Source organism: Carettochelys insculpta, chromosome 28 (assembly GCF_033958435.1).
Source record: "Carettochelys insculpta isolate YL-2023 chromosome 28, ASM3395843v1, whole genome shotgun sequence".
Classification (NCBI taxonomy): domain Eukaryota; kingdom Metazoa; phylum Chordata; order Testudines; family Carettochelyidae; genus Carettochelys; species Carettochelys insculpta.
The window spans coordinates 5,615,149-5,749,766 of record NC_134164.1 but is presented as its reverse complement, the minus strand read 5'-3'; the positions used below and the strand labels follow the sequence as shown (position 1 = coordinate 5,749,766).

Sequence of the window (134,618 nt, the reverse complement as noted above, 5' to 3'; positions counted from 1 at the left end):
CTGTGGGAGCTCCCACAGGTGGGGAGTTCTGGGGGGGTCTCTGTCCCTCCATCCACGTGTGCCCACAGCCGCCCCCTCGCCGTGGCCCCCAGGCTGCTTCGTGGCTGGGCCGGATGCTGGGGGAGGCCCCGAGCTGGGGGGGTGACCTTGGCTGTGCGCCCCCCCCCAGCTCTCCAGGCAGCTCCCTCATGCCCGGCGCGCAGGGCACCAGGACGCGGCTGGAAGCTGCTGACTGGAGCGTGGGTGGCCGGTGCGTCTGCGGGAAAGGGCGGCTCACGCCGGCGAAGGCTCTGCACCCCCCTCCGTGCCAAGCAGGGCCCGTGGGCGGCACTGCATGGGCAGACCCCCCCCAGCCCAGTCTCTGCCCGGGCACGATGCCTGCCTTGGGGCGACTCCTACCTCTGCGTCTCAGCCCCAGAGCCCACCCCAGCTCAGAGGGACGCTGGCCTCGGCCCCGGCCTGGCCGCCCCAGACACCACCCGGTTGTTCTGCCAATGCAGCACGAAATGCTTGGGGCCTGGGTCTCCTACGCCTGCCCTCTCCCTGCCTGCGGGGCCTGACAGAGCCCCAGGGACCTGCTGCCACTTCTGCTGGCTGGAAGCACGCCTGTTGCAGCCGTCAGACCCAGCTGGGCGTCCCACATGCCTCCCGGCTTCTGGGGCTGCCCTGGCTTGCACCCTAGGACCTGTGCCAGGTGATTTCCTTGGTTCCCAGCTCCTTAGAGCGGCCTGAGTGGGATGCAGGGAGCCCCAGTGGACCTGTCCTGGGGCCAGCAGCCTGTGCCAGCAGAGCTCCCTGGCGTGGCATGGGGCTGTGTGTGTCCCTCTGTCGTCCCCTCCCCGTGGGCTGCCCTGGGACAGCGACCCCTCGGGCCGGCTCCGTGTCTGCTTGCGCAACACAGTACAGAGCCAGTCCTGGGCACCCCGCCGCTGGCTCTGCCGTGTGCCCAGCCCCCCGCAGCTCTCTGCACATCTCCGCCCCAGCTCGGTGCGAGGGGCTCCCTGTCCTCTGCTCCCCAGGGATGGACTTCCACAAGGAGCTGCACCATCTCGAGGCCCAGGAGGGGCTGAAGGGCAGGAAGCTGCAGAAGGCCCTGGAGAGCTTCGCCTGGAACATCACAGTGCTGAAGGTAACTTTCGGGTCTGGCCGCCATTCTGGGGCCTTCACTAAGAGTCAAAACATTGCTGGAGGCTGGGGACCAACCGGCTAAGGAGCAGTACACCAGAAAAGGACCTGTGGGTTACGGTGGGTGAGAGGCTGGCTGTGAGCCAGCAGTGGGCCCTGGTAGCCAAGCCGGCCAACGGCATATCGGGCTGCGTTCACAGGAGCATGTCCAGCAGATGTAGAAAAGCTGTGATGCTCCTTTATTCGGCTCCGGTGAGGCCACATCTGGAGTATTGCATCCAGTTCTGGGTCCTCTTTATAGAAAGGATGTGGATGCATTGGAGGGGGTCCAGCAGAGGGCAACGAAAATGCTTAGGGGGCTAAAGCTCACGAGGGAGATGCTGAGAGATCTGGGCTTATCTAGTCTGCAGAAGAGAAGAGTGAGGGGGGATTTGATAGCAGCCTGCAACTTCCTGAAGGGGAGCTGTAAAGAGGATGGAGAGAGGCTGAGCTACGTAATGGCAGAAGGCAGAACAAGGAGCAACGGTCTTAAGCTGCGGCTGGGGAGGTCTAGGTTGGATATGAGGGATTTAGCTGGGGTTGGTCCTGCTTTGGGCAGGGGGCTGGACTCAATGACCTCTTGAGGTCCCTTCCAGCCCTAGGATTGTATGATTCGCTGAAGTCAGGGCAGATAGCTTAAAGACAGGGCTGCGCACAGCCCAAGAATGGGTGTCCTTCACCCGAAGGCACCAAACCAGTCACAAAGAGCACTTCCGTTGCTAGCAAGGAGTCACACAAGCCATTCTCGTGCACACTCCAGCTTCCCTGGGGCCACAGCCCATCCCCTCCTTAGGCAGGTGAGAGGTTATGAGAACCAAAATCTCACCAAATCCAAACAGATTCTTCGAATCCCAAAGGACCAGCCACGTTCCCAGGTCAATTTATGCCTCAGATCTTACCCAAAAAGCGCTCTGGGCCAGTCCTTTAGAATCGGATGGACAGAAGGAGGGAGGGAGGGTGGGAGGAAGGAAGCTAGGAAGGACGGACGGATGGACAGAAGGAAGGAAGGAGGGAGGGAGAGGGAGGAAGGAAGGGACGGATAGACGGACGGGAGGAAGGGAGGGACTGACGGAAGGAAAGGAGGAAGCAAGGGATGGACAGACGGAAGGAAGAGACGGATGGACGGAAGGAAAGAAGGAAGGAGGGAGAGAGGGAGGAAGGGAGGGACGGACGGATGGAAGAAAAGAAGGAAGGGGGGAGGAAGGGACGGATGGACGGAAGGAAGGAAGGAGGGAGGGAGGAAGGGACGGACGGACGGATGGAAGAAAAGAAGGAAGGGGGGAGGAAGGGACGGATGGACGGAAGGAAGGAAGAGATGGACGGACAGAAGAAAAGGAGGAAGGGACGGATGGACGGACGGACAGAAGGGAGGGAGGAAGGAAGGGACGGATGGACGGAAGGAAGGAAGAGACGGACGGATGGAAGAAAAGAAGGAAAGAGGGAGGAAGGGATGGATGGACAGATGGACGGATGGAAGGAAAGAGGGAGGAAGGGACGGATGGACGGACAGTTGCTTTGGCAATATGGACACAGCAGGAGAAGCTGGAGTCTCTCAGCTCTGCTCACAGCAGCTGCTGGGCCTTGTTACGTCCCCTTCTGGCCATTGGCCCTAGAAGCTCCCCGCCCCAGAGAACATGAGCTCGGAAGCGGCTTCCTCCTTGGGAGTGGGGAAGTCTGCATGTGGTGTGCCGGAGGCTGAGAGCCCCAGAGCATCGGGGCTCCATGCACAGCAGTCACCCCTGGGGTCCGAGTCCCCAGCAGGGGCTGGGCAGGCACCAGCTCAGTGCTGCATCAGGAAGCAGCTGCTGCCCCCGGCAGAGGGGAGCCACAGGAGCGATTGCGAAGGGCAGGGATTTGCCATCGCTGGGGGCCGTGGGGCAGAGCCAACTCCTGGGGCGCTGGGCCTGCTCCGGTTCCGGTGGGCAGAGCAGGAGGAGCGGGCAGCGAAGAAGCTACCCGGCTGGCTGGGCTGGGCTCTGGCTGCTTGGCGGATGAACCTGGGGGCAGGAGGAGGGTGACCGAAGCTGGTGGACCAGGCTGGCACCAGAACAAGGGGCTGGGCCGGTTGGGACAGTCAGGCTGGAAGTGAGGAGGGGGGTGCGGGTGGGCACTCCTGTAGTTTGGTCAAGGTGCCTGGAGGATGGTGCCTGACAAGCCCTGGCTGGTCCAGTGACCCCTCCCCATGCTGGACCCCAGCTAAGTCCTCCCCTGCCTGGAGGAGAGGCCAGGGCCTTGTCCCCATGTCTGCACCTCCGGGCCCTGCCAGGAACTCCATAGCTTGCAGGCCAGGCCCCTGGATTTCCAAGCCAGCCTCGTGTGCAGCAGGAGCTGGGAGCTGGGCCCAGAGCCGTGGGGGGCGTGCTGGGGTTCAGGGGAGCTGGTGGCTGCCGAGAGGGACCAGAGCCCTTGCGTGCTCCCACGTGCACGGTCTGCCCGCCTGGCTGGGAGGTCCTGGGGTGCTGCGTGTGGGGCGGGGATGCCGCCCTGGGAGAATGCTGAGCTTCCCGCTCGCCCTGCCAAGGGACTATCCCATCAGCTGTTCTTGCAGAGTGGGGCCAAACCCAGCCTCCCCCACGCCCCAGACGTGGCTGCTGTAGTTTGGCTCAGGAAGTCCTAGCCAGGCAGTGGGGGGGTGAGCCATGGGGCACATGCAGGTGAGGGCATCTGTGTCCCTCCAGGCCTGGCTGTGCCCCGGGGAGCCTGGACCAGGCCCCCATTGTGGCGGTGGGAGACCCAGGCCCTGCCTTCCGGCCGTACGGTGATCCTGTGCTGCCATCTAGGGACCATGTGGGGCGCAGGCCATTGCTGGGAGCCAGCGGGGCTGGGCCGCGGCTGAGGGCCTTATGATGCCGCCCGGGGAGAGAATAGGGGCGAGTGGCACATGGGCACGGGGCTGCTGCCCCTCTGGCAGAGAGTACTTGCCACCTCTCCCGCCGCACTGCACGTCCCCACACCCCCCGCGCACCGGTGGATGCTGCCGGGGGGGCCGTGATGGACAGCCTGCCTGTGGCGTGGCGTGCTTGTGAGCCACGCACCTGGGTGTTCCCCACTGTCCCATGCAGTGGCAGCTGTGCCACTTCCACCGAGAAAAAATGAGCCTCCTCTCCTTCCTCCTCTCCGGCTGTGTGGAGAGGCTCCTGCACTGAGCTCCAGAGGTCCCAGGCTGGAGCCCGCCTGTGAGCGATTACACCCTGGTGTTACCCAGGAGAACAACCTACTGCTGCCGCCTGCTCAGGGAGCTGCCCCTCTAGCCCATGCTCTATGCAATGACAGTCCCAGGCTGTCCAGGGAGAAGGAGGGGGCTGTTCCCAGCACTGCGCCGATGGCAGGGCACGGACCCCGACAGGGCCCCGGCACTCCCAGACGGGCTCGGTGCGGTCAGCCCCCGCTCGGTGTGTAAACGGCGCCTCCCGCTGGCTTGGACCGGGCCCCTCAGGGGCACAGTGCTCCCCTGCGCATGGGAGTCGGGTGCTGTGCCGCCCCCGCTTTTCCGGGCACCCCCTGACCTCTGGCCTTTCCCACTGCAGGGCCAGGCCGACCTCCTGAAGCAAGCCAAAGCCGAAGCACTGGACAACCTCTGGCAGATCCACAACTCGGGGCAGTCGTGTGGCATCGGCCGGAACGGCTCAGCCTCCCCTGAACTCAGCCGGGGCCGGGCCCCGCTGGACCCCGTCTCGGAGACAGAAGGAGGCAGCGACACAGGGTCCTGCTAGGACTTTGCCAGTGCCCCGGACAGAGGGGAGGTCCCACAGCTCCTCCATCGCCTGTCTCCCCCAGCGCACCTACTACGGACCCAGGGTTACACACCTCCAGCCCCCAAAGCATGCGACAGGCAGAGCCCGGCTGTGGCACAGGCTGTCAGTGGGGTGGGGGCTGCGCCTCCCTTCCGGGGCAATCTAGAGGGCTGATTCAGGTGGGGAAGGGTTAGGGCTCTGCTTGACCCCTGGCTGGGCTGGAGAGGGGAGGGGTTCAGCAGGGACGTGGCCCCTCCCTGCAGGAATCAGTGTTGGCCGCGGGCAAGGGAGCCAGGCCAGCTTCCGTCAGCATCTCACAATCAAACCGGTTCCCAGAGAACCTGGACCCCCGAGCCTCCCTCCTCGCCCCCCGGCAGGCCCTGCTCCCACGAGGCTGTCTGCAGGAGTGGCTGTGCCTGCCGCAGGTGGGGGGGGTGTCTACCCTTAGGTTAGGCGGGCTGTGAAAATATCCTCCCCCCGGGGTTGCAGCTGGGGTGCCCCTCTTCCCCGCAGGTACAGCCGGCTGGTACCTCCATGTGCCTAGGTGGGGGTCTGCCCTGCAGGTTGACGGGCGGCGGGGGCGAAAGAGCTTTGGCCCGTCTCACCCCCTGCTTCCCCAGCTGGTTCCCAGCTCAGGGCTGGGGTGTTTGCCTGCATCAGGCTCAGCTCACAAGCTCCCATCCTCTGCCCCGGGGCCAACCTCCCACCCACGTGCTCCAGAGTCATGCTGGCTCCAAGCTGGTGCTCGAGCTGCCTGCCTAGCCCCGGGCGCTCAGAGCGGGTCGCGCTGCGGCGCGTTATAAAGAGAATCCTCCCCGGCTGGTGCATCGGCTGCCATTCCTGTCCCTGGGCGGGAGAGCTGGAGGCGGGGCAGGGGACGGCGGCACTCGTGGGGAGCGGTGGGCAGGCGCCCTGGTCGGCAGGGCCTGGCAGGCTGGGGGTCGGGCCGGCAGCTCAGCTCTGTTGGGTCACGTGGGAAATCTGGCCCTTGGCGGCCGTGCTGGGTCCAGCATAGGGCAGCCCTGGGGGGCAGGCAGGCAGTGGTGCCCCCCGATTCCCATGTCCCCAGAGGGGCACCGCTGCTCTCTGGGTGACGGGGGGCCCAGGAAGGCTGGCTCCAGGCCCAGGGAAGGAGCGGTCGGGGGGCAGGAGGGGCAGGTTCGCCATTCGCTGCCGTGACCCTGACCTCCGGCTGGGCTGGGGACCCCAGTGGGAACTCCTGCCACCTGGGCTGCTTAGCTGATGGCCACCCAGCCCGTTGCCATGGTGATTTGCCCCAAGCCACTGCCCGGGGCAGATCCTCCCCACCATTGGCCCAGGCCCAGGGGAAAGGCTCCCTGGGGGCAAAGCAAGCGGGGCCGGGAATGACGCTCTGCCTGGAGTGGAGGAACGTGAGCATCTTGTCCCAGCTTTGCTGGCTGCTGCACCCCGAGTCCCAGGGAGGGGGAAGCCCAGAAATGCCGTCTCGTCCCCTCCCTGCTGCCAGGGCTCCTTACAGACGGTGGGGCCGTGCTGGGGGAAGCATCCCCTTTATCCCCCCTCCACCCGACTGCAGCCCAGGCTGCTCCCTGCACGCTGCCGTGAGGCCACAGCACACGTCTGGGACGGGGGGTGGGGTGGGGGGGTGTTAATCCAGGGCTGCTCCCACTGGGGATACTGGCACCTCCTCCCCATCTCCCACTGGCTGGTGGGGGTGCTGGGCTGGCTCCAGGTCACTGACCCCTCCCCCCTGGGGTGGCTCTGCCCCCTGCCCCATCCTCTGCAGGGCTTGGCACACCTGGGCTCCTCTCTCACATTGCCAACCCCTACTCCTAGCAGCCTGCGTGCTGCATGTACCACCCCACCCCCCAACAGCCCCATGGCCCCGGGATGCCTCTGGCCAGCACTGCCTGCAGCCAGGGACCTAGGTAACACATCCCACTCTGCCGTCCCTGCCCCTAACTGAGCCGGAGGGGGGAGCCCTGTCCCTGTCCAGAGCACTGGCTGGCCACTTTGGCCCATGCAGCCTGGGATGTTGCTGACACCAGGGCCCAGCTGACCTGAGGGGTGGGCTGGAAGTCACATGCCCACCCCCCCCAGCCCTGGAAAGCTGCCGGCAGCTGGGCCAGCTCCGAGGAGGGTGCCTGGTGGTGTGGAAACGGGGCGTTTTTCACCCCTGAGCTGGGGCTGTGCACTGGGGCTGGCTCAGCTACAGCTGGGGGAGCCATACGCTGGGCGGGGGGGGCCCTCGTTCCTCGTGGATGCAGTGAGACTACTGCAAAGGGGGGGTTACCCTGTGCGCTGGGTCTGAGGGGCCTGTCCCTTGGGGCACCTCCACACATGATCCAGCCTGTGGGTGGGGGGTTGCTCATTCAGCACAGGACAGGGGTGGCAGCAGGCCGGTTCCTGTGCTGAACCGGGGCCCACATCCAGCCCGGAAGAGCTGCAGCTCGGGGAGGCTGAGGGCAGGTGGGCAGAGGCAGGCCTGACAAGGCCCGGGGCTGAGCGGGGGCCTCCTTTAGGGCTGGAAACGGGCTGGGGGGCACTGGTGGTGCAGCCACTGCCCTGGCGTAACCCACATCCAGCAGTGCCCCCCCCATAAATCCTGTCCCAGCACCGCTTGGGGGGGGGGGTCTGCGCCCTCGGGGCCTGGCACTCCAGGAGTTCGGGGGGGGGGGGGCACTGGGGGGGGGGCCATGTCGGCGTGTCTGATGTGCCGGGGACAGAGACAGCTTGGCTGTCGGTCGCCTATTGTCGGGGCGAGGTAATTAGCCTCTTGGGGCCCGGGCTCCCCCGCCCCCTCCCTACCGCTGGCGGATTCCTTAGCAAATTACCACCTCGTTAGCGCCAGGGTGCGCGGCCTGTCTCCAGCCAGCCACTCCGCACCGGGCGCCACACAATGGGGCGTCACAAATGAGGGAGCGAAGCTCGCCGGTCTCCAAGCAACAGGGAACAATGGGCACAAGTCTCCCAGAGACGGGCCCTTCCTGCAGCCCCGGCCCCACTGCTGCCACCAGCTATTTTTGGCAGCCCCATTGTGCGGGGGCTGTGGGGGGGCGGGGGGGAGGGTAGGGACTGCGTTCCAGGGCAGCCCTATAAAAGCCAGGGCTGCCAGCGAGAGCAGCTCGGGGGAGCTGCGCCTCGCCAGGTCACGCCACAGCTGCGCTCAGGCCTTTGACGACACCTGGGGAGGATGGAGGTGCCCAATGCCAAGGTACGGCCAGGGCCGGGCAGAGAGGCCCTAGTGCAACCAGGGCACTGTTTGGGGCAGGCGTGCAACATGAGGGGGAGGAGTCCACAGGGGGTGAGCACTGTGTGTGGGGGGGGTGTTGGCATGATGGTGGCCCTGAACCCCAGGAAGGTTTGTGCTTTCCTGCTGTGGTCTGTAGGGAAACCCTGAGAGCTGCTGCCCCAACGGCCAGTGTCTGATGGTTTCCCGGTCCCTCGCACGCGTGTGCACGTCGGGAGCAGGTCTAGGGGCGGAGCCCATCCCATCCTGCCCTTGGAGGGCACAGCCTGGGCACAAGGGGCATCTGCTTTGTCCAGTCCAGGTGTCTCACCTGATCCCAGTGAGGCCTCAGCCCCTCCTGGGATGTGCCCGCCCCTGCCCCAGGAGCTGCGCTGCTGGGCCAGGTAGAGAGCCCAGGAGGCCAAGGCCTGAATGCACAAGCTGGTAGGTGAAACCCCCTCCTGAGAGCTGCATGCTGAGCTGGGCTCTGCCCCTCCTGGCAGCTGTGGCCTGACCCACTGTGGCTTTTTGCCTGTAGCTGCCCTGTGTCCTGCTCGCTGCTCAGCACCGTGGTGCGTTCCACGGGGGGTCACTGAGCTCCCGGTGTGCCAAGTGCACGCCAGAGCCCCACACCACAATTAACCCCTTCCTGACCCCACCTGAACCTCGGGCACCAAGCGCCTGACCCTGCTGGCCACGCCCCACACAGGGTGAGCGCCCTGCCGGCACCAGTCTTTGCCTTGCCGCAGCCGGCTCCATGACGCACCCTCTGCTAGCCAGGGGACCAATTAGTGCTAACCGCTGCAGTAGTGGCTTCTCCCGTGTGGAAGGGGGCGAGGTGGGAGCGCTGCGAGCTACAGGGTTGCCATGGGGTGAGGCAGACGACAGCACGGGTGCGTCTGGCGTTTTGGAGAAGGATGCTAGGACCTGTGTGACAGCCTGGAGTCCAGGCCCAGCCCTGGGAGGGCAGCGAGGGCTAGTGGTTAGGGGGCAGGGGACTTAGGGCCGTGTCATTTTTGGGCCGTGGCTGGGGGGGGTGGCCCTGGGAGACCGAGGCATGCTGGGTATTTTAGGGGCAGTGTTTGCTGCGGGGTCACAGGGGGCAGGGCAGTACGGTGGCATCTGCGTGGTTTGCTAGGAGAGGGAGGCGCTGGGCCTGTAAGGTCTGGTGGGAGGCGGCTTGGCTGGAGCCCCTACAAGCTGGGAAGGGCTGGTCTCTGGGCCAGGTGTGATGGGGATCTGAGGCTCCATCTCGAGCCCCCACAGGCTCAGACAAAGGATTCACTTCCCCAGAAGCAGAAGCACTTTTCTTGCACCAAGGACCAGTGTCCTTAGCAGGGATACCACTGCACATCCACGCTGCCTTGTCCAGCTCCTGCCTGCGGACAGGGTGCAGAGCTTGGGGGACCCCAGAACCCCATCACACCAGGACACCCAGGAAGATGGACCCTGGGCTGAGCCTGTCTGGCAGCTCCTTGGCGGGGGGGATTCCAGCAGGGTAATGGCTTTGCAGCTCTGGTCCTGAGCTCCCTGGTGGTGGTGCTGGAGGGGAGCAGGGCCATCCCAGGATTTAACCCTCTCCAGGCCAGCTTCTCACTCTCTCCCACGCCCACAGCTCCACAGGGCCTCCTGCCTCCTGCTCCTGGCCCTGCTCTGCTCCCTGGCCACGGCCCGGCAGAGCGGGCCCACCTGCTGCCGCCAGAAGAACTGCCCCTGCCGCGTCTACGACCTGCTGCACGGCGTGGGGAACCACGCCGCCGGCATCCTCACGCTCGGCAAGAGGACGAGCAGCTCGCAGGCCTTCCAGAGCCGGCTCTACCGCCTGCTGCACGGCGCGGGGAACCACGCCGCCGGCATCCTCACCATGGGCAAACGGGCACCCTTGGCACCAGAGCGCCCAGCCGCGGCCTGCCGGGGCACCTCCTTCTGTCCGCAGCCTCCAGCCCCCTGCACGGCCAGCGTCCACCCTGCCAGCTCCAGGGAGTGCCACCAAGAGCCCACCACAGGCCAGCACAGGGCGGCTGCTCAGAGCTTTTCCTGACGCAGCCAGGGGAGCAGCCGCCCGGCGGGGGGCCCCCCAGGGACTCTTGTAATGTCCTCAAATAAACCCCTGCCTGCGGCTCACAGCCTGCCTGGTGTGTTGTCTCCTGGGAACACCACAGCTAGGTGGGGAAATAGGACGCCAGAGGGTCTGGCCAGAGGCTCCAGCAGCCAGCTGCCGTCGGGTGGGCGTGAGGGGCCTAGGGACCCAGGTTTGAGCCCCGCTGCCTGGGCTGGATCAAAAAGGAATGGGGGCTGGGGCCACCCTGAGCAGGGCGAGCTCAGAACGTGGCAGCTGCTCCAGCTCGGCCCGGCCCTGTTCCCCGGGGAGGCTGGGGGTGGCCTGCCCCAGGAGGCCAGGGCTAAGGGGATGGCCTCTTCAGGAAGACGGAAAGCAGGGCATGGAAGGGTCTGCTGGGCTCTGTGCGCTCCTTGCCTGGCAGGCCGGATGCTGTGCAAGGCCAGGCTGGCCTGGGGGGTAGGTGAGCTGGCTGGGACGGCTGAGCCCGGAGCACCCTGTGTTTGCATCACAGGCACCCAAGGGGCTGCTCTCCCCCCAGCAAGGCCTGGGGCCCAGGCTGGCGGCTGCAGCTCACGGCGCTTTATCAGGGTCCCAGCCGCTCCGATCCGTGCGGGCCCGGCCTTGGGGGAGGGCATTTTCCTTGGGCCCTGCCCTGCAGTCGACCTTAGCACCAGCCAGGCTGTGCTGGGCCAGCTCTAGAGCCACGTGGCTGAGCCCAGCACCAGGCCAGGGTGGCAGCCAGAGGGCAGTGTTGGAGAATAAACGGGCATTGCCAATAGACTGGCAGCCAGAGGTCAGAGATCCTCAGGGAGCCGGGTGCTGCCCAGGGAGGCTCAACCCATGAGGCGGGGGGACACAGGCCCCTTTGCTCCCTTTCCAACCCCCCCGTGAAGATGCCCGGGCCAGGCTGGGAGCTCCCTGAGGGCCGGGCTGGACGCCAGCTCCACCCAGCCGAACCTGGGTACAGGGAGGCTGCCAGGCTGAGCCACCCTGAGGGTCCCCATGGGGCTACACCACCGGAACCGGCTTCTGGAGGTCGATTAAAGCAGCCAAGCTCTGCCCCCGCCCCCTCACTTCCCAGCCCTGGTGGTGGCTCCTGGCATTTGCAGGGAGATTTTGGTGCTACCCGCCAATGCGCTGCAGTGTCAGCCCAGGTGTGGGGGCGCAAGGGCCGGTCTCAGCCCCTCGTGTCCAGCTCGGGCCAGCCCTACACTGCTCCAAACTGGTGTGAGTGCCGGCTCCCCCGACAGGACCCGCATGAGGCGCCCCCACCCCGTGCATGGCCCCTGGGTGCATAGAGGCCCCCCCAGTCTCTGGGTGCAGGACTGCCCCTCCCCCAGTCTCTGGGAGCTGGGCCCCCTCCCATCAGCACAGCCCCTGGGTGTAGGGTTCCCCCAGTCTCTGGGTGCAGGTTCCCCCCTCCCGGGTGCTGGTTACACCCGGGTGTTTGTCCCCCCCCCCGGTGCTGGTCCCTCCAGTCCCTGGGTGCAGGTCCCCCCCCCGGGTGCTGGTTACGCCCGGGTGTTTGTCCCCCCCCCCCCGGTGCTGGTCCCTCCAGTCCCTGGGTGCAGGTCCCCCCCCCGGGTGCTGGTTACGCCCGGGTGCTTGTTCCCCCCCCCCGGGTGCTGATCCCCCCAGTCCCTGGGTGCAGGGTCCTGGGGCTCCCGACACGGCTGCTTCCCGCAGGGTCCCCGGGGCGGGGCCGCGCCGAGCCGAGCCGGATTAGCGGGGGGCGGAGCGGGGCGGCGCATGGGCTGCACCTGCCGCTGGCAGCCCGCGGGCTGGGCTGGGCCGGGCGGCGGGGCCATGCCGGTGATGAAGGGGTTGCTGGCTCCGCAGAACACCTTCCTGGACACCATCGCCACGCGCTTCGATGGCACCCGTGAGTCCGCCGCGCTGTGCCGGGGGGTCCCTGCGCCCCGGGGCCGGGCTGTGCCGGGGTCCCTGCGCCCCGGGGCCGGGCTGTGCCGGGGTGGGGGGGTCCCTGCGCCCCGGGGCCGGGCTGTGCCAGGGTGGGGCGTCCCTGCACCCCGGGGCCGGGCTGTGCAGGGGTGGGGGGTCCCTGCGCCCCAGGGTCGGGCAGTGCTGGGGGGGTTCCTGCACCCCGGGGCCGGGCTGTGCCGGGGTGGGGGGTCCCTGCACCCTGGGGCCGGGCTGTGTAGGGGTGGGGGGTCCCTGCGCCCCAGGGTCGGGCAGTGCTGGGGGGGGTCCCTGCACCCCGGGGCCAGGCTGTGCGAGGGTGGGGGGTCCCTGCGCCCCGGGGCTGGACAGTGCCGGGGTGGGGGTCTCTGCATCCTGGGGCCGTGCCGTGCAGGGGTGGGGGTCCCTGCATCCTGGGGCCGGGCCGTGCAGGGGTGGGGGTCCCTGCGCCCCGGGGCCGGGCTGTGCCAGGGTGGGGCGTCCCTGAGCCCCGGGGCCGGGCTGTGCCGGGGTGGGGGGTTCCCTGCACCCCGGGGCCGGGCTGTGCCGGGGTGGGGGGGGTCCCTGCGCCCCGGGGCCGGGCTGTGTAGGGGTGGGGGGTCCCTGCACCCAAGGGTCGGGCAGTGCTGGGGGGGGTCCCTGCACCCCGGGGCCAGGCTGTGCGAGGGTGGGGGGTCCCTGCGCCCTGGGGCTGGACAGTGCCGGGGTGGGGGTCTCTGCATCCTTGGGCCGGGCCGTGCAGGGGTGGGGGTCCCTGCGCCCTGGGGCCAGGCAGTGCCGGGATGGGGGGTCTCTGCACCCTGGAACCAGGCAGTGCTGAGAGGGTGCCTGCACTGCAGGGCCGGGCAGTACTGGGGGGGACAGTGTCCGGGGTCCCTGCACCCTGCAGCTAGGCAGTGCTGGCGGGGGGGTGTTCCCTGCACCCTGCAACCGGGCAGTGCTGGTGGGGGTGCCTGCACCGCAGGGCCAGGCAGTGCTAGGTAGTGCTGGTGGGGTAGAGGGGAGTGTTCCCTGGACCCAGGCAGTGTCCGGGTGTCCGTGTGCCCCGGGGCCTGGCAGTGCTGGGAGGGGGTGTCCCTGTGCCCCGGGGCCAGTTTCCCTTGGGAGGCAGCCGCCAGCTTCCTGCCCCCACCCAACTGCATTTGGGGCTGAGATGTTTTCCACGCCAGGGATCCATGATCTTAGCCCCAGGCCAGCTGCCCTGCTCGACCCTATTCTGTTGCGGGGAACAGGCGGACGGCAGCAAGGATCCCCGGCCACTGATCCAGTCCACCCCCTGTCCAGCCCCAGTGCCAGGGATTGCTCTTCCTTGTTGGGCCTGTGCCCTGGAAAGGGTGGGGCTGTGTGAGCCTGTGCTGGGTCCCCACAGACCCAGGTGTGTTGAGACGAGTGACTTCATCATACCCTGAGCCTCAGGGAGCATCCAGGCACATTCCCTGGCCACTTCTAGGAGACTGTTCAGGGGTCCCCAGCCAGGCCAGGCCCCTGCCCTGCCCCCTACCGCTGCGGGGGATGCGCTGTGTCCAAGGGGCCCCTGGGTGCCTGAGAAACTGGCTAGTGCTGAGGCTGTTTGATATGACCCCCTGGCGCCCCACAGCGCGGAGATGGGGGCTGGGAACACACTCCCCTGCACTGCATGGGCCCCTAAGTCTTTGATTTTGGCCAGGGTGTTTTAATTAAATGTCACAGATGGGATCTGGCCAGGATTCCTCTAATTTTTGTTGTCCATGGGTGGGATAAATTTTACTGTGTGCACTGAGGCATGTGTGGAAGTGCACCACCATTAAAACACAGGCCACCGACTGTGCGCGCTCGGATAACCAACTGGGTGGCATCTGAATCTCTCCTGGGTGGCCAGCTGCCCAAGTGCTCAGCTTACAAGGAACACTGGACGTGGCCAATAAACAGTAAATCCCGTGTTTCCTGATGCCAGAACTCCAGCTCCAGCACCGGGGGCTGAGCCCTGAGCCCCACATCTGGGGCTGAATTAATTCCTGGCACTCGTGGGAGATCAGAGAGGCCTCATAAAATCCTGGGCTCAGACAGGTGGGGAACCTGATGCCCTGGCCTCCAGGCAAGGGTGGGGTGTGGAATCTCTCTCCAAGGGCTCACCCCTACCCGCAGCGTGTGCGCTCTGTGTGCAGGCCTGAGAGGGAAAACCACTGCTTCACGTCTTCCTGGTAACTTGTCGGTTGGACAGTCAAAAACTGTCTATGGATACTCCTGACTTGAAAGTGGCCTGGTCGGAGCCCTCTGCTTGCATTAACCCCCTGCCCCGCTGGAATTCCTGAGTCAGCCCAGGGGTCAGCCTGCGCTGCCCCCTGCCCCAGGGGAAGGTGTGGTAAGCATGGCTTTTTGTAAGTAAAATGCCATATTGCAGACGCAGGGATTTTCCCCCTAAGAGGATTGCAGTTTATGTGCTTTCAGAAAGACCGATGCAAACTAATTTAGCATTTCCTGCGGCTGCCTGACAACCTCTCCTAATGAAACAGCCCTGACCCCGTTTCCGGGTGCCAGCCACCTGCCTGTCCCTGAAAGAGGTGGGGGGGGCGGAAACTGAGTCACTCGAGAGATAACAAGGGAGGCTTAAAGCATGGACCCCCCTCTGGTCCCCCACTCCAGAGCCATAGCTGCATCCAGAATTATATAAGTATGGATTAAGCTGAATATTGTGTGTGTATCAGAGAGGGAGCCGTGTTCATCTGTACCTTCAAGAACAAGAAGTCCTGTGGCACCTTATAGACTAACAGATATTTTGGAGCATCAGCTTTTGTGGGCAAAGACCCACTTCATCAGATGCATCAGACCGTGTGTGCGTAAGACCAGAGAGGTGCCAGGCCTGGATTTCAGTCCAGTCCAAGTGTATTGTCTCAGAGCTAGTACAGTGCTTTGGAGTCTTAGTTCACTAGCGGGGGGTTGTCTGCCTTGCCAGAGGGCACGGGGTTGTCCCCGACCCTGACTCAGCCCCCTTGGCTCCGAAGGCAGAGCTCTGCACAGCTGGCAGGGTTGCGGCTCTGTTGAGGAGCCATTCGGAGCCCAGCCCAGGCCTGTATTTCCTCTCAGGCTGGCCTTGAGTAACCGCCCCCAGGTGTACTCAAACCTGGGACCTCCAGAGCCCCTACAGCAGGGTCAGCAACCTTTCCGAGGCCTGGGGCCGAAATGTGACCTTGTGACCTTTAGGTCCGGCCCAGGGGCCGGTGAGACTTTTTAAAGTCGCTACTAGTCCTACCGACAACAGCTTCATTCATAAAGAAATGAAGAGGCCGAGCTTTACCGTGGAGGTGGCACTTGGTGGCATTAGCTGGTCTGTTAATCCACAGGGGCATGGCTTTGAGCCAGCTCCCGGCTGCATGGGGGGAGGAGAGATGGGGCTGGTGAAGATCGACGCCTGTGGCGGCTCCTGGCACCCGTGCCGGGGTTGCTGCTTTGCAGCTGGAGGTAAAAGCCGGCTCAGCTCAGCTAAGGAGACTCGTTGCTTCTCTCTGTAAGTGGTCTAGGTGCCACCGCCTGGGCTGGTGAATGACGCCCCCAGGCGTGTGGGTTACACCAGCTCCCCCTGGGTCCATACCGTAGGGCAGGGCTGGGGGTGTTGAGTACGGATGCCAGAGCGGTGTAGAGGGTGAGGTAGGCCTGGCTCAGCTGTGTCTTAGGCACCTGCACCCCCTTGTAGGGCCGGTACGTGGGCTGGCCACACCCACCAGTGCTTTGCTCTGCCGTGGCTAGGTGTGCCCTGCCTTGACCCATCCCATCCATGCCGTGGTGAGTGCACAGTGTCAGGGAAAGGGAAACCTGGAGCCCAGCCCGGGGAAGGGGAAACGTTGCCCCAGGCTACAGTGGGGGAGCCCCTGAAATGGAGCACCCCCCAGTTCCCAGTATTCCCCAGTGTTCAGCAGCTCCTCGGCTTCCAAGGGGGAAAGGGCTCCTAGCCACTGCCCTGGCCCCACCTGGCTCTGTCCGCCTTGCCCTGCAGGGGTTTGGGATTGTTCATCCCACAGGCATCTCCAGGCATGGTTTCCCCAGAGCCACAAGTCGCTTGTTCCTGCTATTCTTTTTCCATCCGTGGGTGGAATAAATTTTATGTGCACTGAGGCATGCGCGGAAGTGCACCACCCATAGGCACACGAGCCGATGGCTGCGGGACTTCTGCTAATCTCTCCTGGGTGGCTGCCCAAGGGCTTAGCTCACAGGGAATGCTGGTGCCTTTCTCAGCCTGGTGGCTAGGATAGGGGGCCGGGTGGTTTGGTTTGTGCTGTGGTTTGTGTGTGCAGTTCCCGTGCCAGCCACAGGGAAAGGAATGTACCGGGGCAGGAGCAGCCAGGGTGGAACGACCAGCCCATGGCAGGCTTAGGAAAGGGCGCATGCAACACACACCCCTTGCGGGTGTCTGGCTCACAGCTGCTCCCGGGGCAAGGTGGCTGCCCCTCGCCCCAGAGTGCAGCTGCTGGCAAAGGAGGGAATTTTTCCTGGCAGCACATTGAGTTGAAAACAGTTCCCCCCCGCCCGCCTTTTTGTGGAATTTTGGGAGTTTCGGTAAAGGCGCCTCTGAAGTTGTCCAGTTGCCCAAAGCTGGGCCGCCCTCACGGGTCAGGTTTTCGTTTTGTTCCCACGCCCCTCCCCTGTTGTGTGTCAAGTGGATTTTTGGGTGAGAATTCCTATTCTGGCAAGGACGCCGTTTCCGTTGAGGAGACGGCTGCCGGCAGACTTCTTTGCTGGCTCTGCCAAGCTGGCTTCCTCCGCCCATTGCAGCCACCCAGGAGAGCCTCAGGTGCTACCCAGCTGATTAGCCGAGTATCCACGGGTGGCAACGTGTGTTCTATGGGTGGTTCACATCCGCACATGCCTTGGAGCATGCAACAAAATTTATTCCATGCATGGATGGGAGAAAAACAATCCGCGGGAACCCTGTCGCTTGCTCCAGTTCCAGCGGCCGAATCCGGGATTACGTTCCTGCTGAAGGAATCCTGCTCTGATCCCTGACACCCAAGGGACAATGAGGGGCTTTGGGGAGGGAGCCAACTGGAAACACGCCGAGCTGTTGCTGCTCTGAGCCTTTTGGATACTGTGGGAATCTGGGTGCCCATGTGCAGCTGAGGGAGCCTCATGATGCTGGAGAGAACCTTCCAACTCCCCAGCTACCTTGCCAGGGGTAGGGGCCTGTCTCGTGCAGCCCCCTGGGGATCCCTGCCCCCAAGGCACCCAGGGGATGGGGGAAGAGTCTTCTGCAGCCCCGTGGGTCTCCCCAGGGATGGGGCAGATGTTTAAAACTGGCCCAAACAGAGCCCTGGGATTCCGCTGTGGCTGGCCGGAGCCTGGCCCCTTCGTGTGTGATTCTTTGGAGAAGAGGCAGCCAGACCCCCAGCCTGCTACCAGCACTGAGCAAGGCAACGGCAGACGGCTGCTCCCCCTGCTCCTGGGGTCCGGCACAAGAGCTGTGCTGAGAGCTGTGGAAGCGGGGCGGCCTGGGGCCGGCGGTGCCCCACGTCCAGACCCCTCCAGACAAAGAGCCGTGCAGTCACCGCTGGGCTGGACGCCCCATCCCCCCTACAGACACCACTCCCAGCAGCCCAGATGTTGCAGACAATGGCACAGCACCTGCCCCCTCCCAGCTGGTAATTATATTTTCAAAGCCCCTCCCCGGCTTGGCTCCTGGCGCTGCAGCTCGGGGCTTTGTTCCCGTACCATGCCAGCTGTTTGCATCATGACCTCTGCGCCCGGCAGGGTGGTGAGGAGAGAGGGACGGGGGCTCCTGGGATCTGGACTCAGGACCCCTGCGCGCTGCTCCCGACCCTGCCACTGATTCTCTGGGTGGCCTTGGGTGAGTCCCGTCCCGGCTTGATGGCTCAGTTCTCCCACGAGTGTGCTGGAGAGGGGTTGGGTCCAGCAAAGGGTTAACCCACTCTGGATGGGGAGCAGATTCGTCTTGAAGGGCTGTGGGGCCCAATGGGAAAAGCTGGCAGGGCATGATCCTGTTCCCAGGTCCTGCCAGGTCCCCCTCCACCTGCTGGCGTCCTGGCTACATGGATGGCCCCAGGCAAGGGGCAGGACACCCCAGGTCTGCGTGGGGAGGGGCTCCCCTAGATGCTGCCTTCGCACTTCCAGGGCGATTGCTCTGATGCTCAGCAAAGCTCCTCCTGGAAAGACTCCAGGCTTTGGGCTAGGGGTTTCCTGGTGTGAAATGAAGCCAGCTTGCCCCCGGGCGTGATGCCCCCCGAGTGGCACTCTTTGGGGCCTGGGTGCCGCAGGCCAGGGCATGGGGCAGTTGCCCTGGCTGTGTGGTTGGGCCTTGCCAAGACTGGAGACGGTCCTTGCTGAGCCCAGAACTGCTGCTGTCACAGGAACAAGCGTGGGGCTGTGAGCTGGCTGCTGGGCGGGGGGGTCGTGGCTGGGTTTTTGCCCTTGGGGTTGCCCCGGGTGCAGAGGGAGGGGGCAGACTGGGCAGGCCAGCTCCTTGGCATCCCATGCACTCAAAGCTGCTCTTAACCCTACCAGGCAGAGCGTCCACAGATCCTGTTGCAGAGGGGCTGGTAGCATCCAGCTCCTGTCCCCAGGGGCCCAGGAGCAAGGCTGCCCTGGCACAGGGCTCGTTAGGCCTTGCAAGGGTTCGTTCCGGGCAGAGCCGGCGGGAAAAGCTAACGAGCCGACCTTGCTGCCCCTGGGGAGCAAGCTGGACCCTATGCCCTCCTGCGCTTGGCAGGGACGGGCACTGGCCGCTGGGCCTCCTCTCCTCTGCACTGGCCCGTGCCCTGGCATTGCTCGGGAGTCCTGGCCCTCTGCTGGGTTTGTCGTCGCTGTTAAGCTGCCTCAGCCCTGCTTGGCGGGGGGCGGGGGGAGGCACCAGCTGGCGAGGGGGAGGTGCGATGCGCTTGGCACCAAGTCTCTGTGGAAATGGAAGCCGGGAGCTATATCTGGGCTCCGGCCGGGCGTAGCCAGCTCCCCCAGGCGGGAGGAGGGGCTGCAGCCTCGGGGGGGGGGGGTTGGTGGCCCCACGGAATAGCAGCAGGGTGGGGCCATACAGGGGGCACCCTGGCATTGGCGATGTGGTTCTGCTTGGCATGGGGGTGCTCGAGCCTGTAGGGGGGCAGGAGCAGGGCTGGCAGCCCCAAATTCTGGCAGCCCTAGACATGGCCCCCTCTGCAGCCTGAGTTTCTAGAGTCCAAGGCCGGGTGGGACTGCTTATCAGTGGGTCTGAGCTCCTGTACCGCCCAGGCCAGGGGCGTGACAAAGTGGGGTTTGCAAGGATTCTAAGTCGGGCGTGTTTCCTACAGGCCTGTAGTAACCCTGGGTATGTGCCTCAGTTTCCCAAGGCACTGCCTCAGTAGCTAGTTGGCGATGGGGGTTTGGGGGCAAATGGTCACCCTTCGTAACCTGAGCCTAGGGGGCGGGAAGTGCAGCCAGTGGCCCCTTTTCCCCCAGAAGCAAGACAAAGGCAGGAGCAGGGGCCTGGCTGGTTGGAATTGGAGCTGGGCTGTTGTGTGGGGCAGTCTGGTCTGTCTGGAGAGGGAGGAAGGGGGGCCAGGGCCTGGCTCAGGGACCCCCTCTTGGCCCCTCTCCTCAAGCTGGACAGTCCTGACAGCTTCTGGTTTCAGTGCTCACCAGTCTGTTCTCCCCTGTGTCCCTGTTGCCTGATAAACCTCCTGGCCTCCCTTCCCAATGAGAGTCAGGTCTGAGTGCGGATGGTGGGGTGGGAGGGCAGGGTGTGGGGACCCCCCTCTCTCTGGGACAAGTGGTAAATCCCTAGAGCAGAGCTTCTAGGAAAAACCTTCAGCCTTGACTTGAAAATGGTCAGCCCTGGAGAATCCTCTGGGACCAAGGTTCCCTTTATTTTTTTCCATCTGTGATGGGGTTCAGGGGTCCCCCTGCACTGCACCCCGTCCGCTGGCAGGAGTGACTCTCACTCAGCAGGTACAACAGAAGGTTTATTAGACAACAGAAGCCCAGTTTCTCACAGAAGCGACAGCACAGCAGCCAGAGACAGTCCTTCCAACCTGTCCTGGGGGGAAGACCCCGAGGGGTGCCCCTCTGGGGTGTAGCTTTCCCCCTCCTCTGGCTGGCTGCCTTCCAGCTCTCCCTTTTCCTAGCCTCTAACTGCCACCCCCGATTCGAAACCCAGCTCAGCTCCTCCCTGCTCTTTGTTCAGGCAGAGGTGTTACCTGCCAGTTGTAGCCCCAGGGTCATCCTTAGCCACTGGGAACTGCTGCTTGCCTCGGACATCCAGCCTGACTCACACATGCACTCCCCCCACTCCATTACACCATCCATGGGCAGAATAAATTTTGTTATGTGCACCAAGGGATGTACAGATGTGCACCACCCATAGAAGCACAGGTTGCCAGCTGGGGGTGCTCTGTTAATCATCTGGGCGGCACCTGAATCTCGCCGGAGGGGCTGCCCAAGTGCTCAGCTCACAGGGATCACTGTCTGCGACCCCGGTCAGCTGTTGCAATGGTGAAATTACTCTCACCATTAAAACCATGCCCCTTATTTGCAGACTAAATTTGCATAGTGTGATGGAGAGGGGGAGTGCATGTGTGAGACTCAGGCTGGATGTGGGAGACAAGCAGAGCAGCTCCCAGTGGCTAAGGATGACCCTGGGGCTATAACCTAGGCTGGCAGGTAACATCTCAGCCCTGAACAAAGATGAGGGAGGAGCCGAGCTGGTTTTGAATCGGGGGTGGCAGTTTGAGGCTAGGGGGAGAGGGAACTGGAAGGCAGCCAGCCTGAGGAAGGGGAAAGCTACACCCCAGAGGGGCACCCCTTGGGCTCTTCTCCCCAGGACGGGTCGGAATGACTGTCTCTGACTGCTGTACTGACGCTTCTGTGAGAAACTGGGCATCTGTTGCCTAATAAACCTCCTGTTGTACCTGCTGAGTGAGAGTCACTCCTGCCAGCGGATGGGGTGCAGTGCATGGGGACCCCTGACCCCCATCACACATAGCTTCCCCTTTCCCCCTGGATCACGTGGGACTCTCTGCTAGACTGGAGAGCCCCTTATTAAATGTTGCTTCCTGTGTCAGTACAGAGAACCGCCATCCACCCACCCCCGAACCTCCTCTGTGTTACTAAGTCACAGAGCCCTAGAACTGAAAGGGACCTCGAGAGCTCATCGAGTCCAATTCCTGCCCCCACGGCAGGATCAAGCACCATCTAGACCATCCCTGCTAGGTGTCTGTCGAACCTGCTCTTAAATATCTCCAGGGATGGAGATTCCACAACCTCCCCAGGCAATTTATTCCAGTGTTCAGCCACCCGGACAGTTACTAAGTTTTTCCTAATGTCCCACCTAAACCTCCCTTGCTCCAGTTTAAGAAACATTTTTTCTCCCTCCTCCTTGTAACACCTTTTAAGGTACTTGTAAACCACTATCAATTCCCTTGCAACTCTTCTCTTTTCTAAACTAAACAAGCCCAGTTCTTTCAGTCTTCCCTCAGAGCTCCTGTTCTCTCAACCTTGCATCGTTCTTGTTGCTCTTCTCTGGACCTTCTCCACATCTCTCTTGAAATGTGGTGCCCAGAACCAGACACAAGACTCCAACTGAGGCCGAACCAGCGCTGAGCAGAGCGGATGAATGACTTCTCGTGTCTCACTCATGTTGCTCCTGTTAACAGATGGAGATGGAGCATCTCACTCTAGGGCAAGTTTTATTGACCCTTAGTCAGTCTCGTGGCTTTTCTCTGACCCCTCTTAGATTTATCACTGTCTGTCTTGACTTGTAGGCACCAGAAATGGACTCGGGGTTCCATCTGCTGCAAAATACCGAGGTCAAATAGCCTCTCTGCTCTGTCAGAGGTGTTCCCCTTTATTCTCTCCTCTCCACTCTGGATCTTGTGAGCTCTACTGGCCACAGTGTTGCATGGGGAACTCTTAACCCTGACATTTTTGACCAAGTTGCTGCGTCGCAGGAGAGCGGCTGAACCCTGTAGGTGTAGCTCACGGTCTTTGTTCCGAGATGGATGCATTTATGTTTGGCTGGATTAAAACACACATTGTTGACTTACTTGACTTAGACCCTTGTGCCCCGAGTGGAGCACAGGTCATTTGCCCCTTTGGGGGAGGGAGAGCTCATTAGTGTGAGCATTGGCCTACTAAACCCAGAGTTGTGAGCTCAATCCTTGAGGAGGCCATGCAGAGACTGGGGCAAATAGATGTCAGGGATGGTGCTTGGCCCTGCCAAGAGGGCTGGGGACTGGACTAGATGACCTCCTGAGGTCCCTTTCAGTTCTAGGAGATGTGTATCTGCATCTAATTTAATTTAAGTCTCCTCCACTTCACTCTGTTTCAAGACAAAACTTCTAGCTGACCCCAGGAGTAACCCAGTTGTTGTCCTTCAGTCTCAGTAGATCTTCTCCACATTGTCCGAGGTCTTCCTCTTTTGCAAGTTCCCTGCGTTTTCCATTCATTGGAGAGTTTGACGGACTCTGCCAGATGATGGTTTTCACAGAGCGCGGCCCGGCCATCCCCACTGTCTTCTCTGGATTTGAAAGTCAAGTGGTTCTCGCCCTGCTCTGTTCCAAAGCTCCTCATTTGGGACCCAGTCTTGCCATTTATGTGAAGGACGGACCTCAGACACATCTGTTTGTGAGTGTCTGTAGCTTGTGATTTGAGGCCTTTTTAGTACGTCAGGTCTCGCATCCATACAAGAACACGCTCTTCATATTTGTGTTGGAGATCCACAGTTTTGTCTTCGCAGGTATTATTTGTGAGCTCCATGTGGTCCAGAGAGTCTTGAATTCACCTGTTGCTTTCCCTGTCCTGACACTGATACCCTTCTCTGTTCCTCCATCTCTGCCCATAATACTTTCCCAAGGAGGTGAACCACTCCACATCTTCCAGGTCATCCTGATGGTGGTGTCCTTGGACTAGTTAATCCTCATTTTCTTGGTCTTTCCTTTGTTAATGCTCAGTCCAGCCATAAAGGCAGTTTTGTATAGCATTGCAACTTTTTTCCCCCCACACTTTCATGGTGATGTGAACGGAGGGTGACGTCGTCAGCAAAATCAAAGTCCTCTGGCAGTTTGAAAAGTGTCCACTGAATGCCCCGTTGACGGACATCTGTTGTCCCGCTCCTAATCCAGTCCATTGTGATCAACAACAGGAAAGGTAACAAAAGGCACCCTTGTCGCACTCCTGAGAGTGTGCCGAAGGATTCTGTCAGGACACCATTGTGAGCGAGTTCGCATGCCGAGGGTTCGTGCGTTGAATGGATCGGGTTAATCATTTTGGATGGGCTACCACAGCGTCGCAACAGTTTCCACAGTGTTTCGCATTGTTGGCTAGTACTCAATTAGCCAAGCGATTGCAATCACTGGGTGTCGGCAACCTGGACTTGTCGCTTTTTTCCTCTGTCCAATTTCTGCGTCTTTGGCAAACTTGGATCCGTGTCGGTTTTATGTTCCCTTCCAAGTCACTAATAAAAAGGGTAAATAGCACACAGCCAAGAACAGATCCCTGAGGGACCCCACTGGAGATTCCCTGTTTGCAGTTAGATTTTGGGGAAGGCGCCACCTAATGCAGCATGTTCATAAATCGAAATGTCATGTGGTGCTGAGACAAACCCCTCGTGGAAGTCTGGTCTATTACATCGGCACTGTTGCCTTTATCAGCCAAACTTGTCATCTCGTGCCTGAAAAAAATCAGGGTACTTGGACGGGATCGTTTTTCCATAAAGCCGTGGTAGCTGGTATTCATTATATTCCCCTCCTTTAATTCTTTGTTAATCGAGTCTTGTATCAGCTGCACCATCATTTTGCCCAGGATGGACGTAATACCGACATGCCTATAATTCCCCTGGCCGCCCCTTTTAAATACTGAGACAGTATTAACTTCTTCCGAGTCCCTTGGGAACTTCCCCAATGCTCTGAGACTGGGGTGTCCAACCTTTTTTTATCGGGGGCCACGTGGCAATTTTTTACATGTTCCGGGGTCCAAACACAAACCCGCACGAGGGACATACACCGGGCCAGCCGGGAGGGGGACCGGCTCCAGCCTGTGCTGCCCTGGGTCTGAGCTGCGCCCGGCCTGCCCAGTCTGACCTGCTCTCCGTGTGTTTCAGAGAAGCACCGGCACAAGAAGGTGGGGAGCTCCCACCTGCATTCCCAGACTTAATCCCTCTCAGCTCCAAACTCACCCCCAGGCTTAAATAGTTTGCAGCCCCAAATTGCTGCTCCCTCACCCCGGGCTTAACCCCTCGAAGCCCCAAACCAAGGATTAACTTACCTGACACAGGAGCTCCAGGTGCTGCTACCCCTCCACTGCACCTTGGCCGAGCCACCGTCTCCTCCTCAGCACAGCTGTGCAGCTTCCCCCCACCCTCCTGCTCCCTCCCTCCCTCCCCTGCAGAGCGTGCGGCTCTCTGCGCTGCTGCCCTGAAATAATGGGACTCAATTTAATTAGTTTAACCGCCGCACCCCTCCCGCTGACTGTTGAACCAATTAAATTGAGTTCTAATCTTTCAGTGCAGCAGGGCAGGAAGCCAGAGGAGGAGTGAGCGGCAGCAGTGGCGGGAGCTGCAAATGGATCCATAAAGTGCCATGCGCGACTCAGAGCCGCCCAGCCAGCTTTCAATATGGCGCTGCTGCCAGCTCTGCAGGCTGGATGAAAAGGCTTCACAAGCTGGATTCTGGCCAGAGGGCTGCATGTTGGACACCCCTGCTCTAAGACTTGTTGAAAATAAACATCAGTGGTCCACCAAGCTCCTTGGGCAGCTCTTTTTAAACTCTTGGATCCAAGCGATCTGGAGTGGCTGACTTTAAAATATCTGTTGAACATCCTCCTGAGGCATTCATGGAATGGAAAGATGTTCTGGTACAGCTACAGAATAAAAATATTTACTGAATTCTTCTGCCTTTGCTTCTTGGTCTGAAGAAGTGGGTCTGTCCCACGAAAGCTCACCTAATAAACCATTTTGCTAGTCTTTAAGTGCTATTTGACTGCTTTTTGTTCTGCCTTTGCTGTATTATTGTTGATCATTCTGACCTTTCCATTTAGTAATGGATCGATGCCCATGTCTCCTTCTTCCTGGTGTACTTAAAAACTCCTTCTCCTTCTGGCTCGGCAAGGAGTGGGGTGGTTGGAGGAGGAAGGGCAGAGCTGGGAGCTGCAATGCCTGTCTCCTGGACCAAGTTCTGGGAAGCAAGTGTGGTTTATGGGATTATAGCAGGGAGGCTGAGGGCAGCATTCCCTCTAAGCTGACACGAGACCGGCTGCCCAGGAGAGATACAGATGCTGCCCAGCTGATTGGCAGAGCACCCACCGCTGGCAGCCTGTGTTTCTATGGGTGGTGCACATCACATGTGCTTTGGTGCATGTAACAAAATTTATTCCACACATGGATGGGGGAAAAATAGAGGGAACCCTGGCTGGGAGCCAGGACTCCTGGGCTCTTTGCCTGGTTCTGGGAAGGGAGGCTCAGAACAGGAAAACCTCCCAGGACCTCTCCATGGGGATCACGAAGGCTGCTCAGGGTGGGGTCTGTTTGTTTCTTTCCAGACAGCAACTTTATTCTGGCCAACGCTCAGGTTCACCGCGGTTTCCCCATTGTCTACTGTTCCGACGGCTTTTGCGAACTCACCGGCTTCACCCGCTCCGAGGTCATGCAGAAGAACTGCAGCTGCCACTTCCTCTACGGGGCCGAGACCAGCGAGTGCGTCCTGCAGTGCATCGAGAAGGCGCTGGACGGGAAGCAGGAGTACCAGGCCGAGGTCTGCTTCTACAAGAAGGGCGGTGAGTGGGGCGGCGGCCTGGGACTCGCTGCCAGGTCGGGATCAGGAGCAGCCACAAATGCCCCATTTGCCGCATGGATCCTCATAGAATTGTAGAACAGAGCTGGAAGAGACCTAAAAAAGCCATTGAGTCCAGCCCCCTGCCTGACTCAGGACCAAACCCAAAGTTCTCCATCCGGAGGAGCTGGCTCCAGGCCCTTAGTTTAGCAGCATGGGTAATCGGCGTGAGGGAACATGGCCAGACAGCCGCTCCCAGAGTCCGCAGCCTAACCCCATTAGTTCACTGTGCATCCTGTGGACCTCTGTAGTGGCTGGCCGAAGTGCAGATAACAGCCTACTACTGCTACTGGATGTTATGGACTGTGGGAGTCGCCAGGCCCTGCACCCTTCATCCGCAGGCAGACGTGACTCTCACTCAGCAGGGAGAGCAGGAGGGTGATCAGGCGACAGGGACACAGCGGAGAACTGACTTGTCAGCACAGGAATCAGAAGCCGTCAGCACCGTCCATCTCGGGGAGAGGAGCTCAGAGGGGGTCCCTGAGCCGGGCCCTGGCCCCCCTTCCTCCTTCTGCAGCCAGACCAGACTGCCCCACTCCACAGCCCAGCTCCAATTCCAACCAGCTCCTGCCTTTGTCCTGTTTCCTGGCAGGAAATTTGTCACCTGGTTGCCTCGGTTAGGGAGAGCCATTGCCGACATGGGAGAAGTCATCCCACCCAAACTCCCCTCCCCGCTCTGCACTGATGCTGTGTCTAGGGAAACTGAGGCGCTCGCTCGGGTTACTGCATGGTATCGGGAAACACCTGCCACCCAACCAGGGGAATAAAACCCTCACACACACCCCTTGTCACGCCAGGTCCTGGAGTTGTTCCCACAGCTCCTCTTAGAGCCTTCTGCTTTGGGGGCTGAAGGTCCATAGGGGATCCCTGCTGGCTGGGGGGTTGCATGCACAGGGTGCTCTCCTAATGGGGTGTTGCTGACTAGCCCTGCCTTGGGGGAGGTGAGGGGTGCTGGCCTGAACCCTGTGTGGGTGAGTGATGGGGTTCAGGGGTCCCCAAGCTCTGCACCCTGTGCGTCCGCAGGCGGGAGGGACTCTCACTCAGCGGGTACAGTGGGAAGTTTATTAGGCGACAGAGGCCCAGCTCAGTGCAGAGGTGTCAGTACAGCCGGCAGAGACAGTCATTCCAACCCATGCTGGGGAGAGGAGCCCGAGGGGTGCCCCATCTGGGGTGTAGCCCCCCTAGCCAGGCTGGCTGCCTTCCCCTCTCTCCCCCACCAGCTTCTAACTGCCACCTCCCATTCAAACCCCGCTCGGCTCCTCCCTGCGCTTCGGTCAGGTCAGACGTGTTACCTGCCGGCTTAGGTTACAGCCCCAGGGGGTCACCCTCAGCTGCTGGGAGCCGCTCTGCCTGTCACACACACATCCAGCCTGAGTCTCACATGCACTCCCCCCGCTCCATCACAGGGTGCCAGGCTCCTGGGTGCCTGAGCTGAGGCCTGGGGGTGGCGTGGGCCCGGCGAGGCCGTTTCCTGGCTCAGCTTATTTCCCTTCTCCCGGCAGGAGCCGCCTTCTGGTGCCTGCTGGACATTGTGCCCATCAAGAACGAGAAAGGGGAGGTGGTTCTCTTCCTCGTCTCCTTCAAGGACCTCACGGAGAGCCAGGGGAAGGGCCACGCGACTGACAGGAGAGATGGTGCGGGCAGGGGTGTGGGCAGGGAGGAAGCCTGGGGATGGGGAGGCAGCGGAACGCGGAGCAGGCTGCCGGGAGGGCACGGCCAGCGTGGCCCTGGTGGCGTTTGCTTGGAGCAAGGCTGAGCCCTGTGGCACTGGCTGCTGAAAGCCGGGCTGTTTCCCAGAGGACTCTCTGTCATGGAGTGGGGGGGGGGTCCCCAGGCCCTGCCCCCCACCTGCAGCCAGACGTGACTCTCGCTCGGCAGGGAGAGCAGGAGGGTGATCAGGCGACAGGGACACGGGGGAGAACAGACTTGTCAGCACAGGAACCAGCAGCCGTCAGCACCGTCCAGCTTGGGGAGAGGGGCCAGAGGGGGTCCCTGAGCCGGGCCCTGGGCCAGCCAGGAGGGGGACCGGCTCCAGCGTGCGCTGCCCTGGGTCTGAGCTGCGCCCGGCCTGCCCAGTCTGAGCTGCTCTCCGTGTGTTTCAGAGAAGCATCGGCACAAGAAGGCGGGGAGCTCCCACCTGCGGGCGGCGCGCAAGCAGGGCCGAACGGCGCTGCACCAGCTCAGCTGCCACTTCACTGGCAAGGAGCGGGCCAAGATGAAGATCAACAGAGTAAGGACCTGGTGCTGTGACTCCGAACAGCCCCAGCCTTTCATCCCACAGGGCCCCTCCCCGGCCCGGTCCCTGCTGGGCTCCCAGGTCACCATGTGCTGGCAGCAAGTCAGATTCTGCTTCCTACCCACCCCCTGCAGGAATCTGGGGGGAGGGGATATGGGGCAGGGACAGTCCAGGAGCTGCAGGGGGATTGCAGGGGGTCCCCAGGCCCTGCCCCCAACCCGCAGCCAGACGTGACTCTCACTCAGCAGGGAGAGCAGAAGGGTTGTCAGGCAATGAGCACAGGGGAGAACAGACTTTTCAGCACAGGAACCAGAAGCCGTCAGCACCGTCCAGCTTGGGGAGACGGGTCCAGAGGGGGTCCCCGAGCCAGGCCCTGGCCCCCGCTTCCTCCCTCTGCAGCCGGACCAGACTGCCCCACTCCACAGCCCAGTTCCAATTCCAGCCAGCCAGGCTCCTCCTCCCACATCTGTCCTTCTTCCTGGAGGAGAAAAGTGTCGCCTGGTTGTGTAGGTTACAAAGCGCAGGGAGGCCCATTGCGTGCGTGTGAGAAGCCGTCGCATGGAAGCTCTCCTCACTCCGCACTGATGCTGTGCCTGGGGAAACTGAGGCACTCAGCAGGGTTACTACAGCACAGTAGGAAACACCCGCAACCTAACCAGGGGAATCAAATCCTCGCGACCCCGACTTCATCACACCAGCCCCACGGGGCAGCTGCTGACCAGCCCTGCAAGGGCCGTGCTGGGGTCGCACTCACGTTGTCGCTGCCCAGGGAGCTGCTGCTGAGAGAGGCCGGGAATTTGCTCTTGCTGGGAGTTTCTTCACTCCTCGGCGCCTGTCGGGGAGCAGCAGCAACCGCTTGGGCCTTTATTCCTGTGCCTCACTGGAGCAGCCTTACCTGGTTCCCTCCTGCCTAACCTCAGGTGTTCCCAGGCCTGTCCCCTGCCAGCCCTGATTCCCTCGCCCAGAGAATTCCAGCCCTCCTCCAGCAGGCAGCTCCAGGCCTGCCCAGCAGTTTTTCCAGCTGGTACCAATTCATTTTTACAGGGCATTATGGTCCTGTCCTGACCCAGAGCAGGAAAGTGGGCAGCTGGGGCACCACTGGTTGTGTGAGCAGCGGCCAGGGTGGTGCGATAGATCCCAGGTGTGGGTCCTGCTCCAGGGAGGGTCGGAGTTTCGTGGTTCCCACGAGAGCCAGCAGAACAGCTCGGCTGCCCTAGCACTGTGGCAGGCTACCCAGCGTATCCAGGCAGAGCACCCTGGGCGGCTGACCCCCGCCGGCACCCCGCAGCAGACTCGCTGGGTTATTCTGCTGTTGTGAGGGGTGAGCACAGCTGCATATTCTGGCTGACGCGGATTCAGCACAGCTGGGAACGCGGGGGCTGCGTCCGCCCTGGAATTACCACCCGGGCGTTCCCTGGGTAAAACTCAGCTCCAGGTGTGAGCGTGGGCCCCGCCGCGGGCTGCCAGCAGAGGAGAGAGCCACCCACAGGTGGAAGGTAAAAGACTTCGGGCCAGAAGTCAGGGGCAGCGCTCTCGCAGGGAAGTTACCCTGTGCAGCCGGCCTGGGGCTTGGTGGAGCTTCTGCCCTAGCTCTCCCAGCGCAGGTCGTTGTGATGGGGTTCAGGGGTCCCCAAGCTCTGCCCCCCCTCCACAGGCAGGAGGGACTCTCACTCAGCAGCTAGAACGGGAAGCTTATTTGGCGACAGAGGCCCAGCTCAGTACAGAGGTGTCAGTACAGCCAGCAGAGACAGTCGGTCCAACCCATGCTGGGGAGAGGAGCCCGGGGGTGCCCCTCTGGGGTGGAGCCTCCCCCCTAGCCAGGCTGGCTGCCTTCCAACTCTCTCTCCCACCAGCTTCTAACTGCCGCCTCCCATTCAAACCCAGCTCGGCTCCTCCCCGCTCTGTGTTCAGGTCAGAGGTGTTACCTGCCGGCTTAGGTTACAGCCCCGGGGGTCACCCTTAGCTGCTGGGAGCTGCTCTGCCTGTCACACACACATCCAGCCTGAGTCTCACATGCACCCCACCCCTCCTTCCTCCCCCAGAGCGTCTTCGAGAGCAAGCCCTCGGTTCCCGAGTACAAAGTGGCCTCGGTGCAGAAATCCCGCTTCATCTTGCTGCACTACAGCGTCTTCAAGGCCCTGTGGGACTGGCTCATCCTGTTGGCCACCTTCTACGTGGCTGTCACCGTGCCCTACAACGTCTGCTTCACCGGCACCGAGGACAGCCTGGTGGCCGCCCGCACCACCATCGTCAGCGACATCGTCGTGGAGATGCTCTTCATCCTGGGTAGGGCGCCCGCTGCTCTGCCTCCCAGCTGGGTTTGGGGGCTGCCGGACCCTTCGCAGCTGGGGAAGTGGGCACCTGGTCACTGCTGCTCCCCCCGCCCCCGATCCCCGCTCTGGGCTGGGGCTGTGATGGAGTGGGGGGAGTGCATGTGTGAGTCAGGCTGGATGTGGGAGACAAGCAGAGCAGCTCCCAGCAGCTAAGGATGACCCTGGGGCTACAACTGGCAGGTAACACCTCTGCCCTGAACAAAGAGGAGCTGGGTTTTGAATCGGGGGTGGCAGTTAGAGGCTGGGGGAAGGGAGAGCTGGAAGGCAGCCAGCCTGAGCAGGGGGAAAGCTACACCCCAGAGGGGCACCCCTCGGGGTCTTCTCCCCAGGGCGGGTTGGAAGGACTGTCTCTGGCTGCTGTACTGTCACTTCTGTGAGAAACTGGGCATCAGTTGCCTAATAAACCTCCTGTTGTACCTGCTGAGTGAGAGTCACTCCTGCCAGCGGACGGGGTGCAGCGCAGGGGGACCCCTGAACCCCATCACAGGAGCTGAGCCGCCTGTTTCCAGGCTGCCGCCCGCAGCGCCGGCGGCGGGTGGCGACGAGGCTGGGCAGCCGTGGGCAGGGCTCGGGCAGTGACCAGCTCCGTGCTCCTCTGCAGACATTGTGCTGAACTTCCGCACCACCTACGTCAGCCAGTCGGGGCAGGTGGTGTATGAGCCCCGCTCCATCTGCATCCATTACGTGGCCACCTGGTTCTTCGTGGACCTTATCGCTGCCTTGCCCTTCGACCTGCTCTACGCGTTCAACGTGACCGTGGTGAGTGCGAAGCTGGGGGGTGGGGGTGTCCTGGTGACCGATGGGGGGCAGGGGGTCCGTCCCGTCTCCCAAGCACCCGCCAGGATTCAAGGCATGCAGTGCTGGCGGAGACGGGGGAAGCTGCCCGGCTGTTTCCCCCATGACCTGTGTTCCCTCTAAGCTGTGCATTTGGGCAGCTGCTCAGGAGAGATGCCCAGGCCGCTCAGCTGATGCAGAGCCCCCATGTCTGGGTTCGTGCTTCTGTGGGTGGTGCTCATTGGCACAGGCCTTGGTGCACATGAAAAAATATTCCGCACAAGCCTGGAAAAGGTTAGCCGGGCCAGTGCCTGTGACTCAGCTCTTGAAGCTATGAGCCGTGCAGCCCCCGCCTGGCCCCCCGTGGTCAGTGACGTTCTCTTCCCACCCGCCAACCCAGACCTCGCTGGTGCACCTGCTGAAGACGGTGCGCCTCCTGCGGCTGCTGCGCCTGCTGCAGAAGCTGGATCGCTACTCCCAGTACAGCGCCATGGTGCTTACCCTGCTCATGTCCATGTTCGCCCTCTTGGCCCACTGGCTGGCCTGCATCTGGTACGTCATTGGCCGGAAGGAGATGGAAAGTAACGACCCCCTGGCCTGGGACATCGGTGAGTCCCACGGGGTGCGCAGGGCCTGAGGGGGCGCAGGGATCCCGGTGTGGGGGAGGGACAGGCGCAGGACTCCTGGGTTCTGTTGCTGGCGCTGGCAGGGGAGTGGGACCTAGTGGCTGGAGCAGGTGCGGCTGGGAGCCAGGATGCCTGGGTTCTCTTCTGGACTGCTTGCATGAGTGAGGCGGGTTACTGCCTTGCACCGTGCCTCGGTTTCCTCACTTGTGCGAGGCAGGGGCTGATGCTGACTTGCTACCCTGGGCCCCATGCTGCGGGTCCAAGAAGGGCTGCAAAAGGCAATGGCTGGCCGGGAGCAGTGTGTCCTTTCTGCTGCCAGACGTACGCTGCAGCTGCTCGCCAGGAGCCTTCCAGGGAAGCGGATTCAGGGTCTGGCGAGGGCCAGGCGTTGGGCTCCTCTGTACAGGCTGGGGGCTGCATGGAAACCTGTGCACAAACATAGGCTTGGGACCTGTGCAAAGGCAATCCCCAGGATTCATGCTGGTGCAATGCAGAGGACTCAAGAGTGGGCTCCGGCTGCGGGCTCTGGCTGCAGGGCTGAGGGCTCTGGCTGTGGGCTCTGGCTGCAGGGCTGAGGGCTCCGGCTGCGGGCTCTGGCTGCAGGATCTAGCTGCAGGGCTGTGGGCTCTGGCTGCGGGCTCTGGCTGCAGGATCTGGCTGCAGGTCCGTGGGCTCTGGCTGTGGGCTCTGCTGACTAGCTGACAGGAATGACCCAGCTGTGCTCGCCCTTCTCTGGAGCTGAGTCTCAGCGGCAGCTTGTGGCACCAAGCCCGGGTACCCCACAGAAGAGGGGGGACACTGGCTCCATCGCAGGCTGGCTGCCCGGGGGAGGAGCCTCCCCGATCCCCAGCCGACTAACCTCTCACGGTGGTTGGCAGGCTGGCTGCACGAGCTGGGCAAGAGGCTGGAGGTCCCTTACATCAACAACTCGCTGGGCGGCCCGTCCGTTCGCAGCGCCTACATCGCCTCCCTCTACTTCACTCTCAGCAGCCTCACCAGCGTGGGCTTCGGCAACGTCTGCGCCAACACCGACGCCGAGAAAATCTTCTCCATCTGCACCATGCTGATCGGGGGTGAGCCGGGCTGCGGGGACGCAGGCCGGCCTGGCCCGGTGCAGGGGGGAGATGGCTAGGGCCAGGCGGGCGGGGAACCAGGTAGGGCCAGGACAAGGAGGCTTGCGCCCTAGGCTGGGCAGGGGCAGGGTAGGAGGTGGGCAGGTGACTAGGACTGGGGTCAGTGGAGGTGTAGTACAGCGGGTTTCTGGGGCTGCCACTCAGAGGATCAGCTCAGGCTGACTTGCGTACAGCTGGGGCTACTGACAGCCCAGGACTGGGGTCCTCCACTGGAAGGCACCAAACCCAGCAGCCCACACTGGCCAGCACAGTCACACAAGCCATTCCTTTGCGCATGGTCCGGCTGCTCCTGGGCCACAGCCGGTCCCCGCCTTGCACAGAGGAGAGGCGATGAAAACCAGTCGCACCAAGTCCACACAGGCTGTTCCACTCCCGAAGAACCAGCCACATTCCCAGGTCCGTGCGTGCCTCAGATCTCAGCCCCGCAGAGCGCGCTGGGCCAGGCCTTGAGAATCAAGCCTCTAAAGCACCGCTCTGCAACCCGTGTGCCATGGCACGCTGGTGTGCCGCGAAGTGGCGCTGGGTGTGCCTCAGCCGCGCGCCGGGAGTGCCGACCCCCGCTCTGCGCACGCACCCACCGCTTAGTGGGAGAAGTGCGTGCGGGGGGTGGGGGGGCTGTTTCCGGAGGAAGGGAGGGGGATTGGGTTAGAGTGGGGGGCTGGGGGTGCCTGGCTCTGGAGGAGGGGGAGGGGATGGGGGATGGGGACGTACCGCATGTTGAAATGTGCTGGGAGGTTGCTGAGCACTGTTACAATGGAGGGTGGACTCTTGGGATCTATCACCCTGCAGGTAGCAGGGCGGGAGTCTCGTCTAATGGTTAGTGACTCCTGGGTTCTATCCCAGTGGCGGGAGTGTAGCCTAGTGGGCTGGCAGCCAGGAGTCTTGGGATCCATCCCCCGCAGGAGAGGGGGTGGGAGTGTAGCCTAATGGTTAGAGCAAGCACCTGGGAGCCCAGCGTCCTGGGCTCGCTCTCCCACCCCAGGAGGTGGGGTGAGCATCTAATCTAGTGGTTAGCGTGGAGGGAGGCTGGGGGCCAGGACTCTTGGGTTCCGGCCCAGCACCAGGAGGGGAGTGGGGGCTACTGGTTAAAGTGGACGGAGGCTGGGAGTGTGGAAGGTGCCGCAGGGTGAACACTGATCTAAGGATTTATCAATAAAGAGAGAGAAATAAAAGGTTGAGTGTAAGGTGGGTCATCAAATTCCACACACCAAAGTTCCTGCAGCAGCGAGAGATTCATCTGCTGTCTCGAGTCTCTGGAACACACCTTCGAAGTCCTGTGGCAGCTTGGGGACTAACAGATATTTTGGAGCATCAGCTTTCGCGGGCAAAGCCCACGAAAGCTGATGCTCCAAAATATCTGTTAGTCCCCAAGCTGCCACAGGATTTCTGGTTGTTTTTGAAGATACAGACTATCACGCCTCCCCCTCTGATACTGGAACACAGCCCATGTCCGTCCCTTTGGGCTCCGTTTCGAGGGAGCAAAGATGCTCCTGGTGTGATGAGCTGCAGTGAAGACAGATGGCAGAACCCCGCAGGGCCTGCTTCCCGCCCTGGCCCACGGCGGGAGGGCCGCCATTGTTCTCCTGTGGCAGCAAGCCCAAGATAGCGTCACTGGAGCCAGACACCTGCCCGCTCGGTCCTTTTGTCGGCAGCAGCTGCGGTTTACATGCTGCTCTGACCGTTCACAACCACATCAAAGTCCTCCCGTTAACCTGTCTAGCCACCCTTCCACAACCGGTTGGCCCAACCTCCTGCTGCGATCTCGGACCACAAACCTCTGAAAGACAAGTAACCGGCCAGCACTCCGAACCTCGGCTCCAAAAGCCATTCCTGCCCATGAGCCGCCGCAGCAGCAGAATCCGCCAGGCGCCGGCTCGCGAGAGACGCCTCCCTGGGCCCACTTGGCAAAGGGTTGGGTGGAGACCTCGAAGAGGGTTCGCAACCGTGTTTTGTACGGTCACATCAGAATCCAGTAGCCTCCTGGGGGTGTGGCCGGATCGCACGCTCCCTGGCAGGCCTGGTCCCCAAGGAAATGGGGACTGTTCACTGCCTTCGTGTCAGGCAGCTGGAGTGGGGCGGTTAAGGGGAGCCCCGTGTCTGGGGGAGGCTGTTAGAGGTGAACGTGATCCTCCCTGCTGACGCTGAGCTTGAGGTTCCAGGCCAGGAGAAAAGTCCCGTGGCAAGTAGGTTCCCCCAGCCCTGCAGGGCACATGGTGCTGGCAGCAGCTGTAGCGCCAAGGGGGTGCAGGCTGGGGTCCGTGCTCCAGCGTGCGCCTGGTGCTGACATGGCGCCGGACTCTCCCCGCAGCCCTGATGCACGCCGTCGTGTTCGGCAACGTCACGGCCATCATCCAGCGCATGTACTCCCGCCGCTCCCTCTACCACACCCGCATGAAGGACCTCAAGGACTTCATCCGCGTCCACCGCCTCCCGCAGCAGCTCAAGCAGAGGATGCTGGAGTACTTCCAGACCACCTGGTCGGTCAACAACGGCATCGATGCCAACGAGGTAGGAGGTGCACCCGTCCCGGCTGTGCTGCGCGCTGGGCCTCTGCCTGCTGGGGCAGGGAGGGTTGGAGCCGGCTCTCCGGGGGGTTACAGGGCTGGCTGCAGTGCATGCTTGCTGCAGCTGGAAAGGGTCGGAGCAACGGGCCATGGGCGCAGGGCCGTGTGCATTGGCGGCAAAGGGGTCCTGACCTTGCTGAGGGCTCAGTACGTGCAATGCGGCAACAGCTGCCTGGTTTGCTGTGCAGGGTGAGAAGGGGGTTTTTTGGTGGCACGGCTGAGAGTATCCAGAGCAAATTGCTTGGAGACAGGGCTGCTTCCAGCCCAAGACGGGGAGCGGGGACCTCCACTCCAAGACACCCCAAACCAGTGACAGAGAGCACTTCTGTTAGCCACGCTGGCTAGCAAGGGGTCACCTAGGCAATTCTCTCAGACACCCCAGTGCTCCTGTGCCCCACCTGTCCCCCTCCTTAACCAGATAAAAAGCATCTACCAATCCCAAAGGATCAGCCACATTCCCGGGTCAATTTATACCTCACGTCTTCTCCAAGGAGACTCTCCTTTAGACTCTAAAACTTCAAGGAGAAGGAAAGAAAGACAGTTAAAACTGACGCAGGCTGAATCCTCTAATCCAGAACACTCTCGTCTGGCACCATTCAGAATCCGGCATGACTTCCATTAAACGGACGACCACTTATCGGGGTGCGGTCAAGTTTCCTGCGGTCCCATAAAGTTCGTTTCCAGCCACCAGTCCTGGCTCTCTGTGCTTTGTGCTGGTGTTTCACTGTAATTTGCCCCTAAATGTCTCCTAAGAGCTCGCTAAGCGGTGGAAGTGTTGGTAATGCTGCCTGGCAGTATTGGCCTCCTAGAGCCGGTGAAGTCGGTCAGGTCCCGAGGGTGCTGGATTAGAGAGGCACCAATTGCAAAGTGCGCAGCGCAGGCTTGTAGCAGACGTGAGATAAACTGCTGGGGTAAGTCAAATCTCTGGAGTAGCTCTGCTGTTAGGACGGGGCATGCAGTCCTGTGTTTAGAGCCGTGGTGTCCAATACAAGCTGCCTGTGGCTCTTGGGCCGGTTGAGTGTGGCGAGCTGGCTTGACCCATAACTATATTTTCAGAAGAACGTGGCTAGTTCGCTACTGATTGGACACCGGGGCCCAGAGCTTCAGTTCCTAGCAAAGAGCCTCCAGCAGTGGGAAGCCAGATTGAAGGGAAAACGGGGGGATTCCCATTGGCCGTGCAGATCTCGGTTCTTTTCAGGCGGACGCCATCGCTTCCCTGCCTGGCTGAACGTTGGCTCCTCGGGTGTGGAGAGGCACCTCCCGAGGCCCACTGTCAGTCCGGTATTTCTTGGTGGGCTGATCAACTGCACTGGCCTTTCCCAGCCATGCTGGCTAGCTCCTCTGAAAGTGGGACTCGGGGAGCTACCATCTGACGCAGCAGTACACAGCTGATGCTCATGATGTCAAACACACACACGACACTCGCACACTCCTACCAGCATAGAGTCATAGAATCGTAGTGCTGGCAGGGACCTCAGGAGGTCATCTCGTCCAGCCCCCTGCTTCAGGCAGGATCAACCCCCACTAAGTCATCCCAGCCACGACCTTATCAAGCTGGGACTTAGAAAGCTCTAGGGATGGAGATTCCACCACCTCTCTCGGGAACACATTCCAGTGCTTCACCACCCGCCTGGGGAAGTAGTTTTTCCTAGTATCCAACCTACACCTCTCCCTGTTTAGCTTCAGACTATTGCTCCTTGTTCTGCCATCTGACACCACTGAGGACAGTTTCTCTCCATCGTCTGCAGAGCTCCCCTTCAGGAAGTTGAAGGCTGCTATTAAATCACCCCTCAGACTTCTCTTCTGTAAACTAAACAAGCCCAAATCCCTCAGCCTCTCCTCATAGGTCTTGTGCTCCAGCCCTTGAGCGTTTTTGTTGCCCTCCGCCAAACCTGCTCCGCACATCCGTTTTATACTGGGAGGCCCAAAACTGGATGCAATATTCCAGATGTGGCCTCACCAGTGCCAAACAGAGGGGAACAACCACTTCTCTAGATCTGCTCAAAATGCTCCTCCTAATGCACCCTCGTATGCCTCGCTACAAGGGCACAGTGTTTACCCATATCCAGCGTAAGCTCTGAATAGACGCCTCCCTTGATGCAGGCATGTAACGAGGACTGCAGTGATTGATTTTAGTGTTTCTCAACCTTTTTTTTATAAAGTACCCCTGACTTTCTTCCACCTTTTTACCAAATCAGTGAATGGGACTAGAAATATCGAATTGACATTTCAGCGTAAGGCACGCGAAGCGGTAGGAACAAGTCGCTGCCTGCATGAACTTTTAGCTTGTACTGGCTTTACTCACGTTTTTAGACCGTCTTTTGTAAAAGGTGGTAAATAGCTAGAGAAGTTGCTGTAGCCTTGGAAGATCTTGGTGTACCCCCAAGGGTGCCCGTACCCCCTGGCTGAGAAGCAGTGCTCTAGATGTTGGAGTTTTAATCTGATAGCATCACAGCCAGCCCCAGCTGGGACAGTGGCATTGGGAGCCCTCCGCCTGGCCCTGGGAGTTGTGCAGGGACAGCACGGGGCTGTGTCTCCAGTGACGCTGGTATCTCCTGCCCAAGGGTGCCATGGGCTGAAGGCAGGTGGGCGCCAGGTGAAATCTGCCTCTCCCGGCACCCCCCGACCGGCGGTCCCTCTAATTCTTAATCCATCTGCATGTGGAATAAATTTTGTTGCATGCACCAAGGGAGGTTCACACGTGCACCACCTATAGATGTGGGCCACCAGCTGTGGGCGTCCTGCTAATCAGCTGGGTGGCCACTGAATCTCCCAAGTGCTCCGTGTCCTGGGGACGCTGCCCCTGACTCCCTCCCGCTGCCCCCGCCAGCTGCTGCGCGACTTCCCGGACGAGCTGCGGGCTGATATTACCATGCATCTCAACAAGGACATCCTGCAGCTGCCGCTCTTCGAGAGGGCCAGCCGGGGCTGCCTGCGCGCCCTCTCCCTGCACATCAAGACCTCCTTCTGCGCCCCTGGCGAGTACCTGCTGCGCCAGGGCGACGCCCTGCAGGCCAACTACTTCGTCTGCTCCGGCTCCCTCGAGGTCCTCAAAGACAACATGGTACTGGCCATCCTGGGTAAGGCCTGGCCTGGCGCGTGCCCCCTGCCGGTCTTATGGGAGGTGGGGGGTCTCGGACCGGGACAACCGAAGGCCGGGGGTGACTCCTTCCACTAACCTGTGAGGCAGGGCTCCCTGGGCATGGGGCAGAGCTGTGCCGGAAGCGCTGGAGCCTGTGGCCTCCAGGATTTCCATCAGCCCTGCAGTAAGTCCCTGAAGGGCTGGGGCCTCTCCCAGCAGCGAGAGGCGGTCGCTCCCTGGCGCCCATCCCCGCCGTCCTTGGGGAGGGACTGGAGGGGCGGCCCTGGTCACGCGGCAGCTCTGGAGCTGGGCACTCTGGGCTGCCCCACCTGCCATGAAGGGAACTGACAAAGCCCCAGCCTTGGGGTCAGGGTGGCGGATCCATCATGTGAGGGGCCAGGCAGGGCCCTGTGGCCGCTCCGAATCACGGCTGGGCTGGAGGCAGCTCACAGCATGAACACAGGCTGCTCTTGGGGCCTGGCCATCTTGTCATTCGTCCCCAGTGAGGCCTGGCTCTCCCATATTCTTGGGGCCCTCCCCAGCTGGGTTTCCTCTGGAGGGGGCAGAGGCTGAAGAGAAGGGAACTGGAGTCAGGACTCCTGGGTTCCATTCCTGGCTCGAAGGGGACCAGGCATTTCCCCAGCTCTGTGCCGCAGCTTCCCATCTGTGAAATGGGTCTCCGAGAAGGCAGGCAAACCCTCTGCGGCCTGGGCTGCCTGAGGGCCTGGCCAGGGAACCCCTCGTCCTGCTCATCCCCCTTTCCTGGTGCCTGCAGGCAAGGGGGACCTGATCGGGGCTGACCTGCCCGGCAAGGACCAGGTGATCAAAACCAACGCAGACGTCAAGGCGTTGACCTATTGCGACCTGCAGTACCTCAGCCTGCGCGGCCTCTTCGAGGTGCTGGAGCTGTACCCCGAGTACTCCAGCAAGTTCATGGCCGATATCCACCAGGACCTTACCTTCAACCTGCGGGAGGGCAGCGAGACCGAGGTGGGTGCATGCAAGGCCAGGAGGCTACAGGAAACCCAGTGGGGCAGGGCTCAGCACCCTCCTTTCCCGCTCCCAGCTGTCGTGGCTGGGGCAGGGCTCTGTGAGGGGACACCCCACTGCCCTGGTGTGCCGCTCTAAGGGGAGCTCCGGGCTGAGGGACTCATGCAGGATTTCCACAGTAGAAGTGGGGCCTGGTCCATGCTCACAGGCCTCGGCACTCCCTTCTTTCTGCTCAGCGTGTGTCCCCCGCCCCCCCCCCCCCGGGAAAGGCCCCGAGTCACCACGTTACACCCCAACCTCCCCCACTGCTGAATATAACACACACAAGCCGGTTTCCTCCGTGGTGTAACTGGAAGTGCTGATACTGGGGCTGGCTGGAGCCCTGGGGTTGTCTGGGCTCTGTGTTCCTGCCTGCACCTCTCCAGGAGAAGGTGAGCGCGTTTGCCTAGCATGGTGGGTCAGGACGTTGCAGGCACATTCGCTCACCTGGGTGCTGTTTGCCAAGTAGCATTCTCTTTCATCTTTTCCGTCCACGTGGGGACTTTTTTCCCATTTGTTTGTGGAATAAATTTTTAATGTGCACCAAAGCACGTGCACCACCCGTACAAATTAAAAAACGCCTGGCTGTGGGGTGCTTAGCCAATCAGTGGGGCAGCATCAGAGTTGCTGCTGAGTGGCTGCACAAGCACCCAGCTGGCGGGGAACCCAGCTGCCACTGGCGTGTGTGCCCGCACAGCAGGTGCGTTATCTGCCATGTGATATCAGGAGTGCAAGCGCCCACCCCAGGGCAGGAAATGGAACCAGGCTCCGATCGGCTGAGCTGTACGTTAAGATCTCAGCTGCCTCTGATCTCAGCGGGCTGCCCCTCCAACATTCCCCCCCCAAAAGTGAATTATGCCTGGGGAGCTGCCCGGGTGCGGGCGCAGGGCTGTGGATTTAGTCATGCTGCTGACTCCCACAGTCAGGCGGGACTGTTCTGCTTCAGAAATAGCAGTTCATTGCTCATCTGCCCTGGAATAGATACCTGCTTCGGATCAGCTGCAGTCCAGGGTGTTTTACAGCTGTGTCTCCGCACTGGTCCGAGGTGTGTGCCCGCTGGAGAAGACCACCCCCGCCCAGAGGCTCTGAGTACAGCCTGGTGGGGAAATTTCCCTCTGGGTCCTAAATCAAAAAATCTATCACCATGTCCCCAAAAAGCAGTGCCTCTCCCCCATGTTTGCATAGGACCTACAAAAATTCAGTGCTGTGGGCGCCCTCTGCTGGTTATCAGCCGCGTTCCGCCTCTGAGCCCTGCGGACCCTCCCTTGATAAGGGCAGCACCTCAAAGATGTTAACATGCAACACAGGGGTCAAGCAGCCGACAGTCGGGGCTGGATGAAGTTTGCTGAAGGGGACGGTGTTTTCCTGCAGACAGTTGGGTTTGGCTCTGGTTCTGGGGCTGGCGTTGGTTGGAAGGGGGTTTGCTGACCCCTCCTGAGTCTGCTCCTGCAGGCTTGGCCTGACATAACAGCTAACTTGCAAGACCAGCTGTTTTCCACAGGGTTTCGGCTCACCAGGGCCAGTAAATAGCTTCTTTCCTGTTGTGGGGCTGACTGGGGAGAGGTTTGGGGTCTAACTCCTAATAAAAATAGGGGGAAAAGAGGAACTAAGGGGAAAACTGGGTTTTCATAAAGGAAAACCAGGTTGAAAGTGACAAACAAATCCCACAACGGACACATTCCCCAGAGGCTCCTCCCATGGCTGCTCCACTTGGTGAGGTCATATCCGGCAGTTCTGACATCACCGTCACCCCGTGGCGATGCCTTGTGATGTCACTGGCTCTGGACTGGGACATCAGCAGGAAGGGTGCGCCAGCCCTCCCCCGAGCAGCATCTGCCAAGCCAGCTGGAACTGGGGGCAGGCACTGAGGGCAGGAGCAGCTTTGCTGATTGGCTGAAAGGTCCCGGCTCAACACCCCGGATTGGACGTCACTGGGCAGGGGCGGTACCAATTTCCTCCCGCTGCTGGGCTGCTCCAGCCCTGCGCCAGCCCGACCCACGCGCTCTGCTCGGCCAGCTGCCGGTTGGTGCCGATGGTGACGGGTGGCTTTTCTGCACTAGGACCTGGAGTGAGACCAGCCGGTAATTCCGCACAGGCCCCTGAACAGCCGGCGGATGGCAACCTGCTTTGGTCGCTACCGACCCAGGCTGCAATGCGAAGCAGTGACCTCGAGGTGACGGGCCGTGGGTCCCATTCCCGAGCTGCCCCTCTGCCCATCCTGCCGGAGGGGTCCTTTTGTGTGTGACCGATTCCCAGCTGCCCCGCCGGCCCCTGCTCGCCCCTCAGTCTTGCCGTAGGATTAGTCATGAACCGCCCCCCAAATCCGTGTTGCCACAGTCCTCTTCAAACTACCTTCAGTGGGTATGAGGTACCAGGAGCTGCCAGCCAGCTAGCCCCAGCACCGGCCTGCTGCCCAGCAGGGCTGGCGGGGAACGGGGGGAGCCTGAAAACCAGGGCAGTAAAGACACCCCTTTCATGTCCCCCTTTTCTCCCATCCACCCTCCAGCACCGTTCCGGGCTTTGTGGCTCTGGTAAAATATATCCCGGTGGTAGAACCCACCAGCTGGGTCTCTCCTGCCCTCTCCAGGACCACTGCTGTGTCTTTTTCCCTGCCCCACTGCTCCTGGCGTCCAGCTGACCTGCAGCTGGGGCGTCTCTGGGGTGATGCTGCCCCCCTCCCCGGCCACAGATGCTGGTTTGGATCCAGCCCTGAGCTGTGCTGGGTCTGAAGCCTGGGCGGTGGGAGTGGGAGACGCTGCCTGGAGCCCGGGTGGGACGGTTGGAGAGGCCACGTTACCCTGGTCTTATCCTGAAGGGCCCACCCTGGGCAGCAGCGGAGACCCAGGAGAGCTGAAGCTGCGTGGCAGGAGGGGAACCGTCCACGCTCACAGCAGAACTGGCACTCGCTGTGCCTGTGCCTGGCTTGGACCGCAGAGCTCCCCTGGTCGTGTGCCATTGGGCCTGGGCTGTGCCCAGGAGCCAGGCCACGTGCTGAGTTTGCTGCTGTGCCCACCAGCTGCCTTCCGGACCCTGCCGGCGGGCCAGGTGGGGGATCACAGGCAGCTGTGTGCGTACAGGTCAGGCACAGAGCAGTCGGATTGGGCAGAGGCAGCAGAGCAGAAGCAGGCACTACTACAGAGACAGGAGGGCTGGGCTGGGCTGGGCTTCCCGCCGGTACCAGTAGAAAAACCTCTCCCTGCCTTTGCCCGCTGAGGATCAGCTCCCGCCTGGAACGAGGGGCTCCCTTGGGCATGTTTGTCTTCCTCTGCTGACCCAGCTGGGGGCTGCTAGCCAGGGCTGGCATTGGTTGGAATGGAGTTTGCGGGATGGCATTAACCAGCCTCTCTCGGCTTTGTTTCCAGGGGCTCCTGCGATTTTCTAGATCCCCTCGGCTCTCCCAGGTATGTGGGGGAGCTGGGCTGGCAGCTGCTTGTACCCCCCCGAGTTCGTTGTTAGTGCTGGGGCTCATTCGAACCCAAACGCAACACGTGGGTGAAGCAGCTGCTCCTCAGCGCAACTCCCCTCCCCAGAGCGACTCCCCGGCAAGGTCCCCTTCATTTTCTTCCACCTGTGCGGAATAAATTTTATGTGCGCTGAGGATATGTGTGGATGCGCACCACCAGTAGAAATACCCGCTGCCGGCTGTGGGAGCTCGGCTGATCAGCTGTGCGGCCCAAGCACTCAGAGGGAACCTGTCTCCCCAAGCCTTTCCGAGCAGGATGCTCCTGAGGTTTGCTGGGCTCCAGATGCCCTCCACCCCCGGGGCAGGGCAGCGGAGGGGACCGATGTCTGGCAGCCCTGTGTGGCCCAGCCTGCAGGGGGATCGACCCTGGCTGCAGAGCTCAGGGCTCAGCTGACTTCAGGAGCTGCGGGGGGCAAAGCTAATAGGCTCGGCCGAGTGATGCCTGGAGGGTCTTTCCTCAGGGGTTGTCCTGCCAGCCGGTGCCAGCCGCAGTGGCAGCCCTGGGCGAGTCTCTGGGCCTTTTCCCCCAGCTGCTTCCCTCTGCCCGCAGCCTCACCCCGAGAGTGGCGCCAGCCCCGCCAAGCCCCTGGCCTCCATCCAGGAGGGCGACGAGGAGCCCGACGATTTCTTCCAGCCCTCGCCCACCAGCCTGACCCCCCGCAAGCTGCTGCTGCCGAGCCCCATGCGGGGTGGCTCCCTCACCAGCCTGCTGGGCGATGAGCTGCGCCAGTTCTCAGCCCTGCGCCACACCTGCCGCTCCCCCGCCCGCTGCAGCCAGGCCAGGAGCCCCTCTCCGCAGTGCCTGCGAGACAGCGAAAGCAGCGGCGGCCACAAGCCAGCTAAGCTCCTGATCCCTGTCCTGCACACCCTGGGCCCCCCAGACCTGAGCCCCAGGTAAGGACGGACGGCACCGGCACCCCCAAACCGGCGTGCGAAGGTTTGCATGTGTGACACACACCTGCATGCAAGCACACGTGTGATGGTTTGCACGTGCGACACACCTGCGTGCGAGCACGTGTGCGAGTGTTGGGCGTGAATGCATTGCACATGTGTGTGCATGTGTTGGAAAGGTGGCAGCCCCGTGCGTGTCCATAGCTCCGGGGTGTCCAATCTTTGTCCATCAGGAGCCACATGACATTTTTTTGTGGGGTCTGTGGGGGGAGCTGAACCCAAAATAACCCCAACCCCCGCTTGGCTTAAACCCTTATCAGCCCCAAACAACCCCCACCCTCCCCACCTTAACCCCACAGCCCCAAACAATCCCCCGCCTCCAGCCTTAACCCCTTGCAGCCCCAAACAACCCCCCGCCCCCAGCCTTAAACCACCACAGCCCCAAACAACCCCCCACTTCCAGCCTTAACCCCCCACACTGTCCCCTGCCCCCAGCCTTAACCCCCCTCGCAGCCCCAAACCATTCTGCTGCCAGCCCCGGCTGTGAGCCCCAGCCACTGGGGCAGAAGCCGCCCCCACAGGCCAGGTAAAAATGTTCCGTGGGCCAGATTCTGTGCAGGCCTGTTGGCTACCCCTGCCATGGTGCATGTCCCTCGGTCAACACCGCCCCCAGGCACGCCTGCCCTGCTCCCCAGTTCTCCACGGCACGGTCCTTCGCTTGCCGCCCTGCCTTGGCACCCCACGTGGGGTGCACTCCCCTCGGGGTCAGGCGTGTGGGGCTTGTGTGATTTAGGCCCCGGCATTTGAAAACCCCCCACCCAAAGGGCCGTGCTCGCGGCTGCTGCTTTGACCCTGGAGCCAGGCCTGCTGGGTCATTGCACGTCTCAGCTCCCGGGCGTGATCCGTCACTGCCCCGAGGGGCCAGGCTCCCTTCGCCAGGGCAGGGTGCTCTACACTCGCCCTGGAGCGGCCCAGTGGGGCGGCCGGTGTTCTGTGCACATGGGTGCCTGGGCAGGGAGGGTGAGGGCCTGGTGGGGGGTGTAGAATTACTGGCACTGGGCCCACATGGGCGAGCAGCAAGCCCCACCTCCCTGGGACCCCAGGATGCAGGACCTTGTCCCACTGGCCTCCAGAGATGGGGCAGCTTAGGGGGACCCCAAGCCCTGGGGGCAGAATACTCCAGTTATCACCTGCATCTGCGAGGCAAGCACGCCGGGACGCCAGCTGCTCTGTAGGGCTGGCAGAGAAGCGGGGGCAGACTGGGGACAGGGCCAGAAAACCAGGGCAGTAAAGACACCCCTTTCATGTCTCCCCTTTTCTCCCATCCACCCTCCAGCACCATGCAGGGCTTCGTGGCTCTGGTAAAATATATCCCGGTGATAGAACCCACCAGCTGGGTCTGTCCTGCCCTCTCCAGCAGCACTGCTGTGTCTTTTCCCTGCCCCACTGCTCCCGGCGTCCAGCTGACCTGCAGCTGGGGCGTCTCTGGGGCGATGCTGCCCCACTCCCTGGCCACAGATGCTTGTTTGGATGCAGCCCCGGGTGCCCCCCCCTCCCCCCTCAGCTTTGCAAAATAGGCTCCGAGAGGCTCTGAGCTGCAGGGCATCTTCCCAACCTGGGGTGCAGAGGGCGGGAATCAGGCGGCTGTTCTTGGCCACTGCTGCTGAGCTGTGCTGGGTCTGAAGCCTGGGTTGCTTGGGAGACCCCAAGCCCTGGGGGCGGAATACCCCAGTTATCATCTGCAGCTGTGAGGCAAGCGCCCCCGGATGCCAGCTGCTCTGTGCCAAGTGCCCGGCCCTCTCCCCACCCAGCCCCACTGCTCCTCTGGTACCGCCTGCCAGCTGGCGGGGAGGCAGTTAGTGCCACAGCCTGGGGATGGGATCAGTCCACTGAGCCACCTGCCCGGATCGGGGCTGAGACCCACTCGCTCGTTTCACCTCAGGCGCCCCAGGGCAACAGCTACCGCCCTCCTCTCAGCCGGCCGCCTTGAAATCGCTGAGCTGGAGTGCGCAGATGGGCTCGGCCTGGCAGGGTGGGATTCTCCGCCCCGGCTCCCCCAGGCTTTAGAGGGGCCGGTTAGCAGTGCTTGTGGTGCTGTGCCAGCCAGACCCTTCCCAGGCCATAACCACCCCCCCGCCCTTAGGGTGGTTGACGGGATCGAGGACGATGGCAGGACGCCCGAGACACAAACATTCGATTTTAACGTGGAGCTGCCTCTGCAGAGCTCGGTCGGAGACTCGCCCTCATCCGGTAAGTGCCCGCTGCCCGGCACCGGGCTCGGTCCCGGGGAGAACGGCTAGACATGAATGAGCGACTGCGTCCGCTGGGCCTGGGGCGGTGGTTGTCCCAGGGCTCGGGGTGAGTCGGGGTGTCAGGGTTCCCTCTCCCCTGCAGCCAGCACAGGCAGGTTGCCTGGGGCCTTGCCCTGACTTGGACTCACCATGTGTCCTTGGGCATGTTCCCCATGCCGGCCAGCCTCCTGGGGGGATGGGGTGGGTGAGGTCATCGGTGCTTGTATGGGCTCTGGAGCCCCCTGCTAGCAGCCCCCCAAACGCGGGGCCCATTGGGATGAGCAGCGACTCGTTCAGCTGCTGTTGGAAAAACTCCAGCTCCTTCCCACCTGGCCTGAGCTGCTCAGGGCGGCCAGCCGAGCAGGGTCCAGAGCAGCTGATGTCCTTCCCCCGACTCTGCCCGGCCAGAAGATTTCCGCCCCCCACAGAATGAGGCCTGTCTCCAAAGCGGTCAGAAGGTACCAGTGGGGGATGGGTGAATAGATGCAGGTTCACTCAGGAGGCTCCGAGTCCCTGCAGCTCAGGGTTAAAGGCTCATGAGCAGGGTTCCCTCAAGTTTTCCGTCCATGTGCAGAATAAATTTTATTCTGTGCACCAAGGCATGTGCAGCTGTGCACCACCCATAGGGACACCTGCTGTGGGCGCTCTGCCAATCAGCTGGACAGCACCTGAATCTCCCCTGAGCAGCCGCCCAAGCCTGCAGTTTACAGGGGATCCTGCTTGAGGGGGGTCTCTGCCCTGCCCTGCCCTGAGATGGGTCTCACTTCCCGCAGGGACGGATCAGCCCAGCCCAGCCTTAGGCACGGAAGCAGAGGAGATGAGGCGGAGCGTCAGGAGACTGAACCAAGAGGTAGGGCCTGGTGCCCCTGAGGGGGAAGCGGGGTGAAGAGGTGGGAGCCCTCCCAGGCTTTGCATCAGCTCCGAGCCCTGCAGCACCAACCGACCTGGCTTGCTTCCCACCCCCGGCGCTGCGCCCGCGCCGGCTCAGGCTCCTCAGAGGCCCTCCCACTGACTCAGGCGAGCCGGGTTTAAAATTAGCGCAGTCTGTCTTTTTGTAACAACTTCCTAGCAACAAACTCAGCCCCTCCTCCTCCGCACCCCGCTCCCACCTCCTGCTGGGCTGCGAGCTGGAGGGGGAGCCCTTCATTCTCGGGGGCACCCCGGGTGGGGGGGGGGCAGCAGGCAGGCCACCCAGGCCCTGAGCAAGGCAGCTTGCCAGGAGTGGCCCGGGGGAGCGGCCAGGCCGGCTTTGCCCCGTGCAGGGGCCTGGCTGCTGCAGGGCCAGAAATGTTTAGTGACGTAAGCTAGAGCGGCCCCAGGGTGACTTAATGCAGGGGTCGTGCTGGGACTCTGGAGTGCCCTGAGCCAGTCGTGATCTTGGCATGAGATCTTGGGCTCTGCATCCCCATGGCCGGCTCTGGCATTGCATCTCCCATGGCCAAGGCATTTGCTTGCTTCATGTGGACCCTCACGGACGAGCCCAGTAAAGCCAGAGGAGCCGGGCTCAGGAGTGCACCCGCCCTCCCACTCTGAGCCTGGCTTCACCAGCGGGCTGCAGCTCGGCCTGCCCTGCTGCTGCATCTCAGCCCTCTGGGCTTTCCTCTCCTCTGCAGCCAGCGCAGTCGTGGTAAACAGCAGCCCCCAGGAGAGCCGGGGCTGGCACCATGCTGGGCAGCTGGGATTAGCTGGGTGAGCTGTTAGCATCACCGATTCCAGCAGAGATTAAACACACCACCCCTGCAGAGAAGTAACAGCCACAGGCACTAAAGGTTTTTGTAGGACCTACAAAAACAAAAGGGCTCCTGCTTCCACTGCTTGTTATTCCTTTCAGCAGCAGCTGGTACAAGCCTCTTCCCTGGCGGGTGTCGCCCCTGGGGCTGGTGAACAAAGCCCAGCGAGCAAACTGATGCATGAGTCCTGGGCTGCCCTGGGTGAGGGTTCATGTGGTAAAAGAGCCCCAGGAGGCTGTGCTGGGGCCGCAGGCGGGTGCCAAGTGGGCTGTTGTCTCTGGCCGCAACCCTGCGATGCGCCACCGCCTGCCCCATCCTGGCTGCAGAGCTGGGAGCAGCCAGATCCAAAGGCGTATCTCTGCCCGTGCTCCCAGATTAGGAGAGCGTAAGAATGGCCGTACCGAGTCCGCCCAGCCCAGTGTCCTGTCTTCCGACAGCCACTGAGGTGAGAGACTCCATTCGTGCCCAGCCTGGCTAATCGCCAAGGATGGACCGAAGCTCCGGGAATTTATCCAGTTCTTTTTTGAAGAACTGTTCAAGTCCTGGTCTCCGGAACCTCCTCTGGCCGGGAGTTCCACAGGGTGACCTGCCCTGAGCCTAGAAACGTTTCCTCTTGTTTTCAGCCTGCGACCCCTGAATTTCCCGGGCGACCTCTAGTTCTTGTGTCCTGGCACCAGGGAAATCCCTTTCCCTGAGTCTCTTTCTCCGCCTGTCACGATTTTATAGCCCTCGCTCGGATCCCGCCTCTGTCTCCGCTTTTCTAAACCGGAACATCCCAGCTTAATCTCTCCTCATAGGGCACCGGCTGCAGACCCCCCATCACCTCTGCTGCCCGGCTCCGAACCCCCTCCATTGCCAAGCTATCCCCACGGCGGTGCAGTGATCGGGTTGCATGCTCTATTCAAGACACGGCCAAGCTAGAGGCAATAAAACAAGGCTTTGCCTCTCTCCCGGGCAGGGGCCCCCGTTGGGAAGCCGCGACGGGCGGGGAGCAGGGCACAGGGCTGTGGCTCCGAGCGCTGGTCCCACCGATTGTTGCCTTTGTCTCTTTCCAGCTGAGTAACCTCAACCAGGAAGCTTCCCAGCTCAGCCGGGAGCTGCAGGGCTTGATGCACCTGCTGCGGAGCCACCTGCTTCACGCCCCAGCCTTGGCCTGTCCCTACGGGCTCCCGGCGCCTTCCCCCCCGACGCCCAGCGGTGGGAACGAGCTGCCGCCCAGACTGCCCCTGGCGGCTGTGCCGCCTCTTCCGCCTTCAGCTCACGCCGCCGCCGCCTCGGTGCCGACGTCGCCAACGCCGGGGGACGCTGGAGTTCCGCTCGGCAAGACTGCTGGGTCCTGGTGCTTGCCCCTGGCCAGCCGCGAGGAGCTACACCCTCACAGAGACTCAGCCGGCGCGTCCGCCAGCCCCTCCTGCCAGCCCCGCCTGCCCTGGTCGGACACGGACGGGGCCCTGCTCCCACCGCCGCAGCCTGGCCCGCACGCGGGGCCGCCTCCCCGGCTGCACTATTCGCTGGCGGGCTCCCCAGTCCTGTGCCCTGTCCCCTCGCCCCCAGGCCCAGCCTTCCCCAACCGCTCCGCACAGAGCCCCCCTCCGCCCCACCTGCACTGCAGAGCAGACTCCGAAAGCTTCCACTGACGCCCCCCGTCTTCTGTCCCCCGCCCCAGCTCCAGTCGCCCTCCCTGGGGGGCAGCCGTGGCAAGAGAAGCCGCCCCCTTTCTGCCCACGGCGCCCTTCCTGCTATCTGCAGGGCTCACTGCAGGGAGGAGGGGCTGGAGGAGAACGCACCCCCTCCCCCGGCTCCGCCCGGGCACCTTCTGCCCCACCGGTGGCCCCACCTGCTCACAGCTGGGGGGTTTTCTACACAATGACACTTTTTTTTAACGTTTGGGACGAGCCGTTTCTTCCGAGAGCCTTACGACGCCTAGGCCGACCCGAAGCACAAGGCCTTCTGCTGTCCCCCCGGACCGGCCCCCAGTGGCACCCCACAGGCCTGGAACCCCACCCCCCCGGTGCCTCTCTGCTCCCCAGGCAGGAGCCGTCTCTGCAGCCTTTTGCGCCCCATCTCCAACACGCAGTGGTGTGAATTCAGCAAGGCGGGAGCTGGCGGGGGTAGCCGAGCGGGGTGGGGCTGGACGGGTTCTCGCTGTGCCAACCCAGGCTCCAGGGAAGTCCCTGGGGCTGGGCTGGACTGGGGAGCTGCTGGGGCCAGTCCTGGAATCTCTCCCCTTTGGGCTGCTTCAGGGCTGCTTTCGGGCTGGGCGGCGTAGGGCTCTGCTTGCAGAGTGGGAGTTCAGACTGGGGGGGGGTTCAGGCTCCCTCTGGATGTAGCTGGGGGGGAGGGCAGATTCTCCCTGTTGGCGGAGAGTGGCAGCAAGTCCCCTGGCTGCGGGGGTCACATTTCCACCCTCTGCCCAAGCTGCAGCCGCCCCAGCGCAACACATCCCAGCCCACATGTGACCCCCATTGCATAGTGCCTGCTTGGTTCTCCCTCCCAACCTTGTGCGCCAGCTCCTCCGGGCAGAGGCGGGTGCCTGCTGCAGCTCCAGGGACGGAGCACAAGCTTGGGGGGGTGGTGGCTCAGCCCCCGGGGGGTGGCTACCAGCTGGAAGGGAGCTGTAGCAGCACGTCCTGGGAGCTGCGGGTTGCAGCTCCTTGAGAACCAGGCCTTGTGAGCGAATGCTCCGGCGCAGCCTGGGCCCCCCTCCACCGCCTCTCCCCAGGGCTGCAGCAGCTCCGGCTCAAACCACCCGGTGCATGAGCCGGCTGAACCCCAGCGCTGCAATTAATCCCGCTGAGTCTGCAGCTGGGCTGCGATGGGCCTGGGTCACCCTGTTCCAATGCTGCCACCCGGTGCCTGAGCCTTTTTGGCACTGGCCAAGGTGGCTCCAGCTGAGCACGGCCAGCCCTGGTCCTGCAGCCTACGCTGGGACGGCTGGATTTGGTACCTTTAGGCTGTTGCTGCCAAGTCCCCTGCACCGCACAGCCCAGACTGCTCCCCCCACACAGACCTCCAGCGGCTCCTGCACCTCACTGCAAGGGGGGAGGTCGGAAGAGGCCAGAGGAGTGGGAGTGGGGAGGCCTTCGTGCTCCGGTCAGCCCTTCGCCCAGCTGGCGTTTCCCATAAAGCACCAGAGGGAAGCACCGAAGGGGTAAAAGCACCAGCAGGATAACCTCAGGCCTGGCAGGAGGTCAGCGCCACGTGGCTCTTGGCGAGGGTTCCAGGCCGGGTGGAAGGCACCAGGGGGCAGCCCCTCCGCTCGAGCAGTGCGGGGGGCTGAGGGGTGAGGGAACGGGGGGTGCCAAGGCAGCATCTCCCCTTGGCTGCCACTGCAGCATGGCCGCCGGGCGTAACTCCCCGGCAGGGCTCTACCCCAGAGCTGCCCCACTGCCAGCCGTCTGGGGGCAGACCTGACCAACCCGCCCTCAGGGCACCGGCGGGGGGCGGGGGGAGGGTTAAGTCTTTTGCTACTTTTTTCCCACAGGTTTTTTAAAATTTCTAAGTTCCTGGTGGGACCTTTTTGCGCCCACCTCCTGTCCTAGAGATCAGGTGTCCCCCTGCCTTCCGGGGCGGGGGGGGTGGGACGGGCAGCTCTGGGTTCCCAGCATGTGTGATGAGTTTGGGGGATCTCAGACCCGTTCTCAGGGGGGCCAAGGCAGCCACGCCCTGAAGCCCCAGCAAGCCTGGCACTCACTGGCCCCCCCCGGCTCAGAGAAGAGCAGCCGGGGCAGAGCCCCTGCTCAGTCTGGCCTCTGGAGCGTGGCATCCATGGTGCTGTACAGCAAAGGAGCCCACAGGCCAGGCATGGCTGGGTGAGGGGGTCCTCATTCCCGGGGGCAGCCCTGGGCAGACAGGAGGTTCCCAGAGGACCTTGGGGGGCTGCCCTAGCTGTCTGAGGGTGGCCTGCCCTGGGCCAGTGAAAGCAGAAGCACCCAGCTGTGCCAGGCTGTCTCTTCTGTGCTCTGGGGGGGGGCAGTCTGCTGGCTCTGGGGGAGGGGCACACAGCAATGCCTTCCGGATGCCCGGGGGCGGGGAGGTTTGGCGGTGGCAGCACAGACTGATGGTCCCACTGCCTTTTTCCAGGGGCAGAATAAACTTTATGTGCCCTGGGGCAGGTGAGCTGTGCACCAGCACAAGCCGCACACGCTGCAGCTGGCTGCGGGGGGGGAGGGGGGGCTCTGCCGAATCACTCCTGGGGGGGGGGTCCACTCAAGTGCACGTTTTTCAGGGTACACTGGCACAGGACGACCCCCCCCCCCCAGCAGTGTCTGATTCACCCCAGTGTGTCCATGGAACTGCCCCATGGGCTCGTGGTACGGCCCCCCCACCACCCCCAGGGTGACCCAGCTGCCAGGATAGTGGCAGGCCCATTGTCCTGCAGCTGATGGCTGCTGTTCTGGGACCAGCCAGAGCCCTCCCTGTGCCGAGCTCTGGCTGCTTGGCCCAGGGATGGCTGGCCCTGGCCTCGACCTCGCCTGCTGCAGCCCTCGGCTCAGGGGCTCCGTGCCCTGCAGGGAGGGTTCCTGCATCTCTAGCATTTCCTCCCATTTTATTTTTGGCCCCCTCCACCACTGACTCCGCCCCCCACCCTGCGTCTGCCAGTGGCACGCACCACCACCACCACCACTGCACACCCCCTACCCACCACCACCTTCACGGTGCTGCAAAGACACAATGTGTAATAAAAGCTCTATTTTTACAGCCGCCGTGTCCCTGCTGCTTGTGGGGGGTGGGCGTGTGGTGCCCCTGCTGCCTAGGAAGTGGTACAGTCCCAGGCTGGAGCAAAAGGGGGGTGGCCCCCCCCCATTTCTTTCAGTTTGGTTCCCAAAATACCTGGCACCCCAGACCCCCTCACTGAAAGGCCCCTGTATGTCCCAGCTCCCAGCCTCACGAGTGTCCCCAGCAGCAGCTCCCAGCCTACGGTGCCCACAGCTGCTCCGTGCCCGCCAGTGCAGCCTTCCTCCCGCAGCTGGTGTCTGGGGGTGCAATGCGGGGGGCAGGGCGATCCCAGCTCCACGCTGCAGTAGGACCCGCCCATGGCTGCCTCCTCCGCCCAAGCAGCTACGCACACCCCCCCGGCAGGTGCAGCAGAGGCCCGGTTGTTGGCATGGCAGTGGGTGCAGAGCCCGAGTCGAACAGGGCACAGCTGGGCCCTTTGCCACTGCAGCAATGCCAGCTGGCTCTGTCTGCTCAGTGAGCACATCAGGGCTCCCCCTCACCCCACACCTGCTAGGCATCACTGCCACCTGTAGGGGCTGCCGGGGGGGGGGGGGGGGTCCCAGGCCTTGCTCCAGCCTCCTCATCCTGGAGCTGCAACTCAGGAGCCACCGGCACTCAGTTGGGCCGTTTTGCAGCTGCAAAGTGCTCTCGCAGGGGCAGCTGTTCCTGTTAGCCGCCCTCCTCTGCACACGCAACCCCCCAGCACCAGCTGCCCAAGAAGACTTTTAAATCTCTGCATCATTTCGATCTGATTTTAAAGGGAACAATGGAACAGCAAAGGGCTTCAGGGGAGCATGTGGGCACAGCCCCGCCCCCCGGGGCACAGCAAGCGGCTTCTCCAGCCAGAAGCGGGGGGGGGGGTGGCAGGGGGGCTGTGTGGTGCAGGAGCTGAGCACATCGCAGCAGGAGCGGGAGCAAGCTCATGCCAGCACTGGGGAGTCAGCTTTTAGCTTCTCCATCCTGGTTCCCTGTCCACCCACTCCACTGGCCAGGACTCAGGCTGAATTCTTGCCCAGCTCTTTCTCTCGCTCACACTTGTGTGTGCGTGCGTGCAGCACACGCACGCACACTTCTGCCTCCAGGCCGCACAGGGCCCTGTCTCGGCCTGAACTCCACAGTCATTACTTGCCAGCAGCCCCCTGCTCTCAGAGGTGCTGTGGCACCCAGCTGCCCTAGCTGGCCGGGGGGGTGGGGGTGGGATGACCACTCTGCCTGGAAAGGGCACTTAACTGTTGGCTCCTTTTCCTGGCCGGTCAGCCCAGCTGTTGTGTGGAAGAACCCACCCACCCTTGGCAGCTGGGGCTCAGCCACTAAGAGCTTGGCCAGACTCCCCCGCCCCTTTGCTGGCCTAGAGGGGTGCATGCCCCCTGCTGAGCAGCCCAAGGGGGCCAGACCCCCCTGCTGACTTGCATGGACTCCACCCATGTGGGGTGCCACGTTGGAAGGCCCTGCAAGGAGGAGGGGGGGTTCTCTGCCTGCTCTGCCCTGCCACAGCCAGACTCCAGCCCCTGGAGAGGCGAGGGGGCAGGGATGTGAAAAGTCTCCCCAAGGCCCAGGTCTCTGCTAGCAACAAACAACACGCACCATATCCCTGCTGGCAACCCAGCAAGGCCTCCCAGGCGTCTTTCCTTTAACGAGCCCTTTGGGTGGGTTACATCACCTGCCCTCCACGCGGCAGGGTCTGGAAGAGGGGCCACCATGTTGCTGCAGGCTAGCTGGCCATGCCAAGGGCAGGGGGCAGGTTGCCAATCCATCCTCAGGACCAGCCGGTCCCTGGAGCCTACAGCCCCCATGTGTCCATTGCTCCTTGTGCTTTCTGAGGTGCCGGCAGGCACAGCAATACCACAGCCATTCCGCAGAGCCCCCCTGTAAGTGAGCCCAGGACCCAGCCCTGAACATTTGCAGAGACCCTGCAGCCAAGTGGACAGAAGCCAGCTCCTAGTTCTGTTAACTTTTCTTCGTTTAATACTAGCCCCCTGCCCTGGCAACCTGTCAGGCCCTGGGTACCTCCAGCTGCCAGTTCCACCCCTCCCTAGGAGGCTGTTTGCCAGGAGGTCACCCCCACTCTGAGGGTTGCGCTGAGCGATGGCTCTCCAGGGCTGTTCACCACCTGCTTCCTCAGAAGCTTTCTCTCCGCTGTTCATTGGCCGCTCTCTGCACACGGGACCCCCCTTCACTCGCCGCAGAAATGCAGCCAGCTCTGGGGAGGTTGCACAACATGCCCTGTATGCACCAACAGCAAGGGCTGAAACCAGAACCTTCCTGCACAGCACAGCCCTCTCCTGCTGGGAGAGCTCCGGCCAGCCTCAAGAGGGAGCCACAGACCGGCCGTGCGGATGGGGGCAGAACTATCTCCGGAGCACAAAGCTGCAGCCTGGATTTGCAGAGGGGTCTGCCAATGCCCTGGGGCTGAATCGTGTAACTGGGTCCCCTGGCCTGGCTGGGGTTGGTGGCTGGACCTGGGCAGAGTTTGTCTCCTTCTGTGACTGGGTAAGAAGAAATGGAGGCAACGGGGCTGTCTGGAAGCAGCATCCCAGTCCAGCTGCCCTCGAGGCCAGCTCCATCGGTGGGTGTGGGGCTGACGGAAGCAGCCTGAGAGGACACCCCCTGGGACAACACACACCCCGTCTCTCCACGCTGAGCAAATGCTGTCCCTCCACACACCCGGCCCCAGCCTGCAGGCGTGGCTGGCCCAGAACCCCTCCCTGGCACCACCAGCCCTGGGGTGGCGCAGCAGAGCCAGAGTGTTGAGGGGAGCTCCCTGCTGTCACCTGGGAAATGACAGTCCTACCCAGACACCCCCCTCCCCCCATAGCACCAGGCTCTCCCTCTTCCTCCTCCCCCCCCCGCCCCCAGATCTGGCCTCAGGCTCCTGCCCCAGGTCCTCACAGCACCCTCCGGGCTCTTTCCCGTGTTCCCTTCCCTACAGGCTCCTCCATGCCCAAGTCTCATCCCCTCCCCACCACTCCCCTCCCAGAACCAGGATCCCCCACCAGCGCACCAGGTTGCTCTCTGTTTCCTCCCACACCAGAACCAGGCTCCTCCCCCCAGATTCTAGCTCCTCCCCCTCTTCCCTCGGCCCCTCCCAATTCTAGGACTACAACTCCCATCGGCCCCCGCGGGTGCGTCACGTGTCGCACCGCACGTCCGGCTGCGCAGAGAAGGGCGGGCCTCGGAGGGGGCGGGGGCGGGGGTGGGCAGAGCTTCGGTGATTGGCGGCCGCCGCTGCCTCTCACCAAGCCCGGCCGGAGCGGAAGGGGTGGGCGGATCCGGAAACGGAGCCTCTGAAAGGCGGAAGTGGAGGCCGCAGCCTGAGAGCCAGCTGGGGCGGGGGAAGGAGGCGACCCCGGAACCGTGAGTGCGGCCGAGCCTGCGGTGGCGGCGGCGCTGGGCCTGTGGGGGGCGGGCGTCGGGTGGGGTGGGGGGTGCGGGCCGGGTGCCCTGGGGGGCGGAGGGAGGCAGGCCCTGTGTGTGTGGCGGGCTCTGGGCTGGGTGCCCTGGGGCTTGGGGCAGAGGCCGGGGAGGGGCAGGCTCTGGGCTGGGTCGCCTGCCCCTTGGATGGGGGAAGCTGCCCAGAGAGGCGACCTCACAAAGGGCCCGGGGGTGGGGGGCAGGTTCTGTGGGAGGAGTGGGGGGGTTGCTCTGGCCTGTGTACCCTGCCCCTTGTGTCTGGAGGGGCGACACCCTGCGTGTGGTGGGCTCTGGGCCAAGTGCTCTTGCACCTGAGGGCAGGTGGGTCCTTTTCAGATGAGTGGGGGCTGTGGGCTGGTTGCACTGTCCCCCGGGGGCGGGGCGGAGAGTCTCTCTGGGTGTCCTGGAGCCTGTGAGTCCTCTGTGTGGGCGGGGGGCCGGTGCCTCTGGACTGTGTGCTCCCTCTGGAGGCTGGGAGATATTGTGGTGAGCAGTAGGCTGGGATATAAGGGTGCTCTGAGGTCAGGTGAGCTCGTCTCACATGCTGTCCCTTTTTATTCTCTGCCTTGCCTCGAAGAGTGTGTTTATTTTGGGCAGTGGAGGGTGGTGATGTCAGGTAACTTTATTTAGGAAGATTTGCCCAATCATCCTTGTTGGGATGCCCAGAGAGTAGCACTGGCTACGTAGTTACTTGGAAGTTTTTCCATCAGTAACTTGTACAGGTACCTTGGTAGCTGGTGTGGCTGTGTAAATAGGACTGCAAGCAACTGAGTGCATGAGCTGTTTAAACAGGTAACTTTCCTTAAATTCTTGACTCCAGTTCAGCTGGCTGTGGAGAGAAGTGTGGCTAGCAGAAGTGGGGAAAAGTAGCCCAAAAGTTACTTGAGTAAAAGTACAGCTGCTTTTTTAGGTGAGGTGGGGGAATGTACTTAAGTACAAGTCACTGGTGTCCCTCTGGAGAGCTACTTAACATGCACACCACATATTGATTGTATCTAAGTCCCCAGAAGTGAAAGCAGCTGCACTTCTACTCAGTAACTTTTTAGGTACTCTTTCCACCTCTGCAGGTTAGGATAGTAGATTATCTTGGGTACGGCTGACTCTAATCTTGCCCACCCCATCTCTCTCTGTGTGCACACAGCATATCCAGGATGGCAACTGCTGGTAACTTGTGTGCCTATATATAAAAATATATTTGGGAGCAGGGGGAGGGAGCACAGTAAGTATGCGGGGGAGGGCATTCATTCTAACACTTCCCAGGCCATGAACAGTCCACTTCATGATAACTTCCCCTTCTCTGGCTTGTATTGTCACTTGGTAAATGTGTAATGACTCATGATTCCCTTTGCTGCAAACAGACCTTTGTGGCCTGCCCATCATTAGCGATCTCCCAGATAACTTGATTTTGGTTTCTGTTGTCATCTCGCTCTAGCTTTCCAGGGAACTTGACCAGTCACATGTCTAGCCTAGCATAGTGTTTACAAGACCTAAACTTCAGACACTTCTTGGTCGTGTGTGTGTGCTACTGCACAAGAAAAAAGTGTGCAAACATCTTTCAGAGGTACTGAATGCAGGCTCTGTCCCAAGAATCATCTCTCGTTTACATATAGAGCAATATTTACTATTTATTACAGTTCACTTCTTGATTTAAAAGCTTCATAATTGGAAGCTGTCTGCTTAATTTCCCAGATAGTCCATGGGACTATGGCTCTTCAGGGTTGACTTTAATCACAAGTGCTGCTTGAGTTACTAGTTAATAGGTTCTTCATGTGTGGGGAGGAGGGGAGAAATGCCATGTTGCAGGCTTTCGGAATGGCAACCACTACAGCCATCTTTAGGTGTACTGGTTATTTATAAGTGAGATTATACTGCATATTTCTCTATGGTGGTTTTGTGTCAACAAACTAATAGGCATTAGAGGTCACTGATTTCTAGCAAAGATTAGAGCAGTTCTGTGGGCTTTCTTGTTAAAGCTTGGATTTCTGCACAAATTGTCTTGTGGGAATAAAACTGCCTAGGAACTTCAGGAAAAGGAGCCTAAAGTTAGTTGTCAAAAAGGCACAAATATTATGTCCCTGTATTTCAAGTGTTAAAGGCATTGGGAGCCACTGGATTCTTAAGACCTTAACTTAAATCTCCCATTTCAGAAAGTCTTGTTCTCACTGTGCTTTTAAGTGTGTGGGGGGAGAAGTAGGTGGCGCTGGCAATGATGATTGAATGTATCAAATTTGAAGGTGCACTTCTTACCTTTAGAGAAGAGGTAACAATGCAGTTTAACTGCATTGTGGTGGGCTCAAACGTAGACCTTACTAAAACAAGGAGTCTGGTGTCACCTTAAACTAAACTTTATTACAGCATAAGCATTTTTGAGTTGCAACTCACCTCTAACCTGCTAAACTGTAACAAAAATACAAAAGGGAACTGAGTCAAAATGAGTAGTATTCATGCTGCAAGGGTTAAGGAGCAGTGGTCCTGACTGAACAGTAGTGATATTAGCTGTTGCTGAGGGAACAGGACTCTGAATTCCTGTCTTGGTAAGTAAGTGAAAGAGCAACTAACTCTTTTCCCAAATGTGTCAAAATTTATAAATAAAATCAGCGGTATTAAAGTCAACACTGTCTGATTTGGGAATCTTACAGGCAGCATTAATATAGTTTGGTTCACTCTAATGCCATATGCTTCTCTAAATGGCTGACAGTTTCAACCTTGATTTGCCTTAATGTATAAGGAAAGAGGAAGAAGAGAGAGCACAACAGCACACTGTTTTGACTGTTCCATGTGAAATATGCTTCTATCATTGGTCTTCTGTTTACAGAAGAGTTCAAAATAATGGATGTGCTGCTTGTACTAGATTAAACTGGCACAAGAGACAGTGTAGCAAACTTTGGTGCCAAGCTATTGGATAGCTTGTGAGCTTCTTCCTGTTTTGAGGTAATTGAATTCCAGGTAAATAATTTCCAAGGCTAGGAGCTGACTGGCCTGTTAGTCTGGAATACAAGAAGTCTCTTAGCCTGAGAGAGGGGCCTGCTTGAGTTAATGTGCCCTTGTCCTGCACTTCAGCTCATGTTCTTGAAACTTCCAGGTAATAAACCCATCGTCTACTTGGTTGCTCCCCCTCATAGCCACACTCAGGGTTTTTTAATATTAATAGCTGACACCTGCCTTGTGTCTACATGTGCTCCTTCCTTTTGAAAGGGGCATGTTAATGAGCAGGTTTGAAAGATGCTAATGAGGTGCTGCAATGAATATGCAGCACCTTATTAGCATAATGGTGGCCGCAGCGATTCGAAAGTGTGGCTTTTCAAATCGCGTGCTGCCCGTGGAGACAGGACCTTTTGAAAGCCCTTCTTCCTATTTGCCTTCAGAAGAAGGGCTTTTGAAAACTGGGGGGGCCCTTTGGAGACAGGACCTTCTGAAAGGACCCCCTCAGTTTTCAAAAGTCCTTCTTCTGATCACAAATAGGAAGAAAGGCTTTTGAAAAATGGGGGGGGTCCTTTCGGAAGGCCCTGTCTCCATGGGTGGTGTGTGATTCGAAAAGCCACACTTTCGAATCGTCGTGGCTCCCATTATGCTAATGAGGTGCTGCATATTCATTGCAGCACCTCATTAGCATCTTTCAGACCTGCTCATTAACATGCCCCTTTCGAAAGGAAGGGGCACATGTAGACCCAGCCCTGATGTTGTGGGTGTCCAGAAGTAGAAGCAGCCATGACTGTAGACACACATGGAATTTTGGCAGTAGTCTATAGAGTCAGCAACTCCACACCAGGGATGTTCTGGCTGCTGGGTGTCACGCTGAACTGCAGTGTTGAGAAATGACAATGTTTGTGGAGACAGACCATTTGAATAGTTTGTGTTCTACCAAAACACAAAAAGCTGTCCAGTAGCACTTTAAAGATAAACAAAATAATTTATTAGTGATGATCTTTCCTGGGACAGTCCCATGAAAGCTCATTACCTAACAAATTGTTTAGTCTTTCAAGTGCTACATGGCTGCCTTTTCTTTTTCTTTCCTCTTTTGAACATTTATGGGTTGCTGAATAAGTCACTTTGTTCTGAATGGTCATCTGTCTGAAGTCGTCCAGTTCCGGACTCTTGCCCTGTGTCTTCAACTAATGTTACCTTCTGGTGCCCTATGTCCAAAGTATTTAGATGTGTTTCATCCTTCCAGAATGAGCGAATGTATACACTTTACAGGCTCCTCAAGTGACTGTGTTCCCCAAACTGGACCAGATAAGTGTTTCCCTGTCAGTTTCGAGGAATTCTGCTTAGCTTTCAGGCAAGGGGAAGCTCTGGCAATTTAAAATGAGACCCAGAAGGAGTATTTTTAAATGAGAGCAGTAAGAGACAGCTTTGGTGTAGGCCTGTACTTTTTTGTTCAGGGGCACAGCTTCACAGAAAAATTTAGGCTGATATAAATCCAACCCAATAGTATGAGGCTGGGCTAATAACCAGAAGTTGGGGTGTGAGAAAGCAAAGCTGTCTGGAAGTGGAAGTTAAATGTAATGATATCAGCAGAGGAATAAACCTATTTTAAAATTTGCTTCAGTTGTAGTAATAGCCAGAAATGGAAAAGGTCTGTCTCCATAATTTCCTGTGGATTTAGGCTCCAACTTCCATTCAAGTCAATTACAGTTCAAGTGGGCTTCAGCTTCTGCATCAGTCCCTTGACAGTCTGTGATCTTGGTCTCCTTCATATTAATCCTTCTCCGTACTGCTGTGCAGAAGACCCTAGATAAGTGCAAATAGCAACCAAATGAATTGCAGAGAAGAGAATAATAAAACAGAAGATGAAGTCCTTTAAGGTGCATAAAACTAGTGACTTGTTCTGTAATATTAGGTGTTAACTTGTAAGAGAGTTGAACGAAACCCTTAAGACAAATGACTTCCCATATTTCTAAGAACTGAGAGGTCTCTCAATTCCTGGGCCAGTCTGTTGGAAACTAGGGTATTGGTGCAGAAGCAATGAGGTCTGTTTCTTTCTGTCCTCCTCCAGGGTATGAAGTTTAGTCACTGTCAGGCAAGCCAGGCCTGTTTTCAGAGTGACTCCATAAAAATTCCAAGCAGTTGCCTGGAAACTTCGTATTTCTTTGCTCCCAGAGACTTTCCTATAGGAGCCAATAGGGTCTATTTAAGCCCTAAAATTTGTGCCATTTCTCGTATGGAGCAGTTAGGGTGAGTTGCATAAAGCCAAGAAGGAATCTTAATGACATTTCATACTTGTTTTGCATTGCAGTGCTCCATGTGGTGAATTGTGTGTGATGTCTTCGCAATGTGCCTTTTCAGGAATGTGTATAGGACACTAACATATGGATTATGCTGAGTAGTCCAGCAAGGTAGATGCAGGCTCACATGACAGACAACCCTCGGTCCCAGTTCAAAAGTATGCAGTGGGATCCCTTTGGGTGGCAGGGCTCCTCTTGTAGGTGGGGTAGTTGTCTTACTCAGAGCTAACCATTATCTTCACACCCCATACAAACGCACTGCTGATGTGCACAGCCAGTGAGCCGCAAACTGAAAAATCCTCTAGGGTGAAGGCATTGGTGCTCCCCTCCATCACAGGGGTGTCGAGACATTCCACAATATATGTGGGGTGAACACACATTAGAGGGGAATCCTGTTTAGACTGGTTCTGCCTTGAGGAGCTTGAGCATTTACCACAGTGCATCCTTGGACAAGAGCTATCTGTAGCATCCAGAACCATGCTTAGGTGCTCTGTGTTCAGAAAGACAAGGCCCTTGATGGTTTTACCCACTACCCTGATAACACTACCAAGCCTTTCTTTGGCTGGTGACACTATGCTTTACCATTCTCTTCCAATTCTTAATGGGAAAGTGATTTCATTTTTCATTGGGAGTCTTATGAGTGGGGGTGTTAGCAAAAGTGGGTCTGACTAAAATTGGTTGTTTAGCTGGCAGGGCTTGACGGATGACTCCATTACAGGCCTTGGCCAAAGCAGTACTACAGAGCTTACTTCTGGGGCTGCCTTCCTGTCGATTCGATCTAGTCTGTCACCCGCTTTGCGTTGCTGGAGTAGCGTAAACAAGAATGCTGTGCCTAGGTGCCATTAGCGAGAATGTAGCTTCTAATATTATCCTTGTCACCTTCCTTGTGTACTCAGAGTACACAAACAATACCTCAGCCTGTTTTAATTGTATGTTTCTCAGTTCAGCCATGGTGATCTAATAGGGCACTAACAGCTGTTTCTGAAGCATTAGTCATACCATTCAGCTAAATTAAAGCCCCAACTGGAGAGCCATGTAACTGCCCATGTGAAGCTGGTGTGCCCCTGTCTCCGCCGCTTTCATACTTGCATAAAATCTATCTTCCTTATTCGGCTTCATCAGGAGTAAGAAGAATCATTTGATTCTAGGAGGTACTAAACTTTGCAGTGTTGTCCATTTCTTACATGTTGTCATCCTGGCTTATGATGTGGGGTAGTTGATTCATGAAAGGAAGAAGCCTTATTAGACTCAAGCCAAGGCTTGCAGGATTCAAAGGAATAAATCTGCATAGTTTTTCATGCTCCGTTGCTCCTTATTACACCCACTACATAAGCACATAACAAGCACCTGTTCCATAGTGAGGGCAGCATTCCCTGATTTGCCTGAATTTGAAGGAGGAAGACTGAGGATAAATGAACTACCCAGCACCCCACACAACTGCTGGAACAGATTGTGAAGATGGATCTTCATGTGACCCCACTGTAACCCAGAGAACACTATCCAGCTGATTGCAGACAATCATGAAGGCTAGCAATATAACTAGCAAAATTAGGGATCTACCTTTGGGGTATTCTGCTGTCAATGGCTGGATTCCATCACTGCAGAGTGCAGGGAAACTTAACTTAAACCTGGCACAGCTGTTTCCACTATGTCTCAATCTCCAGGTATCATCTCTGCATGTGGCTGCCTGCTGTCTTGGCTTTTTAGTGAACTTTCAGCACTCATGAGCCCCAGTGAAGGGCTTGACTCCTGCTGCTGAAACTGGTAGCACTTATTTTTGCTCTGATCTGTGAAGAATTAACCTTAACAACAGTGGGCCAAGTGAGTCCTCAGACTAGTTTGACTCCTGGTTTAAAGACTTCCCGTCCACAAACTCTTGCTGAGACTCCCAAACATTACCTGAGATCTTTCTAATGCAGATTGTGGGTATCTGTGTATGCCAGATACGGTCACCATCACCCTCACGAACAGGAGGGCGACCTGAAGATGTCTCGGTCATTAACTGACCTCCAAGAGAAGAGACTCTGCTTTCTCAGCGCAGCTCAGGTGACTCCAGTGAGGGCTCTGTGAAATAACACAGCTGAGAATATTAAATCCCCTCTCATTCATCCTGTGTGAACACCTTGATTTGGGAGGAAAATACTTCAGTATGTATTGAAGTTGTGTAACTAGTTTTCTGAGAGCCAGCTATATGCTGAGAGTCCCAGAAGTGCTCCAGGCCAGTTGTGACAAGCATAAGGAACATGAGTAGTCTGTAGTCATTCAGAATTTGAGTTAAATGGCTTCTGCTGAAGTCCAGAATTTTGAAGATTGCTAAATGGGGGAAAGGAGCACTGGGTTGTCTTAAGTGTCTATGGGCCAGCAAAAGACTCGCTGCATACAAAGCTCATTAGTCACAACGATGTTGGTGTTCTGCTTAAAGTGCTACTTTCAGGCAACGATTCCATCACTGCGGTGCCCCATGCAATGTGTTCCTCAGTACCAAGGGAACCGAGCACTTGGGGTTGGATCAGAATGTATCTAACCAGTGGTTCCTAAACAACTTAGAAACAGGAGCGTGTTTTCTGTTCTCGGGCTTTGGTGTTCCCTTGCCACAGCAGTCGGCTTGTCTGGGGCCTGCTTGTGAATGCTGACTTTACTGTGGGGAGATCTGTCCTAAACTTGAGTGGGCAAGTGTAGCTGTTAATGGTCTTAGGTGAAGCAGAACCTGCTTATGTCATTAACTCCAAGGTGTCCCTGCGAAGGAGTTCAGGCACTATCTTGTTTAAATACTTGCCTGTCTATGGATATGGCTCCACTGCTGCAGCAGTGCTGTGAGGTGGGCAGTGCAGCCATGGCTCAGAGCTGGAGAGCAGGCTCTGGGCAGCTTTCTTTTAAAAAGACCCAGTCCCCTACCCTGAAGGAGAGACGGTGACCAGATCACTGGGAGAGCTGCTGCTGACAGTGAAGTGATGACCACACCAGCACTTTCAGTACTGAAACTTATCACTAGTATTTCACTCCCTCCTGCCCACCACCACTACCCCCAGCATGAGTCAAGTGTTAAGGCTGAAAGGAGCAGCCACAGCCATATAGACAGGGCGCTTTTTTTTGGGGGGGGGGGCGGCGGCAAGTAACCTGAGGCAACATACCAGAACAAAGCTATTTGTATGGCTCACTGAAGAGACAGTCCTTGTTTCTGCCATTTAGTAGAACCTTTTCCAGGGAGTCCAGGCCTTGCTGCAGCGCAAGTTAACGTATTTTGCAAAGCTGTGCTGTTCCTCAGAATAAATCAGCGCAAGCTCAGTTGGTGGCAGAAATTAAGCCATTAAATTGGTCCTCAAAGAAGTCCCTGTAAAGCTGTAGAATTAGTATAAGCTTTGTTGGAACTTGGCTATGGTAGGTTAATTCCAGTGTAGACCTAAAAACTCAGCTGGGCTTGTAGATCTTGGGAAAGGGACTATTGAATTAGCATGTGGACATCCAGGCTTCAGCCTGAGCTCCAGAGGCTTAAGATTCTGCCATATGGGAGGCTGCAGCCCGAGTCAGAATGTCTACATTACAATGAAGTGCAGCTCAAGCCTGTGAGTGAACTACAACAGGACAGCCCATGTGTCAGTGTCCCAGTGCTTTGAACTGTTATCTGATGTCCCATCTAAAATGGCTGGGTTTCAGTGTAGCAGATGTGACTTGCTCAGACACCAATATAGGAAATAACTTAAATTACTCAGTGTTGTGTTGGAGGTTTTTCTGGCGTGCTGCTGAAATGGTCAAATCAGGGTGAATTGCTTAGAAACAGGGCAACTTGCAGCCCAAAATGGGGGTGTTACGACAGGCAACAGGCACAAACAGAACCTACAGATCCAAAAGTTAAAAGTGATACCTTGTGTGAGACTTTATACAAAGCATCTGAGTTATGCGTATTAACAAACTTTCAAAAACCCTGGGCAGGGATCCATCAGAGTTCCTCCACTGTGACACACCAAACCAGGCAGTCTCAGGAACCAGACCCTTGCCCATGTAGAGAATTCCCATGGTCTTGTGTGACGGTATGAGCAAGTCCCCTGTCCATGCGTGACTCAGCCCTTCTGAGGCTGCAGCCACGGCTCACGTGCTGGTCTGAAGGTTCCCAGCAATAGCTGAGTTCCTCGGCTGTGGACTGGAACCATTCAAGAGCCATTGTCACTCAAGTACTCTGATTCACTTGACTAGCAACCCATTCCCGTAGGTTGGCCAAGATCTCTTGCTGGTATCTCCCAGAAGCAACCACTTGAAATACAAGCACAGAGACAATACTCATAACTTCAAATACAAAAGTGGTACATGCATATGAGCTGCATAAACAATCTGTGGATAATCCCCTTTCAGTAGAATTCTCACTTTGCACAAGATTTGGCACAAGCATATGCCAGTAGTTGAAACAGTACTTTGCATGTTTATATCAGAATCCAGCCTGACACAAGTGGGTATAATCAAATCATACCGGGCCTCCTGCCTGGGTTTAAAACAGGGAGTCACTGCTGCTTTGATCCGTTTGGTGCTCTCTTTGAGGTTTTTGGTTAATTTTAAGATGTTAGACCCATAAAGTTCTTCATAGCCTCTAGGCTGCTTGCTTGAGACAGTCTGCCCACTCGATACTGCCTCAGAAGAGGTTCTCAGATCCGGAGTGCCCCTTTTTCAGGCCAGGCCTAATAGTCTCTGAAGCCCCAGTGGCTTGGGACCTTCTCCCCTGGTTTGAGCTACCCAATGTGGACTTAGAGTATGTTGCAAGGCTCCTCTCATGTGACGTTATTGGTGCGGAGGGGAATATATTCCTCTTCACCTTTTAGCTAAAAAGTTACCTTGCTGCAGGGAAGCTGCTACTAGCTGTGCTCTTAAACAGTTGTCAGTAGTACCTAGGTACTAGGATGGTGAGTTTGTTATACCTCCTGAATCTCTAGAATAAGGGTAGTTTGCCTCATTCTGCAAACTGGCGGTATTTTTCTTCTGAACTGAAATTCCCCAAGCACTTGGGTATCCTAAGTGGAGCTGAATAAAGGAACCTTGTGGCAGTGTCCTGTCCAGATGCTATCGGCAGAAATAGAGCCTGCTTCACCAAACACTGATGCCGTATCCCTGAGCGTCCCCTGGCTTGCCACTTGCTGGCCTGCGGTGCTCTGCTCACCTCAAACTCAAAGGAGCAGGGAGAGACTGCAGAACTTTCCTGAGCTGGCAAACGCCAAACAGAACGATTAGACTTTCTTGGACTATACCTGTTGGAAGATGTAATCAGTTTCTCACACTCCATTGGTCAAGACTGAAGTGTGGTCCAACCTAGCAATGCACTTCTAGGGCTTAAAGGATGCAGGTAGCAAGACAGCTAATCGGTCAGGTGCCTGACAAACCCCTCGCAGCCAATGTAAAGCTATCGCACTTTTTCAGTGCTCTTCCTTTCTGCATGTGTCCAGCTTCCCACGCAGTACACCCAGTAACAGGGTGAGGGTTCAAGGTACAGAGCTCCTTGAAGGCAGTGCCAGACAAGCCAGCTAAGACCTGGGTTTGAACTAAAATCCCCACCACAGACTGGTGCGGCAATAATTAACATTAGCAAAACCCTTTAGAACTGGTCATGTTGTAAATGAAACTCCCTTGTGAAGGCTGAGTGAGTGGCAACCTCTATCTGATGTTACTTAGAATTAACAGCAGTGCAGGCTGTTGCCGTGGTAGAGAAGGTCGTGGAATACTTGCAGGAGCATAAGTCATAAGGCTTAATCATTGTAAACTGCAAGGCAGGGTCCCTGGTAATGAACCCTTGCTGGCTCGGAAGGGTCTGCGATAAGTTTGCAGTTATGTAAGCCCCGTGACTGATCTAGCAGGAGCCGATGCTTTGTTTTTTCTTGTTTTTGTACCTTTGCCAACAGCAAATGTGCTGCCTGAACCTCGTGTGACCTCCAATTTTGGGGCTGTCTAAAGAGCACTAGTTTCCACTAACTGTATGGCATGAAGCTAAGTGCATATTCACCCGGCCTGGCTGTTGGAGCCATTTATTGAGGGGGAGATGGAATTTGCTGTTCTGGCTGTCCTAAATGGTAGCACTTGGTTTCCCCCAGAATCCAGTCTTTACACACACCCGCCCCCCAAAAAAAACAAAACTGGTCTAAGTGCTGCTTTAAGAAGCTTTTGAAGCAGGCCTGGCGCTCAGTATAGCCCTTGGGGAAAAAGTCTGCTAAATCTCTCTCCCTAAAGGTATGGCTACACTACTGGATGGATTGAGCTTGATATTGCACACTGGTAGAGATGTGCTTCATCAGACTATATCTGGAGTCGGCCAACCCCTGTATTCCTCAGTATCGCCAGATGTAAGGGAGACTGAGGAGGGAAACTGCCCCACTGACCTCCCTCTGTATGAACAGCCAGGGAAGCCAATTCTAGCTATGCAATGGCTGTAGAATTGACTTATCGGCAATCAACTTAAGTGCAGACCACACCTTCTGACTTGCTGCTTGGCGCCTGCAGTTTTAGCGTTCAGTCCTCCAATCTCCTGGCAAAACTTGCTGGGGGGCTGCTGTCATCACAAACATGCGGCAGACACCTGGACAACATGCTTAATGGCTGCTCTGTCTCTGGCTTTGCTTGTTTGCCCTTTCCTGCTTATTGAAAAGGCACATACCTCTTCTGTGCATTTGGATTTGATGGGTTAAAAATTCCTTGTATCCAGTCCTAAAGAGATGGTTGCCCATATTGGTAATCCCACCTCTCTACAGTATCCATACCTCTGTTTCCATGGCTTGGCTCTGCAACTTGAGCTTGTGCTTTCAAGTGACTTGTGTTCTGGCAACATAGTTAACTTCTCTGGTTTGTTTGTGGTATAGCCTAGCTGACAGGCCTGGAACTACCACTGCATAAATCTTGTGGTATAAAGGAGCCTGGAAAATAGCAACTAAAACCTAATAAAAGTAATAACTTGTTAAGCAAGCTAGCTGGAGGAAGAACTCAGGTGAGGTGGGCTTATTTGCATTTTAAAATGCCTGTTTCTGACCTCTTAGTCTCCAACCAGTGAGCATTCACAATACAGTAGACCCCCCATGACTGCAGAGGTTCTCCTCCAAACTTTTCTCCTGGGCCAGCCTTGCTTGAATAGCAGCTGTCACTTCTGATTTTTCCTCCCGCACACAGAAGCGAGAAGCTAGAGATCAGAAGTCCTCTGGAAGTGGTAACTTTACAGCAAGTGCCAGGATTCTTCTTAAGTCTCTGTAGATCCCTTATGGCAGCAGGCATCTGCATGCATATTGGATGCTAGGAGCCGGAACCCAGTGCTGATGAGCAAATCTTTGTTCAGCTCCTCATGGCGCTGTTGCATTTTAAATTCTGAGGAAAAACAGACTTCAGAAATAAGCGCCCATTCCAGCATTTGCAGCTGATGGCTCCAGTGTAATCATATGGGGGCACGAGTCCATCAGCTCTCAAGAATGCCTGCTGGACCAGCCAGGGACTTTGGGTACAGTGGAAGTGTGTGGTGGTGCTACGTGCTGCTCCCGCTACATATGGTGAGACACGCCCCCCCGCCCCCAAAGCTGAGGTAGGAATTGACATCCAGTCTGACCCAGCTTCCCTGTATGCCTGCTTAGCTGCAGGACTGACAAATTTAAATAAGGACTGGCTGACAGCCCCATTGTCCCTTCACTGAGGTGTCCGTCCAGTAGTAAAGTCAGTGCAGATTTGACTGGCGAGAGCAGATACGCTCCAATGCGGAGTGTGAATGATAGCTGCTGAGCATCCGTACTACTGATATATTGGAAGGCCTTGGTGTTGCAGCACGTTACGAAAGCAGAACTGCACCCGTATTTGGCATATGCAAACTGAATGCTGCTATTTTTAATGCAGGTAATTACATAAACTGTCTTCTGTCTGAAATCAGTTGGGTACGTCTGCTGTTTTCAGCCTTTGCCAGCTTTGCGTTCAATTCAGAATGTTTTTATACCTAGTCGTAGGCCGGCAGACATCAAACAGAAGTAGAGCCAAGCAAGAAACAGCAAATACTTGGCTTATAATTACTGCATCTCCCTGCTGCATGATGTAGGTCTCAGGGATTCTATCCAGAAGCATGCACATAAGAATTGAAAGTGCTTTCTCAGACTGCACTGTACCTGGCAGTGAATGGCTGAACAAAGATCCAAGTTACAGCTGCAAAAAAACTGCTTATGTTTGGCATCAGGGAATTTGTCTCCGGACACAATTGCTTCAGTACTGCTCTGGTGTGTGCGCTAGCTTTGACACTGAAACATAGCCATGCACTGGTGAATTATGTCACAGGCTTATAATGTGGGACGTGGGCAAGTGACTTCTGGTATCTTGCTAGGCACCGCGCACAAGCTGTGGCCCTGGCGCTTCGTTTGTGCTACTGTGCTTCAAATAATCCTCTGAAGCACAGAATAAAAAGGCGTATGTTCCTCATTCGCTAACCCACTCAAGCACTGGCAAAAGGGGCTGTGCTGTAATCCTGGAGACAACTTGTCATATTCCTGTAGAACAGGTGGGGAAGCAATGCCAGGTTCTGCCCAAACAGATGGTGGGGCCGCTGTTAGAGGCACAAGGTATCCAGTTTTGATGGCTCTCTGGGTCCCAGGGTATGCCTGTGTTACTCAGCTTTCAGTGACAAGCCTTGTTGCTAACAGCTTGTGTGACCGCTGTCAGCACTTGAAAAGTAAATACTTCCTCCCCCTAGGAGGGGGTTTTCAGGGTGGCAGAGTGCTCCCACCAACACAGCAGTGTTCACACTTGCATGGCAAAATTTTGCCCATTTGGGGAAGGTGTTTAAGAATCCCTGAGTGACACACATCATTCAAGTGCAGGTGTAGACACTCCCAGCAGGGGAGTTAGTGCCTTTAATGGGATCTGACACACGCTATGCAGAAATTGGACTGAGGCCATGGGCTTCTAATACCCAGGGCTCCAGCCAGCCATCTGGTGGTAGCCTAGTCACAGAAGTAGGCTATGTCAAACCCCTGGGCCAGGCGGTCTCATTGTATACCTTCTCAGCAGACTGTCATCTGCTCTCAAAACTGTCATGCAGGCTGTGCTTCCTGGTGAGTCTGCTCTGGCTTAGCTAATAGACCTGACTTGTAGGGTCCCAGGTCTTCCTTTTACTTGTGAGACTAGTGAATTAGGAATTTGGCAGAGTCTCATTTTCCCCACCCCCCCACCCCAAGCAGGCAACCCAAGGAAGGAAATGGACAACCCTATAAAATGTATCCCGAGCAAATGAAGACCCCTGAAGGGAGACTGACTTAATGTGTAGAGTGACACAGATCTGAAACAGCAGCCTAGTGTTTGCCTGTTGCTGATAGAAGCTGACCTGGGATACCAGGACAAGGTTAGACAAATGAGAGCTGCCCCGGCTCCTGCGTAAGGAGGGCTGCGTGATTAGAGGAGAAGTCTCTGCCTGGTAGAGAGGCAGAGCCTTTTTTCATATGCGTCAAGGGAGCGTTACTTCGAGCCATAGCGAACTTTGTTACCAACCCTCATCTCATTGGTCCTGCAAAACTTTCCGGTGGAGTTAGGCTATCTCCAGGACCACCCTAGCTCATACCCATGCTGGTGTTCCCGGAGGCCATTCCAGAGGGTTTCTCTCCGTGCAGTGCTACATCAGGAGCTGTTTACCTTGGACGCATCTCCTTGGTTTCTGAATGAATGAATTCTCGTATGTTTAAGGTCATTGGGCAAAATGATGCTTTTATAGCAGAGCATCATGGCATTCAACTGATAAACAAGATAATAAAACTAGCTGGTCTTCCTGCGTTGGGTGCAATCCATAGAAAACAGAAGTATTGGGACAGTCTGGCACCTCCTTGGTAAGAGGAACAGAGAACTGGGATAAACAAGTATAAACATACCAATGCATTAAGTTAAAATCTTCTGAATAAGAACGTAATGGGGTGAGGGTGATATGCTTTTTAAATTAAAAAAAAAAAAAAAAAAAAATTGAGATAGTAAAGACCACAAAGAGAAACTTGGAATAGGCTGGAATGACGTGGTGTACAGGTTTGCTCTAGGGACTAACGTGTCAGATTGGGCAGTGATTGAAGGCTATAATACAGTCGCACCTCAGTTATAAACCACTGGGTTGCAAACTGACCAATCAAAGGGGAACAAAAATGACTAGGGGTTTGGAGATGGGTGACATGAGGACCAGGACTAGCCTTCGAAAACAGGAGACTAAGCAGGGATATCATGGAGGTCTATAAAATCAGGACCAGTAAGTGAACAAGGAAAAGTCATTTGGTGACCCCTAGTACTTGTGTTATGGGAACAAATAGGTAGCAGGCTTAAAACAAACAAAAGGAATTTCTTTCTTTACTCAGTGCATGGTAGGTCTGTGGAACTCCTGGTCTTCACAGTATTCTCTGGTGAGAAGTTCCCCAGGTTGACTGTGTGCTGTGAAGAAATACTTTTTTAATATAGGAGATAGATAAACCTGCTACCTATTGTCATTTGATGACCCCCCCCTCCGCCCCTCCCCGCCAGTTGTTTGGAACTTGGTACTGGGGTGTGTAGGGAAAGCCAAAGGTATAACTGGGTTCAAAGAATAAGAAGCTGATGGAGCTCAAATACCTCAACAGAATCATCCAGGTAGTCGGGGACCTAACCCCAAGTGTCCTAAAATCTCTGACAGTAGCTGTGTTTTGGGGGGGGGGGGGGGTGTCAATGGATGGATCACTTGATAAATTGCCTGTCACATTTCCTCAAGCCTCTGGCTCTGGCCCCTGTTGGGAGACTGGATACTGGACTAGATGGGCTGAGGTTGACCCCATGTGGCCATTCTTCTGTTCTTAGTTGGGAGTCTCCTCTCATCCAGGCAGAATACCTCTTGGATTTCCAAAGAGGGTACAGTTAAAATAGTCATCATGCGGTCCATTTTGGTAAGCTCCTCCGTCCTTTACCACTGCAACTCCCTATTAATTCCTGCCTCTCGATTCCATGGACCTGCAAGTGTTTCAGGAACCTTGGCTTAACAGGCTGCATTTGGCTGAGCTTGTCTGCTCCAAGCATTCATGAGCGCAGTGTGTGCTCTCACTTTAGACAGCCAGCTTGCTACCTGGGTTGCCTGTAAAGATGGGGGGCTCTTGGTGCTCATGCTACACACTGAGGATGGGTCAACCCCACTCCCTGCATTGGTAATGTGACTTGCAACAGTGAGTACCCCAGTCCCACATCAGTTCCACCAAAGGGGGATGGGAGAATACATGCAGTTGGTCTGATCTGTGGCCTGCATGAAACTTGGCTGCTGGAACCTGTACAGGGAACAGACAAGAGTCCCGGGAACACTGCGCAGGAGTTTCTCTAGAGTTCTCCTCTGTCCTCACTCACAGTGAGGTGAAGCATTGTGTGGTCCTGTGTCCACTCTCAAGGAGTCCCACTCTAGCAGAGGCTGTGCCATGCGAAAGGGGAGTGTGAAGTGAGCCAGTACAGGCTGGGAGAGTCTGGGTCTCACTTCAGAGCCAATACTCGTGGGAGAACACTGGTGAAGGCAAGGGCTGAGCATGAAGTACCTGGTTCTTCCTCCAAGGAGGAACCTATAATCGGCCTGTTTGCTGGGAGGTTTCTTATTTGGTGGAAGGGGATTCCCTCCTCTTGCTGCAGGAAACGAGCTTGTTTCTGAAGTGTGTGATCGACCCCAGCACCGCTGCACATGGTGCCAATAATGCAATCTCTCATCTTCCCCCTGCAGTTGGAAGCCCACAGAGTGCATCTGAGTCCCTTGTCCCCACTGCCTGTGCGCTTGGCGCTGCTGCCGCACTGTGACAGACCATGGCGGGTCGAGGTGGAGCTGCTCGACCGAACGGCCCAGCAGCTGGAAGCAAAATTTGCCAATTTAAACTTGTCCTCTTGGGGGAGTCTGCCGTGGGGAAGTCCAGCCTCGTCCTGCGCTTTGTCAAAGGACAGTTTCACGAGTACCAGGAAAGCACAATTGGAGGTGAGTGCTGGGCTGTGCTGGGGAGGCAGCTGAGCTCTGGCTCAGGTGTTAGAGGGATGGTTTCAAAGAAGCAGGCTGGGGCTGGAATCCAGAACTCCCTGGCTGTGCTACTGCTGCTGCCTTCAGGCAAGGCCTTTCCCTGTGCCAGAACCCCTTGTGCCTCGGACAAGGGCAGTTCTTGCCAGGCTGAGTGTCCATTAAAGCCCTCAGCGCTTGGGTTAAAGGTGATCTCGGCTCAAAGGCTGGTTTTGGGGCCCAGTCTGTGGAGTGGGGCAGGTAAACTCCACCAGCTGCGGAAAGGCAACAGGCTAAGGGAGGTCATGGGGATTTCTCGTCCTTTCATAGGCCAGTGGCCTTGCAGTAATGCCCCCTCCCACTGCAGTAGGGGAAACGTGCTAGAGATGCTAAGCCGTTGCCTCTGGAGAAGTTAACTGACACACAGTATGAACTTCGCAATGAGTGTGTTCTCTAGTGGGAACCAGGAGTGTCTGCCTGGGCCAAAGGAGTGTCATCAGCTAGGAATCCCTGCCCTGGGGGGAGGTTCTTGAAGGAGCTGTGCATGGATACTAGCTAACACATAGCTCCTAAGAGTATGGAGTTCCCCAGGGTCCTTGACTCCTTTTCCCATCCTGCACAGCCATGCAGGATGCTGTCTGGCTAGTTGGACTGGAGAGTGGCAGTCACAGTCCATCACACTTCACGTGTGGCTTGTGTAGAACAAGAGGTGATCAGGGAAGCTGCGATGCCAGGACAGACTAGCTCAGGCATTCATACTCCCCACTGCTGGGAGAAATCCCATAGGAATGGGGTGATCCAACATCAGGACACTGACTTCCAACAGTGCCTGGTGTCGTGCTGGAGTGAACAGAACAGGGCTAGGCTCTCGCAGTCAGAGGCTTAGGGACATCCAGAGTAGGGGGTTGTGCCCCAACCATCTTGGCTACTGGCCATTGATGAATCTTCTCCGTGAACTTCTTACTTCCTTTTTGAGCCCAGTTAGACGTGGTCCTCCAACATCCTAGGGATATTAACTGGTTAACTGTCCCTTGCCGGTGACCTGGCCTGGTGCTGCTGGCAAACCGCCCCAGCCATAGAGAGCCTGGCAGGCTGGACAGCAGAACCTCATGGCTGGGGCAGGATCAGCAGCAGCCTTAACTTGAAAGGGTTCAGTGCTGGCCTTTAACCATTAACTATTTTGACATCCCTACAAGCTCCATAGATGGGCTGCCTGATAATGAAAGTCCTTATGCGAGTGTTTAAACCCGCTGCCTCAGACTTCACTGGGTGGAGCCTTGGCTGTCATGCAAAAGCTAAGCAATGCCTCTTTGACTGGCATGGAGAAAGCAAGGTGTATTAGACATCTGTGGACCTCGCCCACTTCCATGCTGAGCAGTCCTGGTCTCCTCTCTCTCTCTCTCTCTTCACATAGAAGCTGTTTCATATCCTTAACTATTTTTGTGCCCTTCTGTGAACCTCTTCCAATTCTAGTAGCTTCCCTCCTGAAAGAGAAGCCACAAGGATTGATGCACACTGTACTTCACCGCTGTCCATTCTGTGCTGCTCCCCAGAGTAACAGGCTAGAAAGTAGTTTCCTCGTTGGGGGGGGCCCCTGTTGGGCATTAAGTCCAGAGTGCCTGGTCTAGGAATTCTCTAGATAAAGAAGTGCCACTTCATAAATATTTTGGAGCATAAGCTTTCGTGGGGAAAAGACCTGCTTCTGAAGCAGGTCTCTGCCCAAAAAAGCTTATGCTCCAAAATGCGTTAGTCTAGAAGGTGCCACATGACTTCTTCACAAACATTCTCTGGCGCCCATGACTGGTGACCCTTGGTGGCTTTTGAGTGTTTGTCTGAGCTAAAAGCAGTGTTAGTCTGACCTTTGGACTTGTCCTGCGTATGGGCTTGTGATGGAGGTGGGGGTGTGCGACAGAGCAGCTCACAGCAGCTAAGGGTGACACCACCCCCCCCCCCCCCCGGGGCTGTAACCTAAGCTGGCAGGTGATGCCTCTGACCTGAACAAAGAGCAGGGAGGAGCTGAGGGGGTTTTGAATCAGAGGCGGCAGTTAGAAGCTGTGGGGAGACAGTTGGAAGGCAGCCAGCCTGGGCTGAGGGGGGCTAGACCCCAGATGGGGCACCCCTCAGGCTCCTCTCCCCAGGATGGGTTGGAATGACTCTCTGCCAGTTGTACTGACACCTCTGTCCTGAGCTGTGCCTGTCACCTAAACTTCCTGTAGTAACAGAGGGAGCCATGCTGGTCTATAAACTAGCAAAACCAAAAAACAGTCAAATGGCACTTTAAAGACAAGCAAAAGAAATTGAGGTGAGCTTTTGGGACACACCCCTTCTTAGAAGTGGGTCTGTCCCATGAAAGCTCACCTAATTATTTTGCTAGTCTTTAAAAAGTGCCCTTTGACTAACTGCTTTTTGGTTTTGCTAATAAACTTCCTGTTACACCTGCTGAGTGAGTCACTCCTGCCTGCAGATGGGGTGCAGAGCTTGGGGACCCCTGAACCCCATCACAAGGCTGTTTACTATCACCCATTCCCCTGCTTCAAAGGGATCTTCACTCTCCATCCGGAGTGTTGCCTTGGCTTGCTGGGAACGCTGCCCACCAGTGGTGGGTAACCCGGATGACTCATTGGGGTTCCCTCTGCAGCCTACATCTCCACCCTCCCCATGCTGCTTGCACACTGCAGGGGGGTGGCACACTAGAGCCCTGCACTTCCCTGAACTTGGAAGTCACATCAGCTGTTTTGCAGCACTCGAAGCTCTGGGAAGGAGGGGAGGAGTAGGTAAGTCCAGGGCTCCGTGCCAAATGCGCAAGAAGCCGGGGGAGATGGCCCACAGGGGGAATCCTAATGGGCAGCTTGCAGCTGCAGGTTTCCCCACCACTGAATTTCAATGCTGTGGCCTCCTGAGATAGAGGGTCACGCATGCAGCCCACTCGCTAGTCTCTGCTGTCCATGGCTGCTGTAGGCTCTGCCTGAGGCATTCAGTGGTATGTCTGGGAGGGTGTTGGGTGCTCCGTTAGCTCTACTTTCCCATGCCCATCCTGCTTGATGTGGCTGTCCTCAAAGCTCACAGCCTTGTAGTGATCCAAAGTGACAGTGCAAAACAGGCTTTGCTGTTTGTGAAGGAAATCTGGTGGCTGAACATCAAAGGGCTGCCCAGTATTGCTCCCAGGGAGTTTGAAGGAATGTTAACAAAGCGAAGCCGGTTCTGGAACCAGAGAAATAGCTCTGGCACTACCTGTGGCAGAGTCAGCAAGCCGCTGGCAAAGCTGTTCTCTTTGCTGCTGCAGTTACAAGACTTCCATTCTGCACAGGGTGAGCCTGCATCTTGGTGTGCCTGTTCTCGAAGCAGGAAAGCAAGTAAAAGGCACTTTCCTGCACTGAGTCCTCTTCCCAAAGGGGGATGTGTTCAAACCCTTCTGCAGGCTGCATGAAAGAGTGGCCTGCCTTTGGCTTTGTCACTTAAGGGTTGGCAAACGGGCATGTTCTATGCATGCTGCTGGGCAGTAAGCTCATGGTTTTTGGAGGAGAGATGGAAGGCTTCTGCTTCCATCAGGGTACAGCTAGTGCTCCAGTAGCTGGGAGAATGACTGAGCTCCACTCTCTGCTGAAGTGGTGATAGAGAAATCCCGGAATCTCAGGAAGGCCTAAACCCCAGTGCTTGGCTTGCTTGTAATGTTATCCCCTTCTGCCTCTGCTTCTCGGTGCTGGTTAGGGCCTGGCTCCTTCACAGCACTAGCATGCAGGGGCCATGGAGATACTCCCTGCAATGCAGTGGGGGGTGTGCAGCAGGTCTGGGCCTTCTACTGAGAGCAGCTTGCAGGGTGAATGACTCAGCCAGGCCCGCAGGTTAGGAGCATAGCGCAACCTTCCACTTTCAGTTTTGGGGAATGACGTTAAACTCTTAAAGGAAAAAGGAAGAATCAGCAGCCTGATCTCGCTGTGCAGTGACTGTATGGGACTGCACAAAAGCAGGGGCTTCTTGCAGGAGCGCACAAATGGACTGCTGTGCCTGGAAAGCCACTCTGAGTAGTTCCTCAGAAGCTTCACTGCAGCCCACAGGGCAGCTTACCTGACTGCTTGGGTCATAGTCCTAACTGACCTTACTGTGGCTCTCCCCAGGGTGCAACCTAGACAGCTGTGTCCTGGTGACCCTCCAGCCACAAGTGCCTTTCCCAGAGCAGCCACCCCCAGCCTGCTCACGCTTTTGGATGTGATGCTTTTTTGCATGACAAACTGACTGTGCAAATACCCCTGGCCTTGATGCCCAGGTGTCTCATACTCTGCAGCAGCCTCTTGGACAGTGCAACCAAAGACTGTCCAACACTGGGAATGATTTTGCACCAGTCTTAGCACAAGTAGAGAGCTCCCAGACGCTTCAAACGCCTGGGTTTAGCTAAAGCTATAACACGCTTATCAACTAGTGAAATGAAGTGGTACAGCATAAGGGTGGGAAGTGGCTGTAGCTTGTGGTGTTACCATTCTACCCCCTAAACTTTATCAAGACTGCTTTTAAGAGGCCAAAAAATACCCCCCCCGATTGCTTTGACCCCCTGGAGTGGCTGGAAAACTATCTAGCCAGGCCCCTCCTTTGGTTAACATAGGGAACATCGGTGTCAGGGGGCAGCAGGAGTGCTGGAAGCTCCCTAAAGGGTGGGGGGTCCCACTCCCCCACTTCTGGTACCCATTTCTCCCAGAGTCCCTGCCCCCATCATTTGTTCCCGAAGCCGTGGTGTTGAACACAGGAGCCACATGCGACTAGCTGGCTCAGGCGATTCTTTTCAGAATGATGTGGCGCATTCACGACATCAGCTACCCCTTCAGAACTGTTGGTCACCCCCCCCCCCCCGAAGGCGTGTACGAAGTGGTGGGCCAGGGCCGTCTGGTCACCCTGTCTCAGTGCCCCAAGGAAGAGGTAGCTGGGGACCCTTCCCACCCCAGGCTGAGGCTGCACAGCTCCATTGGAAATGAGCTCCAAACTGGTCTTCAGAGGAACTGCAAACGTGTTCGCAGCTCCCCCTGCTGGCAAGTGCCCAGTTAGGCAGGTCGTGGCCCTTAAGCCTTTTGCTGGGGTGGGCGAGTGTTCCCCAGAACTACAGCCTATTACCAGACCAATTGGCTGGCAACAGCCCCATTGGCCTGCAGCCCCCGGGCTCCTTTCAGTAGGAGGCTACTCAGCAACGTCAGATCTCGTGCTCGATACGGATCTAACCAGGTCAGCATGTCATCCTAGCGACGAGAGAACCAGGTTCTCAAAGTCGGTCTGGCTTAACTCAGCCCTACCTAGGGCTGACCAGCTGCTTCTCTCCCAGCCGCCTTCCTTACGCAGACGGTCTGTCTGGACGACACGACGGTGAAGTTTGAAATCTGGGATACGGCAGGACAGGAGAGATACCACAGCTTGGCTCCGATGTATTACAGGGGCGCCCAGGCAGCCATTGTCGTCTATGACATCACCAACATGGTGAGTACGGAGGCACCGGCTGCCTTGCTGAAGGGTTGGCACCACTGTAGAAGGGGAGCAGAACCAGTGGCTGGGTATCGTGATCCTGGGGATGCTGCTGGCTCAGATCCTGGGGATGCTGCAGGGGAGAGGGTGGCTGACACCTGAGCTGATCTTCCCTGTTGGCTCTGTACTGCGCTCCCTAGTGACCTAACCACTGAGCCTTGGCCACAGTGCTTGGAGGGTAGTGGGGAGTTCCCCTTGCTGTTTAGGGTCAGCCCCTCTGTCCCAGGCAGGGAGGGGAGGAGGGTCCCCTTCTTGACCACTGCCTCATGCCTCTTTCTAGGATACGTTTGTACGAGCCAAGAACTGGGTGAAGGAGCTGCAGAGGCAGGCCAGCCCCAGTATTGTAATTGCATTAGCAGGCAACAAGGCAGACCTTGCCAGCAAGAGAGCTGTGGACTTCGAGGTGAGCAGGAATTGGGGGCAGACACTGCCCAAGTTCTGAGGTAGAAAAGGGGATTTTTTTTTCCCCTTGATCTCCAATTTTGGGTGATTCAAGTGGTGCATTTTAAAGCCTTTGGCAAAGATGGGTTCAGTACAGCTGTCACACTGACTGCTCGAAGGGAAGTGCAGCCCATCTGCACCCAACCTCTTTTTCCAAGACCCACCCCAGAGATGGGGCTGCCCCATGGAGAAGACAAAGCAGACCCCCCCCCCCCCCCCCGGGCATCTACCCGCTATCTGCCGCCTTTCTCCACAGCAGATGAGCTGCGTCCTGTGATCAAACAGCAGCCAGGCATCTGAGGAATCTTTCTTTTCCAGGCCTGCCAGCTCCCACCTTGCTGAGCGCGCTGGGTTCTGAACTCGTGCCCTGGGCGAGGCTCTTGCTTGCCTTGCTCAGGCCATGCGCTCGCTGCAGCGCTGAGACTGGGGATAGGTCGCTGATCTTGCAGCCTTGTCCCTCTGCCTCCTGCCCAGTGGCTGTCCTGGCAGATGTCACACACAACCCTCGTGAGCAGTACCCTGTGCAGGGCTGGCTCTGCTGACAGCACCACTAAAACCTCCCACCAGGTGCGGGAGCTCATGTGGGCGGGAAGGGGGGATGCCAGCTGGGCTGTGCTGTTGCCTGTGGCAGCATGAACCTCCCAGGGCTGGAGGGGCAGAACCCAGCGTGAGAGGGGTCTGGGCAGAAGGTCTATCCCTCGCAGCCCACCCCTCCAGCGAAGGGGGTGTACGGACACCCTCAGACACCCTGTCATTGCCTGCAGGAAGCCGAAACGTATGCAGACGACAACAGCTTGCTGTTCATGGAGACCTCCGCGAAGACAGCGATGAACGTGAACGAAATCTTCATGGCGATCGGTAAGCGGAGCAGCAGCCACGCAGCCAGTGATGCCTGTACAGGATGTAGCAAACCAGCAATGCACCACCTGGCTGCTTGTTCCAACAGCAGCAGTCCCTGGGGGAGCAAGACCAGGGGGGCTGCTTCCTGGGCAGACTCTTGCCTAGATAGAAGCTGCCAGCCCTGTGGGTGAAAGGGCCTCTTGCCTGCCCTGCCACAGGACGGTGGTGGCGGCGGCTGCAGCTGCAGTAAAACTGGAGCCTGCCTGGCCGCTACTGGTGAGCGCTGCCTGTCCTGGCCAGCCCAGGCACTGGGCACATGTGGAATCAGTGCCTACCTGACAATCCCAAATCCAGCTGGAGGGAAAGCTGAACTCCGCTTGGGAGCAGAGCCCAGCCTTGCCAGCTGCTGTCGGGTGGCAGGGGAAACGGATTGGGCTGTCGCTACCTCTGCTGCAGGCGAGTCCCACTGACCCCCCTCCTCCTCTTTCTCCAGCCAAGAAGCTGCCGAAAAACGAACCCCAGAACACCAGTTCAGGCAGGAATCGGGACGTGGACCTGCAAGAAACCAGCCCGCAGAGCAGGAGCCAGTGCTGCAGCAACTGAGCCGCTGTTCCCACCTGCCCGAAGCCCTTCCAATGACCTGACTGGAATCCCCTTGCACCAATCGCACTTACGGTAGAGCAGCTGAGCCACCGCAGCTGCCGTGATTACTCCATCTCCTTCTGATCCTAGGCTGGAGGGAGCTATTCCACCCGCACCTTTCTGTACAAATACTAATTCCATTTTAAGTCTTAAGTCACTTTTTTAATATATGAACTTCTGCTCTCCCCTCTTCCTGGTGGTGGATACATGCGCTGGCCTCTTCCTGCCTGCGATAGGCAAGGGCTGGAGCCGGCCAGGCCCCACAAGCTTCTCCTTCACTATTGGAAACAAGGGTAACGTGCATCTTAGATGGGATCTTGTTTCAGAGTTATCCCTGTGTACGAGCTACGGTGAGTTCCTGGCAGGGTGCCCGGAACAACCACTAAACAAAACAATAGCATTATAGTGACATTCGGCTGCAGCCTCAGCCGTGTGTCTCGACAAAATCACGATTACAAGTATTTTGGGGTGAGGGGGGTAGCTCTTTTCTGTATTTTTGTATTGTACATTTCTTCTACACGTAGCCATTCAGTATCGTACATACTCGCTAGCCTTCTGTTGTCCTTATTTCGGTGTTGGACTTTAGCATGCCAACTTCTCTTCAGTTCTGGTGTAATGCACTAATAATCCTGTTGCGACTTTTTTTGCAAAAAAAAAAAAAATCTTGTATAAAAACAACAAAATTGTCCTTTTTGACCTTAATGCAATGCCACTAATGTTAATAACCTTCTCTAGCGAAACTGCTCCAGTTTGCTTATGCCCAGAGATGGGGCTAGGGGCAACTTAGCTGTGGAAGCCAGCTGTAGGCAGTTCCACGCAAACAAACCTGGAAGGGGGAGGTATTAAAATACCTTCTGTTGCTGGTAACTCTGTTGGCTGGTGCCTGCTGCAATGTCTTACACGGATCGGTATTTAAGAGGATCTGTCAAGTTAGTCTTCATCACAAACTTATGTTTGATTAAAAAAAAAAAAAAAATTTTTATAAATCTAATATGACCAGAAACGTGTGTGGCTATTTTAATTTAAATCCACGTATAGGAAAGGTGGGTTTTGAAATGCCCCAGGCATCCAAAAGTGAAGCTGACCAGTGGTGTTTCATAAGGAACTTGTGTTCTGCTAGGCCCCCAAAACTTACAGCATAAAATCTTACAGCATGTGATAAAAGGTCAGTATTGTCCCCACTGGGCTACAGGAGGGGAAACTGAGGCACAAGGGCCTTGCCCAGGCCCTCCAGCCAGCCAATGACATATTAAGCAATGTCTTTGGACTCCATGATCCATGTAGCAGTGTCTAGCTGCCTGGGTGTGCTGGGGCAGCTGCCTCACCTGAAGGGAAATGTGAATGGGGCACATGTTGGAGACAGTGAGCTGAATTACCTACAGAACACAGGGCGCCTTTTAAAGGGACAGAACGGGTGAGCCAGGCCTTAGAGGCACAGGGAACAAAGCCTCCCCTAGAGCAAAAGTGGCCTCAGTGCCAGGCTTCCATCCCTGGGATGGAAAGACTCCAAGGGCCAATCCCACGGAGGCTTCCCCCAGCTGCAGCACCCTAGAGCTGCGACAAGGAGCAGAAGAAGCTGGTGGGACACTTTGGAAAATGACAGCTCTAAACAAACTTTTGTTTCTGAAGGTTGAGCAGGACAAAGGTCCAAGCCAGGGCCTGCTTGTTGCTGTCTAAATGCAAGCTGCTGCGGACAGGATTACCTGTTATCAGCCACTGGAGCAGGTGTCCCGCTGTGACGAGCACTTCCCTGCAAGGAATACCCTGGACTGCAGCCACCAGTAGCTGGCAGGGGGGCTACTGTTGTGCCTCTAGCAGGGTTGCTTTGCCCAGGAAAGGGAATGCCCTCCTCTTCATCCGTGATCCTGGGCTCAGTAGGGGATTGTGGAGGCTGAGGGAAAGCTGCCAAGGGGGGCATGATGGTAGGGTGGAACCAAGTGGTGAGGAGCAAGGTTCCTTCTTTTCCATCCTGGTGCAGAATAAATTTTGTGTGCTGGGATGTGCACCCCTCCTAGAGAGACAACTCTAGCTGTAGGGCCTCTGCTAAGCAACTGGGCAGCACCAGAATCTCTCCAAGCAGCTGCACAAGCACACAGCTTCCCCGAAGTGTGGCTGAGGTCAGAGCCCAGCCCCAGGTCAAGATCAGCTTGGTGGTAAAGGTGTTAGAAGGGGGGCACGCAAAGATCAGCCATGCACCTTTCCCATGGGCTTGGGGCAGCTGCTCTGCTAGTGCAGATGCAGGACAGTGTGTTGCATTAGCCTGGCCTGATCCCTTCCCCCTCCCTGTCCTTGTCCTGTCCTTTGATCAGGCACAGCTGGCCCATCTCCTGCTGGCAGTGTGGTGGCAGCCCCATTAAAGGCCCTGAGGGGAGATACAGGATGCCCCCAGCAATCTCCTGCAGATTAACTCTTGCCTCTTCCCCCTGCCACCAGCTGTGCCCTAGGAAGGTTTCCAAGTGGTCACCTTGCAGCAGCAGCAGTCAGAGTTCAGAGCAGCTGTGCTCTACAGCTACAGCTGCCCCTGTTTTGGCGGAGTGGAGCAGAGCAGGCCTGTGTGGCTTTTGCTTCACTAAGGTGATCAAATGTTGCCCTCTAGTGCCCACGCTGCCTCCGCCTGGGGCGTTGCTGATGCTGCTCAGAGTGCACCGGCTCCAGGAGGTGGTGGAGGGCGGCTGCTCAGCAGTCAGAGCTCAGCCTGTGTTCAGCAAGGGCAGAGCAGAAGGGGATCTTGGGGGTGGTTCTGCTGCCACTGAGCATTCACTGTCCTCCCCTGGCTTGCTCTCTCTTCCTCTTCTCCCCACCCTTCAGGCTCAGAACTGCACTCTTACCCTGGTACCCATTCTACATAGGCAATGGGCATCAAGCTGCTTGTCTTTGCAAGGCTCTAGCTCTCATTAGCAGAGAAGGGCATGAACCTGGGCCTAGAACCCGGGTGTCCCAAGGTGCCAGCTCCCCTCTACCTCGGAGAGAACAACCTTCCCCATCCCTTCCTGGGAACATGTGAGTTGAAGGTCCAGGGGAGTCCCCATGCTTTCTCGCAGCTGGGTCTGTCCCCTGCTGTCCTAGGAGGGTCTCTGCTCTGGGGGGAGAGATGTTTTCCTGCCCTCTTTGAGCAGGGTTATCTCTGGCTGCAGGTGGGGAGAAGAGCCCCTGGCTTCTGCTAGATGTGGTGGGACATGTGGATGCCTCCAGGCTCCAGAGCCAGGTTAGAGTACAGGGCTGGTGTGTCCTGGGGCAGCTTCTCCATGTGCTCTGTCCTTGCACCACACGGCTCAACCCTCATACAGCAGCAGCTGAGACTGGCCCTGGTGAAGATGATCCACCAGCCGAAACAGACTCAAGTGAGAGGAATTTATTTGGTACCAAAACTCCTTGGAGTCGCTTTGGCTCTAACCATAGTAACAAAGCCCAGTGCTAGTTCTCAAGCTGCTTATTTGCAGCTCCAAACATCTATTAGTGCTGCTCTGCTTGGGCCCCTGCCAGCGGCTCAGGCTGTTACCCGCCGGCTCTGCCACTGGCCTTGGCCTCTGAGCCTGGCTCAGCCTGTGCTGGTGAGCTCCCTGCAGGGCTGAGCTGGATGGGCATGTTCCTCACAGGGGGTCCCAGGCAGGGAGCTTGGATGCGCAGCTGCCCCTCGCTGGACAAGGAGCAGGTCAGGCGCTCGGTGTCTGCGGCCTCGGGCAGGTCCCACTCCCTCTTGAACACCTCGTACTTGTAGGAGAAGGAGCCTCTGCCGTCCTCGCTCTGCGTCTCCTTCCGGCCCGTCAGCAGCACCCTCCTGCCCACAACCTTCACTGTCAGCTCCTCAGGTGCAAAGCCCTTCACATCCTGCTGCACGGCGAAGGGCTCGGCCGGCCTCCGGGGTAGGACCTCACTGGAGCCCGGGCCTGGCTCCCCACTGGGGCTGCTGCTCCCTCCGCCAGCCAGGAGCTGCCCCAGACGGTTTGTAGACTCCCTGACTGTCTCCTTCTCCCTCAGCAGCTCCTGCTCCAGCTCGGCGAAGACAGAGCCTGGGACCGGCCACAGGGTGCGCACGGAGCCTGGCCGGGCACCCAGGGAGCTGTGTGGGGGTGGCAGGAGGTGCAGGCGGCTCAGCATCTCTGCTCCTTGGGCTGCTGCTGGCTTGGGGCCGAGTCCTCTCCTCTAGCGGGAGCCGGCAGCTTTTATCCCCTGCTGCCAGGGGCCTGGCTCCTTCCTGAACCTGCCGGTCCTGCCGCCCCTGCCCATCCCCTTTGAATGGGACAACTCATCCCTGTTACTCAGCCTCCAAAACAGGCAGCTCCCACACAGCATGCCTGGCTCAGGGCGCTGCCCCCGCCCCCCCCGCCCCGCCTTAGCTTATAATTAGCAACCTTGTCTCAACCTCTGCATAGCAACTCCATTAGCTCCGAGACCTGCCAAGGGCGTGTGACCTTCCTTCCTTAGCACAGGTCCTGCCAACCTCATCCTCAGCCCAGTCCCAGTGTCCAGCTGGGACCGCGTGGGGATTTCATGTGTTTTGTTATTTTTTTTATGAGTTCTCTTGTCCTGTAGTAACCCTCTGTGTGCCTCAGTTTCCCTGGGCACTGTACTAAATGGTGATGGGAACTTCTGTGTGATAGCTGCTGTGTGCGTATGGGAGGTCATAACCTCAGCCTGGGAGGGGGGCTGCTACCAAGTGACACCTTTTGCCCCCCCCGGTTTTGGGCCCCCTCTCCCCGGGATGGACTGGACTGACTGCTTCTCATTTCTGTGCTCACAAGCAGCATCCCCTGTAAGCGGGGGCTCTACGGCAGCTGCCTCGGAGAGATTTAGGTGCCTCCCAGCTGTTTAGCAGATCGCCAGTCAGCATAACCAATTTATTCCACCCTCAGGTGGAAAAAATGAGAGGAACCCACTGCTCTCAACTCTCGTACGCTGTGTCTCTGCACAGAGTGGGGGGGTGACTGCAGTTGGTGGATGTTCAAGGCCCAGTGGCCCTGCCCTAGTGATATGTGTGTAGCCGGCTCCGTGCTGAGTGGCAGAGCCCCAGGCTGGAATTTGGGAGACCCAGAAACTGTTCCCAGCTCTGCCGGTGACCTTGGGCAACCGTCCCTGCTCTGTGCCTCAGTTTCTGCCCCCTGCACTTTGACTAACTTGTGAATGCTGGAGGCTGCGGCTTCCTTGCTGTGCGTGCCTGGCTGAGCCTGCGGGTCTCCCAGCTCTAAGTGCTATGGAAGTGGGAGGGACGGCTCATCCCAGGGTGGATTAATGAAGGGACTGATGCCTCATCCACGGCAGATGCTGATTTCCCAGCTGCAGAGCCTAGCACATGGTCTGTCCTGCAGCTGCCCCCTTCGGCTGGGGCCACGTTTGCACGGGGCTAGAAATTGAGGGCCAGAGGTGACAACGCCGGGTGAAGAGCCCGCCGGCCTGCAGGGGAGGAGGTGGCGTGGAACAGCTGGCCGGCCTCTGGTTTGAATTGCTGGGTGATGATGAACTGCCCCTTTCCCCAAGCGCTTGGGGTGCTGGAAGACACCCCAGGTGTTATGAAGCCTGGTGCTGAGCCCCTCTCAGCGCTGGGGGTGTCTCACAGAGCCCCCAGCTGGATGGGTCTGTTGTGATCCCCTCTGACCCTGGTATGACATTAGCCAAGACCTGCTCCCAAACTAATCCCCGCAGCAGATCAGCGCAGGGGCTGAGGCATTTCTCCTCTTTGGGCTGCCTGTCCTGTGCCAGGCCCACACAGCCAGACAGCTCTCCTGTAACCTGAGCCTGTGTCTGTGTGTCCGGCAGTGAGGAATCCAGGCCAGGGACACCGTCACTGTTATTTTGGCCTGTGAGTAACCCCTAGTCGTCAGTCTCATAAAAATAGGCAGTGGCGCCTCGTGGGGGCGGCAGCACCGGAGGGTTCAGGAAGGAGCCAGGCCCCTGGCAGCAGGGGATAAAAGCTGCCGGCTCCCGCTAGAGGAGAGGACTCGGCCCCAAGCCAGCAGCAGCCCAAGGAGCAGAGATGCTGAGCCGCCTGCACCTCCTGCCACCCCCACACAGCTCCCTGGGTGCCCGGCCAGGCTCCGTGCGCACCCTGTGGCCGGTCCCAGGCTCTGTCTTCGCCGAGCTGGAGCAGGAGCTGCTGAGGGAGATGGAGACGGTCAGGGAGTTTACAAACCGTCTGGGGCAGCTCCTGGCTGGCGGAGGGAGCAGCAGCCCCAGCGGGGAGCCAGGCCCGGGCTCCAGCGAGGTCCTACCCCGGGGGCCGGCCGAGCCCTTCGCCGTGCAGCAGGACGTGAAGGGCTTTGCGCCTGAGGAGCTGACAGTGAAGCTGGTGGGCAGGAGGGTGCTGCTGACGGGCCGGAAGGAGACGCAGAGCGAGGACGGCAGAGGCTCCTTCTCCTACAAGTACGAGGTGTTCAAGAGGGAGTGGGACCTGCCCGAGGCCGCAGACACCGAGCGCCTGACCTGCTCCTTGTCCAGCGAGGGGCAGCTGCGCATCCAAGCTCCCTGCCTGGGACCCCCCGTAACACCTGCCAGGAACGTGCCCATCCAGCTCAGCCCTGCGGGGAGCTCGCCAGCACAGGCTGAGCCGGGCTCAGAAGCCGGGACCAGCGACAGAGCCCGGGGGTGACAGCCTGAGCCGATGGCCGCATCCCTAGCAAAGCTGGGTGGAGACAGGGAAGCAGCATCGCAGGCCAGGACGGAGACCTGATGGGGCCTGGGGGACTGGGATGGGAATCTGAGGGGGCCTGGCTGCTAGCCACGGTCACAGCATGGAACTGACTTTTCTGTGAAATAAATGTCCCTGATTTTTCCACGTGCTGGTGCTGCTTTTGCTGGGATCAGCCGATTTCACACCCTCCTCGGGCCACCCAGGCACTACGCTGGCCCAGCGTCAGCGCTGTAAGTATCCTGCTGCAGCACCAGCGTGCGAGAGCCAGGACTGACACAGGGCGCCTGGCCCCATGCTGGGTGGTGCGGCAAAGCTGTGACGAAGTGGGGAGTGTGGGGAGGTTATTCCCCTGGTTAGGCTGCATGTGTTTCCCACTGTCCTGCAGTAACACCAGGTGGTGCCTCAGTTTCCCCAGGCACAGGCAGCTGGGCACAGTGGTGAGGGGAGTTTCCCTGTGATGACTTATCCCGGGTGCACAATGGGCCTCCCTGCCATTTGTAACCTAGGCAACCAGGTGACCTCTTTCTTCCCCAGGAAACAGGACAAAGGCGGGAGCAGGGGCCTGGCTGGTTGGAATTGGAGCTGGGCTGTGGAGTGGGGCAGTCTGGTCTGGCTGGAGAGGGAGGAAGGGGGACCAGGGTCTGGCTCAGGGACCCCCTCTGGGCCCCTCTCCACAAGCTGGATGGTGCTGACGGCTTCTGGCTCCTGTGCTGACAAGTCTGTTCTCCGCTGTGTCCCTGTCGCCTGATCACCCTCCTGCTCTCCCTGCTGAGCGAGAGTCACGTCTGCCTTGCAGGTGGGGAGCAGGGCCTGGGGACCCCCACGCTCTGGGACACAAGCATCCCTAGGGGAGCAGGTGAGCGAGGGCAGGCCGGCTTTTGGGATCTACTGGGAATGAGGGGACAGGGCCTGGCTGTGAGCGGGGCCAGGCTCTGCAGGATGAGCCCAGCCCTCTGTGTCTGAAGGGAGGGGGCGGGCCCAGGGCTGGACTCCTGCTCCCGCCTGGAACAGCTGCTGTTATTGCGTGAGCTGGTTCATTCGCCGACGGCTACTGCCAAAGCTGATGGAGGTCAGAGATCAGACACCCACAGAAGTGAGCGCGCACGCACGCCAGCTCCCATACAGACCACCCGTGGGCTCTACAGGGATCAAACTCTTTAGTCTTCCCAGCCCCCACACAGGGCCGAGCCCTGGGTACCCGCGGGCACACCCCGCCCCGCCCCAGAGCCTCTGGGAGTTTCTGGAGACGCCCGGTGGTTTGTGTGCAAGGCTGGCGGGAGGAGAACGGCCTGGGAATGGCTCCCCTGGCAGCGCTGGGGAGGAGGTTCAGCCCAGCACACGGGGCCCGGTGGAGCGGGGGGCGTGCAGTGTGCCCTGAGCTCTGCCATGGTCCTTGGGGCACCTGCTGGATAAGGACCGGCCGTGGCGCCCGGCAGAGGAGCTCTAGGGAAGGGCATTACAGACAAGCCCCTTCGCAGCTGCGAACCCGCACACCCCACAGCAGCTCGGGCGCCTTCCTGATGAGCCGCATGTTGCGCAGCTCAGCTCAGGCTGGGGGCACGTGCCAGGCAGTGGAGTGTGGTCGGGACCTGCTGCTCTCTGACCGTGGGGCTGTTGCTTGGGGCTTCGTGACCGGGCTGCATTGGCAGGAATGGGTCAGGCCTCCAGACCGGATTCCTGCTGCCCCGGCCAGGCTGGGTCAGGCAATAACAGGGGAGCAGGCGTCCAGCCTTGGGCCCATCCCCTCCCTGCAGAGGCAGAGGGCTGGGCTCAGCCTGCAAAGCCTGGCCCCCTGCTGACAGAAGCCGCTGGCTCAGCTGCCTTGCTCCCTCATTGCCTGTGGCCAGACTGGCCCCGCCCCAGCACCATGTGTGGGCGGAGGGGGAAGGTTCAGGAAGGTGCCGGAAGGGCCCAGGGTGGCTATATAAGGCAGCCCTGCTGCTACCAGAGCCAGTGCGCAGCCAGGCAACTCGGCGGACAGGTCCTGCAGCATGGCCGGGACCCCGCGGTACCTGCTGCGGCTCAGACAGTGGCCGTGGCGGAGCTGCGGCCCCATGTGGGTGTGCAGCAGCGAGCCGGGGAGCAGCCTCCTGGGGCCGGCCTGCCCGAGTTTCCTCGAGCGGGTGGCGGGTGACATGCGCAGGCACGTGGAGGAGGTGGAGCGCATCAGAAGGGCCGTCTTCCTGGCCCGGCCGGCCGTCTGCTGGGAGCCTGCGAGCCGGGTGGAGCTGGGGCAGAGCGGGCCGGCGCCGGCGGGGGAAGCCAAGGAGGAGCCGGGCAGCCACGGGCGGCGGGAGGAGGCGTTCCAGCTGTCGGTGGACGTGGCCGGCTTCTCCCCGGAGGAGCTGAGGGTGCACGTGGAAGGGAGGCAACTGACAGTGACGGGGAAGCGTGAGAGGCGACACGCGTGGGATGGGGGCGGCCACGGCCAGGAGTACAGAGAGCTCTGCGCAGAGGCCGTGCTGCCCGAGGATGTGGATCGCCAGGCCGTGACCTGCTCTCTGTCCCGGGAGGGAGAGCTCTGCATCCAGGCGCCACGCCTGGCCCAGCCAGCTGGGCAGGGGAGAGCCATTCCCATCAGCATCAAGCCAGAGGAGCATGGCAAGGGGCCTGCGGGAGAGAGTGAGGGACCGAGGGGGTCCTGACCTGGCCAGAATAACCAGCACCCCTCACCCACAGACCTCAGCCCCAGCCGGGTTGCCAGCACTGCCTGCTCCAGTGTGGTACTGTGTGCCCGGCCGCTTCTTCCCAAGAAGAGTCCAGGGAGCTGCCCTGTTTCTCGGGCGGGTGAGGAGAACCTGGCAGGATTCTGGCCCGTGTAATGAATGTGCCAGCGTCCACCCTCTCCCTGCTCAGCCTTGGTTGTGTTGGCAGGTGATGCTTGTCTCTGGTTTGTGCCTCTGCTGAAATAAAGCTGTTCTCCATTTCTGTCGTCAGCGGACTTCGTAAAACAGTTTTTACAGCCTCCAAAAGGGGGGAGGAGATACTGTTTGGGGCTAGGAACCTGCCACTGCAGGCTCCAGTTGAGAGAGAACTGCAGGGAGGGGAAGTCTTAGAGAACAGTCCCCAGGTGTTTGGTTTGGGCGAAAATTAGGAATTCAGTCTGCTTCAGTGTGTGGCAGGGGTGAGTAGCCTTTTACGTGGGGCCTCACTTTTCATTGTTGCAAATAGCAGGGCCTTCCCAACCTGTGCGGTGCGATCCAAACCGAAGAAAATGATGGTCACATGAAAAATAAAAAAAAAAACCATTTGGCACAGGTGAGGGAAACCTGTGGAATGTAAGAATGTTAATAGTTGACACATATAGGTGAATGCACCCACGTAAAACCACTAACTAATTTCCACATTTTAATGAGATGGATGAGCCTGAGACCCAGCAGTGATTGTGCTACACCCCCGCCCCCGCCGAGGAAGCTTCAGCCCCCCCAATTCCTGTAGGGAGCCTCCCCCCGCACTTTGCGCACCCCAGTAACCTATGGAGAGAAGCAGTGGTGTAATCCCTCTCCTTGTCAAAACTGTTCTCCCCACACCTCTCAGGGGTGGTTTGGATTTAATTGGTCCTGTCCTGGTGGTGGGGGCTGGGCCAGATGTCACCTGGGAGACCCTTCCCAGCCTAGCTTCGCTGAGTCTGGCTGGGTGGGGCAGCAAGGCTGGAAAACTGCCCTGTGGGGAAGTGGATTTGCAATGTAACGGGGAGGCCTGGGCAGAGAGAGGTTTCGTATAGGGCAAGTTCCAGCCCCCGACTAACATGCCCTATCCCCCCGCCTTGGTGCCAGCCTGAGTAAGTTGTATTGTCAGCTCTCCCCACCCTCTCAGCTGTGGCATGGATCCAGCTGGTTTCCTGAGCAGCTCAGCACCTGTGTGACATGAGACCTCATGAGCTTAGTGCAGTGTTGTGTTTCTAGCCTTTCAGAGTTCCCAAGAGCTACGTCTACACGTGCCCCAAACTTCGAAATGGCCACGCAAACGGCCATTTCAAAGTTTTACTAATGAATCACTGAAATGCATATTCAGCGCTTCATTAGCATACGGGCTGCCGCGGCACTTTGAAATTGACGCGCCTCACTGCCGCGAGTCTCATCCAGGCAGGAAAGGACACCGCCTACTTGGAAGTTCCCTTATTCCCATGAGCTGATGGGAATAAGGGGACTTCGAAGTAGGCGGGGTCCTTTCGAAAAGGAGCCCTGTTTGGATGAGACTTGCGGCGGCGAGGCGCACCAATTTCAAAGTGCCGGGCTGCCCGCATGCTAATGAAGTGCTGAATATGCATTTCAGCGCTTCATTAGTAAACTTCGAAATGGCCATTTGTGTGGCCATTTAGAAGTTTGTGGCATGTGTAGACACGGCCAAGGTGAGCCAGAGCCCTGCACATGAGAGCGCTCTGGTTGGGGGCGGGGGGCATGTAATGCCCTGCCCTCCTTCCAGCTTTTCTGGGGGGGGTCCTGCCCTGTGGGGCGTGCACCTTTGGGAGGGGGTGTGGTACTCGGTTGCACCCTGGGATGGGGGGTTGGGGTTCCGCCCATGCTGTCTGTGCTGGGCAGAGCCCTGCTATGGGGTAGGACTGGGATCAGGGCTCCCTAGACTCCTAGGAATTCTGCACCCCACATGATGAGGAGGGCCAGACCCTTCTCCTGGGGCGGGGGAGTGAAAATGAGGGGTATTTAGCTTGCAGTGTGGGGAAGGGGAGTTACCCTGGGGAGGGGCTTATTCACCCCACCCTGGCTTGTTCTTGGGAGGTATTTGCCCCCCACAAGAGGGCTGTTCACCACTAGGGGGCGCTCTGGCCAGGATAAGCCCCTCCCTCAGTCAGGGACTACACGTCCCAGCAGCCCCAGCGCTGCGCAGGCGTATTGGCGTCCAGAGCTCCGGACCGGCTTTGCACCTCCCTCAGTCAGGGACTACACATCCCAGCAGCCCGCGCGCCGCGCAGGCGCAGTGGCGGACTGGCGCACGCCGCGGTCCCGGCATGGCGGAGCCGGAGGCCTCGCAGCGGGGCCGGACTCCGCCGCCTCCCGCGGCCGCTCCCGGGGCGGGATCGGGCCCTGCGGGGGGCGCCGCTGGCACCAGCGACCCGGCCCGGCCCGGGCTGAGCCAGCAGCAGCGCGCGAGCCAGCGCAAGGCCCAGGTGCGGGGCTTCCCGCGGGCCAAGAAGCTGGAGAAGCTGGGGGTGTTCTCAGCCTGCAAGGTGCGGGGGGCTCGGCCGGGGGGGGCAGCGAGGCGCGGGGGGGGCTCGACCGGGGGGGGCTGCGAGGCGCGGGGGGGCTCGATCGGGGGGGCAGCGAGGCGCGGGGGGGCTCGACCGGGGGGGGCTGCGAGGCGCGGGGGGGCTCGATCGGGGGGGGCAGCGAGGCGCGGGGGGCTCGGGCGGGGGGGGCTGCGAGGTGCGGGGGGGCTCGGCCGGGGGGCCAGCGAGGCGCGGCGGGGCTCGATCTGGGGGGGGCTCGGCCGGGGGGGGCAGCGAGGCGCGGGGGGCCTCGATCGGGGGGGGGGCTCGGCCGGGGGAGGGGGGTTGCGAGGCGCAGGGGGCTCGGCCGGGGGAGGGGGTTGCGGGGGGGTCGGCCTCGCGGGATGGGGAGCGGGGGTTTCTGGGCTTGCAGGGGCCAAGGCGGGTCTCGGCCGGGGAGGGGGTGCCTGCAAGGTGTGGGAGGCAGAGAGTCTCTGCCTGGGGGCCGGGGCGCCTTGGGGGTGCATAGCTGGAGTGTGCAGGATGCTGGGGGCCCGGGCTGGGGAGGTTTAGGGGCGGGGGTCTCACAGGCCTGCCGTGATCTCTGCCCGCAAGATGCAGGGTAGTCGGGCTGGGCGCAGGGCAGCTGTTGTGGGCACAGCTGGTTGAGCAGCGGGTGGGTGGGTGGAAGAGCTGGGGGCTCTTTGCTGGCTGGTGCTGAGGCAGAGCTGGAGAAGCAGGCTGCAAAGGGGGCCAGGGCCAGTCTGGTCCCGTTGTCTGCAGGGGTCGGGCAGGAGCTTGGGGGTGTCCCACCCGGACCACAGGTTCTGACTGGGGGTTCTAGTGCAGATGCTGTCTCCAGGCCTGAGCAGCTGAGCATTCCCAGCCTGTGCCCTTGGACAGACAGGCTGCAGAAGGCCCCTGCACACCCTTCTGCCGGCCCCTGCTGCACCCTCTGTGGCGCCTTCCTGGGCTATCCCAACTCCCTGGGCTCACACTGAATTGGGAAGGGCAGGGCCGTCTCTTGGGCAGACGCGTAGGACCTGGCACTAATCTCCTGTCTGGCCCTGGTGTAGGCCAACGACGCCTGCAAGTGCAATGGCTGGAAGAACCCCAACCCGCCCACTGCCCCCCGCATGGACCTGCAGCAGCCTGTGACCAACCTGAGTGAGCTGTGCCGGAGCTGCGGACACGCCCTAGGTAACCCCCTGCAGTGCTCCCCCTCTGGATGGGGATCCAGGTAGGGGTGCAGGGGCTGAGAATGCCTGGGACTCTGCCCTGACTCAGCCATGAGGAGGTGGAGGGTTGCGGGGGGGCATGGTTGGAACGGGGCTGGGCTGTACGTCATGCTGTGTGCGCCTTCAAGGCTCCCGGTGGGTGCATGTCTCCAGCGTGCGATGCCTCGTGGTCCTCCCTGCCTAAGCCTGTCCTCCCTTGCTGCTCTCGTGTCCAGCTGACCACGTGTCCCACCTGGAGAACGTCTCGGAAGAGGAGATTAACCGCTTGCTGGGGATGGTGGTGGACGTGGAAAATCTCTTCATGTCTGTCCACAAAGAGGAGGACACAGACACCAAGCAAGTGTACTTCTACCTGTTCAAGGTAAGGACACGGGAGCAGTGACTTAGCTCTGTCTTTGAGCTGCAAACCAGACATCGAGGGTGGGGGGTGAGGGTTGCCAGATGAGCTGATGCTGTTGTATCCTGACCCAGTGGTGTTGAGGGAGCCCTATAGGGCAGCAGTTCTGCCCTTCCGTGCTAGGACAGTAACTCGGTCAAGTTTTAATAAGTGGTCAGAGCTGCAGTTTTCTATGGGACAGAGGTTGGGTGTAGAAAGAAGCTTGAGGTAGGGGAGCTGGGGATCTGGGAGGACGTTTGGCTGAAGGAGAGGGTTGTGACCTGGGGAAGGGGATTGGGTTGCTGGGTCTGGGAGGAGGTTTTGGTGCAGCAGTGGATTCCCCCTTGGGATGGAAGTTGTGACCAGGTGTAAGGGCGCAGGTGCAGGGGTTTTGGGTTGTGTGGGTGTGGCACAACCGAACCCTGTTCTTGCTCCAAGCTCCCGTGAGGGGAAGCTGCCGACCAGATTTGGCAGTCCTCGCTCTGACCGTTTCGGACACGCGCTCAAATTCCATGTCTCTACTCTGAACGTGCAGTGTTTATATTCCAGTTGCTTTATATGGTAAAAGTCAGCAGGTTTGTTCGCCGATAGCGTGTTGTGGCACTGTTGTATTTGGATGTCTGATTTTACGAGCGAATAGTTTGCGAGGTGAAACTAAAGGGTGCGCGAGATGCATCCGCCTCCCAAAAGGCGGAAGGTTGAGAGCCCTGATTTTTTTATGTCAGGCAGCCTGCCTCCGGCAGACTAGCTGCAAGACTGCCTTGCAAGCGGGAGGTGTCCTGGAAGCCAGCTGTTGTCCCTGCCCTCCCCTGCTGAACTGAACCCGCTGGGAGAATACGCTACGAGGGAAGGAATGGGTCATTTACCGCTGCCCCTTAAAGGCACCAGTGTGGTATCAGCTGGGATCTGGCTCGTGTTCTAATGCTTGCAGCTCCTCTGTGGCTGCTGTAAGCGTCACCTTCCGCTTGCCTCCCCAGCTGCTGAGGAAATGCATCCTGCAGATGAGCCGGCCCGTGGTGGAGGGGTCCCTCGGCAGCCCCCCTTTTGAGAAGCCGAACATCGAGCAGGTAACGCTGGTGCTCTGGGGCGGCCGTCCCTCGCCACAGTGACCCCAAAGTCCATCGCACCATCTGCTGTAGTGCGTAGCGGGCCCCAGCTAGCACATCGGCAGGGACGCCCCCCGCTGCGGAGACGGGCTGCCATGTTCCGGTGGACCCTGCAAGCCTGATCGGGAGCTTTTAGCTTCCTGGTGTCTCTTCCCCCTGCCCAGTACCCCTTGTAGAACTAGGAGACATTCCCCGCAGCTGGCTGACTCGTTATCCACCCAGGGACGGACACAGACACGCCATCGTACAGCCGGGTGCCTCGGGAGCAAACCAAGCCGCCTTGGCGCTGGTCCAAGGACATCCCTGCACGGGGGCCAGCGCTGGGCGCGTTTGTTTCTCGTGGAGGTGGCTGATCTGCCCTGACCCTGGAAGTGGTCGGTCGTTGTAAGTTGGAGGGCAGGGGGGGAGAGGGCTGCGGTGTAGCTTGTGGGACAGGACTGCAAGTGCCAGGTGGGGTCAGACCAGGGGCCGAATTTGCCCAGTATTGTGTGTCTGGCTTCAACCAGTGCGTCTGCGACCCTGAGCCCATGCTCGGCTGCTCCGGTCTGGCCTCAGTGTTCCATTCTGGGCTCTCCGCTGCGGCCCCTCGATTCCAGTCCTTGGGTCTGTTAGAAGCTGCCTGGTTTACCGAACCAGTCAGTGAGGCTCTGACAGTATTGATAGGTGCCCTGGGAATTCTTGGAGAATCCCAGCTTGTTCAGTCCGTCACACCTGAACCATAACCAAGCCTGGGTCCCAGCGGGTCGTTCTGGCCGGTCCCTGCTGCCCCATTCCACATCTCCTGCAACGCCTCGACTGCATTATCCGCCCCACCACGTGGCTGGGGCTGTGTGACAAAGCCCATGGCTGGCGCCCACCGGCCACTCCCCTGACCCTTTGCGGGCCCCTTGTCCCGGCAGGGAGTCTTCAACTTTGTGCAGTACAAGTTCAGCCACCTGCCCCCCAAGGAGCGGCAGACCATGTACGAGCTCTCCAAGATGTTCCTGCTCTGCCTCAACTACTGGAAGCTGGAGACGCCCTCCCAGTTCCGGCAGCGCTCGCAGAATGACGACGTGGCTGCCTACAAAGTCAACTACACCAGGTGAGGCTTGGGGAGGGGTCCCTCAGCATCCCCCCTTTTGAGAAGCCGAACATCGAGCAGGTAACGCCGGTGCTCTGAGACGGCCGTCCCTTGCCACGGTGACCCCAAAGTCCATTGCACCATCTGCTGTAGTGTGTAGCAGGCCCTAGCTACATTGGGGGCAGGGTTGGGGATGGGGTGCGGGTGCGGCCCCCGTCCCAGCTCCTAGCTCGTCGGCCATTCATTGCAGGCTTTGTTAATGGGCCTTCAGCTTCTGCTCGTGCTCATCTGCTGGGCCAGCACGCTCTCTGATCCTGATCCCACAGAATGCTAGTGCTGGAAGGGACCTCAGGAGGTCATCTCGTCCAGCCCCCTGCTTCAAGCAGGATCAACCCCCACTAAGTCATCCCAGCCAGGACCTTGTCCAGCTGGGACTTCAAAACCTCTAGGGATGGAGAATCCACCACCTCTCTAGGCAACGCATTCCAGTGCTTCGCCACCCTCCTGGGGAGGTAGTTTTTCCTAGTATCTAACCTACACCTTTCCCTCTTCAACTTCTGACCATTTTTTCTTGTTCTGCCATCTGACACCACTGAAAACAGTTTCTCACTCTGCTCTTTAGAGCTCCCTTCAGGAAGCTGAAGGCTGCTATTAAATCACTCCTCAGACTTCTCTCCTGTAAACTAAACAAGCCCAAATCCCCCAGCCTCTTCTCATAGGTCTTGTACTCCAGCCCCTTAATCATTTTTGTTGCCCTCCGCTGAACCTGCTCCAGCAAATCCACATCTGTTTTATACTGGGGGGCCCAAAACTGGACACACTATTCCAGCGGTGTCCTCGCCAGTGCCAAACAGAGGGGAACAACCACTTCTCTAGATCTTTCCTGCGTTGTGGTGAGCCTGGCAGACCTGGAGGTCGTGACCCTGCCGCTCGTAGCCCCTGCTGCGTCCGCAGAGCATTGCCAGCAGCTTGGCACGGTGCACCCTCCCGTGCCCTGATGGCACACGCTCGTGCCACGAAGGGCCTGCAACTCCGCTGGGCAACTTGTCAGTGGGCTAATGCACTTGCCCCTGGGCTCGCGCAGGGGGCTGTGAAGCCAGCCTGCCTTGCCCTGCTTGGCTGGGCGTGACTGCATCTCTGCATGCCCAGCACTCTGCCGGGACAGGTCCCTGCACCTTGACTGCCACAGCCGCTCCGTTCCTGACCACGTGGCAGCTGCTGTGATTTGCATCCCAGCCCATGGCTGTGACGCCGGCCCCGGGGGCCACGCTGGTGCAGGTTTGAGGAGCAGGCAGGTCCGTGGCAGTGTCCCCCGCCTCCGTCTCCCCTAGGTGGCTGTGTTACTGCCACGTGCCCCAGAGCTGCGACAGCCTCCCCCGCTACGAGACAACCCACGTCTTCGGGCGCAGCCTCCTCAAGTCCATTTTCACCGTCACCCGCCGGCAGCTGCTGGAGAAGTTCCGGGTGGAGAAGGACAAGCTGGTGCCCGAGAAGCGGACGCTCATCCTCACCCACTTCCCCAAGTAGGCGGGGCTGGCGGCCAGCCGGGGGGGGGCGGGGCTGGCGGCCAGGGTTATCTAAAGCTCTTGCTGGTCCCGGTGACCCCTGAGTTGGCTGTTCTTGTGCCCTGTGCTGGGTCGGTGACATCTGGCCGCTGAGTGCCAGGTCCCCAGGGCTCTGGTCGCTGGGTGAGGCTCCTCCCCATCAGCTGCCTGACTCCACTGCACATGGCCATGCTGCTCAGGCTTGGCAGCTTTGAGGCGGCCGTGCCACCCCGCTGCTGCCCCACACGCCCGTGCTCTGCTCTGCCCAGGTTTCTGTCAATGCTGGAAGAGGAGATCTATGGGGAGAACTCGCCCATCTGGGAATCGGACTTCACCATGCCAGCCACCGAAGGCGCCCAGCTGGTGCCACGCCCAGGTACTCCCCCGAGCGGCCTCTGCTGAGCATCCTTGTGCGTGTGCCCTGCCGGGGGCCACACGGGCCAGGAGCCCTGGTGGGTGACTGCGCGCGAGCCGGTTCCGCTAGCGAAAGGGTCTGTTCTCATCCCCAGCAGCCGTCAGCACCGTCCCAGTGCCCAGCACCCCGATGTTCAGCAAAAAGCCCAGCAGCAGCAGCGGCTCCTTGCCCTCCATGAGCCTGGACACCAGCACGGCAGAGCCGGCACCAGGTAAGGCCGGCTGCGGGGGCGGGGCCGAGGCGACCCTGCTGGGTGGCACACCCCTTTATTGCACTGACACCCCCGGAACTGCCTGTCGCGCAGGGCGCAGCATCCGGCGAGCGCCAGCACCCCGGGAGTGGAAGGGTCAGAGTTGCCAACCCCAGGTTGCTGGGCTCAGCTTCCAGTGGGTGGAAGGGTCGGAGGGGGAGGGCGTCAGGCAGCAGACAGGTTCTGCTCTCATGGTGTGCACAGGTGGTGGACGCCGGAGCCAGTGGTTCTCAGCCCACTCGGGAGCAGCCAGCCCCTGTAACTCTGGCGCTGTTCAGATCAAAGGAGAATGAAAGAGACCTAAGACTCCCGAGCGACGTTCCCGCTAATATTTTCCAGGGGTGGGCGGAATAAATTTTATGTGCACTGAGATGTGCGGATGTGCACCACCAATAGAAACACAGGCCGCCGGCTGTGGGCACTCTGCCAATCAGTTGGGCAGCTCCTGAATCTCTGCTGTGCGCCCGCCGAGGTGCTCAGCTGAGCAGTGCCCCTGAGTGCAGCCTACCGTGGTCCTGCTCCTCCTCTAGTGACCCAGAGGGGTGTCAGCAAAGCCACCCTGTCCCTGAAGAGGCTGTGCTAACGCCCCAGCAGCACTGGCTCTGGCTGCCCAGCCCTACTGGGGTCCCTCTGTGGCCTCCTGAGCCACGTGGCGGGGAGGGGACACAAGGGCGTGAGTGGCCCTGGCAAAGCCTCTGCCTCCCGAGCAGGGGAGAAGCGGAAGCTGCCCGAGAGCCTGACGCTGGAGGATGCCAAGCGGATCCGCGTCATGGGCGACATCCCCATGGAGCTGGTCAACGAGGTCATGCTGACCATCACGGATCCAGCTGCCATGCTGGGCCCAGAGGTATGGGGCAGGGAGCTGCTAGGGCCGGGGGTGGGTCCTGTCAGCACCAGGACTCAGGGCCGGCAGTGGTGAGCCTGGGGTTGCAGGCGACAAGAGTAGGAGATGGCAGATGCGCTGGGCCTGGCATGACTTTGCTGTGGGGGTGGGGTGCCAGAGTAGGGGGGTCCCCAGGCCCTGCCCCCTACCTGCAGGCAGATGTGACTCTCACCTGGCAGGGAGAGCAAGAGGGTGATCTGGCGACAGGGACACGGGGGAGAACAGACTTGTCAGCACAGGAACCAGAAGCCGTCAGCACCGTCCAGCTTGGGGAGAGGCGCCCAGAGGGGGTCCCTGAGCTGGGCCCTGGCCCCCCTTCCTCCCTCTCCAGCCAGACCGGACTGCCCCTCTCCACAGCCCAGCTCCAATTCCAACCAGCCAGGCCCCTCCTCCCGCCTCTCTCCCGTTTCCCGGGGAAGAAAGGGGTCACCTGGTCGCCTGGGTTACAAAGAGCCTGGAGCCCCATGGCCCCCGCGTGGGACATCATCTCACCAAAACGCCCCCTCCCCCCACTGTGCACTGCTGCTGCGCCTGGGGAAACTGAGGCACCAGCCGGCATTGCACAGGACAGTAGGAAACACCTGTCTGCCCGCGCGGGCGATGAAGTCCCCAGGGGGACAGAGCTGGCGGTGCTGCTTCTTGCTGCTCAGGAGGAAGGTACCACGAGCTGCGGCGGGCCTGGAGTCTCGCTGTGTGTGAAAGGCCTCGGTGTACCCCGAGGCTGGGCCGGGGCGGGGGGAGCAAGCGGCAGGGCTGAGCGCCGGGCGCTGCCCTCTTCCCTCCACCCCCCAGACCAGCCTGCTGTCGGCCAACGCGGCGCGGGACGAGACGGCCCGGCTGGAGGAGCGGCGCGGCATCATCGAGTTCCACGTCATCGGCAACGCGCTCTCGCAGAAGTCCAACAAGCGGATCCTGATGTGGCTGGTGGGGCTGCAGAACGTCTTCTCTCACCAGCTGCCCCGCATGCCCAAGGAGTACATCACCCGCCTCGTCTTCGACCCGTACGTGGCACCCGGGGGCGCAGCCGGGCGCAGGCTCCCCGCAGCCCTGGGAAATGGACGGCCTGGTTCTGTCCCGGGGGTCCTGGCTGCTCCATAGGCTCAGGACCAGCTGGAGGGAGGCAGGTTGTGCCCTGCAGAGCTGGGCTCAGGCTCCATCGTGGTCCTGGTTTGCTGGGGAAACGGACAGGCTGGTTCTGCGCCTGCGTCCCGGCTACTCCATCGGCCCAGGGCCTGTGCGTGTGTGTTGGGGTCGGGGGCAGCCAGGCTGGCATTGGGTTCCAGACCCCTCCCAGTCTCCTAACATGAGCTTAGATGGGGCTGTTCCTGCTGGATCTGCAAACACCCCCTCCTGCAGCAGCACCCTGCGTGTGCGCACAGGCACCTGGCTAGCGCCTTGAGTTCTCCCCTCCCGTCGCTGACTGGCTTTGCCTTACCCGGCAGCAAACACAAGACGCTGGCTTTGATCAAGGATGGCCGGGTGATCGGGGGGATCTGCTTCCGGATGTTTCCCACCCAGGGCTTCACGGAGATCGTCTTCTGCGCCGTCACCTCCAACGAGCAAGTGAAGGTGAGGGCCGAACAGCCGCTCGCTGCTGGCGGGAGGGGGAGGTCAGAGGAGACGTTGTGGGGTTGCAGGGAGTTCATGGGGAGCCCGGGGCTTGGCAGGCAGGGGCAGAGTAGGGGGAACTGAGGGGCACTGGCAGAGGTGGAGGAGCCCAGCTGGGTTCCGTCTAATTTTTTCCCTCTGGGGCAGAATAAATTTTATGCACACCGAGGCATGTGCGGATCTGCACCACCAGTAGAAACACGCTGCCAGCTGTGGGTGGCTGCAGGCGCTCTGCTAATCAGCTGGGCGGCAGCTGACTCTCTCCTTGCTGGCTGCCCAAGCGCCCAGCTTAGAGGGAACGCTGGAGCCCAGGCTGGGATTGGGGTGGCCCTGGGGAGAGGTTTGGGGGAGGGCTGGGTCTAGGTACGAGGGGCAGCCTCAGGCCAGGAATCTGATGCTGCGCTGGCTGAGAGGGGGGCAGGAGCCCAGTGCTTTGCCCCAGCCGTGTCGAGTTCAGCCCCCTGCACTACGCGGCTCTCCCGGCATTCGGGCCAGACCCGCATTTAACCCCGTCTATCCCTGCAGCTGAGCAATGGCCTTGCTGACCTCTGTCCCCCACTCACATCCCGGGGCAGGGCCAGGGCCAACCCTGGGCATCTCCCCACCACCCCCTCCCTCGCAGGCCTCTGTCTGACGGGCGCCTGTCTGTGTGTCCGTCCGTCTGCACCCCAGGGCTACGGGACGCACCTGATGAACCACCTGAAGGAGTACCACATCAAGCACAATATCCTGTACTTCCTGACCTACGCCGACGAGTACGCCATCGGCTACTTCAAGAAGCAGGTCGGTCCCTGGTACCGCCTGTCCTCGCCCCCGGGGACGTCCTGTTGCTCCCCCACAGCGGGGGGAGCTCGCTCTCACGGCCCGTCTCCCCTCCCCGTCCAGGGCTTCTCCAAGGACATCAAAGTCCCCAAGGGTCGCTACCTGGGCTACATCAAGGACTACGAGGGGGCCACGCTGATGGAGTGTGAGCTCAACCCCCGCATCCCCTACACTGAGCTCTCGCACATCATCAAGAAGCAGAAGGAGGTATCCGGGCGGGGATGGGGAGAGGGGCCGCTGGCCGACTCCTTGCGCCGGCCACACCCACGCCACTTTAAACGCCACTGCTGCTTGCAGCCTGTTCCTCCAGGCCAGCACCCGGTAGCACGGCAGCACCGCCTCCGTCGGACGCCTGGAGCCATGGGCACGCTCTGCTCCCGGCCCTGCTGGTCTGCGCGGCTGGGCAAAGGCAGCCTTCAGGTCGTGGACCTGGCTCCCCAGCAAAGTCCTTGCCAGGCCTGCCCAGCTCCCTTCTAACCGACGGTCTCGGCCTCTCCCGCTGCAGATCATCAAGAAGCTGATCGAGAGAAAACAGGCGCAGATCCGCAAGGTCTACCCCGGCCTGACCTGCTTCAAGGAGGGCGTGCGGCAGATCCCCGTCGAGAGCATCCCTGGAATCCGTACGTCTGGGCCCCGCAAGCCTTCACCAGCTCCTCCCACGCCGGAGCCTTTCGCTGCGGCTGTAGCCGCTCGCGGGGGCGCCTGTGCATTCACACCGTGCCTGTGCCTGTAGGCACAGCCGGCGTTGCAGCTGTGGGCAATGACTCTGCTGCCCTCAGTGGCCAAGCTGTGCTGCTGCGGCCGTGCGACGCCTGAATGGGGTGCGTCCAGTCCGGGCTCAGACGCTTACCGCTTGTTATTTGGGGGAGCGGTGGCCCCTGTATTGAGGGGCAAGGGCATGTGGCAGCTGGGTCCATCCGTCCTCCCGTAAGGGAGGCAGGAACATCGGGTTAGGACGGGGGGCTGCGTGGCGCACCCCCTGGAGCAGCGTGTTCTGGGGCGGAAGTGGCCCTGGAAGCCAGGTTCTGCAGGGCTGGGTCAGGCTGCACGGGAGGTCCTGGATGCAGAGGCCGGAGGGCTCTGCTCGGGGATCGGAACGGGATTGCTGGCGTGTGAACAAGTGTCTCTTTCTGCTTTCCAGGAGACACGGGCTGGCGGCTGCTGGGGAAGGAGAAAGGGTAAGTGCTGGTCCCAGCTGTGCGTCTCCCGCCGGTGGCCTGGGCAGCTCGCGGAGGGTGGGAGCAGCGGCAGGTGAGAGATCCCACCGCCGGCAGCTGCCAGAGGGGGTGATCTCTGCCTCAGGGTCCTGGCTGCTTGGCCTGGGAGAGACCACGCAGGGATGGCACATGGCTGCAATCTATTCGCAGCACCTGGGTTCTTCTCTTCCTGGGGCTGTGAGGGAGCAGCCATAGCCCATGCGGTATGAGGCTGCCACAGGAGCTCAGTCCTTGGTGGGCTGCTGCCCTTGGCGCAGAGTCTTGCTGGGGCAGGGGGCCCTTGAGCAGGCAGCCCAGGACGGGAGAGCGCAGGCCTACCCCGAAGCTGCTCGGTGCCTACTCAGCTTCGGGTGCTGAGAGGGGACAGACGCGGCAGGGGCTGATCTCGGCTGCGATCTCCCCCTGCAGGAAGGAGCTGAAGGATCCAGACCAACTGTACAACACCCTGAAAAACCTCCTGGCCCAAATCAAGGTGATGGGTCTCGCGGGGCCAGAGGTGCTGGAGGCAGGGACCTCGCTGGGTATTGAGAGCTCCAGCAGAGCTCAGGGCAGCTTCTTCCTGCTTCATGGGGTGTCTGCTCCTTTCCCTGGCCGCAGCTGGGGCCGGAGGTGTCTGAGCGAGTCAGACAGCTCTGAGCTATGAGCTCTCACTGCCTCTGCTCGGGGTAGGGGCTGGTAGCCTGGCCCCTCCCAGATTGGCTCGGGAAGGGGGAGGATAACGGGCTGGCCGGGGGAGGAGGGGAGTACAGCCCATCCTCTGGGTGTGAGCCTCTGTCTGCTGCTCACCCCCCACAGACGCACCCCAGCGCCTGGCCCTTCATGGAGCCTGTGAAGAAGTCAGAGGCCCCCGATTACTACGAGATTATCCGCTTCCCCATCGGTAGGTGGCCGGGCTGCCTGGGGCGCTGGGACCGTGGCGCGCTCGGCGGGGAAGGGCCGAGCACGAGCTGCGTGGGGCAGGACTCCAGGGTCCTATTTCTCCTCTGGGAGGGAAGGGAGGTCGGGGGACTGCCTTCCTGGGACAGCAACATGCGGAGATCTAGTGGCTACGGCGGAGAGGGGAGCCCGGACTCCTGGGTTCTGTGCCTAGCTGTCACTGAGGCGCTGGCCCAGGACATGCAGGGTGGGGGGGCTGAAGCACAGAGGCAGTAACCCAGCCAGCCAATCCTGCTCCCCCTTACCCTTCTGCAAAGCCCGGTGCTGGCTCAGGGGGGTTGGGGTTCAAGTGGGGTAGATGGGAGCGAAGCCCAGGGGCAGGAACCCAGCCAGCCTCCTGCGGCCCCTCTGCAAGCCCCAGTGCTGGTTCGGCTTTGGGGGGCGCGAAGCCCGGGGGCAGTAACCCAGCCTGCCGCCCCGCAGACCTGAAGACGATGACAGAGCGCCTGAAGAACCGCTATTACGTCACCAAGAAGCTCTTCATTGCCGACCTGCAGCGCATCATCACGAACTGCCGGGAGTACAACCCGCCCGACAGCGACTACTGCAAGTGCGCCAACACCCTGGAGAAGTTCTTCTACTTCAAGCTCAAGGAGGCGGGGCTCATCGACAAGTAGGGGCGGGGCCCCGGGGCGCCTCTCCCCTCCCACCTCCGGGGCAGCAGCAGCTCCCACGGGCCTCTCCCCAGAGGGGCCTTGGAGCAGACGTGGCTGCTGCCAGGGGAGGCATCTCTGTGAGCGTGCCCTGGCTCCGCCGGGGTGCCAGCCTCTCCCCACGGGCTCTGGGCAGGTGCCCATCTTGGCGCGAACTCAGAGCCTCACGCTGGAGGCGGGAGTCAGGCCGCCTGGCACCGGGAACGGTCGGGCGCTCCTGGCTCTGCCCTGGCTTCGTGGGGTGTATGGACCTGCCTGGCTTCCAGTCCCAGCAGGGCAGCGCTGGCTCCGCTCATGCAAAGTTGTTTAGTTCTCCCCTCCGCTCCCGGCGAGCTGCACCCTCGCTCTTCCCTGGGCACCGGTGGAGGCTGCTGGCTGGGACTGCCACTTGCCTACACACACTGTCCGGTGTTGCTGGGTGGGGCTGAGACCCAACTGCCTGCTGCAGCCCCTCTGTGGGGTCCAAGCAAGCGCTGCTTCTGCCCCAGCCCTGCGTGTTTCTGGGGGTTGCAGTTCCTTGCTCCCCAGGGCATCCGTCCCTGCCCCTTTCCACATGAATGTGAAAAGGGCAGGCCAGAGGGCTGGGGCTGGAAGCTGCCCCACTTGGCAGAATTCAGGGTCAGGGCTGGAGCTGGGCAAGGGCCTGGCCGTGTCAGAGGTTCAAACGGGCTGTGAGGACATAGCTTTAGTGTGTCAGTTCTTGGCCATTCCTTCCCCTGCAGCGTGGCTTGGGGCTAGCGCTGGGGCTTTTTCCACCCCCGTCCTGCTCCTAGTGCCTCTCACTCCCCTGGCTGCCTCTGGCTAATGTCTTAGCCCCTGCACCCTCACTCTTTGGGCGGGCCCCTGAACTGCAGCAGGGCCTGAAATGATACCCTGGCTTCCCCTCTCTGTGCCCCAGGGGCTCTCCTGGTCCCATCTCGCTGGGCTCCTGTGACTCAGCGGGGCGGGGTGAGGCTGGGGCAATCGCGGTTCTCCTGCCTGGTGCATTTCAGGGGGTGGTGGGGGATGTGAAGTTAGGTGACAGCTCCTGGGAACTGTCCCAAGCAAGAGCTAGGACCTTGTGGAGCACAGGGGTGAACGGAGCACTTAGTGCTACAGGGGGCTGAGCCAGGACCCCTCCCTGCCCCTTCCTCTGGGGGCTGAACAGCATCACTAGGATGACAGCACTCTGAGGCTGTTTTCCCTGCTGAGCTGCCCTCTACCCCCGCAGCCTCCCCTCCTTGGGGTGGGGGGGGGGGCATACTGAGGCCTGGCAGTCGGATATGGGACCTAGTGGAGCAAAAAGCTGCTGCCCTGTGGCCCTGCCCTTGCTGCAGCTGGGGCTCTCTGCCTGCTGGCACTGGAGAGATTTCATGGCTCAGAGCCGAGGTCAGACAGCAAGACTGGTCCTTGTTGCCTAGTTTCCTCTGCGCTCTGGTTTGTCCCTGAGGTGGTGCCAGGGGTGGACTGGTCCTGCTGCTGGGGGCCTTTCCCATCTCCCCACTTCCTCTTTACCCCCCCCCCTTTTTTAATTAAATATTAAAACCGGCTGTGATCCGCGTGAAGCTTTTATGTGTCTGCGGCTCTCCGAGGACCCCGCACCAGGGCAGCCCATCAAGTTATCGTGTGCTCTTTAACCCCCATCAGGGTCATGGCCTGCGCGATATCCTTTGGCAGGGAGTTCCCCAGCTCGGCTATGAATTTTGGGGACGAACTTTTCTGGGCTGGTTGTGAAGCAGCGGCCGCTTCCCTGGATGGGCCGATCCCTCTCCCTGCAGCGATGGGAAGGACTATGTCATTGGGGTATGGTCACCCTGAGGGTGTGAAGGGGGCGGGGCTAGCCCTGCATGGAGGCGTGAAGGGGGCGGAGCTAGCCCTGCCTGGGGGCGTGGCTGAAGCTCTCCGGCCCCGCCCCCTGCTGTCTCCAGCGCGGCGGGGGGAATCAGTTTCGATTTCTGTTCGTGACTCTCCGGCTGGGGCTCCTCACGGGGGGGTTTCCAGGCCGGTGCCAGCAGCCTGGGGAAGCAGCGGCGCGCCGCTCCGGTGGGCACATTCAGGTCAGTCTGAGCCGGGTGACCACCCCCGCCTGGGAGAAGCGGGGGCTGTGGATGCGCAGAGCAGGGGTGTGGGAACAATGGGGGGGGCGGGGTGGTGAGAGCCATTGAACCAAACTCTGACCCGCTGTTTGCCGGATCTTCTTCCAGCTGGGGGGTAGCGGGACAGCCGCCCCCTCCCCCCAGTTCTAGCACATGGCCCCAAAGCCGGAGCTGGCAGAGAGCAGAGCTGTGACCCCCCCCCTCCCCGCACCCGCACCCCGCCCCGCCCTTGGCTGGGGCTCCCGGAAGGGAGAGAGTTTAAAAGCCCTGGGTGCAGGCCGCGCAGAGCCCCCCTGCCACCCCCCCACCCGCAGAGCCGGCCGCTGCCGGGCCCGCAGGTGACTCACCTTGGTCTGCAGCGAGCCCCAGGGCTTTGCAGGTGGAGTGAGCCGGGGGCCAGGGGCGCTGGCTGCCGCAGGGGTCCTGCCCCGGCTCTCAGCCGCTGGGGGTCAGGTGAGCTGCCCTCCACCCCCACCCCCACCCCAGCCCTGGGGTTCTGTGCTCTAGGGGATGGGGCCGGGGTGGGGGTGTGCGGAGGGTGAATGGGCACCTCAGGCCCTCGTGCGCCCTGTTCTCTGTCTGCAGGGAGGTTGGCTGGAGGGGCGGAGTGGGGGTGGGAGCGGATGATGTTTTGGGGGCTGGGCAGGGGGGTGGAGAGGGAGAGGGGTCGGAGGGCAGAGCAGGGGGTCGGGTCCAGCCCCCGTTTGGCTGTGCCCGGTGTGACACCAGCTTTCCCCCCTTCCCACCGCGCCTCCTGCCCACACCCAGCACCCGCCCCCATGGAGCTGCGGGACTATCAGTGGGAAGTGATCCTGCCTGCCCTGGAGGGCCAGAACATCATCATCTGGCTGCCCACGGGTGCCGGGAAGACCCGGGCGGCCACCTACGTGTGCAAGAGGCACCTGGAGACCCGGGAGCGGGCCAAGGTGGCCGTGCTGGTGAACAAGGTGAGGCTGGAGCTGCACGGTGCAGGGGGAGGTCTGATTTCCCAGCTTCGCTTGCAAGGAGCTCCCCTTGGCATGTCCCTGGCTAGGCTGGATGGGGAAGTGGCCTGCGGCCAGAGAGTGGTCCAGCCCCTGGCTCGCAGCTCTTTGCACACTAGGGAGCAGCTGCATGGGCAAGAGTCCCACCCCCCACCCACCTGTTCGCTGGATATCATGTGCTACCTGTGGCGGCAGCAACAGAGGGCCCCTGGTGCCCCACGCTCTGCCTGGCATCGTCGGCTCATGCAAATGCACTACACTGGGTCGGGGAGTGTGTTCTCCCAGGCCAGAAAGGCAGGGGAGCAAAACAAGCGGAGATCTTTTGTCAAACGTTTCTGGAGGCGGTGGCCCTGCAGTGCACAGCTGTCAGGCCCCACTTCCTGCCGCTGCCCAGCATGGCGGCCTGGCACTGTGTGCTGTGATCGCTGCATGGCTGGTCTGTGTGGGAGGATAACAGCCTACTACTGCTAGCAGCTCCTGTGGCTACCCCACTAGCTCTGGTGGCAAAGAGGGCTGTGCTGAAGGTCTGGGGTTCAAAACCCATGTGAAGGAGGGAGAGTCCCCAAACATCTACCCTGGTGTTGCAGCCCCTTGGACAGGCCAGGTGTGGCTGGCTTGGGGGCTGGGCTGCCCTGCCCTCTATTGCCCATGGAGTTAGCTCAGCAGCCAGGGCTTTCCTCTCCCCCCATCCTTAGCTTGGGGCAGGTTGTGGGCTGCCGGGTTCAGCAGGCGAGCCTCACGGGGCATCTCTCACCTGTTGGGCGGCCAGGTGCACCTGGTGGATCAACACTACCGGCAGGAGTTCCAGGCGCTGCAGGAAAGCTGCCGAGTGACGCCCATCAGCAGCGAGAGCGACCAGAAGTTCTTCTTCTCCCAGGTGTTGAAGATCAGTGACGTGGTGCTCTGCACGGCACAGATCCTGCAGAACGCCCTGACCAGCCAGGATGAGGACATGCATGTGGAGCTGACGGGTAGGAGCCCCACTCAGGGAGTGGCCTTGGGCCCTGCCTCGGGAGAAGGGCTGGTGTCAGTGTTCTGTAAAGCGTGCGTGTTCGATCTGGAGTCCGTGGAAGACAGAAAAGAGCATGTCCTCCCCTGGCAGCCGTTGGCCACCTTGCAGAGCACACCCCTGCTCTGTCCAGCTGCCTCTTGCTGCAGTATCTGAACCTCAAAATCTATTATGCCCGTTTCACAGCTGAGAAGTGCAGCCCAGTGAGGCTAAGTGATTTGGCTAAGGTGCTCCAGGGAGTCTGTGGCAGAGCTGGGGGCTGAGCCTGGGGCCCTGCTTAGCATCCTTCTCATTTCCCCGTCCTCCATCCGCTGGACCCCTCAGCTTGGCTCAGCCCTCGTCTTCCTGGACAGATTTCTCCCTGCTGGTGATTGACGAGTGCCACCACACCCACAAGGATGCCGTCTACAACCAGATCATGGAGGATTACCTGGAGCGCAAACTGACCGGCCAGAAGAAGCTGCCACAGATCCTGGGCCTCACTGCATCCCCCGGCACTGGGGGGGCCACCACCTTCCAGGGGGCCAAGCAGCACATCCTGCAGGTGAGTGGAGCCCCCCATGTCAGCTGAGAGGGCGACATGCCCCCCTGCCTCCCCAGGAACCTGAAGCCCTCCTCTGAGATTGTGCCCAGCTTGTCTTTGGGCGGCTGGAACAGGAATTGGGGCCATCTCAAATGTCCATCAACGGAGCCCATCTCCTTGGTTTCTGGCCCGCCCCCCCGACACCTGCAATTCCGGCCATGGGAGCCACGTGGATCATGGAGCTGCAGAGTTGTTGCTTCTGGCGTCCGTGGCAACAGTCCCTCAAGTCTTTTCCATCCACATGCGGAATAAACGTATTTATGTGTCCCGAAGCCTGCACACCACCAGGAGAAACAAAACCTAGTGCAGAGCGCTCTGCTAATCAGCTGGGCAGCATTTGAATCTCTCCTGAGTGGCTGCGCAAGTGCCCAGCTTACAGGGAACACCGGTCCCTGGGAGCAGGGGTGTGAGTGGCTGGTGGTGCCGAATGTACCCCTGCAGGGATGCTGATGGTACCCTGCTTGGGTGCTTCTGGGATTGCCCTCCACTTCTGTTGTGTGTCCGTGGCCCACACCCAGAGCAGGACGCTGAAGGGGCTGGTGTGGCATGTGGCTCATGTGGCTTGTGGGGGTGGGATGGGGGGGTTTAACCCTTTCAGCTCTGCGCCAACCTGGACACCGCCAGAATCATGTCGTCCCAGAAGCACCGTGGGCACCTGGAGGCTCAGATCCCACAGCCCAGGAAGCAGTACGACGTGTCGCACGAGAGGCTGCAGGTGAAAGGCTCTTGGAGCTGCAGGGGGCTGCGCGTGGGCCCTGGGGAGGAGAAGCAGACCCCCCTCAGCACAGCTGTGGGCCCCACAGCAGGGGGAGGCCAGTGACAGGGCGGGGCCAGGAGGGCAGGGGGCGTTGGCTGAACCAGGGCCCTTCACAGCCTGTCCCGTAAATGGCTGGTTCCAGCCTGTAAGCCGGCTGGCACTGTGCGCTCAGAGCATGCCCTGGGCCCTGCCCCTGGGAGACACTGAGTCCTGTCCCACTGCACCCTGCCCCACAGGATCCCTTTGGCCAGAAGCTGAAAGAGATAATGGCTGAGATCCACCAGCACCTGAAGTTCCCCGGTGTGCCGCAGGACTTCGGCACGCAAAGCTACGAGCAGCACATCATGGAGCTGCGGAAGGCAGGCGAGTAGCTGGGGGTCTGCGTCGGGAGGTGCTAGGTGGGGCTGGGCCAGGAGGGCTTGGGAGGAGCTATGCGGAGTGTGGCGGGGAGAGCAAGACTGGGCTTGTGGCTCAGGCCTGGGACCAGGACTCAGGAGCTCTGGCTTCAGTTTCCTGCTCCCTCTGGCCTGGAGCAAGTCAGTTTGTTGCTCTGTGCCTCAGTTTCCCCACCTGGAAAATGGTGATAATGATTCTCCCTTTGTGCTGCCTCTTTTGACAAGGCTTTAAGGGGCAGGGCTAGTCCCTTACTCCAGGGCCCAGCACCCTCTAGGCCAGGGAGTGCAAACTACAGCCCCTCAGTCATTTTAATCCAAGCCTTGAGCTCCCGCTGCAGAGGGGGTCTGGGACTTGCCCTGTTCCACAGGGCTCCTGGAAGCAGCAGCGTGACCCCGCTCCAGCTCCTGCATGTTGGGGCAGCTAAAGGGCTCTGAGTGCACCCTGAGCACCCTCCCCGCAGCTCCCATTGGCTGGGAACTGCAGCCAGCGGGAGCTGCAGGGTGAAGCCTGCGGACAGGCAGTGCACAGAGCTGGCCGGAAGGGGTTCCGGGAGTTGTTCTGAGTAGGGAAGTGCGGCTGGTAATGAACTAGAAAACGTGGAGAAGTTCAGCTATCTGGGGAGCAACATAACATAGGATCTAGGCTGCGAGAAGGAAACAGCGACTAGAATAGCGAAAGCAAGAGCGAGTTTGGAGGCGATGGATGAGATCTGGAAAAGCAAAACGATTCGCTTAGGAGTGAAGCCGAGCGTCTTGAAACCGTGTGTATTCAGCAGCACGTTGTAGGAATGTGAGACGCGGGTGATAACGAAAGATGCGAAAAGAACAATATTGGCGTTCGAGAGGAGTTGTCATAGAAAGATCCAGAGAACAGGATGGACGCAGAAGGTCACCCATGAGGAATTCTATAGGAAGATACAGCTGAAAAAGAACCTGCTGCAGGAGGTTATAAAACGGAAGCTACAACTATTTGGGCATATTTGCAGAATAGACGACGAATGAAAATCAAGACCCTGGTATTCGGCATAGTGGACGGTTCCAACAGGAGATGCAGACCCCCCAGAGAATGGGTAGATGATATAGTAGATTGGTGTGAGCTAGTTTACAGAAACTAAGCCACTCTGCACTGGACAGGGAAAGATGGAAGGAAATAGTGAGAGAAGCATCGGACACCGACGGGCGCTGAGCCCACGGTTATTGATGATGATGATGACGAAGTGCTGCTCACCTTCCCGCAATCCTGATCCCCGCCCCAACCCCAGCCCCCGTTTCAGGAACATTCACAGCCCTCTGTACAATTTCCATCCTCTGACGCAACCCTCGGGCCAGACATTTGCCCATCCCAGGCTGGGCGTTAGCATTCTACACCCGCATACCCTCGATATCATCCCCTGGGTTCCAGAACAGGCCTCCCACAGATCCCCCTGCCAGTGCCTGCGAGCGGGCAAAATTCTGCCTGCAGCTTGTCCCTTACTCGTGAGACCTGCTGCTGCAGGGTGGGAAGGAAGCAGGTTCCCTCTAAGTCATTCACCTTGTGCCAAATAAATTCCACCAGCTGCCGGCTGTGGGGCTCTGCTAATCAGGGGGGCGGCAGCTGAATCTGCCCTGAGCGGCTGCCCAAGGGCTCAGCTTGCAGGGGAGACTGAAGGAAGTTAATACCCCTATGTGGCGGTCGGACGGGGCGATGTGGGTTAGCCTGGGCCTTTGTGAGCCCCACGCCCTGGCTGTTCTGGGGGACTGAACCAGAGTAGATGAATCCAGAACAACAGTCACCGCTGCGGCATTGTCTGCTGTTGCCTTTTTCTCCTCACTGTGCAACGGGCCTTTGAAACGTGCTTTCTGCTCACAGCTGGGAAGAGAACTCAGGAGCAGGGCTCCCTCTAATTTTTTCCCCATCCATGTGTGGAATAAATTTTATAAATTGCACTGAGGCTTGTGGGGATGTGCACCACCCAGAGGAACACAGGCTGCCGGCTGCGGGCGCTCTGCTCATCAGCTGAATTGCTGCTGGGCGGCCGCCCAAGTCCTCAGCCCACAGGGAACAATGCCCAGAAGTCCTGATTCCCAGCCTGCCTTGCTCCAGTGCCAGATGCTGGGAAGAGAACCCAGGAGTCCAGCCCCCACCCCCCACACTAGACCCGCTCTCAGTCGCTACCCCAGTTTGGTTCCCACATCCCCAGGAACCGAGTCACTGTGCCGGAGGACGCGCACGGGGGCCGTGCACCTGCGGAAGTACAACGACGCGCTGCTGATCAGCGACACGGTGCGCATGATTGACGCCTTCCACGCCCTGGATGAGTTCTACCAGCAGGAGAAGGCCACCAGAGTTCTGCAGGACCCCACCGAGGACTTCTTCGTCGGCACCTTTGACAGTAAGGGCTGGCAACGGGATCTCGGGGACAGGGGCTGGGAGAGCCTGCTTCTGGCACAGCACGGACTGGAGAACCCCCCGCCCCACCCAGGAAATAGGGGCAGGTATTAGAACCAACAGGCCCCGTCCCTGGTGCTCTGACTGGTGGGTGGCCAACCTGCGGCGCTCAAGCCACATGCGGCTCTTTGAGCAATTACATGTGGCTCCTGCTCGGAGCTGCATGCGCCCCGGCACCTGCAGGGAGAAGCACATGGTGGTGACTGCAGTGAGTCCCAGGCCCTGGGTTCGAGCAGGGGGCTGGGGGCGCCCGGCTCTGGAGAAGTGGGAGGATGTTGAGACGCGTATTATGTGTTTATTTTTATCTATAATACACCGTTCTTTGCACACTCTTCGCAGCTGGTTTGGCTCTGCGTCCCTAACTGTTAGCCGCCCCTGCTCTAACTGCTAGCCCACGCTGCCCCTCGCAGTGCCAAGCACCTGGGACTTCTCGTCCCTGGGGCACGCGCTTCCAGAGCCCACAAATATCCAGTATGTCGAACCCGTGGGTTGAAAACCCCATTGAGAAACGTTCGGATTAATGCAACCGCGGTGGGGGAGAAAGGGGCTGGTTCTCAGGAGCGGTTAAAAGCCTACTACAGCTGCTAGCTAGTGGAGTCGCTCCTTCCGCTTCGGCAGAAATCTGTTGCTAGAGCTGCCGGCCCTGGGTTCGAACGCCGGCCCAGGCTGTGTGCGCCCTGGGGCTCGCTGGCTCAGCGCTGCCACGCTCACCTGCCGGCCTGCTCCGTTGCAGAGAACAAGAGGGCCCTACAGGCCCTGGCCAGTGACTCCCGCTACGAGAACCCCAAGCTGAGCAAGCTGCAGGAGATCCTGCAGGAGCAATTTGGGAGCCTGGGCCGCTCCTGCGGCATCATCTTCACCAGGACACGCCAGAGCGCCTACGCCCTGCACAAGTGGGTCCAGGAGAACGCCACGCTGGCACGCCTGGACATCAAGGCTGCCGTCCTGACTGGCGCCGGGTACAGCAACCAGACCAAGCACATGACCCAGGTGGGCAGGCAGATGCCAGGACAGGAACAGGCGGGCGTGAAGGCTGGGGCAGCAGCGTCCTGCATGGCGCTTCTCAGCCCAGGAGTGTCCGGGGCTGTACATGGACCTCCCCCTGAGAGAGGCCCTGGGACAGAGAAAGAAACTGAGCCACAAAGAAGCAGCTGCTCTGTTCCCCAGACTGGGAAGAGAACCCAGGAGTCCTGACTACTGCCCCTTCCTCGGCTCTAACCACTAGTCCTTTTCCCACGCCACCCCCTCACCTTTGGGAGCTGCCTGTGGAGGGATGTTAGGGTCAATGCAACCTCAGGGTTGGGGGAGAAAAGAGGCTGGTTCTCAGGAGCGGTTAAAAGCCGACTACAGCCACTAGCTAATGGAGTTGGTAGCTTCAGTCCATGTGAGTCTCACCCGGCCAGGGCCCTGGGGCTCTATCCCTGGGTGTCCCCACGTGCAGCTTCAGCCTCTGTGTCCCTGGTTCGGGCTTTCCAGTGTTGCCCGTTGTCCTTTCACCGTGTGATTGCAGAGGGGCCTGGGAGCTGGGTGGCACCTGGAGCCGGGCCCGTGGACAGAGGGGAACGATGGCTCCTTCCCTCCTCTCTCCCCAGAACGAGCAGCAGGACGTGATCAAGTTGTTCCGCAAGGGAGACCTCAACCTGCTGCTCTCCACCAGCGTGGCCGAGGAGGGCCTGGACATCCCTGAGTGCAACATCGTGGTTCGTTACGGGCTGATGACCAACGAGATCGCCATGATGCAGGTAGCCCGGCCAGGCTCTGCCCTTGTTCCCCAGACACGTCCCTCCGTAGGACCGAGGGCTGGGCTGGGCTGCGCTGGGCTGCGCTGGGCTGGGCTGGGCTGGGCGTCGCGTTGCGTCTCAGCTCCCTGGCACAGGGCAGTGGGAAGCCGCCCAGCCGGATCTCTCTGACACACTCCGGCTCCATCTTTTCCCCCTCCAGCATCGCAGTCCTGCCGGGCACCTCTCGCCGGTGCTGGAGCAGGAGCTGTGCTGAGCCGAGCGGCCAGGGTCTGGGTGCAGGGCTGCACTGGAGACGTGCTGCCCTCAGTGATGTCTGCCACCCAAGCTGAGCGTTCACCCAGCCCCCTCGCTAGGGATTGCGGGGGACCTGCCCTGCCCTGCCCTGCCCTGCCGGCGCTCCCCCAGGCCTCCCTGAGCTGACCTGATAGCGCATCCCCGTTTGTGCAGGCCAGGGGCCGGGCCCGTGCCAAGAACAGCCTCTACTCCGTCCTCGCCAAGGCCAACAGCAAGGAGACGTTCCGGGAGCAGCTGAACGAGACTCTGGAGGAGCTCATGCGAAGAGCCATCAGGGAAGTGCAGGCCATGCCGGAGGAGGGGTACCGGCACACGGTGAGGGGGGGCCCGTGCTGGGGAGCAGCCCTGGAGCTCCTGCCTCTATGGGGCAGAGGGGGGGCCTCTGCACTCCCACCAGGCCTCGGTCTCCCTGCCAGCCACACTACTTGGATGCCCTGCGTTTCATGCTGCTAAGAGCCCCTGGTCGTGGAATAGGGGGGAGCCACCAGGCCTTGCACCCCGTCTACAGCCAGGGGTGACTCCCTCAGCAGGGAGAGCAGGAGGGTGATTAGGCGACAGGGACACGGGGGAGAACAGACTTGTCAGCACAGGAAGCAGAAGCCGTCAGCACCGTCCAGCTCGGGGAGAGGGGCCCAGAGGGGGTCCCCAATCCGGGCTCTGGCCCCTCTTCCTCCCTCTCCAGCCAGACCAGACTTCCCCACTCCACAGCCCAGCTCCAATTCCAACCAGCCAGGCCCCTGCTCCCGCCTTTGTCCTGTTTCCTGGGGAAGAAAGGGGGTCACCTGGCTGCCTAGGTTACAAAGAGCTCAAAGACGCCATCCCACCGAAACTCCCCTCCCCGCTCTGCACTGATGCTGTGCCTGGGGAAACTGAGGCACTCGGCTGGCGTTAGTACAGAACCATCAGAAACACATGCAGCCTAACCAGGGGGATAAAATCCCCACACCCCCCTCTTCTTCACCCACCTACTGGCCCAGCCCATGGGCTGGGGGCTGGCAGCAGCTGCAGGCCGGAAGGGGGAGACCCTTCTGGGGAGGGGGCTGGTTAAGCCTTTTGCTTCACGTCCATGGGCACCTCCCTCGGGGTTGTGCCCCCCATCGCTCCCTGTTGAGCTGCCTTCCTCCCCCTAGATCACAGACCTGCAGCGAAGCGCCATCGTTAGCCGGAAGGTGAAGAAAGCAGAAGGCGACCAGAAGCGGCGGCTGCACGATCCGGACACCGTCCGCTTGCTCTGCATCTCCTGCCACGTGGCCGTGTGCTACGGCAGCCACCTGCGTGTCGTGGAGAAGATGCACCACGTGAACGTCAACCCCGACTTCAAGTGAGGGCGGGCCTGTGGGGGAGCGGGACTGGACCGGGCCGAGCCTGGCTGGGAGCCAGAGCTGCGGGCAACGGCCGGCATATCCCCGGGGCTGGGAGGGGAGATGGGCAGCAACCGCCCATCCTGGGGCAGTCGTCAGCACAGGGTCGGTAAATGCTGGAGTCCGTGTTCCCCGACTGCCGCCCGTCAGACCTCTCTCGTTCGGCACTGAGGCCCCTGCCTGGCAGTCCTGTGGCCCCCTGCTCAGTGCTCGAAACCCGTGCGGGGCCAGCCTCTGCTAACAAGGCTCTGGAGAAACAGCAAGAAGTCCTGGGGATCTTTGAAGAATAAGCTTCCGTGGGTTCTGATGAAGTGGGTCTTTTCCCCCGAAAGCTTATGCTCCAAATATCTGTTAGTCTTTAAGGTGCCACAGGACTTCTTGTTTTTGAAGACACAGACTAACTCGGTTCCCTCTCTGATACAAGGCTTTGGAGAGACGCCGTTAAACTCATAGATCTAGAACAAGCAGAGGAATCTCATCCGAGGGTTAAGGCAACTGGGTGTTTCTCAACCTTTTTATCCTAAAATACCCCTTTAAAAATTAGAAGTACCCCCCAGGACCTACAATTTTCAGACACCGATTTTCTTTTCTACCATTGCAACACGTTTGTTTAAACAACTTAATCCTGATTGGTTGGAAGAAATTTCCTGTAGGCTACAAACTGCATCGGATTTAGGTTTGTGCAAAAAGGACAAATAAAAAAAGATGAAAATAAGTCCAAGTTTTTTTCATAAAAAAGGTTGATGAACACTGAGTTAGTTACCCTCTGGAAGACCTCTGTGTACCCCCAGGTACACAGACCCGCGGTTGAGAATCACTGGTCTACACGGCCAAGTTATCTCAAAATAACAGCAGTTATTTGTAAATTACTTTGGCAGCGGCTAAATGATGCACGCGCCATTTTGAAATGAATTCGAAATAGCTAGTGCGTGGTTTCTATTCTCCGAGATCTCCTTTTCTGAGGAATAATGCCTCTTTCGAAATAGCAGGTCTGGCTCCATAGCGCTATTTCGAAACACGTTTTGTGTACGGGTGTGTTATTTCGAAAAAAGAGATCGTCTTATTTCGAATAGGGCTGCTGTGTAGCTGTAGCCTGACGGTCCTTAGTTACCAAAATTAAGCGTCGCCTACACACGCCGTCCTGCTGATCAGGTATAATTACCAGCTGCTGTTGCTCATACTAGTCTTCTGGCTTAGTGGTCTAGGTCCGTGGCTTTCAATTGGTTGTGCCACGACGTAAGTTTGCCTTGAAATTTCATCGGTTTCCCCTCGCTGTGGCTCTTTGCGGAACTGGGGCAGGGGAAACTGACAACCCCGCAAGGTCTGCCTGCTCCCTGCTGAGGGAAGGTGGGGAGAAGGGGGTGTGGGAGCCTGTTGGAGCTGGCAAGTGGTTTGAACGCCATGTCCCGGCTCCAGCAGGCTGCTAGGGAACGGCAACGTTTATGTGCAATCGATTCAACTGAAGAAGGTGGGTGCACGGTGGAATTGCTTGACTCATCGAAGAGTGCCGGGTTCCTGAAAAGTTTGGGGAACCCCTGGTCTCGACACAAGGAGGGGAGCAGCGACGTGCGCTCACAATGCTCCTGGAGGATGACAGCGGAACTTACAAGACCCAGTTCTATGCATCGACACCCGTCTTTCTGTGTGGTTTAATGCATAGAACCTGGCCCGTCCCACTGCCCCAGGGTGCTGCATGCCCCCGAGTCACCAGCTAACAGCAGATGAGTCTTTGAGCTTCTTCTCTCAATGGGGTTTTAGTTTCTCTCGTTCGGGGGTGGCCTCTCTTGCCGGGCTGGCATGCATTGCTCTTTGGCCATCAAAGTGGCACTGGCAACAGGCCTGACAGCTGCCGTGGGCCCCAGGGCCAGGTGGGAGAAGGACCCAGCTCTGTGCCCCGGAAGGGGCGGGGCCACAGGCAGAAGGGGGCGTTACCAAGGGCAGAAGGGGCGTGGCCTAGGACACAGCTCTCAGTGCCACCCCGACAGCAGTGCTGGGGGCCCACCCAACTCCATCTCATCTGCACCCAGCCAGATCAGCTCTGCTGTGGCACATCTAAGGGGCCCTTCCATCAGCAGGCCGGGGTCCTGGCTGCTGGTCGCCCTAGGGGGTTGGCTTCACACACCCCCATTCACCCTTTAACACAGACACACACCTAACATTACCCAGAGCTCAGGCAGTACACAGTGCGACTCGGGGGTTTACTTACAGGATGGAGTCACTTTAGGTACAACCTATTAACAGTTTCAAGTGCGGTTTCTGTTAAAATCTACCCCAAAAAAAAATAGTTACAGTACTAGACTCTTCAAAAGCAGTTCCGAGCAGGTGCCTAACAAATGAACCCAAACCCCACTCATACAAGTGGGGGCCCAGCACCGACAGTTACGGAAGGTCGCATTCGTGGATGTAATTCATGAAACGGGCGAGTTCCATCTTCACCCCTACAACACGTCTGCCAACCCCACCAGGCCTGAGCCATTCCTGTGTGCTCCAGGACCAGCACCGGGGAGCAGCTTGGATGTATGGCGGGGCTGGGATTGTCCCTTCTCTGGGACTTAAAAGGGGCCCCCTATCAGCGCCTTATCCCGACGGCTGTTGGTGCCTTTTCCGCAGGGTCTACTACAGAGCCACGGCCAGCCAGGTGGAGATTCCCCGGAACTTCAAGGACTGGAAGCCAGGAGGCAGCATCAGCTGTGCCAACTGTGGCCAGGTGGGTAGGCAGCTGGACAATCCCCTGGGAATGAGCAACGGTTCATGGCTTTCACAGGTTCATCTCCGCTAGGGGGCAAGACCGCCGAGGAGAGGCTGAGGGATTTGGGCTTTAGTTCAGCTACAGAAGAGAAGCGTTGGGGTGGGGCGGGATTTGATAGCAGCCTTCGACTTCCTGAAGTGGGAATTACAGAGGATGGAGACAGGCTGGTTTCAGTAGTGAGAGCCGGCAGAACAAGGAGCAGTGGTCTCCAGTTGTGTTGGGGGAGGTCTAGGTTGGATATTAGGAAAAACTATTCCCCCTGCAGGATGGTGGAGCATTGCAATGGATTCCCTAGAGCAGTGGTGGAATCTCCATCCCTGGAGGTTTTGAAGTCCTGGCTTGACAAAGCCCTGGCTGGGCTGGTTTCGTTGAGATTGGTCCTGCTTTGGGCAGGGGTTTGGTTTGAATGACCTCTTGGAGTCTCTTCCAACTCTGTGACCCTGAGTCCAACCCGACACTGGGCCGAATTGGAAAGACACACAGCCTGCATCTACCGAGCCCAAGTGTGAGAGGAGCCACGTGGCCCTTGCGAATAATCCCTTGCGAATCCTTGGCTGCCACCTCCAAACCTTCAGAAAGCACACAGTTTGAAAAAGGGAGGTTCTGAGCACCTAGCGGTCACAGCTCCCCTCCCTGCAGCTTTTCTGCACAGCCACAAGGGCTAGAAATTTCCTTTGTTGTAAGGGAAAGCTGAAATTGCCTCCTGGTCACGGGACTCCAGGAGCTGGGGCTTTAAGAAAAGCAGCTGGCATTAAATCCTGGGAACTGGCAGTAGCAGAGTCTGTCTCTGAGGGTTAATTGTCCCCACCTCAGAATGGGCACTGCATTTCTGCATTAAGCTCCCAGCTGTTGGAGCTTGAGTGTATGTGGGAGCGAGGGCGCGTGTGGGCCTGTGTGTGGCCTTGTGTCGGTGTGTGTAATGGCTAGATGCCCATCGGGGTATAACCAGGAGCCATTTGTACAATTCAGCTCCGCTATCCGATTCTAAGCCCTGTTGCGAGCTGTGCGGTCCCGACCGTTTGCCAGGAGGGCGGGGGTAGGAGCGACTGTCTGTCCACACAAGCTGACGTGTCCCTCGTCTGTCTGTGCAGGCCTGGGGCATGGAGATGATCTACCGGAGCGTGACGCTGCCCATCCTCTCCATCAAAAACTTCGTGGTGGCCACGCCGGATGGGAACAAGGAGCACAAGAAATGGAGCCAGGTGACTTTCACCGTCAAGGATTTTGACTACGAGGAATACTGCTGTGAAATATTCAACCTGCGCATCTAGCGTCCATCCAGCTCCCATGGAGATAGGGTGCCTTGGCCCAGCCCCTGGCATAGCTGGGAGGAGCGGTTCTCCCGGAGGTCAACACTGGGTACAACACAAATACTTCTGCTCTGTCCAGGTACGGCTCTGTCGTTCCTCCGTGGGCTAGATCAGTGTCTCAGCCACACAGTCGGGGCTCGTTCGCCCGCACGCCTGCTAATGCAATACATGGCATTATGTGCCCGCGATGCCCCTCTGCCATGTACACTGGCCAAACTACAGAAAAGAACATATGGAAGCAAATCAAATATCAGGAACGGTAACATGCAAAAAGCTGGAGGAGGGCACTTCCATTCCCCTGGACACCCAGCAGCGGCTTTAACGGGTTGACCATCCGTCCTGTTTCTGGTGGGACAGCCCTGTATTTCGGGTGCCAGGAAAGCATCCCAATTTTATTTGCAAAACGGGCTAATTGCACCGTGTTTGCAGGGGGAGTAGCTACCACCGAGTTCCCACCACACACCGGCACAGACGCTGCCTGATTCCTGGCTCCTCACAGCTCAGGAGAGCTGGGAGCTGGACCTGCGTGGCTGTGCCTGGCTCCCAGCAGCTCATAGGAGCTGGGAGCCAGGCCTGTGTGGCAGCTGCCTGGCTGTGCCGACTGGGAGCTGGGTGCCAGACTGGCATGGCTGCAGCCTGGCTCCCAGCTTCCTGAGGCACAGGGAGCTGGGAGCCCACCCACGTGGCTGTCACCCAGTTCCCTGTGCCTCAGTGGAGCCTGGAGAAGCTGCCCTTTCTCCCCATCCCCATATCTCCCTGTCCCATATGTGAGATGGGGAGATATGGTCCTCCTATTTAAAAGTAAAACTCCCCCGATTTCAAAGTAGCCATCCAGCAACAGCAAAAAAAGCCTTCAAAAACAGACTTCGAAGAGAAACTGCAGTGCAACAATTCATTTGCCTCATGTCCAGGGGCATCTCCCTTGGGGTTGTGGCCCCCCATCGCACCCAGAAATGCTATTTCGAAACGCGTTTTGTGTGCGGTTGTGTTATTCCAAAAAAAGAGATCGTCTTGTTTTGAATAGGGCTGCTATGTAGCTGTAGCCTGATTGTCCCTAGTTACCAAAATTAAGCATCGCCTACACATGCCGTCCTACAGAGGAGATATAATTACCAGCTGCCGTTGCTCATACTAGTCCCCTGGCTAAGCGGTCTAAGCCAGTGGTTTTCAGCTGGTTGTGCTGTGATGTAAGTTTGCCTTGAAATGTCGTCAGTTTCCCCTCACTGTGGCTCTTTGAAGAGCTGGGGCAGGGGGAAACTGACAACCCCGCAATTTAGGATTGAACAAAGGCTGGGAATGGCTGGCCAGCTGCAAAGGCAGTTTCTCCTCTCCGGGTGTGCACACTTCCACATCAGCTACTGGAAGTGGGCCACATCCTCTCTCGTGGAATTGACCCCGCCAACTCTGCCCTTCCTCTTGATTGGTAACTCCCTTCTTTTCATGAGCCTGTATATTTAGATCTGCCTCTGGAGTTTCCACTTCATGCATCGGACGAAGCGTATGCTCCAATAAATCTATTTAGTCTTTAAGGTGCTCCAGAACTTCTTGTTGTTTTTGTGGGTACAGAGTAACACAGCAACCCCTCTGCTACTTCTAAACCAGGGCTATGTATTCTCTTGGGGTACACCAAAGTCTTCTGGGGGGTACATCAGCTCATCTATCTATTTTACAACAGGCTGTGCAAAAACACTAGTAAAGTCAGTACAGTCTAAAGGTTCATACAGACAGTGACTTGTTTCCATTGCCTTAAGCTGAAATGGAAGTACAATGTTTCTATTTCAGTTCATTGATTTGATCATGAGAATGCAGAAAGTCAGCACGTTTTTCAGTCGTCGTCTTCGGTGATGTTTTTGTGAGTAGTTTTAAGTGTGGTGTAACTTGGGCTGTGTTGGGCTGTGGCCAAATTGAAGAATACTAATGAGGTGCTGAAATGAATATTCAGTACCTCGTTAGCATGCTGCTGGCCACGGTACTTCGAAAGTGCCACACTTTGCTCATGCGTGGCTCAGCTACGTGGGGGTACTTTTCGAAAGGCCCCTGCAAACATCAAAATCTCTTCATTTCTGTCCCCTTCACTGAAATCAGCTGACAGCTGTGAGCACGGCCATTTCGAAGTTTTTCCTAAGCGTAGACACAGCCTTAGTGATGGGACTGAAGTGTCCCTGCCAAACAGGGCAGGAGATGAGAGAATCTGAGGGTTCGAAGGGATGATGGGGGTCATCTTGTCTGACCCCTGGCCAGATCTGTACTGCGTAGCTTAGGATGAACCACAAATCACTCCCGTGGCTTCTAACACACGTCCTTCCCCACCCTCCTGCCCTGCCCTCCCCTGCCCCAACACTGACCGCTAAAGAGCAGAGAGTTGTGACTGACCGCAATCCTGGGACGCTGAACACCTGGGTCCCATTCTGAGTGCTGCCGCTGACCCACCCTGACCTGGTGCGCAAATCCTTTCACTAGCTGAACTCTGGCAGCCTCCACCTGCATTTCCTCTCAGTGGCACTAGAGGGAAGCCCAGGCCTGGCAACTGAGCCTCAGCCCCGGGCTGTAGATGCGGGGGGTACTGTGCTGATGGGGGATAAGGAGGCGCTGTCCTCTGGGGGGCCTGTGGATGGACAGGTCGGTTCCCACAGGGCTCTGAGATGGAGCTCAGCTGTCAGAGGTGAGCAGCAAACTCTGAGCCTCGAGGGGCTCCGGTACCAGCTCGGGTGGGTGGAGCAGACAAGACCCCATTGAATCCAGCCTCTGCTGTGTAAACACCCTCCTGGGGCTACTCCCAGCCTTTCCAACAGCTCCCTCTTGCCCAGCCTCCTCACAGCCCCTCCTGGGCTCCCTCAGCTGGCAACAGGCCCCTGGCTGCCCTCAGCGCATGGCAGGGCAGCGCCCTGGGCTTGCAGCTGGCACAGAGTTTGGCTGAAGCTGTGGGCAGCCCAGTGCTTGGCTCCCTCTTGGCCACCCTACGGGGAGCAATCGGGGACCACTCAGGGCCAAAGGAGTGCACTCTGGTGCCTGAGATAAGCCCCTTGGGGATCTAGGGTGCTGTATCCCTGGGGCATTGGCAGCACCCACTGGGTGACCATAGCGCCCTGGAGCAATGGGGAAGAGGAGGGGACAGCCCCACGGGAGCAGAGCTGAACCAGTGGGGGGGCATTTGCATGGCCCGGTCTGTGGCTGGACAGTCGCCACTGGTTGTGACCCCAAGCTGCCCCAGCCTGGCTGAGGGGTGCAGGCGGTGACCAGCTGGGAGGAGATGGGCTCAGGAGGTGTCTGGGACCCCAGCGAATGGGGCCTGGGCCAGCTGGCCCAGCACAGAGCCGTGTCCCCCAGTGCCTGAGCAGAGAGCCAGCCCTGCACAGCAAACAGCCCACCGCACAGGTGAGCTCCGAGGAGCTGGTGCCGGGGCGCAGAGGCTGGAGCTGACCAGGCCAGGGCCAAGGGCCTTTCCGCACCCAGGGCGCAGCGCTGCAGTCAGGGCCCTTACGGGGGGAAAGGGGATTTTCAGATGCACACGCAGCAGGTACTGGCTCGGCTGGCACATGGCAACTGGGCAATGCCCTCCCCCCCACAGGAACCCTGGCCCCTGGCTGCAGGTGGCCGGCCCTGAGGGCCTATGTTACTAGATGTCTTAGCACCCCCCCCCCGCTTCTGTGACACGCAGCCCAGGTGAGATGCTGGGGGCAGGCGGGGTCAGGGGCCCTGCCCTAGCAGACAGGAACTGAGTGGTGAGGTCAAATCTCCCTTGCTCTGGGTCCCCGCGCCACACCCTCCCCAGCCCTCGCCCCTCGGTGCCCAGGCTCCCGAGTGTGCGCTGCTATTTTAAGTGGCTGCTAAGCCAAGCGCAAACTTTCCCCCTCTCCAGCTCAGTGCAAGGCAGGCAGGTAACAGGTGTCACTTTTCTCACTGCCTCCCTGGGCTCTGAACCAACTCCAAACCCATCAGATGCCTTCCAAGCGGGCTCAGCCTGGCCTGGACACAGGGTTCAGCATAGCTCCTGCCCCCCGCTGCCAGCTCGAGGCAGGGCCGCTGGAACTTGATTAATTAGCCCAGTTGGAAGGGAGCAGCTGTCGGTGTGATGAGCCAGCTCGAGCTGTGATTGATGTGGGTGGGGGAGAGCTGCCTTTCGGTGTGGGGGCTACGCACCACGTCCATAAAACAGCCTCCTGGGCTGTGTTCCCTGGAAGGTGAGCACTGGGTAGCTGCCTAGGGGAGATTCAGGTGCTGGCCAGCTGATTAGAGGAGCGTCCCCTCCTCCCCTCCGCCACGGGCTGCCTGTGTTTCTGTGGGTGGTGCGCATCTGCACATGTCTGGCACACAAAATTTATTCTGTGCAGTGATGGGGGAGAAAAAAATAGTGGGATCCCTGGTGCACAGGGGTGGCAGGGCAGGGAGGCAGCTGCCCAGTCTAGGCGGCAGGAGTGGCAGAGAATGAGAGATGACAGCATGGAGCAGAGACCAGACAGAGGGGAAGCTGGCACAGGGGCAGGAGTGGGATGCGGGGGGGGATGTACTCACAGCCTGGCACACCTGTGCGTTGCTTGATGACCAGTAGAGAAGCCAAGGGCCCCCCCTTGACCACGCTGGAGTCGGTACAGAGCTGCAAATTCCACTTCCCATGGAGCAGCTGCTACGCAGGGCGTGCCTGTATGGATCCCGCCGGCGGTACGGTTGCTAAGAGGACCCCGAGCGGAGGCCCCTGCTCACCCTTCCCAGAGCCGCTCACCCAAGAAGCAGGCAGGAGTGCTGCTCAGGTCTTTAACCCAGCTGCTAGTCGGGGGGCGGGGGGGCATCAGCCAGAGGCAGCCTGGCTAACAGGGAACACGTGTGACAGGCCTGTTCGCAGCTCTAACCGTATGGTGGTGCTTTCACTGGCCCAACCCCAGCAGAGGCGTAATCTGGGGGTGAGGCTTGGTGCTGTAGGCATGCAGGGGGGGGCTGCCAATCCCTGCCCTGGAGATGCCGGAACGGGTGCTGGTCTCGGCCCCTTATGGCAGGGGCCCCTCTATTTTTTTTTTTTCCCCCATGCCCGGGTGGCATAAATTTTATGTGCGCCAAAGGCTAAGTGGCTCCACGCCACCAGTCACAGCCTGCCAGCTGCCAGCTGGGGGCGCTCTGCTCATCCACTGGGCAGCACCTGGCTCTTTTCAGGGTGGCCGCCCACGCACTCAGCTTACAGGGAACCCTGGTTCATGGCCTGTGGCTGTTTGCTGCACTCGAGACCATGAAAACACACCCATGTGCGGCTCCCCTTGGCTGTTGACACATGAGTGTGGGAGGGACGAGTGAACGGGCTGAGGGTGAGTGAATGACTGCCCAGTGTAGCCCCCTGAATCCTGGCCCTGGGATGGAGGCCTGTTACCTGCAGTTCTTGCAGCAGGGAGGTCTGAGTAAAAATCCCAGGTGGTCGATGGGGCTGCCTGGCGGAGCCCATTCTCTGGGGGCCTTTCGTTTGTTCAACAGCCTTTCCAAGGCCACTGCATGGAGTTAAACCATCATTTAGCCCTTGCCTCTGACTTCCCAGGCGTTGGTGCAGGCGCAGGGCAGGTGTGTCTGTAGCTCTTGGTGGGTCAAGAACTGGCTGGACGTTGCAGATGGAAACCTGGTGCCAACATCCTGATCGCCGAGGAAACTGGGCAGCTCGTGCAGGGCAGAGGAACGTGGCTCGTCGTTCACACCAGGAAGTTTTATGGTCAAGGGCAACGACCAGTCAGTTGAGGATGCAAACGAGGAGGGTTGTTTTTATGGGTGCCTGGACCTGGGTGCCCTCTGATTTTTGCTATCCATGGCTGGAATAATTTTTTTGTGCACTGAGGCTTGTGCGCATGCGCACCCATAGAAACACATGCCACTAGCTGGGGGCGCTCTGCCAATCAGCTGGGCAGCACCTGAATCTCTCCTGGGCAGCTGCCCAAGCATCCAGTTTACTGGGCCCGATGGTCATCCAGCTAACTCACATGCTGGATTACGGAGGTTTTTGGCTGAGAGGGTTCTGGATTAGAGAGGTTCAACTTGTACGCATTAATTTTGGAGGCTCTGCAGGACCAGGCCCTGAGTGCGCGGGGTACAGCTCACAGGTGTAAGACGAAGAAACCAGTGCACCCACATCTAAGGTTGGTTTTCTACTGGTGATGCACACAGGCCCCCTGCCCCAAGCCAAGGATGGCGATAGGTGGTGGGTCAAAGGTCCACCCACCCCGAACTGTTTGCTAAAATCTCTCTCGGAAGCCCTGCGGTTAGCAGGATTGTGGGAAAGGCTCATGGCTGCAGGACAGACTGAAGACCTAAGCAGCTTTGGGATTTAGAGAGATCATGCTGAGGCTTTGGAGGAGGATGTCGCTGCCAGCCAAAGGGCGAGGGGAAAGGATCTGGAACTGCTTTGATGCAGAATATTGGGCTTCGTTAGGAAGGAGGCAGCAAATGAGACAGAAAATGGCATGCTGCCTCTGGAATAACGAGCAGGCCTGTAGCACCTTAGGGGGCTAACAAATTTCTTAGGGCTGGAGCGTTCAGGGGTAACCCGCTTCCTCAGCTGAACGGAGTGGGGAAAAAAAGAGTCCAGGGTTTGCATAGGGGAGGGTGGGGCAGTAACCAATCACTAGTAAGACCAGTTAATGAAGCAGATTAAGTAGGTCCTGTCCCTGTGAATATCAATGGTGGAGCATAGGAGGGGAAGGGCAGGGCAGGGCCACGTGGCTGTTCCCCCCGCCACCCACAAAATCCATGTACTAGTCACCTCTGGCAATGAATGAATGTCCCAGCACTAGGGTGGGAGTCACTCTGCCAGCTGTCCGCTCTACAAGAGGGGGCGTTAATCTCCCCTCCCGCCAGGCTAACAGGGAGCAGCCTGGACCCATCAGGCTGGTAAACAGAGGGGTGCAGGATGGAACTGCTGTCTTCCAATTAGTTGGCCAAGCTAATGAAATACGAGGATGGATCGGGACCAGCTTCTTTTGCACCTGGGCCCCTGCGTCTATCCAAACTGCATGGGGGTGGGTGGGGGTTTGCCTTGTTCACCCCGTCCTCCTTTTCCCAACAGCTGCTCGATGTTCTGGCTGAGCACGTCCATCGAATCCTTAGCAGAGATTGGAGCTGGGAACGGGAGACAAGTCCCCCGCGTTGCCTCTCCCTGCGCCTCCTCCGAAATAGGGCGAGCGAGGCAAATTGTTTGGGGAGGGAAAAAAAAAAAGGCAGAAGCCAAATTTCACGCACTAAATATCAGGGCCAGCGGTCTGCAGAGGCCCGGCTGTATAATTGCATCTGTCAGAACTCCGTCATGCTTAATGTGCAGCTGTCAACAAGATGCGCCGTTTCTCGCCACACGTCAAGGCGGCTGGGCGCCCCCCCCAACCCTCCGCCTTCCCAGTGATGCACCAGAGCAGAGTGCAGGAGCATCTCGACTGGGCGCGCTCAGCCAGCACCGGCCAGCCCATTCATGAAACTCGCTCGCTGCAAACTGGGGCCAAGGATCAGGTCTGCACCTTAGAAATCACCTGCTCGTGGTGCAGCTGCGTCAGTGAGCAGCCTCCCAGCAGTTCCAGTGGAGCTCTCGCAGGGCAGGCCGATCCAGATCTGGCCCGGGATTCTGGAATGGGGCGCCAGGGGAGTGTTTGATTTGACGCTCCAGCCCTCTCCTCCACTGGGGTAAAGTCCTGGCGCCCCACTGAGAGCCAAGCCGCTGGGCATCGGGGGGCGATCCAGCCTCGTGGTCCCCCTCTCCGGCGTGCTGCTAATTATTTTTAATTTTATTTTCCTCTTGAGGCCTAATAACTTACCGGGGGCGGGGGGTTGCCCTTACACCAGCCTGCCCCCAAGGATGAGTTAGCACAGGGCTGTCTTAGTTATCATTGGTGCACAGGGGCGGGGGACATCTCATTTCTTAAACCAGCTGCAGCCTCTAACCCATCGCAGCGCCCAGCAGCTGGGCTTGCGTAAACCAGTGCAGCCCACTTCTTCAGACCCACGGAAATCGATAACCGAGCTGAGGTGGTTGCTTTTTTCCCCTCTTTCCCCTGCTCCCCTCCCCTCCCCCAGCCGATCTGTCAGGTTTTTTCCTTTCCTTTTCTCCTATCACTTTTTCTCTTTTTTCCGGTCTTTTTCTCTGTTACCAGTTATTCTCCAGATCCGAGGAAGCGGGTCCGTCCCACGAACGCTCATCACCTCATACATAATGTTGTTGGTCTTTCAGGGGCTGCACAACTTCTTGCTTTGTTTCATCATCTGGTCAGATAGTGTCTGTGTGTGTGAGAGACAGAGACAAAGCAGATGCTAACTCCTTCTCTGCTGAATTCACAAGAAACGTGGCACTTTGCTTTTTCCCCTGCAAAAGATCCCATGTGCTTCTTTATAAGCATGACAGGCTGCCCGGAGCCAGGTCCCGGCTGGCCCTGGGATGTGCCAGGACTACAAATGGGATGTGTTTTAGGCTCTTTTCTGATGTATCTTCACATACTGAAAAGAGGGAGCCCTGCTTGTCTATTTGCTATCTGCTGTTTGGTTGTGAAAATACCCAGCAGGTCAGCAGCTCTTTGAGCCCTGAGAGATTCCCTGGGAGCTGCGAGGCGGATCGATCACCCCTTGGAGACGGCAGGGTGTTGGGTTTGACTTTGCAGGCGCTGTGGGGCCAGGCTGAGAGAGACCTTGCTGTCCCTTCCTCGCAGCCTGGGGTGACCTTCCGGGGTGATTCATTGACAGGTGCTCCTAATTAATCAAAGCCTTCGACACCGTAGGAGGCGCGAGGACAGCTCCCCAGCAAGGGGCCGGCTCAGGTTGCTCACTGGCTATTTTTTATTTCAAAGGGGCCGTTCTTTCGGCCGACCGTTGCAGTTCGGTGCCTGTCGCCTGGGTCGTGCATGAAGGAAGAGACGGGCCTGTATGCTGAGCACGCCTGCCCACGCGTGGGCCCTCCCGAGCGGCTTCGCCAGCACCGCTTCTGTCTTGGCCTCTGGGGTCTGTGCAGCGTTTGAAGCCTGGGTGCGGGGGGCAGAAATCCACACAGGGCCTGAAATCCTGCTGCTACAACCAGGGTCATGCGCTTGAGTGCCACGTAACATCCCACTGGCATATGTCATAGCTCTTTACAGCTTCTGTCCTAAACGCCCATGTCCAGGGAGGAAGGCTGGCCCAAAGTAGCGGAGTGCTAGGTCCGAGTCTTGACTTTGCCAGTTCCTTGAAGTGTTCCCTCTAATTTTTTCCACCCAAGGGTGGAATAAATTTTCTTAGGTGCACCGAGGCATGGGGGATGTGCACCACCAACAGAAACAGCTGCTCGTGGCTGTGGACGCTCTGCTAATCAGTTGGGCTGTATCTGACTGTCTCGCGGGCGGCCGCCCCCGTGCTCTACTTACAGGGAACACGGTTCTTTGGGTCATTTTGAGCAAGTTCCTTCATTTCCCTGGGCCTCCCTTCTCCCTCTGCAACATAGAGGGTGGAGTTCTCCCTCCCCTGTCTCTTTGGAAGCAGTTTGGGGCAGGGGCTTTCCCTCTTTATTAGGCCCCTACCAAATTCACAGTCCCTTGGGGTCAGTTTCAAGGTCAGAGGATTTTAAAAACCGCCCCCTTCATGATGTCCGCTACTTACATCTGCAATGCCGGGGGTTGGAACCATAGGGGTTCTGCCTCAAGGGGAGGGAGGTCTCAAGCAGGATTCCCTGTAATTTTTTCCATGGATGTACAGAATAAATTTTCTTATGTGCACCACCGATGGGTACCACCTCTAGAAGCACACCCCTCGGCAGGCAAAGAGATTGGGATTTCCAGAGCCTCAGCAGGTGTAAAGCAGAATAGCTCCTGGGGTGTCCGTGACGTCACACCAGCTCACACCAGCTCAGCTGGGGAGAGCCCCTGCCCGTGGGTGGAGGCTGGACTTGGGGAGGCAAGCCCCCGCCTCCCCACCTCCATGCCCACTGGTCCCCATTCCTGGGACTCCCCACTCCAGCACCGATCAACCGCTCAGCCTCAGCTCCCGGAGATGGGCAGCCCCAGCTCCCTCCTACTCTGGCCCCAGGAGGAGGCTGCTGCCTCAGCCTTCCCAGGCATCCTGAGCACTGGTCCAGAGGCAGCCGCACCACAGTGCCCCAGCCATCCCAGCGGGCCGGACAGGAACCAGGGCGAGAGCAGGACTCGTGGTCCAGCAGGAGTTCCGTTCTCCTGGGATTGGTGCCACCTTGGGTCCTGATGTTCAGAGAAGGCCCAGCCCCAGGGGAGTGAGCTGCAGAGGCCTCCCCCTGACCCGGAGGCCCTGACTTCTCTCACCTGTGCCCTGCTCTGCCCAGTGACACCTGTGGGCAGGCAGTGCTGGAGGTGGAGCCTGGGGCTTGTTAAAAGAGCAGCCTCTGAGCTGAATGGTGGCCCCCCTAGTTGGGTTCCTGAAAGCAAGAGCTGAAGAGTCCTAGCCAGGCCAGACAGCTGCTCTAACCCAACCCAGAGGTGCAGCTGGGCCTGTTGTTGGTCTATCATCTGGAGTTCCTGGATCTACCTGGGCCCCCGTGGCTCACTGTCAGCTGCTACCCCAGGTTCCTGGACCTGCCTGAGGCTAGGAGGCTACCAGCTACCCCAAGGTCCCAGACCTACCTGAGCTTGTGAACCTGCCAGCTCTCCAGAGGTCCTGGACCTGCCCCAGCCTATGGAGCTGCTGCTTATCACCTCCCTAACGATGTGGCTGTGCCCAAGTTGCCAGATCTGCATACGGCTACTCACCTGCAGAACATGGACCTACCTGATATCCCAGAGGACCTGGAGCGGGACCCTGCACCAAGGGAGGTAGGAAACAGCCTGGGGAATGCGCCACCAGAGCTCACGTCCGTGTGCGGTGGTCTGGATCCTACTGGTGTGAGCTACTGATAGGGCCCCCAGCTGGGGCACAGGGGAGTGGGTGGGCCTGGGCCCCCCTTCCCCGGAGAGGTACCCCCTTGAGTCTCTAAACCCATGCGGCCTTGGTTGTGGGCCTGCTGCTCTGCCCGGCTCCTGGGCGATCCTCTGCTCTGGTTGAGCTGCTTGGCCCTGCTGAAAAGGAGCTGAGCTTTATTAGCTGCTGCCCCAGTGCCAGGGTCACATCCTGTTGGCACTGAGTCCCCCCTAGCCCCTTCTCCAGCCTAGCCCAGTGCGAGGGGCCTGAGAACTGTTGGGTTATTTGCTTAGCGATCACTGTCCTGCAGGAGCCAGGCAGTGTGGAGACTTTGACAAGGTTCTGTGGCTCTCCCCACCCCAAAGGGCATGAATGTTGGACCCAGACCTCTGGGTCAGATGGGGTCTTGAACTGGATCACCAGCCCTCTGGGAAAACTTGAATTCCCTTCTGCCCCGAACTTGTGCCTGGGCTCCTAGCTTCTCCTCCAAGCTCTCCCCATGCCTGGGAGTCAGGCCTTGGGGTGGGGTGGGGGGGGTTCTATTCTCTGTGCTGGAAGGAGGGTGGCGTCTGCTGCTTACAGCAGGGTGGCTTGGCAGGCTGGACTCTGGGTTCTGTTCGGGAAGGAATGGGGAGTCGGCTCTGCTCACTTCTCTGCCTCGTTGGGGGGCGTCTCGGAGACTGCTTCGGGCCTCAGTTTCCCCCACACCTCTGGGCTAAGCCGTGATTTCACAGCAGGGGTCTGTCACACTGGGGATCTGTCGTTTGATATCTGTTGCTGAGCCGGGCAGCATGGACTTGGTTGTCAGCCTGGCCCTCCAACTCTGCAGCCTGCGTTGGATGAACTGCTGTGACGCGTTGTCTTTCTTCTGCCTCCTTATTTATTTAGTTTTCCCTTCGTTTGTCCCCGGCCGAGGAGCGTGGGGCTGGCGCGCGTTTGTCCTAAAGCCCTTGCCCCTTGCGCATTCCTGTTCTCTGAGAAATGAATTATTAATGGCGCATTAAGCAGCGCCTGGACGGGGGCCCCGGGACACCGATGTTAATCGGGAGCTAATTGGGGAAGAAATGAGATACCGCTCCCATCGCACAGCACAGACTGCCCTGCGCTGTGATACCAAAGGTGACCCTGCTGCTGTGGCGGGGGCTGCCAGCGCCGGGGGAGCGACTGGCAAACTAGAGTGGGTGGGCCAAGGGTAGAGGGAGGCCAGGAGCTGGGCTTGCATTCGGCGCCCCCCCACCCCGGCCCCTGCTGCTCTACCCATTAGCCCACGCTGCCCTCCCAGCCTGGGTTGGAACCTGGGGAGAGTGAGGGGAATTGCCAGCAGGCTCTGGGGGAACAGCTGCCGGCTGGTTCCCACTGCCTTGGTGGTGAGTGTTGGGGGGTGACCCCTTGCTGCCTCCTCCACCAGATTCTCTGCCCCAGGTAATCCCCTGGCCCTGTTGCCTCGGGGGGAGGGTGAGTGGGATGGGGCAGGGGAGGGGTCTGTGGGGTGGGGGGAGGTTCCCCAGGCCCTGCCCCCGCTGGCCATGTGTCAAGGAAGGACAGAGGCAGCTCTCTGGGGTGCTCCATCCCTGACGCTGTTCTCACCCTCGCTCTCCACACCTGTACTAGAACCTGCCTGTCTCTGCACTGGGCCAGGCCTGGGCTTCCTTCCTGCAGCTGCCACCTCTGACTGCCAGTTGCTGGGCCTGCATTTGCTGAGCGCCAGCCTCAGTTTACCTCCCTGAGAGGTGGAGGCTGGGGGGGGCATGCCAGGGACTGGGGCCTCGTGTGTCCTGGAGAGCCCAGCCTGGGAAAGCAAGGCCGAGCTCTAGCTGTACGTTAGCCTTTTGTATGATTCATGAGGGAGACGCATGCTAATCAGCAGCGGAATGATGAAAGCGCGAGGGTAATTGGGGTCAGAGAATGCTCAGGCCGGACCTCCAGGGAGGACAAACAGCTTTCCAGCAAGAGTACGGGGGGGTGTGAGAGATGGACACACCCCTGCTGCAGCTGGCTGAGGAGCAGGCAGATTATTTCCCAGCTCCAGTGGGTTGCAAACCTCTTATTCCCTTTAATTTTGTTCCCATCCATGTGTGGAATAAATTTTGTTATGCACACCAAAGCATGCACAGCTGTGCACTTGCCAGTAGAGAAACACACTCTGCTAATTAGCTGAGTAGTGAATGACTCTCTCCTGGGTGGCCACCACGGTTCCCTTTTAATTTTGTCCGTCTGCAGGTGGAATAAATTTTATGTACACCAAGACATGGGGCTGGGCACCACCAATGGAAACACATGCTGCCAGCGGTGGGGGGGCTGCGGACACTCTGCTAATCAGCTGGGCAGCAGCTGAATCTCTGAGCATTTAGCCAACTGCCTAGCTTACAGAAAGCCCTGCCTGCAACTCACCCCCTGCCCCGAACAGCCTGCTGGCCCAGGCTGGGCATAAACCAAGCTGCAGAGGGTTTTCTAGTGGCCTCTCCAGACAGCTCGGCTCACGCCATCCCATCCCACCCACTGAGTCTCCCTGGGGTAGATTAATCAGGTCTGCGGTGATCTCATTCTGGGCCGGATTCTGCAATATTCCTGGACAGGGGCTAGAGACGCCCCATGTGATGGCAAAGAGCAGTGCAAGCTGGAACCTGGAGATCCAGAAGGGACTGCAGGTCCTGTGAGTATCAGGTGGGAAAAGCACCCCAAAAGTTACTTGAGTAAAAGTATACACACGCCATATCGTTACTGTACTCAAGTACCCAGAAGTGAAAGTAGCTGCACTTCTACTTGAGCAGTTTTCCAGAGGAACCCCAGTGACTTGTGTTTAAGGATATCTCCCAGCAGCTGTACTTTTACTCAAGTAACTTTGGGGGTACTTTTGCCACCTCTGAGTCTCCTCATTGGATCCCTTACATCTGCATTTGTAGCTCTGTGATAAGCCGCCCTCAGTCTCTCCTGGGTTGTGCTAACGTCTCTTCCCGCTGTGCGGTCTGTGTTTGACTTTTCCACTCAGCACAGAGGAACTTTTGATTTACTTCCCCTTTCCCGTTGCTCTCTGTGGCCAGGGGCCCTGACTGTCAGACTTCACCCTGGTCACTTAGCCTGTGTTAAAATATAGACGACGTCCCCTTTCAGACCTGAGTTAAACCTTTCTAAGAGGTCATGATCAGTGTTCCCTATAAGCTGAGTGCTTGCGGAGCTGCCCAGGAGAAATGCAGGTGCTGCCCAGCTGGTTAGCAGAGCGCCCGCAGCTGGCTATGTTTCTATGGGTGGTGCACATGTAGGTCTCAGGACTGCCCCTGAAGCACAGAGGACTACACGCATGACAAAATTTATTCCACGCAGAGATGGAAAAAATTAGAGGGCGCACTGGCCACGATTGCTTGGAAGACATGTGCTTTGGCTGTGCTGGAGTGGATGGAAATGAGGAAGCCAAATCTGCAGAAAGAAGAGGCTGGCTTTTGTCTGGGGGAGAGGG

General features: G+C 59.1%; 9 protein-coding genes across 16 annotated transcripts in view; 8 read left to right on the top strand and 1 right to left on the bottom strand.

The window, feature by feature from the left end:
• Positions 1 to 5,711, top strand: part of LOC142002639 (inactive phospholipase C-like protein 2) — a 26,792-nt gene extending 21,081 nt beyond the window's left edge. For both annotated transcript variants that reach the window (XM_074978889.1, XM_074978892.1), the window contains exons 5-6: positions 1,020 to 1,129; positions 4,692 to 5,711. In XM_074978889.1, coding sequence (XP_074834990.1) covers positions 1,020 to 1,129; positions 4,692 to 4,877 — 296 coding nt within the window. In that variant the 3' untranslated portion in view covers positions 4,878 to 5,711. The remainder of the gene's footprint in view (positions 1 to 1,019; positions 1,130 to 4,691) is intronic.
• Positions 5,712 to 7,991: 2,280 nt separating this feature from the next.
• On the top strand, positions 7,992 to 10,167 carry HCRT (hypocretin neuropeptide precursor). Its single transcript, XM_074979227.1, has 2 exons — positions 7,992 to 8,091; positions 9,722 to 10,167. The coding sequence occupies exons 1-2, from the start codon at positions 8,071 to 8,073 to the stop codon at positions 10,145 to 10,147; spliced, it is 447 nt and encodes a 148-aa protein (XP_074835328.1). The 5' UTR covers positions 7,992 to 8,070; the 3' UTR covers positions 10,148 to 10,167.
• Positions 10,168 to 11,937: 1,770 nt separating this feature from the next.
• Positions 11,938 to 52,696, top strand: KCNH4 (potassium voltage-gated channel subfamily H member 4). Of its 3 annotated transcripts, none has more exons than XM_074979141.1 (16): positions 11,938 to 12,050; positions 25,574 to 25,807; positions 27,366 to 27,497; positions 27,971 to 28,093; positions 30,142 to 30,385; positions 31,034 to 31,191; positions 31,607 to 31,814; positions 32,711 to 32,905; positions 35,274 to 35,473; positions 38,360 to 38,609; positions 39,387 to 39,601; positions 43,003 to 43,041; positions 43,654 to 43,997; positions 46,138 to 46,244; positions 47,059 to 47,135; positions 49,071 to 52,696. In XM_074979141.1, exons 1-16 carry the CDS (start codon positions 12,042 to 12,044, stop codon positions 49,650 to 49,652), a joined length of 3,117 nt encoding a protein of 1,038 aa, XP_074835242.1. In that variant the 5' UTR covers positions 11,938 to 12,041; the 3' UTR covers positions 49,653 to 52,696. The 3 variants fall into 3 exon arrangements, with proteins under 3 accessions (XP_074835242.1, XP_074835240.1, XP_074835241.1); XM_074979139.1 differs by having other exon boundaries at positions 11,944 to 12,050; positions 27,966 to 28,093; XM_074979140.1 differs by lacking the exon at positions 43,003 to 43,041 and having other exon boundaries at positions 11,944 to 12,050; positions 27,966 to 28,093.
• A 3,267-nt stretch (positions 52,697 to 55,963) lies between these two features.
• Positions 55,964 to 81,735, top strand: RAB5C (RAB5C, member RAS oncogene family). The gene is made up of 6 exons (XM_074978938.1): positions 55,964 to 56,088; positions 73,057 to 73,302; positions 78,623 to 78,774; positions 79,100 to 79,222; positions 80,025 to 80,118; positions 80,594 to 81,735. Exons 2-6 carry the CDS (start codon positions 73,137 to 73,139, stop codon positions 80,701 to 80,703), a joined length of 645 nt encoding a protein of 214 aa, XP_074835039.1. The 5' UTR covers positions 55,964 to 56,088; positions 73,057 to 73,136; the 3' UTR covers positions 80,704 to 81,735.
• A 2,344-nt stretch (positions 81,736 to 84,079) lies between these two features.
• Positions 84,080 to 84,938, bottom strand: LOC142002662 (heat shock protein beta-11-like). The gene has a single exon (XM_074978941.1). It carries the CDS (start codon positions 84,838 to 84,840, stop codon positions 84,238 to 84,240), a length of 603 nt encoding a protein of 200 aa, XP_074835042.1. The 5' UTR covers positions 84,841 to 84,938; the 3' UTR covers positions 84,080 to 84,237.
• Positions 84,939 to 86,624: 1,686 nt separating this feature from the next.
• Positions 86,625 to 87,511, top strand: LOC142002661 (heat shock protein beta-11-like). Its single transcript, XM_074978939.1, has one exon. It carries the CDS (start codon positions 86,714 to 86,716, stop codon positions 87,323 to 87,325), a length of 612 nt encoding a protein of 203 aa, XP_074835040.1. The 5' UTR covers positions 86,625 to 86,713; the 3' UTR covers positions 87,326 to 87,511.
• Positions 87,512 to 88,238: 727 nt separating this feature from the next.
• LOC142002659 (heat shock protein beta-11-like) lies at positions 88,239 to 90,380 on the top strand. Its single transcript, XM_074978937.1, has one exon. It carries the CDS (start codon positions 89,359 to 89,361, stop codon positions 90,010 to 90,012), a length of 654 nt encoding a protein of 217 aa, XP_074835038.1. The 5' UTR covers positions 88,239 to 89,358; the 3' UTR covers positions 90,013 to 90,380.
• Positions 90,381 to 92,294: 1,914 nt separating this feature from the next.
• Positions 92,295 to 106,166, top strand: KAT2A (lysine acetyltransferase 2A). Its single transcript, XM_074978930.1, has 18 exons — positions 92,295 to 92,552; positions 93,608 to 93,731; positions 93,985 to 94,130; positions 95,123 to 95,212; positions 96,151 to 96,332; positions 97,643 to 97,834; positions 98,125 to 98,231; positions 98,365 to 98,481; positions 99,231 to 99,367; positions 100,196 to 100,404; positions 100,846 to 100,972; positions 101,684 to 101,794; positions 101,897 to 102,040; positions 102,339 to 102,453; positions 102,975 to 103,011; positions 103,459 to 103,522; positions 103,846 to 103,930; positions 104,410 to 106,166. The coding sequence occupies exons 1-18, from the start codon at positions 92,334 to 92,336 to the stop codon at positions 104,601 to 104,603; spliced, it is 2,400 nt and encodes a 799-aa protein (XP_074835031.1). The 5' UTR covers positions 92,295 to 92,333; the 3' UTR covers positions 104,604 to 106,166.
• Positions 104,471 to 121,858, top strand: DHX58 (DExH-box helicase 58). 5 transcript variants are annotated; one of them, XM_074978933.1, is made up of 14 exons: positions 104,471 to 104,599; positions 106,296 to 106,421; positions 107,483 to 107,661; positions 108,467 to 108,668; positions 109,060 to 109,250; positions 109,888 to 110,004; positions 110,283 to 110,409; positions 112,622 to 112,813; positions 113,603 to 113,859; positions 114,462 to 114,611; positions 115,059 to 115,220; positions 116,036 to 116,226; positions 118,877 to 118,973; positions 120,107 to 121,858. In XM_074978933.1, the coding sequence occupies exons 2-14, from the start codon at positions 106,373 to 106,375 to the stop codon at positions 120,284 to 120,286; spliced, it is 2,094 nt and encodes a 697-aa protein (XP_074835034.1). In that variant the 5' UTR covers positions 104,471 to 104,599; positions 106,296 to 106,372; the 3' UTR covers positions 120,287 to 121,858. The 5 variants fall into 5 exon arrangements, with proteins under 5 accessions (XP_074835034.1, XP_074835037.1, XP_074835033.1 ...); XM_074978932.1 differs by having other exon boundaries at positions 104,484 to 104,599; positions 106,266 to 106,421; XM_074978936.1 differs by lacking the exon at positions 106,296 to 106,421 and having other exon boundaries at positions 104,479 to 104,599.
• The last annotated feature ends 12,760 nt before the right edge of the window (positions 121,859 to 134,618 follow it).

Coding starts and splice junctions, on each gene's coding strand:
- HCRT (XM_074979227.1), top strand. CDS start 8,071: ATGGAGGTGCCCAATGCCAAG. Junction 8,092..9,721: donor TGGAGGTGCCCAATGCCAAG/GTACGGCCAGGG, acceptor CCACGCCCACAG/CTCCACAGGGCCTCCTGCCT.
- KCNH4 (XM_074979139.1), top strand. CDS start 11,975: ATGCCGGTGATGAAGGGGTTGCTGGCTCCGCAGAACACCTTCCTGGAC. Junction 12,051..25,573: donor CACGCGCTTCGATGGCACCC/GTGAGTCCGCCG, acceptor GTTTCTTTCCAG/ACAGCAACTTTATTCTGGCC. Junction 47,136..49,070: donor TCAGGAGACTGAACCAAGAG/GTAGGGCCTGGT, acceptor GTCTCTTTCCAG/CTGAGTAACCTCAACCAGGA.
- RAB5C (XM_074978938.1), top strand. CDS start 73,137: ATGGCGGGTCGAGGTGGAGCTGCTCGACCGAACGGCCCAGCAGCTGGA. Junction 73,303..78,622: donor CCAGGAAAGCACAATTGGAG/GTGAGTGCTGGG, acceptor CTTCTCTCCCAG/CCGCCTTCCTTACGCAGACG. Junction 78,775..79,099: donor TCTATGACATCACCAACATG/GTGAGTACGGAG, acceptor GCCTCTTTCTAG/GATACGTTTGTACGAGCCAA.
- LOC142002662 (XM_074978941.1), bottom strand. CDS start 84,840: ATGCTGAGCCGCCTGCACCTCCTGCCACCCCCACACAGCTCCCTGGGT.
- LOC142002661 (XM_074978939.1), top strand. CDS start 86,714: ATGCTGAGCCGCCTGCACCTCCTGCCACCCCCACACAGCTCCCTGGGT.
- LOC142002659 (XM_074978937.1), top strand. CDS start 89,359: ATGGCCGGGACCCCGCGGTACCTGCTGCGGCTCAGACAGTGGCCGTGG.
- KAT2A (XM_074978930.1), top strand. CDS start 92,334: ATGGCGGAGCCGGAGGCCTCGCAGCGGGGCCGGACTCCGCCGCCTCCC. Junction 98,232..98,364: donor CCAGCTGGTGCCACGCCCAG/GTACTCCCCCGA, acceptor TCTCATCCCCAG/CAGCCGTCAGCACCGTCCCA. Junction 102,454..102,974: donor CGAGAGCATCCCTGGAATCC/GTACGTCTGGGC, acceptor TCTGCTTTCCAG/GAGACACGGGCTGGCGGCTG.
- DHX58 (XM_074978933.1), top strand. CDS start 106,373: ATGGGCCGATCCCTCTCCCTGCAGCGATGGGAAGGACTATGTCATTGG. Junction 109,251..109,887: donor CCAAGCAGCACATCCTGCAG/GTGAGTGGAGCC, acceptor TAACCCTTTCAG/CTCTGCGCCAACCTGGACAC. Junction 118,974..120,106: donor GCTGTGCCAACTGTGGCCAG/GTGGGTAGGCAG, acceptor CTGTCTGTGCAG/GCCTGGGGCATGGAGATGAT.